Here is a 113,417-nt window from a genome sequence, read left to right on the forward strand (position 1 = left end):
GCAGGGTTTAAATAAGGGCCCTTTCAAACCCATCCAAGAACCTCACATCCTCCTATGTATGGCTTCTCTTTCAACTATAAAGTCTCTGGGTTTGGGTCTATTCTTTCAGAGATTTTAGCTTTGCTCTCCTTTAGCTGTTCCTACAGACACAAACTTTGCTCTAGTTAACAGTCATTTATTTTCACTATTTCTTTGAACAACCCTAACCAGGTTCACCACGTCTTTTTCTCCTGTTAAAAATTTTGTTTTTTAGATACCTGCTCCCTGTCTTTGCAGCAGTGCAGTACCATCAGTGTGTGCAGTGGTGCTCAACCAGACTATATGAACATGCACATTTGATAGCCCTTACACTGACCCTAGCAGGGCCTAGTAATATGTATTTTCACAATTAGTGGAGATATTCTATGGTTTCACACACAATAGGGTTCACATGCTGACACCAAGATACCTCTTGGCCAAACCAAATACCACTGCAGCAGGCTACAAGCCAAGAGTGTTGTCAAGATTACACACACATTAAGTTCACATCCTAGGTAAGCTTATGCACTCGGAGTATTTTGCAAATTTAAAAAAAAAATCTTTGATTTCTGACCAATGCAATTCTGAATATTTCATTTGTCAGCAGTCACACTCCTCTGTGCTCCTGTTCCTCCTTCTCTTCCTAGTTAAAGTCTACCAAGTCTACTTCAAAGAAATCCAACATGCAGCTGATCATTGCTGAGACTATTTCAAGATATCAGTATATGTCTCTCTCTATATATACATGTAGATATCAGTACCAAAATCACGTGTTGGGATGTCCCCAAACCAGACAGTTTGATATACAGCTGGAAGAAAGCAGCTAGCTCACAATATGGACATTTCTAACCTTCCACCTCGATTTCTCCCATTAATTTCAACTGGATATTTGGAGCCGTCAGCAGGGAGACTCTCTCCTGGTGCTCGATCCTGGCCCAGGTCTTTGCACATATACAAAATAAACAGGGTTAACAAAAAAAAAAAAAAAAAAAAAAAAAAAAAAAAAAAAAAAAAGTATGGAATTCCACCCCCCCTTTCCGACCCCGCCCCGGGGGGAGGGAGCCCCGGCCCGGTCCCGCCTCACCGACCCCGGCCCCGCCTCTACAGCTCCCGGCCTCGCCCCAACCCCCGCTGGGGCGCCTGCGCACTGCTTCGCGCACGCGCGCGGGGGGCGCTCGCCGACCGTCGGTTGCTGTTCCCGGCTCCTGTTCCTGGTTCTCGTCCCGCTGCGCTGCCCGCGGGGGATGAAGTGCCCCCGGCGCGGGACAGGCGGGCCGCGCCCGAACGTCTAAGCGCCCGCAGCCGCTCCGTGCAGGAGCTCCCTCCTTGCTACCATGGAGCAGCCGTACGGCGGGCAGGCCCTGGCCGGCGGCGGCGCGCTGGGGCCCGTGGATGTGCCCAGCGCCCGGTAACGCCGAGGGGGGCAGCGGCCGCTCCGCTGGGTGCTCCCTCCCTCAGGGGAGCGGCGGGGTCGCCCGAGGGCCGGTGGGGGTCGCGCCCTCCACTGAGGCCCCGGGCCCGCGCGGTCGCGGCGTGTGCGCGGCGGCGGGTGCGAACCGGCCTCTTTCCTTCCGCAGGCTGACGCGGTACATCGTGCTGCTGTGCTTCACCAAGGTTTTGAAAGCCGTGGGCCTCTTTGAATCCTATGATATCCTGAAAGCGGTCCACCTCGTACAGTTCATCTTCGTAGTGCAGCTGGGGTGAGTGTGCACAGGGTGCAGCCTTGTGCCCTACCCTTGCAACGTGCTCTGTCTGGGGTGTTTTGTGAGAGCGTCAAGCTTGTATCCTGCATTATTTTGCTCTAGATACTCAAGGAGTAGAAGGCATAGCAGTGAATCCAAGAAATACTCTGTTCGCAGGAGTGTTTTTGCTTCACATCTCTGCTCACTATAATTTCAGTATCTTGGAATGTCTCAAGCTGGAAGGGATCCATAAGGATCATTGAGTCCAACTCCCTGCTCCTCACAAGACTACCTAAAACTAAACCATATGACCAAGAATCTTGTCCTTGGGTTCTGACAGGCTTGGTGCTGGGACATTTTCCTGGGAGCCTGTTCCAATGGCTGGCCACCTTCTCAGTGAAGAAACTTTTTGTAACACGCAATGCGAAGTTTCCCTGGTGCAGTTTCATTCCATCTCATGTCCTGTCACTGTTCACCAGAGAGAGGTCAGCACCTGCCCCTTTGCTGCTCCACAGTTATAGGCCACAATAAGGTCACCCCTCAGGCTCCTCCAAACTGAGCAAACCAAGCAACCTCAGCTGCTCCTTCTCTTGCCCTCAAGACCTTTCACCATCACAGCTGCCCTCCTCCAGACACACTCCTACAGTCTGATATCCTTCTTATAAGAAGTGCCAAAAACTGCACGCAGGACTCGAGGTGAGGCCACACCTGTGCAGTGCAGAGTGGGACAGTCAGCTCCCTCAATGAGCTGGCGATGCTGTGCTTGATTGTAAATGCACCTCAAGGCGCAGCTGGCCCTTTTTGCTGCCAGGGCACACTGCTGATTCATATTCAACTTGCCATCAGCCCAGACATTCAATAGGGCTGCTCTCCAGCCTGTTGTCCCCTAGTTTGTGCATACATGCAGGGTTACCCACCCTAGATGGAGAACCCAGCACCTGCTCTTTTTAATTTCATACCATTGGTTATTGCCCTGCTCTCTAGCCTTTCCACATGTCTCTGTAAGGCCAGTCTGCCCTTGGGAAACTTAAGTGTTTTTCCTACTTCAAAATTGGTCGTGCTGTGACAGTTGCTCTGACTGGCAGCCAAGTACTGCACAACTGTACACGCACTTCCCCCCACCCCAGGGGGCTGGAGAAGAGAATCGGGAGGAAAAGAAAAAGCAAAACTTGTGGGTTGAGATAAGAACAGTTTAATAATTGAAAGTTTTAAACTAATAAATTATTAATAATATAAAAAGTGAAAAAATATATATTAATAAAAGGAAGATAAAAAAATGCAAGAAAAAGTAAGTGATGCACAATACAACTGCTCACCGTGCACTGACCAATATCCAGCCCATCCCCAAACCATGATCAGCCCCCAACTCTAGGTACGTCCCCCAGTATGTTATCAACATTATTCTCATACTGAATTCAAAACACAGCCCTGTAGCAGCTACTAAGAAAATATTAACTCAATCCTAGCTAAAACCAGGACACTCAGGCATGTCTTTTTAATTTTCTTAACAAGAGTGTAGAAGATAAGATTTCTTCTTTATAGTTTGTATTCCTGTAGTTCTTGTGAGTTTCAACTGCTGTTTTTCCCACATTGAGGGCTAAGGTATAGAAACTGATAGCATATATGAAGAACAACCTTTGCAGACAGAATCCTGCTTCATGTTTACATGATGCCATGTGGAAGAGCATTTATGTAATAAACTTAGCAGAATTGGAATATTTGGAACTTTATTTTTTCTTTTGTTTCAAATTCGTCTATATATCTGCACTTCTTTCTTGCATGTTCCCGAGCACCATAGTCTTTTTTTTCCCCATCACTTTTATCCCAGTTGAAGAATTTGTGTTCTGTGTCTTACCATTTCTAACAGGACTGTATATACAGCATTCTATGTGTGAGTAAACCTTTGGGTGTATCTATCTTGATAATAAAAATCAGAGTATTATTTCTCCTCAGAACTTCTGAGATCAGTTTTTTTTATTTTTGTAAATCAAAAATAGCAATTCTCACTAGCAATTCTCTCAAGAACTTGCATTTAAAGTTGACCAGAACTGAACTTCACTTGTCATCGCTGTAGTACTGGTATGTGACACAAGTAATGCGTCAGGGAAATCAAAATCAATGAATGTGATCAGCGTGGCCTTTTAATGAAAAAATTGTAGGGAAAGCCATTTTGTAAACTGAGCCTGATATGAGAGACCTAGTTATTTAGAGCTGGTTTGGATAAAAAGCTGACAGCTAATACACTAATAGCGAAAACTTTCCTCTTTTATCAGGTCTGCATTTTTTATGGTTTTGTTTCAAAAACCATTTTCATCTGGAAAAGCGGTGACCAAGCGTCAGGTGAGTTGACATATGGAATAGCAATTGACATCTTTGTAAATATTCTTGGCTATGTGGCTCTTGCCAAAAGTGGAAGTAGAACAAAGATTACTCCACTTGGAAGATGTGCTAACAATTTCTAAAAGTGTGTAACTAATTCAGTGTCTAGTGCACAAAAATCATCAGCATTTTTAGCTTTTGTCAGCTCCTTTTGAGAGTATAGTGAAAACATTGGTCCTTATCTTCATACAAGCATCTACTTTGAGGAATGGAATTTTCAAAAAGAGCTTAGTCTATTTAGCTGACTTAGACAGTCAGAAGGGCAATTTCTGGACTGCCAGAATGTTGAAATGCTCCAGTCTTGTCCCCCATGACAAAAGAGTCCTTTCTGCACGTGATGAGGGGCTGATCAGACCTTTGTTGAGTTCTCAGTATCCTGAGGAGTTAGGGTAGGCCCAGGTTGGAACCTGCTGATTTGTAAGAAATAAATTTTCTTCACCTGCTTCTTATTCATCTTGGTTTTATGTAATTGTGTGTGCAAAACTCAACCCAGTGTGTGTGCTAAGTAGACAGAATCTGAAGGATAGCGTGGTCCAAGTGTCAACTGCTTTCATCATTAGACACGTATGGCTGAATTTTAAAAATGTGAACAGGAATAAACTGCATCTTTCATTTGAGTTCCAAAAAATCTGCCCCTATATGGTTTTACTATTGCTAAAAAATTTAAAATTCTGGATTTTGAAGATGTGATGTTTGTCGTAAGTACTTTACCTTGTTGCAAAGCACGATTTCCCCTCAATTTCTATAGCTACTGTGCTAAAAGAATGCTAGTAATGGGGTGCTTATTTTTAAACTGGAGAAAATGATAAGGAAATACCTTTCCTTTGCAGTGGGTCAGAATTTTTAAGCATGCTGTTGTCGGATGTATCATTTCACTCTTGTGGTTTTTTGGCCTCACTCTTTGTGGACCACTGAGGTAAATATATCTACTGTAAATATTGTTTTTCTATTGTCATCCTTCCCTGTCTTGCCCCTTTGCTTTTTGTTTTCTGTTTGTCAGTCCATGATGCTAGCCACTTGATGTATTTTTTGAAAATTTAAATGAATCCTTATGCTTTTTCCTGTGAATTCTTTTGTGGTTGGGAAAAACTATATATAATTTCCATAGAACTGGTAATTTTCTTCACTAATTCTTTGGTGAGATGCCAGTGAAATTCTTGATAGTGCTTAAACGCGTGATGATACATGAAGGTCACCATCTGTTTTACTGACTGTAGTTTTCATAATTTCCCTAGTCCCGTTAGTGTAATGCCAGTTGCTTACTTTCCTCTTTGGAGTCCATGGCTTGACAGCTAGTGATAGCAGCTGGTATTCCTGTGGCAGGTGACTAGAATCAATTTATGCACTTGTTGCAGAGTACTGCTTTATCTGGTCGACCGTGTGGACTGTGTTGGAATTGGGTAACATTAGTGCACACACTCAGAGTAAAATCACTCGTGCTGTTTACTAGTAGTACTGACTGAGTAACTATAAAAGAATAACATTAGACTTCCAAAAATTAAGGTTAATATATTGGAAAGCATCTTTCATTAGAGAGAGGAAGGTAAAGACTTAAAGGATACATTTTATGAAGGTGAAGTTTTATGAAGGTGAAGAATGCATACCTGAGAGTCATAATACTGTGATTATTTATGTTAATGTAGTTAATACTCTAGTGCCTCTCTGGATGCTGGCATTCATCCCAAACAGAACCAGTAACATGGGTCCTAGCAGGTTGTATTGCTATGCAGAGGATTGCAAAAGCGTTTGGTAAACTTGACAGCAATGATTACTTTCATGTTCTGCTCGTGAAAGCTGTCAATACAAGCTTGTTATAGTCAGCCTTTGCTGTCTGAAGGAGATATAAGTTAGAATTTGGTATTTTCAGCAATTAAGAGGTTCTGAGGTGGGATAAACTACTAGACCATCAGCACCTCAATAAGAAGGATGTAATACTACAGAACAGGACCTCTTTTTTTCTAGGAGCCAGCAACTGGTTTAGAGGAGGTATTGTAATGGGAATAATACTTCTATCTTGAGCAAGTTAGTGTCTTGTTGTGTTGCTAGAAGAAAGTACAGTTTAAAGTTATCTATAAATGAATAATTTTAATCTGTTCCTTGAGCTAGGAAGTCCTCATTTTTTGATATGTCTGGCTGTCTGCAGCTAGATCTGTCTGCTGGTGAAGGCAAATAGATTTGCATTTATCCTTTTGAATTGTTTAAACTTGCTGTTGAAATCACAGGATAAATCTTTGGTGTGTCATTAATCTTAGTTGAAATAGTATATATCAAGGTTGTGAGATAAACTCATTGTAAATTGACTTAGGTGTTTTATTTCACTTTTTTATAGGACATTGTTGCTGTTTGAGCACAGTGATTTGGTTGTGCTGTCACTCTTTAGTGTCTTGTTCACAAGCTCAGGTGGAGGACCAGCAAAGGTATTTAAAAATCTATTTTACCAATTGTTGAAGATACTGAATGCTATAAATTCAAATGCTTCTTCAACTGTGTTTTGGACCTATGTTCGTAGAACATGTGCTTTTTTTAGTTTAATTAGTGGTGAAATTGAGAGAAACAGTGGGTAAAGCTGTGTGTGCTCTGTAGCAGATACCTGAGAAGTTTTTCTGTTTGTAGGCAGAAAAGAACCTTGAAAATTATTTTTTCACTTCAGCATTCCTTGTAATGGGATTTTGGGTTCAAAATGACAAAAGGACATGTTCATGTAGTGGTCCTCCCCCTTACATACTGAAGTCCAGCAACACAGTCTCCAGTGGCTGGCCTATACTCTTCAATGTGTTTAGCTTTTCACATACTCTGGTTTTTTTCTGCCAAAAAGTTCTGTAAGTACTTTCATGTCTGCCTGATCCTGTATGTGCTGAATATTTGGGCCCAGTCTTTCCCTGAATCAGAGACCTCTACTTGAGATATCCTTTAAGTCCCATTACACTCACTTTTGCAAGGTGTGCTCTAAATGTGCCTAATTACCCCTAAATGGAATGAGCTTATCTCAACACCTAGTATTCTTGTCCACTTCCACTCAAAACCAATAAGAGTTGGAGGAGGATACCTACTGTCATATATCTGAGGCTAGAGGACTTGCTGTGTAAGAGAAGTTTCACTTTGATGCCACCTCAGGCTGGGAGTTCTGAAATCTCTGTCTCAAAGCTGCACTGGAGTCCCCTAAGCGCTTTTAAGCTGGCCTTAGAGTGAATAGCACAGTCATCTGCTCCAACAGGCTCTGCATACCCCCCTCAAACTGAGACTCTTAGGGCATGCCGCATGAAGATCTTCATCTAGAAGACATATTATTTTTTCTAGTCAGCCACCCAAAGAGTAGAGGTAAGAGCTTCAGAGAGGTTCTTTGTCAATCTGTATCTTAGTGGGCCATGTTTGGCAATTCAGCTGCATGGCTTACGGCAGCAGAAACAAGAGAACCGTGACCCTGTCCTCTGAATCATTTCAGCTTAATGAAGTGAACTGGTCAGCTGACTTTCTGAAACAAGAATATGATAGTTCTATTTGTCTTCAAAAATTAAATTGTGGTAGTATTTTTCAGATGTAGAGCTCATTATCTTTCCAAAATGATGAATACCAAAATTCCAGTGGCTTAAGTCTGGGTGGTGAGAGCTCTGCTAGCTGGGATTTCATGGCTTCTTCTGCCCTTTCCCCACAAAAGTACTGCAGAGCTGTTCTTTCTCATAGCCTTTGCATAGTTCTCTAGCCTTTTCCTCCCCTAGGAGAAAATTTGACATTTTGTCCACCAGATGTTGTTTATAGCTCATTGATGTTACAAAGTATTAAATCATCAGGCTGAAGTAGCAGTGCATTCTGGTAGGCAGAAACACACCATGAAGAAGAAAGTAATCACACTTGAAGTTTGTAAGATACAGGCTTCTAGCCTGCTACGGTGGTGATGTGTCCTGAGTTATCTCATAAATCTGAAAACCAGAAAAAAATGTGAAATTATATCGTCAAGATCACTTTCTTAAAAAAATGGGTGTTTCATTCATGTTTTTCTTACTGAAGTGTGCTTACGATGATCATGAAGCAGGGAGGGAGGGGACTGATTTTTCAGGATTTTTTTAATAGTAATCTGTTATAAAAATAGTAATCTATTATAAAAATATTTGGGGTTTTTTGTTGATTAGCTGTTTGTTGTTTGGGTTTTTTTACAGACAAGAGGTGCTGCATTTTTCATCATAGCTGTCATCTGCTTACTGCTTTTTGATAATGATGACCTCATGGCTAAAATAGCAGAACATCGTATCCTTTATTGCTATGTGTAAGAGCAAGTGACTGTTATTACTGGAGCAGAGAGAATGTGAAATTGAGTATACTGAATTAAATTATAATTTGAAGCGGTCCTGAAGAAAGTTTTCAATTGATCATCTCATCATAGTGTACTGACAAAAAATAGTACATCTAACGATGGGCAGTAAAAATAATAAATTTTACAAAAGAAGGATAAAAACATGAAATTACAGTTGCAAACGCTATATTCTGGAACCTTATTGGTTAATTCACTTAGTTTTTCAGTGAGTTCATTCATAGAAAGGCCTGAGTAAGGAGGGACCTTAAGAAAGACCCTTAAGATCATCAAGTCCAACCATTAACCCAGCACTGCCAAGCCCACCACTAAACCATGTCCCTAAGTGCCACATCTACATGTCTCTTAAATACCTTACCCCCAGGGATGGTGACTCAGCCTGGTCCAATGCTTGACAATCCTTTCCATGAAGAAATTCTTCCTAATATTCAATCTTAGACTTCCCTGGTGCTACTTGAGTCCATTTCTTCTTGTCCTTTCTCCTTTTACTTGAGAGAAAAAACTGATGTTGTTACAAACTCCTTTCAGGTAGTTGTAGAGAGTGATAAGCCTTCTTTTCTCCAGACTAAACACCCTCAGCTGCTCCTCACACATGGTCACCAGCTCCACTGCCCTTCTCTGGACATGCTCCAGCACCTCAATGTCCTTCTTGTAGTGAGGTACCCAAACCTGAATGCAGGATTTGAGGTGTGGCCTCACCAGCGCTGATAATCACTGGTCCTGCTGGCCACACTGTTGCTGGTAAAAGCCAAGATGCCACCTGGGCACACTGCTGGCTCATGTTTAGCCACTGTCCCAACAGCACCCCCAGTTTTCCATCCACTCTTTTGCAAGCCTGTAGCACTGCCTGGGGTTGTGGTGACACAAGGGCAGAACCCGCCGCTGGGCCTTGCTGAACCTCGTACTGTTGGCCTCGACCCAGAGATCCAGCCTGTCCAGATCCCTCTGCAGAGCCTTCCCACCCTCCAGCAAATCAGCATTCCCACCCAGCTTGCTGTCACCTGCAAACTGGCTGAGGGTGCATTCCATCCTCTCATCCAGACCACTGATAAAGATATTAAACAGGACTGGCCCCAGTGCTGAGCCCTGAGAAACCCCACTGGTGATGGAATACCAGCTGAATGTGACTCCATTCACCACCACTCTCTGGGTCCAACTATCCAGACAGCTTTTCTACCCAGGGAACAGTGCACTCATCCAAGTTATGAGCAGCTGGTTTCTCTGGGAAAAAGAAACAGTGTCAAAGGCTTTACTAAAGTCCATGCAGACAACTTCCACAGCATTTCCCTCATTCACTAGGCAGGTAATCCTGTCACAGAAGATCAGGTTGGTCAATCGGGACATGCCTTTCACAAACGCGTGCTGAGGGCTGAGCCTGATCCACTGTCTGTCCTCCACTTGCCAACACACCTTAAAGCTCAGTTTGCTTACTTCTGCGTTCTGTGGTCTTTTGCTACTTTTGCCTGTTCTTTGGTTTAAAACAAAATCATCAAATGAAACTCTTCCTTAATTTTTTTTAATTTAGCTGAGGGGCATCATGACAGTGCTCTTACCCATGTTCTCTATACAATCATTGCTTTCCTGGGTGTTGCAGATCACAAGGTAAATAACTTGTATTGTAGAAGGTTAATATTTATCTAAGTTTTGTAGGTAAGAATTTCACCAGCTCAGAGCTAATCCAAGCCTAAATCAAACCCAAAATTTGAGCATCCCTCCCCCCCATATTGGAACTGAACTAGCATTGGAATTTTTACATCTTGATAGGAGTTTGAGCAGCTTCAATACAGCAAACCAAACTGTACAATGTTCAACCTCTGTAGCTGATAAGGACTTTGCTGTAATGCATAACCTAAAAAGTCTCATTAAAATTATCATGAAGTATTCTGTCATCAGTGTTCTGGATGTTCATAATGCTTTGCATACAAGCCATTTCTTACTCACTTTTGCAGTCTGTGTTTTGTTGCTGCTTCTTTATCTTTCCCCAGTCTTTCCTTTACATTAGATTTGTACTTGAAGACACAGATGTTGATACTTCTCAGCAGCATAGTCCCATTGTAGTTGGTGATATGACTAGCTGAGTATCGTAATCATACTGTACAGGGTTGATCCACCTGATTGAGTTGTTGTGTTAGCTTAGTCTTGCTGCTAAAGTGGCTGCAGTGAGGACTAAAACAAGAAAAAAATACAGAGCAGCTGAGAAAGTATTAATATAAAAATAAATGTTAGACTGGTTAATGGTGCACAAAAGCAAGTGTGATCTGAGGGAGATAAGATGCTCTGTGTGTATCTTGTGACTAATTTGTAGAACAATTTTGAAAGAAAATAATGTGGAGAAATATGATACGGTGTGATTAAAGGTAAGTAGATGAAAGGTTATGAAAGGCTTAGGGGTCAAGGTGATGTGAACCTTTGGGGGTTTATGTATGCTTCCAACATGTGTTTAATAATGGAAGATGGGAAAACAAGCTTTGTGAGATTTTTCGTTTTCCTCATATGCTGTTTGTTACCATTTCACTGCTGTTGTATGACAACTAACACTACTGAGAGTTTTAAAATTCAAGTCATATTAGGCTGTTGTGAATAATGCTAAGGTATAACCATGTTACTGTTTTTAACTAAGCAACAATTACGGGAAATATCCTGTCTTTAGTTTTTATTGCCAAGTTAAGGAAAGCACATTAATCTTTTCTCCATGTAAGTGCCACTGTGTTTGGAATGGGGGTTTTGGGTCTTCAGAAATGCTAACAGTTTCCCCTTATGTTTCCAGGGCGGAGTACTGCTTCTGGTACTGGCATTGTGCTGTAAGGTTGGTTTTCACATGGCTTCCCGAAAACTGTCTGTAGACGTAGGTGGAGCCAAGCGTCTTCAAGCTTTGTCTCATCTAGTTTCTGTCCTTCTGTTATGCCCATGGGTCATTATCCTGTCTTTGACGACAGAGGTAAGATAACAAGTACAGAGATAAATCATTTTTTGTAATGCTTGACAAGTGAAATTTAAATATTTCCTTTAAAATATCTTTAAAATTACCAAAGTTCATGTCTTTATTTTTGTAGTAAGCTCCATTTGAAATTTTTTCTTTATGTTTCCTTCTATATTTTGATTTTTATCTGTGTGATACCTTAATTTCCTCTTTCGTGTGATAACTTTATTTCATCCTTCTAGCTCAGATATTATATCTTGGGTTTGTCTACAAATATTGCACAAGTATTAACAACTATATAAATACAGGACTCTTTTATCCCTAGGGAGTAGATTATTTATTGTGTTTTAAAAACATGTTCTTTATACCCACATGCATAGGCAGAGTAGACCATTACAAACATGGTGTTGCATGTGGCGTTGCTTTTAAGAACATGAAAGTATTTAAAATAAGGTACTGTCGTGCATTTTAGATATATGTGTCTTTCTGTATCTGAGATGTTGGTTTTATATGATAAATTGAAAGTATAGAAGTATTTATGTTTTGATAGATTACTGAAAACATTTGTAATTCAAGTGAACTACATGTAATGCTGTATATACAATCACATCAAAAGGTGAGCAGTCCTGTTTGAAATTTATTTTTTGTTGCAGAGTAAAGTAGAGTCTTGGTCTTCTCTCATCATGCCTTTCATAACAGTCATCTTTTTTGTTGTGATCCTGGATTTCTACGTGGAGTCCATATGTTCTGTGAAGATGGAAGGTTCCACATGTGCTCGATACGGATCCTTTCTTACTTTCATTAGTGCATTGCTTTTTGGAAACTTTTGGACACATCCAATAACAGACCAGCTTCGAGCTATGAACAAGCCACCACACCATGAAAGCACAGAGCATGTTCTTTCTGGAGGGGTGGTAGTGAGTGCTGTCTTCTTCATTTTATGTAGGTATTCCTATCTAAACTGCAATAAATGTTGTCCTTATGACTGGGAAGCTAGTCAGAAAATTAAGGTGTGCAGAAGTCTTTTGGATGAGCTTTTATGGATTCTTTAATAAGAGGGCCTGTAAAATTTTGCTCTTTTATTGTCTGTCTATGAAAAAAAAAGAAGGTAATAGATCTGTTGTGGAAGTGCTGATCTAATCTTACATAGCAATGAAATCTAATGATAAACCTCAAGATGAAGTTGACAGTCACTTTGCTGCCTGCAAATTTTATACAGACTTTGATTACTGATTCAACAAATTATAAAAAAGCTGTAAATCTTGGAAACGGCAACAAACACTTCAATGCTTTCCTTGCAGCTGCCAATATCCTGTCCTCCCCCTCCAGGAAGGGGCAGAAGGGTACCCTTATTGGCTATTCCCCTGAAGGCACTCCTCTCTATAACTTCATGGGCGATGCATTACAGCAGAGCTCTCAGTCATTGCCCCGGTTTATTAAGGAGTCACTGAAACAAATTCTCGAGGAGTATGATTCTAGGCAGATCTTCTATTTCTTGTGCCTAAATCTGGTAAGTTCACGGTCTTTTCTTCAAACCCAATCATAGTAGTGCATACATAATATAGAAAGAAGTGTTATTATTTGAAAGGTTTCCATAATTGATTGTCTTTAAAGAGACTTTGACAGAGTAGTTTAATTAGATGGTATGTTAAAATAAAAGATTCTTATACTAATCTTACGGTAAGGGGCAGGTCACTTTGATTTGTTATCACAGGCAGCACTGGTTCTATGTGTAACTGTTACACAACTAACTAAATACTTGTCTGACCGTGTGTTTAACACACCTCAGTGTTGCCAGCGGGTAAGCTGAAACTGATAAGGCCTTTAAGGATGGACACAACAAAACAGAATGTGTGGGATTGATTAGTGTAATTTTGGAGCAGTCTGGTTTTATTTCTAGCTTCTCTCTTTATCGAATAGGTAAAGATAATGCAGTAAGCAATATTGGTGGAACCTCATTTGCAGAGATCTCTCTTCATTCTTAGCCAGTTATCCAAGAAAATAAGGGGAGAAACCTGAAGCATCCATTATAATTTTATGGCATTCCATTATGGAATATGAAAGATAGGAAAAAAGTTTTTAGGCAGACATATTAATCATAGTAAATTGTTCAGGGAAAGTATGTATTAAAATTGTTTCCATGTGTACCCTTCTCAAAACTAATTCCTAAGATTTAACAGTCAACTTAACCGGTGAAGAAAATGTTTACGTAACAGATTTATAGACGGCATGGCTTTTACACTAATAATATATCAGATCAGACCTCTTACACTGTTTAATGGCAAAATGCTTAAAATTTTATCTGCGGAACATCAGTTTAAAATTCTAAATGAAAACTTAAATTTCAGAGGGTTGTTTTCTAAAGTGTAAGGCTTTAAGGAGGGTAGATTCAAAAATGTGTCTTCATAGACTTGGAATGTATCACTTTTATTTCACTGGAGGAGAGAAAAAATGATCTAGAAATACTTTGAACAATACTTCTGAAAAATATTGAGTGTTCTATGAAAAGAATTTCCTGCTAGCTACCAAAACATTAATATACAAGTTAATATTTGAGGAAAAATTCAAACTCTATTTTGTTTTAGGCTTTCACTTTTGTGGAGCTTTTTTATGGAGTATGGACCAATAGCCTTGGCCTTATTTCTGATGGATTTCATATGCTTTTTGATTGTTCTGCATTAGTGATGGGGCTTTTTGCAGCTCTGATGACAAGATGGAAAGCAACTCGCATATTTTCCTATGGGTATGTGCATTGGGTTCTTTAAGGACTATTTGCAACTTACTTTCCTTGCTCATTTTCAAAATGCCCCGCCATGTTTGGGATGTTTTACTAGTGTGTGCTTCTGTGGTTTTTTTGCTGTATCTCTTCTCTTCCACTTGGGCTCATGCTGTTCTCTTCTTACCCCTGTAAAACAATGTGCCTGAAATGTAATTTTCATTTATCTCTACAAGTTGTGAATATTATTTAGGAATTACCTCATTCTTTATATGCATGTATGTCAAACAAAAATATATGTTAAAAGTCAGTGTTCAGCTAAGAATTTAGATTCTGCTGAAATAATGAAGCTTTATATGGTTGCGTAGCAGTTTAGCAATTTGAAGCCACGAATGGGCATCATATATGAAAAAATACTTACATTAATAGTGCTTTATTCCACTGGAGTTTGGACAGTTGCAAACTGGTAACCTGTTGGTTAGAAATAAAAAACTCAGAAATTGAGGAATGATTTTGTGGCATTGAGAAAAATATCATAGCTATCATAATGCTGTATTAAATATATCATAATTTTATTTATTATAACTGAGATTTGTTCAGAATACCCATTCTTTACTCTAAAAAGTACCTATGCTTACTTTCAGGTATGGACGTGTAGAAATTCTCTCTGGATTTATTAATGGCCTCTTTCTGATGGTGATTGCTTTCTTTGTCTTCATGGAATCGGTGACCAGACTGGTGGATCCTCCAGACATAGATACAAACATGCTAACTGTAAGTTTTCTCACTCTGTTTAAATGTAGTTTTGCAGTTAATGGTTCATTTATGTTTGTCTCCAGAGTGACCTTACTGAGTCCTTCTGGGGACTTAAAGGAGCCAACAAGAGAACTGTAGAGGGACTTTTCACCTAAGCATGGAATGACAGGAAAAGGGGGAATGGCTTTAAACTGAATCAGAATAGGAAGAAATTCTTTACTTTGAGGGTGGTGAGGCACTGGCACAGGTTGCCCAGAGAAGTTTTGGATGCCCCATCCCTGGAAGAGTTCAAGGCCAGGCCAGATGGGGCATTGAGCAACGTGATCTAGTGAAAGGTGTCCCTGACCATGGAAGGGGGTTGGAAATAGATGGTCTTTAAGGTCCCTTCCAACCCAAACCATTCTATGATTCTATAAAAATTGCATACTCAAGGGATCTAAACTGTGCCTTGACTTTTTAACAGATTATAATTTTAAAGTGCGAACTACATCTAATTTTAAAATATGAAAATATATAGGGTTGAATGTAATTTTATTATAACAGTTGAGTGATGTTGGAGCTCTAATCTTTTTAGAAGATGGTCTTTCTACAATAAAATATAGTAAGGAAATAGTCTGTACCAGACTAAATTTGGTTCTGCAGTTATGTATACCAATGTCAGTTATTACAGAAAAGATTTTAAAATACTAGACTAAGAGCTTAGTATCTGAGAAACCTCAAAAATGGGCCAGAACCCATAATATTATGCAGATTGTGCTACTATGGCAATTATGATGATCTGCATAGATAATCTTAACTATACCTGTGTCTCTCTACCTTCCACAGCTTCTTCAGGGGCTCCCCTCTTAATTTTTCAAGATAGCATTCCTTTCTTTCTAATACAATAGTTAATTTTCTTCAAATTATTTTTATTATGGAATTCTGCATATCTAAGCCTTTATTGATTGCGTATCCAGCTTCACTTGTTTGCTCTCCCACATACACAAGAAGTTTTGCTCTCCTGCGTTCTTCTGTAACAAAGAGAAAGATTTTTTTTGTAGGCACAAAAATAAATGTGCGTTGCTGAAATCAAGGCTTGATTTTTATTTCTGCTTTCATTTTGATCTTCAACATTTGGTCCATTTTCACTACTGATCCTGTTTCTTGGGAGTGGAAGGTGTTACCCTCTCAACATGAGCGCAGTCTGCATAGCCAAGGAAACGTCTACTAACCTCTAAGCAGGACTTGTTTAATTACTTCATTAGCTGGAATTACTCTTCCTGCTTTGCTAGATTTTCAAGAGAAGAATAGAAAAATAAGCAAGCAGATAAAAAGCACAATTCAACCATAATTCAACCAATAAAGCACTAGTTGCTGTCTTAAGTACAAATTATGTATGTCCTAGATAAAATATGAAAGTTTCTTTTTTTTTTGGGGGGGGAGGCAGTGAAAGCAAGGGAAAGCTTATATTCAAACCACCGTATCTCTTTTTGAAAGGAAATAAAATTGATCAGCCTTTCTTAAACAAAATTTGTTATCTGGTCTTGATCTGTGAATACTAGGTTTTGCATTTAAGTGGTGGGGTTTGGGTGGAGTTTTTTTGGAGGGTTGGTGGAAAGTGGATTTTTTTGCAAGAGGAATAAAACCTCTTTGAGACCAGGTTGTATAGTGAAAGGAATATGATGAGGGATTCATATTAGAATAACTCTTGTGTTGCTGTCAATGCTTCCACTAGAAAACAAATTTCGATTGCCTGGGAGGATGCAGTGAAGTTAAAGACTTTTTTCCCTCTCACAGCCAGTCTCTGTCGGAGGGCTGATCGTAAACCTTGTTGGTATCTGTGCCTTTAGCCACGCGCACTCCCATGGAGCCTCTCGGGGAGGCTGTCACTCCCATGATCACAGCCATTCTCACCACGGGCACAGTCACAGCCATGGGCACAGCCATTCCCATAGTGATCATGGGCACAGCCATGGACATTCCCATGGGTCTTCTGGAGGAGGCATGAATACCAACATGAGAGGCAAGTACAGATTGTTGAACCATAACGATGTATGTGATTTCCAGCAGACTTTGAAGATTTTCAGAATTATACCCAGTACTGTGCATCAGGAACTCTCCAGGAGCGATCTGACAGCCTTTAGATGTGGTAGACAGGAATTGCTCAAACCGTTTGTGAATTTAACTTAAAGAAACTTAACTTGAAATGTTTCTTTTCGTAGCTTTCTTAGATGTGGTCAGTACCAAAGGACCAATAAAAAGCAGTAATCTACAATCTTCACCAACATTAGTAGATGGCCATTGTAAACTTTATTCTATAAGCTTTAAGTCCTTGTTTCTAAGTTCAACCTGGAAATGGAAGTACCAAATCTCTGTCTATAAAGGTACTACCATGTTTGCAGATATCATGTGGCAGCTGGTTGTAAAAACACTGGAGAGGGAGTAAGAAGCAGGAGAACAAATGCAGACCAGGAGTCTAGACTATTGTGATTTTTTATTTGTGACTCAGAAGATAAGGTGGTAAATACAGAACTTTCAAATCTGAAATCATAAGCTAACAGAGATGGCAATATATATAAAACTTCAACACAGAATTTTTTCCCTAGTAGTTAGAAAGTAGTTATTTGCCAACTGTCTGACTTATAAGAAAAAAAAAATATATAAAGGAATTATGGGTTTTGTGTTAGCTTGTCAGGATGTGTCATAGTCTCATATTTTATTGGTTATTTTATGTCCTAATTCAGTTGATTATCCTGGTTATTCATACTCATTATGTCTGCCATTTTTGTGAAGTCTGCCCATACTCAAGTTTTAGTATTCTTTACAATTCTGACACTTAACTAGCACTAATCTTACAAATGCTTAGAGGGTATTTTTCTATGCCCATTGAGTGTACCTTGAGAATGAACCCACAATGAAAGCAGTATAAAATATAAAATTCCTACCAGTAGAAAAAAGACAATGTTCTTGTAAAACTGGAGCAAAATTGGCTTACAAAAACTGAACAATACGCTAATATATGTCCACATTAACGAGTCAGTACGTGTACACTGATCTTTTTATTCCTGGTTAAGGATCAGTAGATACCTCTATAGAGAGTTAAATGATTATGATTACAGTACAAATCCCACTAACAATTTAAAGACATTTAGTTAAATCTGTGGATGCCTACCTAGATCATTGGCCTATAGAGTAAAAATTGGTTTTATGATAATTTATAATTAAACATTAGAAAAGCTAAATGTTTTGTGTATTTTGCCCCAGGTTAGGCAGAGGATATTTGGTTTAGCTTGAGGATATTTAATAAGCTTTACTGTGTTTTTCCTATTGAACATATACATACACTTTAGACAGAACTGTTAATCACTCCATTTATTTTGTTTTCAGGTGTATTTCTGCATGTGTTAGCAGACACTCTTGGCAGTGTTGGTGTTATTGTATCCACGATATTTATTCAGCAATTTGGATGGCTCATAGCTGATCCACTCTGCTCTCTCTTTATTGCTACATTGATTTTTCTTAGTGTTATCCCACTATTGAAAGATGCCTGTCAAGTGCTTTTGTTGAGGATACCTCCGGAACAGGAGAAAGATCTGCATGCTGCTTTAGAAAAGGTACAATTCTAAATGTTTTCGTATACAAACATACAAAACTGTAACTGTTTTTAATAATTATTCAACTCAAGTAGTTCAGTCTGACAGTTTCCATTGTCTTAGCTTCATGTCTCAAGTTGTTTAAAATCTATTTTGCAGAGATGCGACAGGATTAGTAGTTCTACTGATAAAAGTTGTTTTGCAGCTAAAAAGACTTGCACTGCTTTTTGCTTTTATGGGTAGCTTTTTATGGGTATGATGTAAGACAAGTATGGTAACAGTGTGGGAAACGTATTTAGTAGTAACATGGCAGTTCCCTGAACCTTGCAGCGAACAGTTCAGACTACAGGATTATATCATGAGCCTGTAATTTCAGATTTTCTAATTTGTCCATATCACAAAGGGCATACTGGTTCACATTAGGTGAGATGGCAAAAGTTAAACTGTTTTTTCTAATTACTTTCTCATTCTAGTTAGGTTTTTTTCTGTCTGCTTTGAAGCTGTACTTGGTCTTTGCTGTTGGCTTATTTTAAGTTCCTGCCCAGAATATAGTGTGGACCTCAGTGCAGAGAACTCCTCTCTGTAAAACAAAGAGTTAAAAGTGCTTTGACAATACCATCAACTAGAGGCTTCAAGGAAGACTATCCTGAATGTGTCCTGTCAGTTATTAGAGGGGGAAATGTGTTCTTTTCTACATGAGAAAGAAAAGGACAGATGGAACTTGTCTGGGAGAGATTTCTGTAGTGACAGGAAAGTGAGGTGCAGAGAGTGGTTTCACTTTTTGATGAGGGAAGTAATTCTGGGAGGCTGGGGAAAAAGAAGGCACTTTTTGAAAACAATCAAAGAGCAATTCATTAAAAGGTGATAGGAAAAGCATTTTAAAAGATACATCGTGATAAAACAATAGTTGACCCCAGCTAGCAGCCAGGCATCCCTACAAGCCGCTTGCTCACTCTCCTCCTTTACCAGCACCACTACTGCCAGTGCGACAGGGGAGCATAAGCAAGAAAACTCTGGAAACAATATAATTTAACAGGTAGAGGAAGGGAAAAGTGCAATGCACCACCTCCCACAAGGAGGCCAATATCCAGGCAGTCTCAAGTAACAGCCACCTTGAAAGCCAGAATCCCCTCTTCTTCCTCTACCCCAGTTTTTACTGCTGAGCATGGCATTATATGGCATGCAATATCCCTCTAAACAACTTGGATCAGTTGCCCTGGCTGTGTCCCCTCCCTATTTCTTGCTCACCCACAGCCTACCCATCAGGCAAAGGCAGAGAGAAAAGTAGAAGGCCTTGATGGTGCCCAGTACAAAAGAAAAAGACTCGACAGTTCAGCAATATCCACAATATTTGTGTGTTATCAAAAGGGTTGTAGGCAGAAATCCAAAACACAATGCCTTACCAGCTGCTGTGAAAAAGCATCCCAATCAGACTCAGAACAAAGATCAATTTGAAAAATTATAAATTGCAGAAAGAATTTATGTCTGAATTAAGTTCAACTGTGGTAACTAAATAGCTGCTAAATAGTGAGGTAACAGGTGCCCTAGAAATGGTAGATGCCCAGCTCGCATTCTGGTTAGTCTGTCCATGTATGTTCCTGTGATGTGTACACTAAATATGGGGGGGGGGGTTTCTCATCTTGTTTAGCGTTGTGCTCTTCTGGGGTTTTCATTTAGTTTGACTTTTACCTTCCAGTGTTGGACAGTAGTAGCAAGGTGACCTTTCAATACTAGATATTTAAGAATATGGCTTAGTTGGAAAGCTGCTATGCTACACAGCTTTGTTTCCCTGTGAAATATTATCCACCAATATCACATACACAATTCTAAAATGAGTTCTTAATTGTTGCTAATGTAATTTCTTTTCAGATTCAAAAAATAGAGGGAGTCATATCCTACAGAGATCCTCATTTTTGGTGTCACTCTGCGAGTGTTGTGGCAGGCACAATACATGTCCAAGTGGTATCGGATGTGATGGAACAGAGAATTGTACAGCAGGTAAGGTGCAAAATTTTTGGACTCTAATCTCTTAATCTCCTACTCAGTAGTCCTTTTTCAGTCATAGACTGAAGTTAAAGCTGCCGTGTGTGATTTTTTTTTTTTGTAGCTATCCATTAATGTCTCAGAGCTGGTCTCTAACACTGTACTGCCCCTTGCCTGCTAGCTTGGAATCAGCTACATAAGGAGTTGTTTGCTAGAACATCTGCCTGAACACTCACTGTTGAAAGTGGCACTACATCTGCTCGGAGAAAAGAAGGGGTCGTGGAAAAACAGGCCTGCAAAACAGGCAGTAAACAGTAGGGATATCTGGATGCTAATCATGAGTTTATAATTGCATTAGCACTACCTATCTGCCTTGGGTTTTTCTTTTCCTTCAAAAGATACGTATTTCCTTATGCAAGACACTAAGAATTATCTGCTGTGCAGAAGTTGCAAAGCCATACCCTCTGAAGCTAGTCTTTGCTTTCCAGAAAATTGAATTCTTCATTATCACACAGAATCACAGAATCAGCTAGGTTGGAAAATACCTCTCAGTCCAACCTCTGACCTAACACCATCTTGTCCACTAGACCATGGCACTAACTGCCACATCCAGTCTCTTCCTAAATACTTCCAGGGACAGTGACTCCACCACCTCCCTGGGCAGCCCGCTCTAATGCCCAGTCTCTCTCTAAAGAACTTCTTCCTAATGTCTAAACTAAATCTCCCCTGGCACAGCTTAGGACTGTGCCCTCTTGTCCTACTGCTGGTTGCCTCGGAGAAGAGACTGATACTCACCTGGCTACAACCTCCTTTCAGGGAGTTGTAGAGAGTGATGAGTTCTCCCCTGAGCCTCCTCTTCCCCAGGCTAAACAACCCCAGCTCCCTCCACCACTCCTCAAAGGACTTGTGTTCCAGTCCCTCCACCAGCCTCATTGCCCTTCATTGGACCACAGTCCAGCACCTCAATGTCCTTCCTAAACTGAAGGGCCCAGAACTGAACACAAGATTTGAGGTGCGGCCTAACCAGTGCTGAGAACAGGGGAACAATCACTTCACTGGTCCTGCTGGCCACAGTATTCCTGATAGAGGCCAGGATGCCATTGGCCTTTGTGGCCATCTGGGCACACTGCTGGCTCATGTTCAGCTTCCCACCATCAGAACCCAAAGGTCTCTTTCTGCCTGGCTGCTCTCCAGCCACTCTGTGCCCAGCCTGTAGCTCTGCAGGGGGTTGTTGTGGCCAAAGTGCAGGACCCTCCACTTGGCCTTGTTAACCCCCACACCCCATTGGATTCAACCCATTTATCCAGACTGTCCAGGTCCCTCTGCAGAGCCCTCCTGCCTTCCAGCAGATCAACACTCCCCCCCAACTTGCTGTCATCTCTAAGTTTGCTAATGGTACACTCAATCCCCTCATCCAGATCATCAGTAAAGATATTAAACAGAACTGGGCCCAACATGATCCCTGGGGGACACCACTAGTGACCGGCTGCCACCTGGATGCAGCCCCGTTCACCACCACTCTCTGGGCCCGGCCCTCCAGCCAGTTCTTAGCCCAGCCGACAGTGCAACTGTCCAAGCCGTGGGCTGCCTGCTAGCTTTTCCAGGAGCTTGATATGGAAGATGCTGTCAAAGGCTTTTCTGAAGTAATGATTATGATAGGGTTTTTTTTTTCTGTACAGCATTTCAGAGCCAGAACACTGCAAGTTACTGTGAGATATGTATGAAGTGTAATACTAATGTTAACCATACTGTTCTGTTCAGGTCACAGCAATTCTGAAAGATGCTGGTGTAAACAACTTAACTGTCCAAGTGGAGAAGGAGGCTTATTTTCAACACATGTCCGGACTCAGTACAGGATTTCAGGATGTTCTTGCAATGACTCAACAACTAGAATCCATGAAATACTACAAAGATGGTACTTACATCATGTGATATAAAGTTGTGTTCACCACAGGAGGTGTAAATGGTGAAGCTGTTAGGTTCCATATTTGTATTTTTGCCAGGAGATCTTGAACATATATGTACAGGAACAAATGTACTATATATTTGAATTTTTTTAAGGATACTGTCTTTCTTAATTGGATCAAAATGCTTTTATAAAGGAAATAAGGACTTGAATATTTGCTGTATGTATGAAAATAATTGAAATCTTAAATACTGTACTTGGAATTTATTAAACAGAAGTCTTACAACTTCTAGATGAGCACGGATATATTCCATACTTTCTCTTTAATGTGGAACATTGGTATTGTATTTTGTTAGCAATGGGAAATGGAAATAGTTTATATCAGAAGGCAAACATGATCAACTGGAGAATATTTTTCTTTTCTTCAAAGATAGCTTGAAGACTTTGAATGAAAAAAAATACATGTTTATTGTGGGGAGTGAAAATCAGGAAGCCATTTGTTTTGCACACTGTGTTATATAATAGAAGACTACAGGTTTTTTATTATGTCTCAGCATACAAATTTGATTTCTAAACTTAATGCACCAGAGCAAATACATGTTACCATGTTACATTTGTATCAAATTATTTTTTAAGAAGAGAAATCCACAGGTTAACAGTGAGAAATTGGGAGGGGCAAAAAATGAAGACACTTTTCTCTTTCCCGAGAAGACTCAGAATCATAACTCAAACCACTCTGTGAAATAAATCTTTTGTACTTTTTTGTATGAATAACTGGAAATGCAACAGTTTGAAGTGTAAAAGCATCCTAGCACTCAGCTAAACTTTGCCTCTTCAAGATACATTATTTTTACTTAATTGTTTTAGTAATACCACAACACAGCTGCAGATGTACTGTAGCCAGCTGTACTTTTGTGTATTACCCAAGGATGCAGTCCAGGTTTAGAATACCAAATTGTGACAGTAGTCTGGGACCTGGCAAGTTGCTGAAATGGACAGTAAATTGTGATTTCTTAACTCGTAGGTGAAAGAGTGTGTTTCAGAAAATTTTGTGCATGCTGTTGTCTTAATACTGTGAAGAAAACAAATCCGTGTCTTTAGTGAATGCCTGCCACCAGGTTAATAACATACATCTTGAGAGGTAGTTATCCTTACATTTGTTCACAGGCTTCCTGTGCCCCCTTTTTTGCTTGTCTGCAGCCTTTAAATATTTTCCTTGGAATTCAACAAATCAAGAATGTTAGCAAGAGTGAGTACGTCTTTCATCATCCCATGTATCACAGCGGTATTATTTTGTCATATTGTTTTCTCATTTATGGTATTCAGTGATTCCTAAGTACCATTATAGTAAGAACAGACTTGATGTTAGTGGGAGGATAGAGTGTTATAGGAATTATATAAGAAGATCAGATTTACCAGGAATGCAGTTTGAAATGTCCTTCAGCCTTTCGGCTTTTCTTGTGACTGGACTGTTTGAATTGTCCTTGAGCAATTCTGCTTCTCTTGCGACTGGAACTTTTCATACAAACTGAGTGGTTTGTTTTGTCACTCTTAAGTGAGTTTATTCCTCCTGTGATGTGTTAAAATGCCATCTGCAGTACAAGACTGACTTGAAAAATTGTGGTCAGAAAGTTTCTAGAAGTTGCAATTGCATTTGTGTTGAATAATGAAGAATGTGTGCATAAATCACAACTTCTCATATCTCAGGACAGTGCTGCAGAGCCAGCAGCCTTCTCAGAGCTGGATCCTGGTTTTTGTCCATGTACGCATTTGGCGGTGTTTTTTTCACCTTGTCTCCTTCAGAAGGCTTGTCACTTGAATAGCAGTGCTACAATTATGCTCAGCCTGTAAGTAGAGTGGATCTTTTGGTTTTGAAAACCATTCTCAAACAAAAAGCTTCAGTTAATATTTACATGTGCCGCTCCTATTTTGAGATGATTGTACTAGATTTTACAGTATCTCACCAAACCTTATTGTCACAGGTAGGTGAAAAGTGGAAGGGGGGGGTGACTGTGTCTTTTCAAATCATTAGGTTGACATAACTGAAAAGCGTTCGTGCTTGCCGCAGCTTCCTCTGAGCAAATGCCAATTTCCTACTTCAGCTGCTAGCAGCAGAACCCAAAACAAATCAGGTGTCTGGGACCACGATCATGGCAGTGAAGATGAGCTCATACCTGGATAATTCACAGGCAAGTCACTTGTACGCAGAGAGTTGCAACAAAACGCTTTGAACAATTAAGTTTAAAGGAAATTCCTGCAGCAAACAGTATGTGTGTACGTAACGGGGAAGAAGTTAATGTTTTTCAGTAATATTTTATTTACTGCATCTTGACTTTTCTGGTTGCAAAAGCACTCGAGACGGAAGGAGGGCAGGGAAGTGGGGCGGTGCCCGCACTGATGGCCCGACCCGCCCACCGTCAGGGCAGCGCCGTGGGCCGGGCCGCGGCGGCCAATGAATGGCGGCCGTGGGAGTTTTTAATTGCGAGGCCGTCACGCCAAGCTTCATCCATCGGATCCCATTGGAGCTCCGTCTCTTCTGCGGTTCGTCTTCCCGATCCTGCCGGGGCTCTGCCTGTCTCTCTGGTCCCGCTGAGCCCCGTCCGTCCGGTCCCTCTGCTCCGCCATGGCCACAAGGGCCACCCGGGTACGTGCGCGAAGGGCCCGGCACAGAGTGGGGGGGACGGGGGTGCGAAGCGGGGTGTCGTCCTGGCTGGGGGGGAGGCAGCTGCGCGGCCCTTCTGTGTCCTGCTCCCTCCTTCCCTTTACCTCCTTTCAGCTCGGAGGGCAGAGAGGGGTGCAGCAGGGCAGCCCTCTGGGTTCCACCGCTCTCCCAAGTCTCTGCTTGGTGGAGAGGGCTGCGGGTGTGCTCGGCTCCCCTTCAGAGCTCAGGTGTGAGGGGAGGCAGCCTTTACCTCAACCTTCAACTTTGAAGTAAAGGACAATTAAAGGCATAAAATTACTTCTATAGCTTCTTCTTCTATACTTCAAAAAAGACCATTCCTGAACAAAAAGCTACAGAGAAACTACGTGTTTGCCTAACCTCTACATCTGTTTCTTCCACACTAGCCACCTGAGACTGTTTAAATTGTTATTAACGTGTTCGTTAAGTTTGTTACTAAAAGTAAAAAGCAGCTAACAGAAATGGATGGACAAAAGCTGAAAATTAACTGCATTCTAAAAACCACAGACAACTTAAACTGTTTACTTGCAAAGGATGCTAAGTTTCAAACTGTATTAGCATTTTATAATGATAATTTGTTTTATATACTGTGTTTATATACTGTGTTATTGTGATGATAACTTGATCTAATTGTTTGCAGGAGATGCTGAGTTTTAAGTTATGTTATCATATTGTGATCGTAACTTGTGAATGTATCTTTGAATTTATTAACTTTTAGTTTTCTATAACAAAAAAAATGGGGGGAAGACAGCAGGTAAGACATAATGTAGGTTTGTTAGGCCTTACATTCTTCATATTAATTCCTTTTCAAATTTTCAAGACAGGTACAGTTGCCAGACATAATTACCAGAAGTGACAGATTGAAAAACATGCAACCAATAACCACTTATAAATCTTAAATGTATAGTTAAAAAATAGAGACATAATAAAAATTCTAGGTATAAATGGGTGAGTGTGAGTGAAGTGGCCACTTCTGTATGAATGAGAGAAGCTGTGTGAACATGTGTGTGTGTGAACAGAGATGCTTCATGTGTCTTGAACAAATTACACTTACATCACAACAATTGTTTTCTAAGGGCCCTTTTCTAGAAATGGGGTTGAATTTCTCCTGGTTGCCAATTACATGCAGGCCCTTGGAGAAGTGAGAGTTGATATTTTACCCAGTTATGCAAAAACCCTCAGGTTAATAAAGTTGTTGTTTATCCCAAATACACATAAACCCTTAAGAAATGAAAGTACAAATTTATGTCAAGCAAATCTCAAGGATTGCAGGTAAAAATTCAAATAAGTATGTTTGTTGAAAGACCAAGGTGATGCAGTGGTCATTGGTAAGGGGGGGGTTTACAAAGTTTAAAATGTACTGTTATATGTAATATTCTGTACTTCCTAGTAATAATAAAGAAGAGGGGAGATGTAGGAGTCGGGTTACAGGAAGGATGCTGGATGAGGCATCCTAGGAAAGAAAGTCCCAAAGTGCTCCCACACATGGGCAGTGAAATGCCCTTGGTGGTTGGTCAAGAGAGTCACGTGTTACTTTGAAACCATGATAAAAGAGTGGCGTTTGTTTCGAATAAAGGGATTTGGCTCTGCACCCCCAAGAAGCTAGTCGGGTCCATGTAAGTTATTTACTTATTATATTAATAAGCCACAGCTGGACATGTTACCCTTAGCAAAATACAGTTAAACAACAAAGGACGTTTGGTCCTCATGTGTGCACCACCTTATGCGTGCACCACATAAACCTCGGCTATGAGCAGTGACCTGATGTCTCAAAACTGCTTACTCCTCTCCCTGATTTGGTCTCAAAGCCTTCTAATCCCCCTGCAGATCCCAACAGAGGTAACAGAGAATGTATAGTTATTCTGTATGGGCCAGTATGAATCCGCCATAGAACACACCTTACACTGACTACCTTGAAAACCTGTGTTCTGAGGCAAATCTATCAAATCTCTACTGCTTCTTGCTACAGAACAATCCTGTTCCCAAGATAAAGTTGCAACTGCTTAGTCCTGTGTTCTGAGGCAAATCTATCAAATCTCTACTGCTTCTTGCTACAGAACAATCCTGTTCCCAAGATAAAGTTGCAACTGCTTAGTATCACAGCTTTGTTCATTGCCAGCACATATGAAGAGATGCGGTCCCCACATATTGCATATTTTAGCTATGTAACCAACTACTCTTACTTGAAGTTCCAAATCTGCCAGATGGAGATGACACTGAAAAATGAATCCTGAAAGCCTTGGACTTTTTTCTGGGTTTCCCTCTCCCTCTGTGCTTCCGGAGGAGAGCTTCAAATATTGCAGAGGTAGTGTTGAGAATAGGTGTTACTGTAACCTATATCTGGAAAAAGCAACTTTTGTGTCAACTTCTTAAAATGTTTCAAATCTTTTGAGTACTGCAAGAGTTTAGCAACTGAGCCCTGTGGAAATAAGTCTTGTCTCTTCTGTGACAGGAGCCTCACACACCCAAACTCGATGTTAAAATGCTTGTCTAATACTGTACGTAACTGTTAGACTGCCATTGAAAGGGGTGGTCCTAGACTATTAGCAGCCTAATATAACTCAGAACTGCTCTGTGATTAAACCACTTGAACTTCAGGCCTGTAGCTCTGAAAGTGTCTCTAAGGATGTATTTCTTCTTTCTTGACTAAACCAAGGCTAGACAGGGTACTCTTGCCTTGGATATAGCCAGTACTTAACTCTGACTTACTGCAGGTGGACTCCAAACAATACATTCGTGCCAAGTACCTGATGGAGTTGTGCATTGTCGACTATGATATGGATCACTTCATCCAGGATTGCAGCAGCTGCTTTCTCTTTGCTTCTGAAACTCCTCAATGGATGCGAGTTGGTAAATTGTACTTGTCAGACCACCTCCTAGTTTGAGACTCAGTGTGCCTGTGCACCAGCTTGAAAGGCCACTCTAGGCCAGGTGCATGCCTCCTCCTTTCCTCATGGTATTTCACCATGTTCCCGTCTCCCTGTCATCCACTACAAGGGGATAGCAGCAGGGCAGTACTTGTTAACCTCCCACTGTGAGACAAGAGAACACAATTGCCCAAGCCAGACTGAAGACCAAGAACATAGTATGCTTGGATTATTCTAATAGGTTTGTCTAATAGCTTCCCTGCCTTTCAGTTACCGTTTCTGCAGCGCTACGTGTTTTACACTGAGGGTGACCTTCTACCAATTATGCAGCATATGGCAAAGAATGTAGTCCTTGTAAATAAGGATGTTGCCACCAGAAGGTAAGAATCTTACAGTGCGGGGTGGGGGGTATGTGTGGTTGAGTGTCAATACATGGTGTGCTGGGGCTGCCTTAGCTGAGCCACTGGTCAGACTTGGATAAGACCTGCTCACTTCAGTTGAAAATCTATCTCACTCAAATGGTGTGAGCCAGCTGTAACCCGAGCTTATGTGCTAGAATGGGCTTGGCTCGACCACCAAGTCTTAAGTGAGCTGGAATAGCATTATTTCATGAACGGGGAAAACATAATCTTATTTCCCTATAGGCAATCATGAAGAAATATGCCACCAGTATCAATATCAAGATAAACACCTTCAAACAGTTGTGCTCTTCTATTATACAGAATCTCGCTGAGCCTCTAGTCAAAAAGTTGGAAATCCATGTGAACTCAAGCAGAATGCTCCTGACTGAATATATAAAGCATCTTATCTGTGTTAAACTTATTAAAGACGTGCTACTATTTGTGAGGTTTTATCGGGGAGGGGAGTGGGGAGGGGGGTGGAGGAGAGAGGGAGGAGGGCAGTACAGTTGAGGCAACCTTCTACAGTTGGGGCACCTCCCTGGAGGCTGTGACCAGTGCTGTGAGAGCTTGAGTGAGCTCTTGGGCCAGCCCAGGTGGTGTGGCTGGTCCTCCCTGGAGGTGTATAGATGGGAGCATTGGTACAGGCTCTGCTAATGTGTGGCAGAGCATCTGCCAGATTAGACTCAGAGAGCAGCATAGAGTTGTGTAAGGTGGATGGTCTGTTCAGCCCGGTGGCAGAGCTGAGAGAGGAAGGAGAAAGGCTAGGAAGTATTGGGGATTCTGAGGAGGAGGTCAACTAGTGAAGCTGTACTCTACCTTCCCTAAGACAAACACACCTGCTTTCCAAGGTTGTCGGATCTTGGAACAGGCTGCCCAGAGATGTGGTAGAGTCACCATCTCTTGTACTGTTCAAAAGAAAGTGTGAATATGGTCATGGTTTAATGGTGAACATGATGGCTGTGCCAGGTTGACGGCTGCACTTGATCTTAAAGGTCTCTTTTAACCCTGAAGTCTATGGTTTTAAAGAGTACAGGTCTATTCACTCGGTATGTATTTACGGTAGTATACTTGTGAGTTGTGTTAGTGGCTTACACCTGCTGGCTCTACCTCTAGGAGAACAGTAGGTCAGACAAAAGGATTACTGCGCTTTGCCTGCTGCTCTCGGCTTTACTTTATTTGCCTTCGCTGCCCGTACCACCCACACATTCCCGCGCTGCCCTCAGAGCGGGCCCCGCCCCACTGCTCTGCGCAGGCGCGGGGCGCGCGGGCCGCCGGGAGCCGCGGGGTTTGAGTGAGGGCGATGGCGGACATGTCCTGGAATTTGGAGCAGGAGCTGGAGCAGGGCAGGGCTCCGGCGTGGCCCCAGGGCGGCCACGACGTGGGTGTCCTGAAGCTGCTCCGGTCAGTGCTGGCGGACGGGACGGGGAGCAGCCTGGGGGGGGAAGGGGGTGGGATGGCGGGATGCGCAACGTCTGACCGTTGTCACTTTTCCCCCGCCGCAGCCTGCGGGACCAGATGAAGCAGCTGCTCATGGAATACAGCGCGGCCGTTCGTGGCGGTAAGCACACCCCTCCTTCCAGCGGGATCTTACACTGTCTAATAATGCGACGTGGCTAATATATATGTTTTTAATTATCCTTCAAAAGTGCTCGTTACAATAATGAAATATTTTTCTTGGCTACGCGTTTTACTGAGTTTTCTAGGCGGCTCTTGAGACGTGTTTGAATGCTTACAAAGATGCCGTATGGTTGTCGCCCTTTCCCCTCTTTTCTGGGTTTGCACTTTAGACTCCTCTGACATGTCATGAGGGTTTTCAGGAATCTGGTCACTGGGGCTGAAGTCTTGCCAAAAGCCTACCAAAGTGTGTGGCAACAATAGTGATTTAAGGAGTTTCAATCATCTGAGGACTTCCAGGGTGGTCTGTCGATTATCTGACTCGGCAAGGAGGGTACCAAGATGGGGTATCATAGAATTACTTGAGTTGAAAGGGACCTTAAAGACCATCTGGTTCCACAGCCTCTGTCATGGACAGAGACACATTCCACCAGACCAGATTGCTCAGAGCCCCATCCAGCCTGGCCTTGAACACTTCCAGGGATGAGGTAGCCACAGCTTCTCTGGGAAAGCTGTGCCAGTATCTCACCACATTCAAAGTAAGGAAATTCTTCCTGATATCTAATATAAACTTGCCCTCTTTCGATTTAAAACCATTCCCTCTTGTACTACATGCCCTAGTAAAAAGTTTCTCTCTAGCTCTCTTGTAGGCTCCCTTCTGGTACTGGAAGGACTTGGTAAGGTCATCCCAGAGTCTCTCTTCTGCAGGCTGAACAACTCCCATTCTCTCATCCTTCCCTCATAGGAGAGGTGCCCCAGCCCTCTAATCAATTTCATTGCCCTTCTCTGGGCTTGCTCCAACAGATCCATGATCTTATTGTGTTGGGAACCCCGGAGCTGGATGCAGTACTCCATGTGGAGTCTCACAAGGGCAGTTAAAGGGCCGAATCACTTCCCTTGATCTCCTGGCCGCACTTCTGATGCAGCTCGGGATGTGGCTGGGTACATTGCTTCCTCTCAACCATCCAGCTGCATATATAGAGCAATGCCACAAGCCAGCTCTAGCACATCTAAAAAGTGCTAAATGAAAATATTTTAAAATCTAATTATTTATCTGATACAGCTGATTGATAATATAGTCTCAGTAACAGTAAAAGAGATTATAAAGCTTGGAGATAGAAATAAGAAATAGCTTGCTTGCACAAAAAATGCTCATCCTTTATGCTCTATAGATTGTATGTAAAAGTCTACACTGGGCTTTCTTTAGTGATGTTCTCTTTTGCAGGTGAAACAACTTTCCTCGATCAGGTTGTTGAGGAAAAGCATATTCAAGGGTATGTCACTGGATAACTTTGAACTTTTAATGTATTTTAAAATAAAAAGGAGTAGGGTTAGAAACTGAGCTTGGAGGTTCTCTTCTAGTTACTCCTTCTTAGTGAATCTCTGGATTAACAATCAGTACATTGCAGCAGTTTGGTGAAAATAATGAAAATGAAGAGAAAATGTGGGGAAGAAATGCTTTACTCAGTCTCCTAATGTAGTTCTTTATGTGATGTGGCTTCTAAATTTGCAGTCCTTCATGTGATTGCTAGAATTCACTAATATAGTCCTACATGCTAAATTACTCCTGGCCTTAATAATTTGTGGTTCACATGAAAAATTCTTACATTATATATGTAAAAAAAGTTAAAATGTGACATTACTTTTAAACTTTTTGTTATCTTCACACTGGGTTTGTCTGTCTAGTTGTTTTTTGGGGTTTTTTTCCTTCAGTGTCACAGAAGATTTGCAAACAGATAAAGAGGAAATAGAAGTCTCTTTCTGGAACAAGACATTGGCCTTGCAAAGGTAGAATTTTCTTCCCCCTTTATTTGGAGTTTTCCTTCCTGTGTGGGCACACATAAATGCATATATACATAAGTCTCGTTAAAATGGAATTTCAAAGGGGTATGAGGAGGTGGGGAGATTTTAGTACCATCGAACCATAGGAATACAGGTGAACATGCTGTAGAGAACCAAAAAAAAAACCCTACCAGATGAAATGCGTAAACAGAAAAGTTCCCTCACAGTTGCGGGAGTGTGACTGTGTAAATCAGTAAGCGTATTCCCTGGACTTATTTTATAAATGCGTATGAAAAGGTAGAATTTGATAGTGTTAGACATCTCCTGTGTTACATTGCTGTTCATTTGAATTTCCACCTTTGCCCAGCTTCCTTTCTGCACACTCTGGGATTAATCATGTCTGGGTATGTTTGGCAAGAGAGAAAGGAGTTGTCAGTCTCACAAATAATCATCAATACTCCTTCCATGTCCTGAGAGTTAAGCTCTGTTATTTAAGTGTGATATTTAAAATGTTACTAGTATTTTGTATATATAATTCCCATATGACAATGGACATAAATGGAATCTTGGAAATTACCTTTTTCTGTTATTTAAATCTGCTTCCTTCAGTTTCCTGCTTCTCTCAATCTCTTATCAGTTCTCATCAGTCATATGTTATTCCTTACACTATGCAGGATCCAGCTTATGGCTGCCCTAAGAAACAAAATGAAACAAGATGATAAAGACTCATGGTAAGGTGTTTTTTGGAGTCAGATGGCTAGAAAGGAATGGACTTTGCACATCATATTGTGACACATTTCTAGATTACTTCATTGTACCTCTTTTGAAAGCAAGCTTCCTTCTTCTAGATTTGACTGAATGATATACTGTCTACCATCTGGTTAGAATCAACATGATCAGACCTCATATACCCACAATGGATTTACATTTGGGCTCTGAATTAACCAACCTTTGATTATAGAGATCTAACTTTTGATTCACCAGTGAAAACTGCTTGTGGCTAAGTTTTTTTTGCCTTTGGGGCCTGAGTTACCTGCATTTACAATAGCTGAGAACATATTATGTGCTTGTAACTGGGCCTTGCCTCTGCTTTGCTGTACTTACTAATTATTCACGTGGGAACAAAGAGACTTTGCAAAAGAACTGAAAGAATAAACATGTTTAAAATTAACTTTTAATTTCCTACCCAATATTAATGGGTACAAACATATGAAGTGTAATGCGAGAAATTTAATTTCTATCAGAAATGCAGCTGAAGAGATTGCATCTCTGTAATGTCTCTGCCACATGCCAGAATTCAGGACCTTTAATTCATAGCCATTCCCAGGTGGCTAGGGTTCTTTGGTGTCTTCCATGCTCTGTGATTTCAAAATGTTAAGCAGATTTAACCAAAACCTTAGAGAAACTGAGAGGGAAATTGAGAGGGAAATAAGGGGACTATTTGGCCCCTACAATGATACTTAGTATACTAACTGTAAAAAAGAAAGGGTGCAGACACCTAATATTATTTTGGTGTCAGGACAAACGGGAAATTCTGTATTTAAACCAAATAACCTTGATAAAAACATTTATGATGTTGACTTATATTAGTGGTCTTAAGGTATGCAACTGTGTTTCCTTTTTTAGTCTGATCCTGGAAACAGTGAATCGCATAGTGTTGCTCAGCCAGGCAATAATCAAATATCAGCAGGTAAGTGGCAACTGTAGCTTCTGTTACAGTTGTGCAGGTCAACCAACCTCAGCATGGGCAGGAGTGCACTTTGAAAGCAACAGGACTGCACAAGTCATTTAAAGCTAAGTATGTGGTGCAAAGGTTCTTACTGCTATCAAAATTACTGAAATGATTACTTGAAGAGAGGATGTACTAAAGTCTGCTTCTACAGCTGCTCTTAACTGCTTTTGTGGATTGAATTAGTGTCTTTCGATATTTTTTGGAGACAAGAGTCTAGGAATACTTTTTTTTTTCCTTTCAGCTAGCACATGAGAAGAAACAGAAGTTGATTGACATTAAAAGGAAAAGACTCTGTAAGTTTGTTAGCTGTATGGACTTTGTTTTGTATTTGAACATACAGTTCATATTTTGAAGTTGTTCTTATAGCAATATTAATTGATACGTGAAGTAACAAAACTCTCAACACCATTATAAAACTTCTTAAAAGCATGGGAAGTACTATAGAAATGAACTGATGTGCTGCCTACTTGAACATGAGACTGACATGTTGTAATGAGAGATGCAAGAAAATACCAACCAACGTGGCAGCATTTTATTATTTGGTGTAAGCCCCCCAGGAAATTACACATCATTTAGTAACTTAAATCAGCCCTACAGCACTTAACAGATTTTTTTTTTGTCAGACTGCACCTTTTTGAGGTGTTTGCGGAATATGGAGGGGATTTACTTATAAAGAACTCTCATAATAGTACATATATATAGTCTTGTAAGAATGGGTCAAATTTAGATGTGAAATCAGTATTCAGAACTTTGTAAGGTAAATGTGTTTTTTGAATGCTGCTACTGTCATGACCAGATTTGCCACCAGTTTTTAACAGCTATTGTTTGGTTCACACATAAAGAGTTGTGTATATGTTGATAGTAAGGAACAAGCACAATGAAATAACTATTTTCATATGAAAAATTAACATCCTTGATATCCTTGCAAATAAGGGATGGAATGCTTTGCAGCATTCTTTCAGTGTATGAACCGTCCCTTAACAGTTTTAATCAGTCTAGTTTTTAGCCAGGTTTCCTATAAAAATAGTAATATTCAATGGTCATGTCCATATGTTCCTTGTACAACTTTGGAATTTGATTTCAACCAAATCTAAAAAAGGGGAAATGGTTTTAAAAGTCTATAAAAAGACCTATAAAAGTTGTGGCAGTCGAAAACAGGATATAAGACACATGTTGAAATTGCAGTCCCTATTTGAGAGAAATGCAGGCAGCATACAAGGTACTTTTTCTGTTCTGCTGACAACTAGGGAACAAATTGATGTAGTTTGATACCAGATAGCCACAGCATGTGTTGCCTCTTATGTGAAAGAAATATCTTGAGGCATATTGGAGGGAAAGGGTGGAGTGGGAAGCTAGGGTTGTTGCAGTGGAAGTTCTTTAGGTGGCTATGAGGAAAAAAAGAGTATCTTTAGTTCTACTGCTCACCTAACTACTTCTTAACACTTCATCTTCCTAATGATGGAACAGCACTAAAAAAAGACCAAAGAAGAAAACTACAGCAAATTCAGACTATGAAGAAAAAACAAAAGAAGGAAAAAGGAAATAAGAACCTGGATGAAGCAAAGATGCTTCAGAACTTAGAAAAAGAAAGATTGATGACTACAGTAATTCAAAATGTGTTTCAGGTAATGTGTTATGTCTTTTAGAACCAAGTTTGCAATTTTTCATTACAATCAAGATAATATAGTGTATGGCAAATGTAACTTCAACAACACAAAATTGGGTTTTCTAAAAACTTTATGTAACAGCAGTAAAAGAAAAACTGCAGTATGAAAGGAAGACTTTTGCTTCTTTAGAGGCTAAAAACATGAAATGGTCACACACTTCTTTGGAGTAATTATTCACAGAGTTTGGAGACAGTCTATTAATCTATATTTGTTCAAAAGTACAAAATCTACAAAAATAATGCATATTCTTTTAGAACATCTGTCGCAGCAGTTGCTGTATTTCCTTATACTATGAATCATCTCTGCACCTCACCAAATCAGCTTCCCCCATCTCACAGTTAGGAAAAATAAATAGGTGTTAATCCCACGTTACCATTGAACCTCCATCTGCTCCTTCTGACCACATGCCCTCTGTGTTTGTGTCACCCACTGAAACCCTCTGAAAGCCTTGGCCTGCAGCCACAGCCTGTCTCCAGATTTTTTCAGCAGCATAGCCTTTGCCCTTTCAGTTCCACATCTGTCAGGTTCTTCTGACTAGTCTGTATCTGTGCAGCTGGCTGGCAGGTTGTCTGGAGTGTGGAGTCATGCAAAGTGAGGAAGAAAACCTCATGATTTGGGGTAGGGTGGAAGGGCCTCGAGCAGAGAAAGAATTTCAAGGACAGAGTGTCACATCTTTTTGGACTGCATGGTATGGCTACTACTATTGTGCATTGATCACACTCACACCGTTACATCTCAAATTGAGAATGACAAATTAAACATTTTAGTGGGCTTAAGAGTAGAGTCCTAGAATTATCTCCTGGTTTTGTATTCCTAAAGTTTTCTAAGCCGTACGTAGAGCAAATCTTTGGTTAAATTTGAATTCCCATTTTCAGTCCAAAATGGCAGGGTGAGAATGGTAGTTGTATTATTTTGTGTTTGAGGCAAACTTTTTTTCATATTATTAAAAAAAAAATCCTCTAATTTTCTGTGTTTAAAATAGGGGTAATGTGCAAGCACCTCTAGGAAATTAAAAGCTTTGCTTTTTATTGGCAGTGTATTGACAATAGGATCTAAACCAATACTTCCCTTTTTCCTCTTTCCCCCCATTCTTCCTACTTCAAACCCTGTTGAGGATTTCACGACTTTAAAATTAAAAATTAAAAAACAGGCTTTCTTTGAGTTATTTTATTGAGCTTGTTTTAATCAATAAATCTTCCTTTTTTACAGAATATCATAATTGGAAGCGGAGTTAACTGGGCAGAAGATCCGTCTTTAAAGGCGATTGTTCTACAGCTTGAAAAAAATGTCCATCTTCCATGAATCAGAAGAAATGGTGTTTAATTTTATTTGCATTTTAATAATTAATATATTTTCATTTTTAACACACATCAATAATTTTTCAATTTAACCTTTCAGAAAGTTGTTTTTCTCTCTAGAGACTCAGAATGTGTCCATGCAACTCTGTGAAGTGAAATTAAATTTCTGACACACAACAAATGTTTGAATGGGTAATGCAACCGATGAAATGAAACTACCTGAAGACCCACTTCATAGTTGTCCTGTCCGAAAACCTCATCTCTCTCTGAAAGACAGCAATAATGCAAGAAAGATGAATAATCTGTGTATTTCAAGCTTTTACATAAAAGTGGACTTAAACCAAGGCTCTGCTGTCCTCTTTTCCTGGGGATGAGCAGGCTGCAGAGCTCGGACATGGTACTTGACTCTGCTCTGTCCCAGTGGAAAGCCCAAGATGGAAATACTTTTTAGCAAGTTTTTACAATTGAGATTTTTTTGCTATTAAAGCACTTCGTATAATTTGAAACAGCAGAATTTTTATACTCTTAGTTCTTCTAACAGCCACTTGTGTCTGAAATGGTGACTTCATGCTACCGACCGTGCAGCTAAGCTGAAGCTTAGGGTGTGTAGCATGTTTCGAGACATGTACTGTCTCTTTCTATCTTAGGCTATATTGTCATTTTTAACTTGGTTTTTAACTAGCAATTTTTTTAGGTGGGCTTTGATCGGATAATAAGAATAAACCGCTGATTTTACTCAAAAGGCTGATTTGGTTTGGGTATTTTTTACTGCCAAGTCTGAGGCGGTGTGTTTGGTTGCGCAGCCCCGCCTGCCGCGGGCGTTCCCCCGGCGTGGGCGGGGCCGGGCGCTGCCCACGGGCTCGTCACCATGGGCAGCAAGATGGCGGCCGCCAGCAGAGCGGTGCAGGTAAGGGCGGCCTCGGGACAGCGGAGGGGTGAGGCAGCCGAAGCCTTGGCTCGTGTGGCGGGGCTCTCTTCGCCTGGTTCCGCCGCCGAGGAGGAGACTTGAGGCGGTCATGGCTTGAGGACACGCCGCCGGAGCGGCCGGTGTCCTTGGGGAGAGGCGTGCGGTGTCGCCCACGGGTGTCGCAGGTGCTGTGATAGCAGAGGGTGCGGCGCTGGCCGGCAGCTCCTTCCTAGGCTCCAAGGTGAAAGCATTTTGTACAGACAGAACGTACAGGTCGCGATTCCGTCTGCTAGAGCTTTATGGAACCACAGGATGGTGTGGGTTGGAAGGGGCCTTAAAGGTCACCTCGTTCCAGCCCCCCTGCTGTAGGCAGGGACACCTTCCACTATCCCAGGTTTCTCAAAGGTCTATGCAGTCTGGCCTTGGACACTTCCAGGGATGGGCCAGCCAGAGCTTCTTGGGCAACCTGTGGCCGTGCCTCACCACCCTCACAGTAAAGAATTTCTCCATTATATCTAGTATAAATCTGCCTTCTTTGGGTTGTAAGGTCCCCCCGGAGCTTTCTTTTTTTCCAGGCTGAACAACCCCGGGTCTCTCAGAGAGACCTCTCCTCGTACAAGAGGTGCTCCAGTCCTCTGTTCTTTATGGCCCTGCTCTGGACCTACTCCAGCAAGTCTTGTTTTGGGGACCCCAGAGCTGGGCGCAGCACTCCAGGTGCGATCTCACCAGAGCAGATTGCATTATGATTGCATTTATGCAACAGCAGTGGCTGTTTCTGCACACACTGATGTTGCCGTGAGAAAAGGAAAATAACACCTGTAAGTGGTCTGGACATCAGAGTGCAGAAATACCTTTAAAAGTGAAATGTACTGGGGTAAACTTAGACCTTTAAGAAGCAGTAAGTGTATCAGAGTAGTAGTGCAGGGAGCAGCAGTATAGTGTGGTTGTTTAATACATTGTACATTCCATTTTATTATTTTGAAGGTAACTGGCTTCTAGAAATGTATTTTGTGCTTCTTGTTTCTCCCACTACCTTGCTTCATTCTAGGTAGTCAAGCCACATACTCCATTAATTAAGTTCCCTGACAGAAAAAGTGGTCCCAGACCTAAAAGTAAGTATTTCATGCCTAGATACAGCTTGTGCCACATTTCTTTACATGGACTGTTTTATATAGGAACGAGCACACAGTTTTTCTCTTTCAACTATCTAACTCAACTGATTTGGAGCAGGATTTTTGAAACATGCTTGGTTTAGTTTGAAGGCAACTCTTTGTCTCTTTACAGACTCTATACAAATCTATGTACACACGTAATGCATGCATGTCTTTATTGCTTGATCAAGACAGATTCACAAAGGTTTCCAGTGCTGCTTTTCTACTTTTATATATATAAAAGTCACATTTTTCCAAATACTAATATTTACCTGAAATAACTGTGCCCAAGTCAGTTTGAAGCAACTTTAGATATTCAGTGATATTTGCAGAAATGATGTTGCATTTTCCTCATCTTTTCTTAGTTGAAGTGTGCAATGTCTGCTGTATTTTCAAAATGTGATTATAGCTGGGAGAGCCATCCCTCTCTACATTTTAGAAATATTTCCTCATGTTACTAATTAATGCTGAGGAAAAAAAATAATTTCATTGCAGTCTTTGCCATTAACTTTTATACCTGTATCTATGTTGATATTTATGGTATTCCCAATACTGTTATATTTAAACCTCAGATTTATATTAGCAATATGTTGTTTTAGTAGTCCTTTGGGATCAACAAAGCATCTGAAATGAAAGTAGGAGATGTCTTAATATTGACTGGTGACGCCTGATACTTGGTAGTCATTCTGCACGTGACTAACAAAATTTGATATGGTGCCATTTTTTAATATTAAAGATGGGTACAACACTACATTGCATGTTAGAGTCTGCTGTTGTGGTTGTAAGCTTATCTTTTTGTAAGCTTCTGCCTCTTTTTCACTTGTCTGTCTTTACAGTTGTCATAAATGAAAAGTGATCTTAGTTGGCTTAGTTATCTCTCTACATAATTGCTCACAAACATACATTATAGTACTTTATGCTTTTTCTCCAAGTATAGCTTCCCAGTGAGAAAGCCATTGTTAGGGTATATGCTGATGTATCTTCTGTTTCTACATCAGTGTTTCTGCCACTCAAACACGCTTTATTTTACAGTCAGAATTTTTAGATTCTGCACTCGATGCATTTAACAACAATAAAACCAGGTTGTGAGAAAGAGTAACTTAATTCTAAGATTTTCAAGCACTGGTATCTCTTATTGGTTGCTTATTAATTTTACAGACTGGTAGTATTTCTGTAAATTTTGCGATCTGGGTTTCAGTACAGGAATCTCTACAACCACATGTGCCATCTCTCCATGCTTCAAAAGCACAAGAGTCTATAGGAGGCAGATCACCAGCATTTCAAAATATTTCACCTGTTAGTAGAGTACAAGGTACACCAGACACTTCTGAATTAGCAAGAACCTTACCACAGAAATACAGAAGGAAACAAATGTCAGATGAAGAGATTGAATACATTCAAGTAAGTTTTCTTCTTTAGCTTATTTCTACACCTCCTTCTATGGTATTACATTCTAATTATTGGGGAGTGTACTGCTCTGATCTTTCATGGCTTTGATGCACAATATCCAAGCTACTAATTCTTAAAACAGAAGATACCCAACTCTCGCTGATTAGTAGCTTGTGGTATTGCTAGCAGAGAGATGTGGACTTAGAACAGACATGCAGGTAAGCTAGCGACAGTCATAGCCTATGTTAATCACCGTCACTACCTGCTTTGTAACAGCTGTTTAATATGTAATTTGACTGTGCTGGACACGAGCACAGGAGTCTGTTCTTAGAGCAGCAAAGGTAATCAAAGTCCAAAATATTTCTCAAACTAGTTTTCTAAGTTCCATGTTAGTAAATGAGCTTGTATTTCTGGTAGCAAAAAATTTTATTAAATGTGATATAAGTATTTTCTACAATATTTGCAAATATGGCATTGTACATGAAAGGCAAGAAAAGCCTGCTTCTTCTGTAAGAATTCTTAGTTGTATATACTGAATGCACAAAATATACAGAATTTGTGAAGTGATTGTGAGTTTGAAATGAAAAGATGCTTGCAAAGCTTTGTTAAATGATAAGGACACGTACAGCATAATGATGTTAGTAGAGGAAATCAGTTTTCCTGAAAGTACATGGGTAGGCTGCATCAATGTAGTAGAAATAAAATCAGTATTTCTAATAATAATACACTTCTTGACCTCTAGCATAAAGTTTCTTAACAGTGAGTTAAGTTGTAAAATAATTTGTTTGGGAAGATAATGACCTGAATAATTTTCTAGTTTCTCATAAAGGTTGTAATGGCTCACCTTGGCTTTTTTTTTTTACTTTGCACTTTGGAATGTGGGCAGTGAGAGTAATTTTAAAACTTGTGTTCACTACCATTGTGTTTGTTGGACCTTTCTAGGGTAAGACTCAGGTCTTTTCAGAGAGGGAGAAGTGGAAGCAGCTGTAACTGTGGGTTGCATGTGTTAAGTTTTTTTTTATTCTCCTTTGAAAAAAATTGAACTGTTATTGGCAGATGCTGATATTTGACGCTCTGTTCGTGTTCTTATACAGATAAAAAAAATCAATGTTTTAATCAGAAATTAAAACTAGAGCTCTGTTAGTCTACAGTAGTGCAAAAGAGGATTTGATCTCAGTTTTACATTCAATAGAATTGAAATTTAACTGTCTGATTTTCTTTTACAGCGTGGAGGTCCAGAATAAGTGTAGAAGATAGTTTGCTGGCCACTGCTGAAGAATGAAGTACTATATTCACAATAAAGGCATTTCCTTAATATTAAAAATTATTGTATACTAATAGCTTTAATAAAAACCCATATGATGGGTGACAAGGTTGATACAACACATAAGATACCAATTTGTGACTGAGAAGGATTTTCTGTTGGTGGGTAACTAGCAATTGAATATATATGATGTCTGCACAATTAAAATATTTTTTTAATTAGCCATTTGCAAAGTCAACAATTTAGCAGTCATTTTATTTTTCTACCAATTGAGATCACAAAATGACAGAATGGATAAGATTGGAAGGGACCACAGCGGGTCATCTGGTCCAACCTCCCTGCCCAAGCAAGGTCATCCCAGAGCACATGGCACAGGATTGTGTGCAGGTGGTTTTTGAATATTTGCAGTGAGGGAGACTCCACAACTTCTCTGGGCAATCTGTTCCGTGTGCAGTCACTCACACAATAAAGAAGTTCTTCCTTGTATTCAGGTGGAACTTCTGCACATCAGTTTCTTGCCTGTCACCGCTTATCTTATTGCTCCACCAAGAAGAGCCTGGATCCATCCTCTTAACACCTTCCCTTCAAATACTTGCATACTTTGATGAGGTCCCTTCTCAGTCCTCTCTTCTCAAGGCTGAACAAGCCCAGTTCCCTCAGCCTTTCCTCACAAGAGAGATGCTCCAGTTTCCCTCATCACCTTTGTAGCCCTCCTCTGGACCTGCTCCAGGAGCTCCATGTCTCTCTTGTGCTGAGGAGCCCAGAACTGGACATAGCACTACAGGTTAAGCCTCACCAGGGCTGAGTAGAGGGGTAGGATCAGCTCCCTTGACCTGCTAGCAATGCTCTTCCTAATGCACTCCAGGATACCATTGGCCTTCCTGGCCATGAGGCCTCACTGCTGGCTCATGGACAGCTCGCTGTCCACCAGGACCCCCAGGTCCTCCTCCACAGAGCTGCTTCCCACCAGGTTGGCCCTCAGCCTGTGCTGGTGCAGGGGGTTATTCCTCCCCAGGTGCAGGACTTGCACTTGCCCTTGTTGACTTTCAGACAGTTCTCTGCCCATCTCTCCAACCTGTTGAGGCCCTTCTGAAGGGCAGCACAGCCCTCTGGGGTATTGGCCACTTCTCCCAGCTTTGTGTCATCAGCGAACTTGCTGAGGAGGCATCTGTCCCCTCATCCAAGTCATGGGTAAACAATACTGGGTCCAGTGTTGAACCTTGGGGGACACCACTAGTGACAGGCCTCACTGATTGTGATCCCCTGGGATCTGCTGTCCACCTCACTGTCCACTCATCTGGCCCAAATTTCCTGAGTTTGCCTATGAGGATGTTGTGAGAGACAGTGTCCAAGTGCTGAAGTTGAGGTAGACAATACCCACTGCTCTCCCCTCATCCATCTAGGTAGAGAGTGCTTCATCACAGAAAGCAATCAGATTGGTCAAGCATGACTTTAGTGTGGCCATGCTGACTACTCCTGATCACCTTCTTGTCCTCCATGTAGATACAGATGGCCTCCAGAATGAGCCTCACCTTTCCAGGGGTTGAGGTGAGGCTGACTTACCAGGATCATTCACTGGGAATGATTTTACAGGCAGGAAAGGGACACTGATGTACTCTCGGAGGTGATGGCTGTTCTTCACAGAGTAACTTAGTAAAGAACAGCAAAGCTTAGGCAGGTAGGGAAATTAATTTTCAAATGAGAAATTTCTCAGTAAGTATTTACCTCTGATAGCTACTTAATGGTAGTTTTAAGAACTATATTGTAAATAATTGCTCATAAGGAAGATGTTTTAAGAGTATAATTAAGATTTTCCAGTAAAATCTAATAAAGTGGCTGAGAGCACTCCTTCTAAACAATAATAATGGGTTTATTGCGTAACGAAAGTTCTCTCTCTATGCAGAGAGTATGCGGAGTTTTCTCCGAAAGCAGACCTGAGACTGGGATCAAAACAGAAGCAGCTTCTGGGACAACCTCTTGACTGTTTCAGCAGGCACGTACAGTGACAAGCCCAAACTATTCCCGAGAAGACTTCCGCACCCGTTCCTAAATGGTGGCGCGTCCGCCCCACCCGCGGCCGGGGCGGGGCGGGGGCGGGGCGGGGGCCGGAAGCGGCGCGGCCGGGGGTTCAAAGCACCGCCCCGGATCCCCCAATCCCGGGGCTTCTTCCAGCCTGTGGGTAGTTCAGCGCTCGCGCTGCGGATTCCACCGGCAATGGATGCGCGGACGCGCGCCAAGCGCTACGAGAAGCTCGACTTCCTGGGGGAGGGTCAGGTGAGCAGCCCGTGTGGCCGCCCGGCCGCGGCGGGAGCGGGGCACGGGCGGGCCTGCGGACTGCGCGGGGGCCTCCCCTCACACGGCCCGTCAGCCCTGCTCACGGCAGCATCTCTCTCCCCCTCTCTCTCTCTCTCCTCCGCTCTCTCTCTCCCTCTCGCTAGTTCGCCACCGTCTATAAGGCCAGGGACAAGACCAATAACCGAATCGTGGCTATTAAGAAGGTGAGTGTCAGAGTGTCTTCTCAGCGTGTCACTAAGGGTCTGGTTCCTCTTGACCTGCGTAGCGACTTTTTTTTTTTTAACTACCTTAATGGATAGTGGGATAATGTGCATTTTTGTTTCCAGAGTGTTTGGTTTAAATGATCTAGTTCACATGTCTGTAATGCGCAGCCCACCCTGGAAGAGAGAGTGGCTTTGCTATGTTTTTGAAAGGTTGTATGACCTGTAACTTGAATTTCTGGCTATTTGTTAGATATATTCCCAAAAAACCCCCAAACACCAAGCAACACACACACATTTCCAAACTGTAGACTTTACTAGACCTCGATAGTGGCTTTTTTTAATTTAATTTTATTTTAAATCTTTCATCATGCTGTGCCTAATTTCCTTCGCTCCATAGTCATACCATGTGCCTGAGAGCATTGTCCAAACGCTTCTTGTACTCTGTCAGGCTTGGTGTTGTGACCACTTCCCTGAGGAGCCTGTTCCAGTGCCCAACCACCCTCTGGATGAAGAACCTTTTCCTGATATCTAACCTTAACCTCCTATGACTCCATTTCATGCTGTTTCCTTGAGTTCTGTCACTCCTCAAGAGAGTGAAGAGATCAGTACTTGCCCCTCCACTGCCCCTCATGAGGATGTTGAAGACCCCAAAGAGGTTTTCCTTCAGTCTCCTCTTCTCTAGGCTGAACATACCAAGTGACTTCAGCCAATCCTCATACGGCTTCCCCTCAAGGCCTTTCACCATATTCGTTGCCCTCCCTTGCATGCTCTCTAAGAGCTCAATATCTTTCTTACATTGTGGCACCCAAAACTGCACACAATATTCAAAGTGAGGCCACCCCCGTGCAGAGCAGAGCGGGACAGTCCTCTCCCTCGACCAGCTGATGATGCTTTGCCTGATGCCCCCCAGGACACAGTTGGCCCTCCTGGCTGCCAGGGCACTGCTGACTCATATTCAACTTGCCATCGACCAAGACCCCCAGGTTCATTTCCAGGGCACTGCTTTCCAGCATCTCATTCTCCAGTCTGCACATACATCTGGAGTTGCCCTATCCCAGGTGCAGAATCCAACACTTGACCTTGCTCAGCTTCATACAGTTAGTGATTGCCCATCTCTCTAATTTGTTGAGATCTCTCTGCAGGGCCTGCCTGCCCTTGAGGGAGTCAACAGCTCCTCTCAATTTAGTGTCACTGGCAAACTTACTTAGTATTCCTTATGTTCTGCGTCCAAGTTGTTATGAAGATGTTGAAGAGAAATGGACCGAGGATGGAGCCCTCTGGAACCCCACTGGTGAATGGATGTAACGCCATTCACTATTACCCTCTGAGCCCAACCCGTGAGCCAGATGTTCAACCATCTTGTAACATGGTTATCCAGCTGTATACTGGACACTTTGTCCAAAATGCTGGCCCCTTGATTCTTACCCAGAGGCTCTCAACTGTGCCACTGCCCACTGTGAGCTCCATACATTCTAACACTTCTGTTACATACAGTGCCACCTCTCCGCCTCTTCTGCCCTGCCTATCCCTCCTGAAGAGCCTGTCACCATCCAGCAGGGCACTCCAGTCTCAGAATTCATCCCACCGGGTTTCACTTATGCGAGTGATGTCAAATATTTGAGACTGGGACAAATCTTCAAAGTCCTCTTGCTTGTTCCTCATGCTGGGTACATTAGTGTAGAAACATTTCAGGTGTGGTACTTTGTGGCCAACACCTTGTGAAGCATATTGAGGGATGCCCTTAGTGCTCGTTTCTTAGGTTTTGGCACACCATCCCATGGTTCATCACTGGCCTGTGAGGCTGGTCTTGTCCATTTCTCCTTCCAAGCTAGTTTAAAGTTCTATTAGTGAGTCCCACTAGCTCCTGTGTTAGAACTCTTTGTCCCCCCTGAGATAGGTGCATCTCCTCAGGTATCAGTAGACAAAGTGTTGAATGGATCATCTCATACTCAAAGAACCAAAAATTTTTGTGGTTACACCAGCCTCATTGACTTGATGGATCTGCCTATTCCTATCAATATTATTCCTTGTTACCAGAAGGATCAAGAAAATCACTACCTCTGCTCTTGATCTTGCAACCAATCATTCCAGGGCCCTGAAATCTCTTTTGATTGCCCTCGGACTTCTCTTTTTTTATTTCATTGCTACCAGTTTGAGCAGCCAATAATGGTTAGTAATCAGAAGGCCTAACTAGACTTGAGAGTTTTCCAGTAATGTCTCTTACCCATATGGTAGTTTTCTGATAAAATATGAAAGTGATCTTGGATCTGCAACATACTTGTTTGGATACAAATGATGAAAATGTTTATGTTGTCATAAAGTGTTTCACTTGTTACTATCTGAAGGGATTGCAGGAAGTTTTTGTATTAAAAATGAATCTTCAGCTATGCTTTGTGAAGGACAAAAATGCACATTTCAGCACTTTTTTTTTAGTTAAAGACCCTACTTTACTCAGCAAGTTGAACTGTATCAATAGTAAGTAATTTTGTTTAATGCACTAATCCCTTTTAGCATTGTGATACTTCTATTGTATGGTTGCTACTGGTAGCAGCTGCTGTGAAAAGCATTCTTGGTTTTATCAGAACATTTTCTTAACTTTTGTCATCTGGAAATATCCATGGTGGGATTCTGGACTTGAAATTTCAGGCAGTAGATGATTAAGGCAGAAGGACTGCCCAGTTTACAGCCCAAGCTTACAGCCTGTGCTAAATTTACTAGAATCATTCTAAGGTGATTGTCAATTACTTAGCTCTCATTTCTCCCTGAGAAGAAACTCATTAGTGATATAATAAAGCTTTGTGGCTACGAAGCATTTTATGCTGTCAGTTTGCGTTATGTCTGCTTTCAGTGCCATCATGGCTATTTTTAAGCTTTTGTAAAAACTAATGCTGTAAGAACAGTTATTTTTTTAAGGAAAAAAAAAACAACTAAAAGCAACCTAGCTGGTAAAGTGCTTCATTATGCTGAAACTCATTCTGTCTTACAAGAGTAATGGTAAAGAATGTGCTCCCCACTGTTGGGGAAGATGTCTTATTCTTATATAATATGAAACATTTATTTTCAGATTAAACTGGGGCATAGATCGGAAGCTAAAGATGGTGAGTTTTAAAACAAATTCTTGCTGTAGAAACTGTGCTTTGTTTGCTTTGTTTTTGTAAATTGGTACATTAATTTCACATACCATACCTTGTTTGGGAAAAATGAGCTCAGTGACCAGTGTAAGGCTTAGTAGAGGATTGCTTTGCAAACTGCAGGGAGAGACAAAAGATACCTACATGCATGGTATGTATCTAAATATGAGTATATAACTGCTTAGCTTCTCAATTTTAGTGGAATATAGACATGAATCTAGCATAAAATAATAACAACGGCACCAGCACTGAGTTTAGAAAACCCTCTTTGTATTAATGCATCTCTTAAATTTTTAAGATGGGTGAGAGTATTTGCATCTGTTTTCAGGTATTTTCTTTGTTCTATTAAAGCCAAAATCTTAAAACTTTTGTTTCTGTGTGGGTTTGTTTGATGTTCAGCACTGTAGAGTGTATGCTCTGATCAGCCACTTGCCTCTAGGCATGGATATTACAAAATAAAACTCACTAATCTTGGTCTTCTTTTACAGCTTGTGCGATGTAGTAGAATTTTGTTTGTGTGCAGGCTGCTGTCCTTCCGGGATCCTGCATCAGGTCACCAGCTTTTCAGTGAACAGTCTTTGCTATCAACTCTCCAGTTCCATTCTATGAAAAAAAAACTTCTAAACTCATCACAGAGTCTCACAGTTGAGCTGGCTGCCCAAGAGTCATGATCCACCTGGCCTTCAGTGGGCTAATGGCCCTTAGGGACAGTTATTGCTTTGGCCTGTATAGTGTCTAGCTGTAATTGAAAGATGTTATCGAAAATAATGATTATATCTGCTTTCCCTGTGTTGTAATATGACGTTTCTTTTTTTTTTTTAATCATCTGAGTCTTTGCCCACCCAAAAGCAGCCATTGTCAACTTGATTCCAAAATAGTTAATTAAAACAGGGAAAGCAGGAGTGTAAAGGAATCCATGTAGCTTTGCCCAAAACTTTCAGTGCCAGAAATTAGCATTGAATTTTATCCTAGGCTTTAGGAGAACACTGGTTTTGAGCTCATGTGCAGCTAAATCTTCCTATATGACATACCACAGTTTGCCTGTCAGATTTCATACAAGCCACATATATAAGCACTTTTCAAGGAGGAGTTTGTACCCTGCAGGAATCGTGGTTTGATGCAGTGCAATCAGTGTGACTGCCAAAGCGCACCTTTCGCCCCCATCATCCTCTGGTTTTTCCCTCTGTAAAATCTGGCTATGAAAAGATTCAAGCAAGGGCAAGCAGGTTTTGGTCAATTACCTTTTATGCCTTATTTATGCCACAGCATGAATGTAGAAAAACAGATGTCTTGTGTTATTAAACAGTGCTGTGTCAAAAAGAAAAGAAGTTTATTCATGAGCTTTGTCAGTATGCATTCCTCTGAAAGTGAGATATGTTGAAGAACTGATATTTGCAAGATAAAACTTTTTTTTTAAATAAAAGCAAGCCTTCCAGTACCATGTAAAAGGTGATCTTTTTTTTTCCCCCCTAGGCTTTTGCTATGAGTTTCCCTTTTTGCCAAAAGGGAGACTTGTTGCTTCATAATCTAAACTGGATTACTGTGGTGTAAAACGTATGTGCTGTGGAAGAAAATGTATGCCCACTTTTATTCTGCAGCAATTTACTTACTTATGGCAATGTACTTGTTATTTAGCGAATTGTTGAGTGGTGAGAATGTAATTTGTAGTAGTAAATAGTCAGTGAGTAACAGAACGAGATGTTTATTTGGAGCTTAATCCAGTTTTTCATTTTGTTCTTTCATCTTTTTTCTTCCCATCAATGTAGGAATCAACAGGACAGCCCTCAGGGAAATAAAACTATTACAGGAGCTAAGCCATCCAAATATTATTGGTGTAAGTAAAATGAATGCTGCTTTTAGAATCAGTCCTCAAATATTTTGGTACAGGTTCAGACTGAAATTCAAAAATAGTTGGGTCATGGAGCTGTTACTTAATGTTATTTAAGGTTTTTTTCCCAACCCTAGCTAGGCAGTACAACAATTATAATGGCAAAATGCCAATTTCAATAGCAAAGGCAAATTAGGTTTTTTTAATCCTTTCACTTTTCAGCTGGGGGCTGTGTGGATATTAATGGTGAGAAGAATTGTGGAAATTTAGATTACCTGATTTTGCATCTCTCTGATAGAATTGCAAATGAATGCAGTGCTGAATTTACCTGATCGTTTGCTTCATATGGAACTGGAGACAGTCAAAAAGCAGGCTTTCATAAGAAATGGTAAAGGGAAGATCGTGTGGCTTATTAGGCTTTAGCACACAGATATGATGTTTAAAATCTCTGTTGGAAGGAGTAAAATCAGTATTGTTTCAGTTGCATTTTGATAAATTGACAGCTACAGGTATTCAGCTGGAGCTAAAGATATTTTAAAGGTAACTCATAGCGATAATTACAAGGTCTTACATAAATATTAGACCAAATACGAATTTTCCAGATACTTTAACTCTTTCAGAGTGGAAGTATAATTTTCTTCTGGATTGTGAACTTATTTTCAAAGTGGTTGCTTTAGCTATCAGTTAGAGAATATGCAGGGAAGGACAACTAGAATGGCAAAGAGATGGAGCATCTTCTTTATGAAAAAGTCAGGGATTCCTCATTCTGGAAAGGAAAAGGCTGGGAATGGGAGGGTCTACAAAACTGAGGTGGTAGGTGGAGTCCATGCAGAGCTGGTATTTCCAAACCCTGTAGCACTAAAAATAAGAGATGTGTTTAAAATATATTTGCAGTGGGAGTGGAAATTGTACGGTTTGATTCAGTGTGTAATGAATTTCTAGAATCTGTTGACTGGGGCATTGTAGAAGAAAATAGCATCAGCAGTTCAAAAAGGAGTTAGGCAAATTTATGATCAGCAGTTCCGTAAGCAGGTACTAAAAGCAATAGACAATGTTGTGCCCCCTTAGTAGTCCTCACAAAACTTCTGTGGATGTTGGGAGCACAAGGGGCACAGTCGCTGTTGTTATGGACTGTTTAAACGACTGTATTGCAATTGGGCAGTTCACATGGCCATCACACTAAGGAATAAGCTGCACCATGGAGCTCATACCTTCTACAGCTTGAAGGTTGAATACCAAGCTAGCTAATCTTTTGTTTTCACTCAGCATCACGCTTGTGTTATCTCGAACTAAAAACTGATTCTGTCGTTACACAACTTCATCCTAAGAAAGGACTGTTTGGATATTCTCCAAAGAGTTTTACTTTTGCTGGAAAGATTGCTTGCTACAAAGATGAATACACACCTAAGAATATCTGAAGGGAAGTGAATAAGCCTAACACTTAGAATACTTACATGAAGCAGATACCCAGAGTTGAATCCATGGGCAAACTTAGTCATGTACTCAATAAAGGGTACAAGTTTTGTAGAACAGCGAAGTTTGGGGAGAGGACAAGGTGTGCAATACACTAGTTGTAGTGTAAGATAAAGTTAATTCTTTCTCTTTTTTTCTGTCTCCAGGGAGGAGGGGCAATTGTGGTGTAAAATGTTATTACCATACTTAATGGGGAGTTTTTTCTGAGTTTTTGAAGACTGAGTTAAGAAGCTGAACTGAGCAAGAATTTTTGTGTTGCAAATCAAAAAACTTAAACCAATTCTCAAAAAGCTGAAAATCCACGTATAGTCTACAGTGATGTTGAATTTCAGAAAACTGGAAGCATGAGAGCATGCTTAATCATAGTGTATTTTGTTTTGCAGCTCATAGATGCATTTGGACACAAGTCCAATATTAGCTTGGTGTTTGATTTTATGGAAACAGATCTAGAGGTAAGATTTTTTTAAAGACTTTTTTTTTTTCAGTATCTTAAGATGGTTTCTGAAAATGCTATTTTATCAGGCTTATATTTGCCCATATTAGAAAGGTGACTTTGATTATGTTAGTTAATGAAGATTATGTCTTAATAGTAGTTTGAGTAATTTCAGTTTTTGTGAGTTCTTGTTTGATTAGTTCCTTTACTTTTAAATACTTGTCATCATGATCTTCAAGAAACACACTGTGTTTACTGTGTTAGTTTTCTGTGACTTCAGTCAGAGCATAGAATCTCAGTCATAGATCAGCTTCTTGGAGTGCAATTGCTAAACATAATATCAAACATGTTCAGGTAAGTGTGCTACTGAAATATACCAGGTGATGAGCTGGTATTAAAATTGCATGTACCTGAAACATTTTTTTCAAATGCAGTAATGCTAGGTAATTGCAAATCAATATCTTACAGATGTTTCATTCTCCAAGACCAAAAATCCATTTGTCTTTGCCTAAGTCTTTGTATGAGACATTTTGATGTGAGAATCTTCATTTTTGGAAGACTGTCCTAGGCAGCAATGCATGAGAGATCTGCATATGCACACAAGATATCTACTCTGAACTGAAATTAATGTAGTTGTTAAGCTAGCTCATTATATATATGCTGCTAAGAACTGGAGGTAGCATTTGAATTGTTAAAAGGAAATACTGACAGGCTTGCTGAAACCTAGATGAATGCAGGACTTGAAAAGCTTAGATCAGGTTTATGCTAATAGACGTTAGTAAAGAGTAGACTTTTAGAGGATTTATGCTGTTTACATAGTAACTATGCAACATTTAGAACTGAAGAAGATCAGTGTACAAAGAAGAATGAAATACTCTTGTACTACGTGATGCTCTGGTACACGAAGCATTTAAACTGTATTGTTATATCACTCAGGCTGCCATTGGGACTGCAGCCTGTTGTGATTAAGCATTGTAGCATACATGAAATTTGTGCAGCCTTAGGTCTCTTATAAGTCTCAAACAGCTTAAAGCTTATGAAAGGCTATTACTGAACAGGACAGTAGTATGAACAAGCAGGCTTTGAGGAATAGTGGAGAAAATTCTTTCAAACAGGGTGTTTGCATAGATTTTTAACGTTAAAAATCAAAGAATGTAGAAAACTTGTGTATTTTTTAAAATTCAGCGAAGTGGCCATACCTCCTGGTCTTTGTGGAGATAGAAGAGGAAACTGTTGTAAATACAAAGATGAGTTGCTTAGGTTGCATGAAGAAAGAAGGAATAACTGGGAACATAATTTCAAGTTCAGTGACACATTTATCATTTTTGTGTGTCTTGGTTTGAGACAATTTGGAAGAGTGGAGACCTCAGAAAGAAATCTTATCCCTCGGATTCAATACCCCTGGTTTCTCCAGTACAGAGAGACCAAATACACCTGGATGTAAGTGAAAAAGTACCTCTTTAGCAAGAAGAAATGCTAATAACAATACTGATATAACTGGTTTAAACCAACTGATGAGGAGAAACTCCCCAAGCTCTGCCCACCAGGCCAAATGAAGATGGCAGCCAGCCTCCTCAACCTGGAAAAAACACACGTGGCCACAGGACAGAGACCAGATGGCCACCCCTCCATGTGTTTTGCCATCCCCACACCCAGAAAACCTGGCAGGAATGGTTGAAGAGTCAGTGCCGGCAGGAAATGGCGGATAGCTGGGATTTGATACCAGGAGATGCTTGCATGGTGCTGCAGTGAGGCTGCAGTGCCAGTAGAGGCAGTTGGAGCAGGGCTGTGAATCCCCCAGGAAACTGGAAGGACCCGCAAGACACCTGTTGGATCCACCAATGAGACTTGGTTGTTGCAATTCCGATGTTTGTTGGTCAAAGTGGTGGTTGTAGTCCTGATCTGTTAAGGTGGTGGTGAAAGCCCTGGGTGCTGAGGGAAGCCCTGAAACACAGAAACTAGTGGGGCTTGTTACAGCTTTAAACGAGATTGGAAGGAGTAAAGGGACAAGACCAGGCTTGCAGGCCAGTGATAAACCATGGGATGGTGTGCCCAAACTTGAGGAAACAAGCACTAATAATATCTCTCAATCTAGTTCATGAGGTGTTGGCTATAATGCCAGAGATTTGATATCATTGGGGTAAGTGAAACCCGGTGGGATGAATTCTGAGACTGGAGTCCCCTGCTGGATGGTGACAGGCTCTTCAGGAGGGATAGGCAGGGCAGAAGAGGCGGAGAGGTGGCACTGTATGTAACAGAAGTGTTAGAATGTATGGAGCTCACAGTGGGCAGTGGCACAGTTGAGAGCCTCTGGGTAAGAATCAAGGGGCCAGCATATAATGTGGGTGTCATTGTGGGAATCTGCTACAGACCTCCCAACCAGGATGATGACGCCAATGAGTTATTCTTGGAGGAACTAAGCACAATTCCAAGTCAACTGCCCTGGTCCTTATGGAGGACTTCAACTTGCCAGAAATTAACTGAGAGCATCACACACCTGGTACAACCTGGGCCAGAAAATTCCTAAAAAACCTGGAACAAGTCCTAAGGGAGCTGACTCAGAAAGATGCCCTCCTTGATCTGCTGTTTATTCACAGAGCGGATCTTGTGAGCAAACTGGAGATTGGTGACCATCTTGGCCACAACAACCGCAAAGGGATTGAGTTTAAAATCTCTGTTGACAGGAACAAAAGTGCCAGCAAAACCTCAACTTTGGACATGAAGGAGAGTGGACTTCAGGCTGCTCATGGAATTGGGAAAGTCTCCTGAGAAAATGTTTTTGCTGGTGCTGAGATCCATCAGTGCTGGTCACTTTTTAAAGTTCACCTCCGTAGGGCACAGGAGCAGCAATTCCCATATGTTGGAAATCAAGCAGGTGAGGCAGAAGGCTGGCTTGGCTGAGCTGGAATCTTCTCTTGTAAAAAAAAAAAGGCAAAAAGGAAAGGTGTATATGCCCAGTGGAAGCAAAGTCAAGTGACACGGGAAGAATTCAGAGATGCTGCTTGGTGCTGTAGGGAGAAAATTTGTGCTGCCAAAGCTCAACTACAGTTGAAGCTGGCCAGAAATGTGGGGGACAATAAAAAGAGTTCTTTCAAATACATTAATGGTAACTGGCAGTATAGAAATATCACCAGCCCATTACAGGATGAGGATGGTCACCTCACAAATAAGGACAGGGACAAGGCAGAGGTGTTTAACACTTTCTGTGCCTCTGTCTTCAACACGAATGATGGACCAAGGGGGTCTCAGTGCCCTGAGCTGGAGACCCATGACTGTGAGAATGATCAACTCCAAGTTGTCCCTGAACTTGTGTGGGATCTTGCTGCTCCAGCTGGATGTCTGCAAATGTATGGGGCCTGATGGGATTCATCCCAGAATCCTCAGAGGATGATGTCATTGCCCAACCTCCCTCAATTATTTTTGAACTGTCTTGGGAATTCCAGAGAGGTCCCTGCTGACCTGGGAAGAGTTCATGTAGACTATCTGGGCTCTGGATTTCAATTTCTGATCTCCAGAATAGACCTGTATTTCTGGAAAAAGAGTGAGAATGGTAGAGAATTTTTTGACTGCTGTTTGAAATCTTTCTTTGAGCCTGAAGTAACTTTTGAGCTGAAAGAATGGTAATAAGTTTATCTTGTGTGTTGAGCTTTACTGTCATGTTAAAACTTTACAGGTTATTATAAAGGATACAAGTATTGTGTTGACACAGTCTCACATCAAGGCATATATGCTGATGACACTTCAAGGATTAGAATATCTGCATCAACACTGGATTTTACACAGGGTAAGCATGTACTAAACTGACAGCCTTTATGCTGTAACAAAACTCACATGGGATAAAGTTTGAGTCTAAAGTCTGATGAAAGTAGTTTTGGAGTTCAGGCACTCTCACTCCATACACTTTCATATTACGTGTTTTGGAGAGACAATAGAAGTACCAGAAATGTTAAGAATTACTGATGCAATTTTCATTTAAATAGTTATATAAAAGGTTCTCCAGTTAGATGTGACTTTAATTATCACTGTGAACTGGGTCTGGCTGGGATGGATTGAACTTTTTTCACAGCAGGTGAACTGTTGAGGCTTTCTCTTTTTTCCACCCTGCCCTTGCCCTGATGCGTAGGCTGGGGGTGGGCAAGAAGTGGGGAGGGGACACAGCTGGGGCAGCTGACCCAAGTTGTCCCTAGGGATATTGCATGCCATATAATGCCATGATCATTAGTAAAAACCTGGGTTAGAGAAGAAGGGGATTTTGCCTTCCGGGTTGCCTCTTTCTTGGAGACTGTTTCATGTATCTGTCTGCTTGTGGGAGATGGTGAATGATTTCCATTGCATTGCTTGCTTTTGTTTTTTCCTCTTTCCTTCACCTGTTAAACTGCCTTTATAGTGTGCCTAGAGTGTTCTTGCTTTTGGTCTTCTTTTGCCTGGACTTCTGGCATGAGAATGGAATGAACAAATGGCTATGTGGATGCTTCACTACTGGCCAGGGGTCAACCCAACAACACACTGCTACTGTATTAAACTGTATGACTTCCATAATTTCTGCAGTTATTTGAAACATTTGCAATGTCTTTTTATTATTCAGTTGGCATCTATGTGGTTAACAAAACTGTTGGTCCTGCAGCAAAGCTAAAACCTATGAAGTGGCTTTTTTATAGTCTGCAGCTTAGATGTGTTAATATTCAAATTGGTGTGTCTCACTATGATTTTCCTCTATGGCTAAATACTCAATTTCCGGTGTTTTATTATTTTTTTTCTAACAACGTAGACTTCACATAGAATCAAAAGCTTTCATTTTAAATACTCTTATGACACATCTGCTAGGAGATCCATTATATGTCTGCTTTTAACAATACTGTCAAAATTCATTATTTGCTTTCTCTACTGACAGGATCTTAAACCAAATAACTTGCTGTTAGATGAAAATGGGGTTTTAAAATTAGCTGACTTTGGCTTGGCAAAATCTTTTGGAAGCCCAAATAGAGTTTATACACACCAGGTAGTAACAAGGTAAGACATTCTATTTTGTTTCTTAGACAGAGATTATTTAGTTGTTTTGTAGGTGTCTCTTGGCACTTCTCTCATGTCATATCAACATATTCAAAGAGTAGCATCTAGTTCATGTTATGTGGCAAGAGCCTCATAAAGAACATGCAGGGAAGCATTGTTTAACAAAATCTCCATAAGAACTGCTACAATATGCATCCCTGGGAGTTGTTCTTTGGTATGATACTCTTGAAATATATGGAAATAATATGTATCTTCCTGTAAGCCTGGTTTTGGGAGCAAGACAGCTGCTACTTTCTGTTAATCACAAGACCTAGAACCATTTTTGTAGCTAGTCACATTACCTATTATGAGACAAACACTTGAACCAATTAAAATATTTATTAATGGGTTTTATAGCATGCTTATTTAAAGTATGCTTTAAAAAGCAGGGCTGCAAAACATGCAACATGTTTCCTTCTGACTGCTGTAATGATAAAAGTATTCGTGCAAAGCTGGTTTGTTTTAACATCTTTGTTCGAAAGGCAGAAATTCCACAGTAGTTTCAAGAGCAGTGTGTGTATCAGGTCATTGCATTAAACCTAATTGTTCCTAGGCAGTGTTAAGTAGCTGTTTTAAACAACAAAGCTCATTTTGCATAAAGCTACCCTCAATACTTAGGTTTGTTGATTTGGAGATTTTTGGAAGCTGGAAGGAGTTCTGTCTTGCTGTCATTCCTTCAACATAAAATTTTAAGAAAATTTTGTTTTATAACCTGCAAACCTGCAAGTTAAAAACTTTCTTCCTTGGCATGTCTGCAGTTCCATTGCTTGTAATCAGCTCAATTGAAACTGCAGTTAATTTGTGGTTGCATGTGACCCTATGGTGAGGAATGCACAAATTTTTTCAGTCTTTCTTAAACAAAACACTTTGTGGGGTAGACTACAGCTCTTCAGTGTCTGAAAAGTATATAGGCAGAAGCAGCATCCTCTTTTTAGTATTTGCATTGCTACAATATACAGCATTTGACATGAGCAAAGCCAGGTGATTTTCCCAAAATGTGTTTTCTTTTCAGATGGTACCGAGCCCCAGAACTATTGTTTGGGGCTAGAATGTATGGTGTTGGTGTTGATATGTGGGCTGTTGGTTGTATTTTAGCTGAATTGCTCCTCAGGGTAAGTCTTCAAATGTAAGCATTTTGTATTTGCTCTTTAGTGCACTACAGCTTTTTATGTGGGCTGCTTCTCTCTTGCTAACATTAGCAGGTAAAGACAGGGTAGAAGAAAGTTTCCAAAACCTTGTTAACTGTAATGAAAGTGAAGTTTTGCAATAGACTGAGGTTTTATTAGCATCCACAAGCATTGGAAGTTTTTCAAAACGGTTGGGTAAAAAAGTTGCAACAAACTGTCACAGTCTTGCCTTGGGAGATGCCAAGTAGGTAACTCTTCCAGTCCTCTTAGTGTTACAGTTTCACACAGCCTTCTATGAGTTTCATTCGCTAGCCTTCTAGAAATGTGACATCCTAGATACATGCATACACTGTCCCTTATACATTGTTTCTCACTAACTGCAAATTATAATCGCCACACCTTAATTGTAGGTTTATGTATAACGAACAGAAGATCAATGTTTTTTCTAAACTGTGGTTAGTTGACAATACTAGAATGAAGCTGAAGGTTAACGCTATAATAATCCTATGGCACTCCTCTGTATGGTACACAGATGTCATGGTCCTTAAGTATGTTTTATTGAACTGGAACGTTTACTATACAGCTCTTTGGAGAAGACATGAAAGTGTCAGGGGGGGAGTGAAGGGCAGGGGCACAGACACAGCTGAAGGCACGAAGTAGCATGCAGTATCATTTATCTTCCACGACTAAGTCGCTTCTGCTTGGTTTCTGCACTATACTTGGAATGCTTTTTTGGCTGTCTCATAACCAGACTGGAGAACTGGTCTGTGTGAAAACGCCTCAAAAGAAATTGTTTGCCACACCAAACAGGTATGCTGGTGCGATTTGGTTGGCAGTTCAGACAGGGAAATATATATTGGCTGCTTAATGAACACTAGTGATGTTTACATAAATATGCATTAGACCTGGTAAAGTGATTAAATTTAAGCAAAGTGAGAAGACAAGTAAGTTGTTGAATTTATTGAATTGTTGAATTCAAATAAATTGTTGAACTGATTCTTTGGTTTCTCACAAAGTAGAAAATGTATTATGGTTCAGTTTTATCACTGTGGTGTTTTTAAATGTATCTGTCCTTTTTCAGGACAATGCAGCTTCTGGGAGCTTTATGAAAGCAGTTTATGTTTGAGGGGCTTTCATGATGCCAAAGTTTAGTGTGGGTATTTCTGTGTTGCTTAGTTAAACGCTGTCTCTAATTCTTTATAAATTTGCTTTGGTCACAGAGTTTCTTTTTACTTCCATTGTGTGTGAGGTGTGCAAGGTACAAGTTGAGCTGGGCAGATACCCTGTTTTCAGTCTTCTGCTTAGTTTAAATAATGTGATACTGATAAGACAGTTTTCTATTCTAGTGAGTCTCTAGTCTCCCTCATGCTTAAATCTCATTTCCTCAGTCTAACTTCTGTAATCCAGTTACAATTCACTTTAAATGTACTGAATATATATATAAAAGCTAACTTCAGGGAACATATGATGGAAGGATCACCATGACTTTGACAACTAAGATGCAAAATCTTTCCTGTGTTATTTTACATTAATGTGGTTGTGTAATTTTATGTTTAGTTCCCTGCTGTCAAGTCAACATTATGAAGCCCAGGTTCAAGAAACTTTCAGAATCCATTTGGACATCAGTAGAATGCCTCAATATTCAATGTAGCTCTTTGTGGAGAGATGGTATACAGAAGTGTTTTGCCCTGCACTTAGGAGTGATCACTCAAAGCTCCACTCTAAAACTGAAGTTCAGAAGTTAATTAAATCACATGCTGTTGCCTTGTAGGTTCCTTTTTTGCCTGGAGACTCTGATCTTGACCAGCTGACAAGGATATTTGAAACACTGGGCACTCCAACAGAAGAGCAGTGGCCTGTGAGTCCTTTTGTTTAACAGACTGACATTAGTTTTACTTGATACTCTCTATTTTAACTTCTGAAATTAAATGAAAGGTTATACCAGAATACTTGAGTAGATTTTCAGAAGGCAGTAGCCTCATCTCACAGAGCATCTCACAAATTTGTTGTTTCTCTTGACAAACCTCTGGTCAATAGCAAGATTAACAACACTTTATGGTTTCCTTTCTGTGTCCATTCACGACTTTCATAAGTAGGAACCACTTATAGGGATCTAAGTTGGCCAAGGTAAGTTATAGTTTGGAATACAGTAAGAAACACCAGACCAACAGCTTTAGGGATGAACAATTTGTCTCAGCAACAGTACGGTAACAAATACAAATTAGTAGTACAATTATCTCTGAAGTGACAATAAAATCAGTAATACTAGGCAAAACTTACTGTCAGGACACACAGTGACCTACCTAACTATGGATATTAAACAGACTGACAGGAAGTGGGGCATAACTTCTGATGAGCAACTTGCATCAGGAGTTCTGAATTCCCTGATCAGGAATTGTTGTTGAGCTATGGAAGCACTCACTGTACTTGTTAACCTCTGCTCCCTCTCCATGCTGCTTTTCCTTTGTGTGAATTGTACTGGAATGCTATGGTACATGATCATGAAATGGAGCTGTAGCCATATGGAGAAATACTGTATGAGGCAGTGCTAGCCCCACACAATTCTGCTGTTGCTCTGGGATTCTGAATGAAACACATAAAGGTTTTTGCAGTGACATTCGTGCTTTCTTTGGAGAGGAAGAGTTAAGATGTGGGTGGGGAAAGATGTGGTGAGTAGGAGATTGGCTAGCAAAACAGAGATGATGCATCCCAAAGTTAATTTGCAAGCCCACGGATTTCAATAATTGAAAACTCTACTATCAAGATTGTAACTGATTGAGCACATTTTTCACTTTATTGTTCATATTCTATTTTGTTCATATTTGCTTGGACAAACTTGCTGAAGTGTGATGACTAAATACTTAAAATACTACTAAAGTATTACATTTGGATAGTTGTTACAAGATCATTTTTATGCTAGAATTTGAATACAATGGTATTGATGTCATACCTACAGAAGAAACAGTACACAGTCCATCTTCTGTTTAACTGCTTGGTGTATATTTTCCTTCCCTCCTCCAACAGCCCATATAAATTTTCAGTTGTGCATTTCAAAAGTATCTCAAAATGCAGTTAATTTTATTAATGGGGAGAAAGACTTGCTCTTTTGTGAATATTTTCCCTCCAACCATGTCAGATCACAAAAGGAACCTTTATTTCATTTGTCTGCATCCACTCTAAAGTTCTTTTTTACTTCCTTTCTTTGTTAACAGTTTTTCCTTTTGGCCTGGTCACTGCTAAAGCAAAGGAAGGACAGATCATTTGGAAAGGGAGAGCATAAAACAACTGGAACAGTTACTGAGAAAAAAAAATCTTGATTACCCACTACTCCTACATTTGTCATTTCAGTGACCAAGTATTAGCAAGGTGTTTTGAAAGATGATTTGCTTCTGCTGAAAGACAGCCATATGAAGTTTGCTTTCTGTGAAAAACTGAACTCTTAAGTAAAAAACATTCCATTTTTGGTCTTTGTAGGGGATGACAAGTCTTCCAGACTATGTCACATTTAAATCTTTCCCTGGAATGCCACTTCAGCATATCTTCAGTGCGGCTGGCGATGATCTGCTCAATCTTCTTCAAGGCTTATTCACATTTAATCCTTGCACTAGGGTTACAGCTACTCAGGTACAGTACACTTGAGTTATGTCCTAATGTGCATTAATCTACTGTTAATATCAAATAAATGTGTTTTGAAGCCAGTAAGCCAGGTTTGAAATGAAATGTTACATGAATTTCCAAAAACCTAATCTCAGTGTTTTAGAAAGAGAACTCTGAAAGGCATGGATAATGCTAACTGATCATCTCTGTTCCCAGTGTAGACAATTAAAAGGTGTATGAGTCATCGCCTTTAGACAGTTGTATTTGACATTTGGAATTCAATCACTTAAAGCTTGAAGGTTAAGTCTTAACATAGCATAGCCTATTCCCTGGGTTTGAAAGATTTTCAGACTTACTTCATCCAGTGTCTTCTTCAATTTCATTTAAACTTCCATGAGGCTTTTTTAATGTGAAATTCTGTGGTGATTTTAAACCATGATGCTCGTCTAAATATCCTTTTCCATTATACTTTCATTTTCACTACTCCCTGGTGGTGAGAAATGAAGGACTTAAAAGGCAAATCTTGCAGAATGTTCCAGTTCATGATATTGATTTCTGTAATGAGGAAGATATACCAGTTGGCAGTTTGAAAAGTGTATTTCTGTCACTTTACACTGTTAGGGAGGCATGTAAGAAACAGAACTGTCCCCTTAAGGCCAGGGCTCCCTCATTGCTGGTTAGACAAGGCAGATCTGAATCCAGGGGATTAGTGTAGATGTTATGTATTTTTTTATAGACGACTTTTTCAGAGCACCTTCAGACTTTTTTGGCCACTATCTTTAAGAACATTCAGTATAAGTTTCCAAATTATTAGTTCTGCTATGCTTGGGACACCAGTTCATATGTATGAAGTGATTTTTCAGATCATATTGTAGGACAGTGTATTTTTCCAGTCTAGATATTTATTGGCAATGCCACAGTTTAAGGCAGGAAACAACTTGTGCTTACACTATTGGTTTCATTTATAACTAGCATTGAATATCATGTAACTGGCATTAGCAAGAGTAATGATTGCCTAGGAAACACCTTAACCACTTTTTGTTAACCACACTTTATGGAAGCTGTGAAGTTCCTAAAATTTAAAATAGGGTATGTAATTCCACTACATGAAATCAACCTTGCTCTCTTGTGTTTGTCTTCTGCTCCGATAGAAATTGTGCCTTTCTCATAGTTTACAGGGTAGAAACAGCACAGTAAAGAAATCTTAAAAGCTAACAAAACAGCTGGTGTCCAAATCCTGGATCTGATCAAGACTTCAGATATATTCCTTTAATTTTTCTTTAATTTTTCTTTATTCCTACTTTACTCTTTGCTCAGATGAGACTCTTGTCTCATCTAAGACTATTCAGTCTATTCAGAATGTGAGCTCTTCAGACCTAGAAAGTGCTTATACAAGACCTTTTGCAAAATAGTCTAGAGTTTTGTTAGGATGTCTGAGTGCTAGCTGAAAATAACAGTACTCTATCCCTTGCTTTACCAAATCTAAGTGGGGTGGATAGTAATTAAGAACATACACTTGATTTGCCCCAAGGGCACCTTGTAGTATAAAAATGTCCAAGTAGTTTTTAAGTCCCAATAGCAAGTGCTTTATTTCATTATAACTTCTTTATAAATAGTATTCTGACACTTAATGCTAATTACTTGGTTATTTTTCTTCTATTATCATTAAGGCATTGAAACAGAAGTATTTCAGTAATCGACCAGGACCCACTCCAGGGAATCAGCTGCCAAGACCCAACTGTCCTGCAGAAGCTGTGAAGGAGCAACAAAATGCACTTTTAAATTTAAAAAGGAAAAAAACAGAAGGAATAGATCAAGGTAACCTCTTAATATTTCACTGATTTTAAAATAGGAGCTACATGCTCAGAGAGAATGGGATGTTTTCAGTGTTTCAGAACACAAACTCTCTGAATGGACTAATTCCTTGGGCACCAACACCAGCTGAAACCCTTCAGTGATTTGTGGTTTAGGATAAATGCTTAGTTCTGTGTTCTGACAGAATTAGTGCAAAAAAGACTCTTTTCTATGATGCTTAGAAATATCTATTTGTTAGAAATATCCAATTCCATTAATTGCTCTAATGGTGTGTGATACTGCCCAGTAAATTATAGGCTATTATGATGAGTCTTTTTTTCCTGAGGCATCTTACTTAGGTGGAAGTAATTTAACTTCACACCACTTAAAACAAAACAAAATGAGGAGAGGAGTATAAGAGTCCAAAACACATAGCATGTGATTCTGTGAAATGACAGACTGGAAAATGTAGATGAGATTCAGAGAGATTTCTTTCTTTCTCATCAGGTAAGCAAGTTAATTGTTTAGACCATTCTGGGTAAAGAACATGAATCACATTTCTGTGACCCTCCTTCAGTATTCCCCAAACAGTAGCATTATTTCATATCTTCGTGGCAAGAAAAGTGCTCAGGACTCAACATCTGTATCTGATGCTGAATTACTCAGACCTTCTACTAGAGAGGCAAATATTGGTTCTTAAACTTGGACTTGGTCTTCTTAACAGTTGGAATATGCTAGATAGCAGCTGTCAAATTATCATGAGCCATTTTGTTATTGCCAGTATAAGACTCAATAATACTCAAAAGTGGTATCTTTTTGTAATAGAGATGCTTCCATAGAAGTGTGTTTTTCCTCTTGAGTTCAGAGAGACAACTACATTATTAGAGTTTAACTTAACTTTTAGGCACTTTGAATGGTTGTTTCAGAGTCTGTGTCAAATTAGAAGTAAAATGCACTACCTTAAGATTTCAACCTCAAAATAAAATTTAATCAGCTGACTACTTGCACACTGTTTACTGACCCCAGTACCATCGGTCAACTGATGTGTGGGAACTTGTCAAGTTATGGTAGCTTAGGCAATTAATTTAAGCTTTTTAGCTCCTTTTGCAAAGATCATTTGAGGGTTTGTGACTAGTGTTTTGGAGTACATGCCCTAAAATAGGCCTGTTAACTAAAGGACAGGAAAAAGAGAAATGCTTCTTTGATTTCTGTGACTTAATTGTTGTATTTGACAATGGGCAGAGTTTCCAGAGCTGTATAAAGCTAGAACAATAATTGCTTTAACATCTTTCAGAAAGTCTCATTTTCAACAAGATGAAATAAAGCTTATGTGTTAAATGCTAGGAGTTTTGAGATTAGCTATAAATGAGGTATTTAAGAAGTCAGCATTAATTTTTGAGACATTTGAGTATCAGCATAAAAAGCAGTATCATTTCGATTAAGTGGAAAACAGAAAGGTAATGGATTTTCTGATATGGATTTTCCATTATGTTTTGGTTTTGCCTTAGCTGGGCTGACAGAATCAGAAGGTCTCAAAGGTAGTGCCAACAAACATTTAAGGAGAGAGCCAATGTTAAGAGCTAGCAAATCTGCTGCCCTGGATTTCATTTGCCATCCTTATATGACATTACCACTTAAAATCTGAATAGTTGTTTGGAAGAATAATCCTACAGTCTTTATTTAAATAAAAATTGAAGGACAGCATGTTTTTACTGCTATTGAGGGTGGAAATATGAAAAAGTAATCTCAAAGAAAAATAAGCTGTATTCCCTGAAATTTTTAGACTGGCCTGCCCTTGCATCCTGCACAACACATTTCCTTAGCCTTGTCCAGGTAGCACTCTGGAGCTTGGCAAAATAGACTGAATGATTACGGATGGATACCCTCTTGTAAAATATTGGCATCAGGACCTGTCAGGACAAAGATTCCTGCCATCACCCTAAGTGTTGCTTTTCCACAACAACAAAACCCTGTAGCCTGTGGGGCGCGTTCACCAAACTTGTGTACTTCTCACAAAACAGTCTCTACTGTCAGGGAAAAACTGTCACTGGATGGATGACTGCCTGTGAAAAGTATTAAACGTGCATACTTTCTGTCTGCTGCTGCCACTTACTTCTGTTCAGTGTGGTATGTGGAGACACTGATATTATGATGACATCACTGTCAATCTTCACTCTGGCACTTAACCAAAAGCAGCACTGCTTCCCCAGGAAGCAGTCTTATTGATCTGCATTCCTACAGAGCTGTAGGTACACTAAACTTTTTCCTGAGTTAATGCAGCATAAAGAATCTACCTAATATCAGAACTATTCTACATTGGTTTGGAAATAAACAAAAACCGTTCTATTCATATCTAAGGTTAAGAATTTGTCCTCGATCTGACAGCATGTAAGAAAAACTATGAAGAGTGTTGGTGTGGTGGGACAGGGTTAAGGCTTAGCTTTTCATGCCAACAGTTGACTGGTTAGGTTTTTATATCAACAAAGAAAAATACTTACATGTATCTCAAATGTAATTAATACTTAATTGCAGAATTTGTGACTCATTTGGGGTACACACTGATTTAAGTGTGCTTTGATTCTATCACTCTCTGAGATTCATTAGAAGAAGTCATGTACTGCCACTGTAGTATTAAGCATTAAGCAGTTCAGAGTAGATATATCTTGAGAATGGTATCAGATCTTGAGAAGAGGGCTGGACCCCTTTACTTTACTAACAATGTGATTTACACTTTTCAGGATTACCAAAAAAACTGATTTTTTGATTGCTGTGGATGGGGTGTGAAAATGACCGAAGTTCCAACCATTTTTAAAATGCTGCAATAGTCACAGGATTGACGTTTTATAATATTTCAACATGTAAAATTAGAATTTAATATTTCTTTACTGAAACAAGGGTTTTATTAACCCTTCTTATTACAATAAAATTGTCTTGAAGGGAAAAAAAAAGATTTCTTTATCTGGTTTGCTGTCTTTTTACTTTGACTTGTGCTTTGGGGTAATAACTGTCAAAACTGCTTGCAGGCTATAAATTTACACAGACTAATTTTGCAGAACCTCTGTGGTAAATTACATGCTATCCTGTACAGATGTACACCCTTAGGAGGAAAACTACAAATAACACACTTCTCACCTGGAGCTTAGATGTACACCTAACTGTCTTCCAACCCCATAATAAAAATGTATCACTGTAAGGAAAGGGCATGATAATTTTTTGTTCCAGATAATAGGCTCAGGTGTTTACAAATGAGTTTGCATATGCTCTCTCAGCAGTCATGCATTAAGACTCTCCAAGGACATATCCACTACCTTGAAAACAATATGATGCACATATTGAATGTGAATTGTTTGGGGTTTTGTTTTGTTTTTTTACAGATTCCAATCTGCCAGGAGAAATTATCTGTGTCACAGTTTAACAAGAGACAAATGTTTGCTAAGGAGGGCAGGTTAGGAAAAAAAAAAACAAACAAACTTTTCCCTCTAAGTTATTATAACCTCAGAATTAAGAGGCTTCAGGTGGAAGGTGTGGAAAAGGAAAATAACAGCTCTTTATTAGCATGTGTGTGTATATATATATATATATATATAAAACAAACCTGAATAAGTAACAGTAGTGCAACCAAAACTTTCAAAACAAAGTCCTACTTCCCCAGGTGGCAGCTGCCGTGGCTCCCCGTGAGAGTCCGCGGGCTGTTCCCGGTAGCTCAACAACTGCTCACAGCCACGTGAGCGATGGTGGCTCCACTGCCAACAATGAAGGGGCGTTTCCCTTTTGTCCCAGGGCTATGGGCGCTGCCCTCGGCAACAGCTCCGGGCTCCCCAGCTCAGGAAATAACTGCCCGCAGCGGCGGGCGGGCTGCTCCAGGCAGCAGCCGCAGGGAGATGCTCTGATACGCAGCACTGGCGCAGGGCGGGCCTGGGACAGATACCTCGCTCCAAAACGGTCGGCAGGAGCTCTCCTGGGGTTTATCCCGGCGGTTGCTGTGATGGCCGGCGAAGGACTGGGGCCGATCCCCATCGGCGGTTCCAGGCAGGGGAAGGCTTCTTCTCGGAGGTTGAATTGGAAAAAAAAGGTGGCTGCCGACTCCATCGGGTGACAGGCAGGAAGACCAACAAACAAAGGGCCCAGTACCTCCTACCAGCCAGTTTAAACACAACCCTCGCCCACTCCCGTGCCCCTCTGCGCGCGACGTCGCTCCTCCCCGCCTCCCCCCCACCCCGGGAAAAGGTGGGGGGGATGTCCTTTCATTGTAGGTGCACGCTACCCAGTAATTGATATTAGGGAGAAAATCCAACATTTTCAAACCTATAACAATCTAAAAGCATATAAATACTGTTTCCTTCACAGCCCCGAAGATTGCATAAGAGATGGAGGGAGATCTAACTGGGAAAACTATACTAGCCCTCCTGTCAGCCTGTGGCTGTTGAGCAATTCGTGGTGCAGATACTGGACTCAGCTTTGCCTGAATTCTAGCGTGGTGGGGTTGCAAAGTGTCTGCTGGGTAACCACACTTCTTCAATGGAGAAAAACAAGCCCATAGGCACTGTCGATGCAGATTAACTGTGTGTCCAGCGTTGTGCAGTGGATCTTAGGGATACCTAGTGAGCTATTGTCATTTTCCCACCGGCAAACCATGTTCAGTGTTCTGTTTTCTAATTTTTGTGGCAAGTGTATTAGTACAAGATTTTGAGGCTTGTGGAGGAAGAGCAATCATCATCTTCCTTTTGTGTTCCTTCATTTAACTCCTGTTTTAAGCCAATGTGAGTATGCTGGCTTTGTAAAGGAGAATCACTACTCTCCCAGTACCCTATTGTGTTCTGTATTGGCTGTTGGCAGTTGAAAAGTAAACAAATTTTTTAAGATCTAATTAACAGTGTAGAGAAAATGTTTATCCATTAAGAGTAGTTTTTATTGTCTATGTAATCAAACATCATCATCTTCCTCATTGCAGGCTGGGGGATTAAGAAAACTGCAGTCCTACTTCTCATAAACATATGTTCAAAAACATGTTAATCTGAATAGGGAAGAGGAGTTAGGAGTACTGTAAACTTTTTTGTATTGAACTTTTCTATGGCAGCATTCTGACTGGTCTTCAAAGCCTGGAAACCTTGAGCACCTGAAACAGATACTGCATTTTTTGGTATCCCAACTATTGGGTATAACAAGTAAAGTTTGTATGGTAGTGACAATTTTAAATATTCTGTCAGTTCTGCATTGGGAGTAACACCATTCTTTGTAAAATGCTCCATCTGTCTAGACAATACCCTTCCCTGAAGGAAACCTTTTCCAGCAGAACCAGTAGCAATCCTCTAAGCTCCTACTGGCAAAAGTTGTAGAGTAGGTACAGCATTAGATGGGCAGTCGGTGTTTTAATGTATAGAGCACAGTTGCAGTGCTCTGTAATAGCAGTGTTGGAGTGAGAGGGTATTTTGTGACCAAAGCTATTGTCTTGTGTGCTTCAAGTCACATGTTTGCCACAGTAGATGCTCAAAAATAGCAGCGCTTATATGATACAAGTTCAGGAGCTGTTTCCTTCTAGCTCCCGCACAGCAATTCATTTGGCATACTGCATGTATGGTTGGGGCCTGTTCTATACCATGAGGGTGTGCAGTAAATCTTGTTTTCGGTTGAGTTCCTGAATAAATCTGCTTGTGTCAGGGACTAAAATTGCCTTGCTCTTAATGATGGTGTTGTGCATAGATAAAACGTATGTACATCGTAGAGTATGATAAGATTAAAGCACAGTTCAGCACAATATTTTTTCTTGATCTCAGGCTTTTGGATAGTTTGATTTAATTTTTGAGATTTATGTCAGAACATTGGAGGAAATATTTGGGATTTGTAAATATAATATGCAATCATGTGCAATCAGTCATCTAAATATTGTTTACCTTAACTCATGACTTGGTTAGTTTGTAAGCTTTATATTGTGCTAATCATGCTTCAGCACTGACAGTGTTTCTTATCACACCAAATTGTTGAATATACAGCTGCTACAATCTATTTGGCTTCTGTTCAGAACCACAACAATCAAGAGTGGTTTGACCCTGCAATGTGCATGCTTGTGCAAAAGTCTAAGTGGTACACTTGAGCAAACAGGAGCATAATCTAAATGCCTTCTCTATGGAGTTGAGACAGTTCTTCTGCCCTTACCATCTTTTTATTATGTCTTACTGCTGCTTCTTCCTGAAAGGTTAGTACTCCTCTTTGCAAACATGATGGCATTTACCTCAAGATTTGATGGAATTTGAGTGACTTCTATGCATTCTACTGGTATTGTTTATATAATTGAATGAGAACTTTGTTTTCTTCTTCCACCTTACTGCCACAATAAATGTAGCAAAATTCATTGTACGAGCACACAATACAGAAAGTTTTGTTTTAAACAAAACTGACTTCATTTTTTCACAGATACCAGGATTAGTTGTGGTGGTGTGGCATGAAGAACAAGGACTTATCTGTCTCCTTGGTTCTTGATTGATTCTAATGCTATGTGATCCTTTCAGCCTTTTTGTATTGACAAAGAAGGCTCAGAGCCAAATTAAGTTGTAATATAAAGTTGCTGCTTTGCATTTTTGGTGTGCTTTTATACATGGTGTGGCCTTGTCAAAGAAAATTAACAGATAATTATCAAAGTTGTTGCAATCTAGCAATTCTGAAGAAGTCTACAACTGGGTTGACAAATTTAAAACTGTCTTTTTCTTACTCCTCTAAATTTACCTGTATGTTCAGGAGCTTCCTCTAGTTATGTCACATAAGCATCCTGAGGAAATCAACAGTGCAGAAGGACAGTGCCACCATGTTTTTTTATCTTTATATATGATGGTAGAAACCAATTTTAATCTACAGATTTAGTTGTAGGAGTTGAAATACTGATTTACAACCAGATGGGTTTTCCCTGATGCTAGGGGCTGCGTGTGACAGAGAAATAAGGCAGATGGTCAGATCTGGTAAAAATGGTCTGATGTTAACCTAGTGCTTGCTTGTCTCTCTGAGAATCATCATTCTACAAGCTTGAAGCTCCTTGTAGGAGTGGAAAACTGGGTTGTTGCTCAGCTTTTTAACTTAATATTCTTGTAGAGCTTCTTTAATAAGATCCTTAATATCGACTTTATCTGGTAAATCAGGGACATGCAAGCTTCCCTTCTTCCATATGTCCCTCATTAACTCCAGTAAAACTCAGTGCTTCCCAGCCATCACCAGAATCCCTGCTGCTGGCTGGTTACCTGAGTGTCAGGAATGTGTAAATATGCTCCGAAGTACTGCTGTCTCCTTTTCTCCCAGCACAATGTTTCCTTAGCGTCACCCAAGTTAAATGTCTATGTCACTTGTTTCTAAGGTAAAGATTTTAGCTGTGACTGAGAAACCCGAGACATCATGTAATAAAACCCTGATTAGGCAGGAAAAGCTATACTGCATCCAGTGGCTGGGAGGTCAGGAAAAAATGACATTCATAAGTGGCACTGCATGACATTGTGCTAAAAAGGGTCAACAAAGAGCGTGCAAATGCAGCACTTACAGGGTTCGGTGCAAAGCTGTGCAATACCACCCTTCCGTGCTTTCGTCACAAAAATTAACCTCCTCAGAAAGGCTTAATTGGCGCATTTCCTTAATAAACAGTGCCGATCTTAATCCACTCTAAAGTAACACTGGAGTGAAAAAACTACCAAGCAGTTTATTAAACTCTGTTCTCAAACAAAAGGTTTTTTTAAACAAATTTGCCTGAAAATACCAGCCTTGTGGAATTTTTAATACTAAACTTTTCAAGTGCTATGAAATGCTTTTTTTCAAAGTCCAATAAGTTTCATTTGACCAGGATCTAACCAAACTTGAATACTTAAATGCATGGATAATTTTTTTGAAAATTAATAACTACTACCAGCTAGAAAATATTTGTATTAATTACAGAATGCTAATAAAGATACAGTAGAAGATACCACCCTTTAGCATTGTGGTCAACCTGATGTTCTGGAAGGGCCAGTTACGTGTGTGTCAGGCCCCACAGAGATGTCAGTCTGTCATCTGTGTCATCACTGCGCCTTGGAGATTTACAGCTGCAGGTTGTTCATGCCTTGCACTGGCAGATCCTTTGGTGCTCATGTTGCTGTTACAGTTGCTCTGTTTCCCTCCCCCCACCTCTTTGCGTAGGGGTGAGGGTGATCATCCTCTCACAACAGTAACAAGTACCCGGGTATTCCCACCTGCTTTTTGTCAGGTCTAGGGCTGGGATATACTGTGCTGTGCCAGCTGCTCGTGGCATAATTCCTAGATACACTGGCTTTTGGAAGATGCCCAAAAGTCAAGGCTTCTGGAAACCCTTGGCTGTGCAAGAGGATGTGAGGAGAAAAGTGGTACATAATCTAGGTGCTGGTGCATACTTGGGAAAAAATTGAGAAGGTCATGAGTTTATTATGGTCTGCAGCTACCTAGACTGCATGACAAATATGGTCTTGTAGCTACACACAAGTAAAACTAGAGGTGATAAATAAGTAATTTTTACTGTCTGATGACACCTTTGCATGATGCTTCCCTGTACTGGAATACCTTTTCCACACATAACAGCAAACATCACAGAAGTTAGGTAATTAGCTGTGTAAGAGGTCTAGTTGGGAATCTGAGTGGTGGTTTCCAGAGCATATGCATGCACATGCACAGATATTTCCTCTCCTTCCCATAACCTTGTGTCTAATTGCTAGGCTCAAGCAAAATATACATTTCCTTGAAAAGCAATTTCATGCTTTTTTTATTTTAACAGGCATACAACGTCTAAATTTACACTATAAAAAAAGAACTGATTTTAAGTAAGTGGCCACCACAGTATGTGACAATCTGGTTTTGTTTTCTTTCTGCTTGCATTTACATTTGGAAAAAATTGCCATATTTCATTTCATCTGAAAAACAGCCAAGTGGTACATTTCTCCTTCTCATTGGATGCAGACTTTTTGTGCTCTTCACTTTGCCAGTTGACACAAACCAAAACCCTTTAATTATTGAAAAATCTTGAAATTATGTAATATTGAAAGCATCATTTTGAGTTGTAGCTTTGTTTCAGAAGGTGTGAACAAAACAGCACAATTCTTAATATTATCCTAAAATACACTGATCTGGTTCATGCTGTGTGAGTATTGAGGAAGCAGAGTCCTTGAGCATTCCTGTTAAGACTTCTCTGTGCTATGTCCAAAAGCTTTCCGCATCACCACTTTTGAGTTCTCACTTCAGGTAGTAATACTGCATTCTCAGAGAAGGAGTTTGTGAGAATCTCTGCTTCTGTAACAACAGTCCATGTAGAAATGAGTTGGGGATTAGTAAAGGTGCAACATATGCAAGCAAAACTGCAGGTGGGATCTGAGGGTAATAATGCCTGTCCTGGTGACCTGAGCAAAGCTGATGTGCCACAGAAGGTCACTGGTGTTTACGAAAATGGGCTGGATGTCTTGGAGGCTGCCTGAAGGTAAGTGGCTCAAACTGACAGGCTCCTGGGTGTTCAAGTTTTTCTACTCTACCCTGCCTGTGCACACACGAGTGAGGAAAGTGGCTTGTTCCCTGGGCACAACTAGCTTCTGACCAGGGGTTTTCTGGAGAACTGTCACACAGTTACAACTTCTAACAGCACTTTCCTTCGTTCCTCACTCCCTGGCATTTGAACTGAGACCAGAGTTTTAACTCCATCCCTGGGTGCTCCTTGGCTGTTTTACTTCCTGTGGCAACATTCCATGTCCCTATTCTACCTGACTTATTAAACCTCTGTAAGTCTAACTTACAGAGTGAGACTTATGCAAAGCAAGGCCAAATCATCTTGCTTTTTCCTACTGATGATGTGAATTCCCTGTCACTTGAAAGCACTAAATCAGAATTAGCATCTCTTTGAAGAGGCCTCCTGCCAAAAAGAACACTTGAAGGCAGGAATTACTGGTTGAAGATTTCAGGTCAGTAAATCAGATTAGCCTTCTCTGATTTCAGAATGTGTGTTTGATGGATAAACCTTACTCTAAATGCATGGATAGTTTTGGAGTGACAGTTCTTTTCATGCAGTAACATCTGCACATTGCTTTGCTATTAGCCTGTGTAATGTTTGCCAGCAACACAGCAGGGAAGTTCAAGCCTTTCTGGTGACGAATTTTTCATCCAAAGAGCCAAGGCACACATCCCAAGGCTCTGAGGTGCTCTCACTGATTGGAAAGTCCATTACAGAGCTCTGCTGTTTTCTTTAGTGCAGAAGCTAGATTTATTTGTGATAGCAGTGCTGGCTGGCATTAACAGACCTGCACAGAGCAGTGAATTAATGACATTCCCCACCCAGTGAGTGCTTGTTGCTATCACAGACATGCTGACGTATGGTACAGCCACTCATGTTCTTGCACCATGCCCGTATGTCACCTGCACTAGTCTCTCTTTGCAAAACAGTTTCATTTTTAAATTAAACCTCAGATGCTCCTTCACGTTTTCAGTTGCTTTTGCTTATGTGGAAATTAAGCAAAGCCTGACTAGTCAGCTTCTTGCAATTGTATAAGAAGTCTGGAACAGAAATACAAGATGATTGCAGTTCTGCTGAATTCGCACTGTGCTGTGATCCATGTGTTCCCACGTCTTAACCACATGCTTCAGGAAGCTGACTGTGATTCAAAGTTAAAAACACGAGTGGTTTCCCCTTGCCTGTTGGCTGGCCACACTACTTTCCTGTCTGTTGTTCAGTTCTTAAGCCTATCTCTAAGCCTGCCTCTGGGGAAAGGAAAAGGTGTGCTGAGCGTCCAGCCCCACTCCTGATTTGAGGAGTCCTTACCTGAGGCTGGGGTTTTTGCTCCTCCTACGAAGCAGGAGCATCAGCCACATCAGTGCTTGAACTGTGCTGGGGTCCTCTTGGATACCTGCAAACTGGTGTCCTTTGCAGCTTAGTAACCATCTGGTTGACAGAATTAATCTGATGAGAGTGGTAAATACCCTGTCTCTAACGGAGTATATGCAGCTGTTAGAGCACCATTAAAAACAAAGCACATTGTCTGTTTCTTATTAACTGTACCCCTGTGGTAACTGGTCTCTTCGGTCCCCAGTATCATACCAAATTGTGAAATGCTGACTCATCATATGATCCACTTGGTAGGGCATCACCTTTCCACACATGAGGAAAGAGGAAGGGGATTTATATCCTGCAATCCCTCCGTTTCCTTGGTAGGTGTTGCTAATTATCTATATATATGTACTCATATGCAGGTTAATAGCTTTTACTTGCACTGAATTCCTTAAGTAGGGGCAGTTAAGACTAGAAACAAAGTTTAAAATAGTTATCTTTTAGAATGCATTAGACACACAGAGGACACAAAGTGGACAAGGTGAGGGAGTCTTTCCACGGAGACCTTCCTTGCTTCATCGGTGGCTTTGCAATAGTAATTCCCATCGGAATTTAGCTTTGTAAATTCCTGTTGTCACATTGGACGTTGGGAAATCCTAAGCTCTTGCTTAGTACTGCACATGGTTAGAGGCGACTGATGCTGGAAAAGGTGTTTCTGAAGCATTGGGAAAGGTCTCGGCTCCTGTTAAGAAAGCACGGCCTTCCAGCTGTCCACTGAGGAAACATGGCTTTTCCACGCAGGCGCGGGCAGTGGGATGCAGCACAGCAGTTCGAATCCGGGGTTAGTGCACCACGGCGTTAAACTTCAATTTGATGCTTGGTCTTTTAAGATCCTCATATTCAAATGCCTCGTTCACTGAATTTATTAAATTCCAGCTACCCAGAACCAGGTGTTATATGAGCAGGCAGGTGATCCCGGCAGTGTCGTTGGGAGCCGGGCAGCCTGCCGAGGGTGGCCGTGCAGGTACCCACCTCACATGTCGCCGCTGCCACCACCCCTGCCGGCCCGGGGAGCGGGGCAGCGGAGCTCACACACGGGCTGACGACAGCGGAAGCCGCGCGGCGGAGCCGGGCCGGGCAGAGGCGGTGCCGGGCCGGGCAGAGGCGGTGCCGCCCCGCCTGCGGCTCCCCGCGCTCGGCTGCCCAGCCCAGGACAGGACATCCCAGCCGTGCCCCTTCCGCATGCGGGAGCAGCGAGGGAGCTGGGTCACCCCGCACCGCCAGCATGTCCGCCCGCTGCTGCGCCGGCCAGGTAGGGGCTGGGGGCGCGGGGAGCCCGGCAGGTGTGCGGGGCGGGGGGCTCAGCGAGGGCAGGCATCCCGCGGGGAACAGCGCTGCGGGCCCGCCCGCGGGTTCCGCGACCCTGGCGCGGCCCGAGGACCCGGGTCAGTGCCCGGCGGGGCCCGAGGGCTGGCCGCTCACCCAGAGAGTCGGGGCGGGGAAGGGCTGGGGGTCCGTCCCTGCGCTGCCCCCGGGCCGCGGCTCTCGGCGGTCCCCGCAGCCACCCTGCGAGCAGGGCTGCCGGGGGCCATTGGCGCGGGAGGGGAACAGCAGCCCTGGCTGCGAGCGCGGGTGCCCGTCCAGGCTCGCCAAGTGCTCCAAGTGGCGTTTCATCTGTTTCCCTGGGTGAATTCGCCTCGTATTTCGGAAGAGAAGCTGGACGCAGCACGTCCCCCCGAGGTGTGGGCGGGCAGCCGGGAGCCACTGGGCTCGCCGGCGTCCGCACCAGGGCAGCGGCATGCGGGTGGAGGCGCCGACATGGAAAGGGACATTCCCAAAGCCCTGCGCGGCAAGGAGGAATTTCTAAAGGGGCGACAGATCGCTTAGACCTACGAGAGTCGGTTGGGTAATTGTCACTGGTTCCACGTGGTGGGGAGATGAAACCCCATAAGGATTGGAATGGTCTTAAGTTCTCTCCTAGCCCCAGGCTTCCTGGCAGTCCTCAAACCCTTTCACAAACTCCTTTAAATTTGGCTTGTGAAAAGATTCAGCATGTTCAGGTGCTGGCAGAGGAAGTGAGAGATGACAGCAAGTGGTGATGGAGGGCAGGGCAGGACCTACACTGGTCAGCATCCGTGGGGTGGGGGTTCAGTGCTCCATATGTTACCACAGTGCACCTGTTTTCCTACTTAAATTAGTTCCATGGACAAAGGACCATGGCTTGGAGGAGATGGGTGATTGTGAGGCCCTTTCCACATCTCATCCTTGGTTGCACCCAAGGGAAGGACTCCTGTTTCTAACAGTGTCTCTCTGGTGTGATGTTAAACATCTTCTCCAGGTACTTTATTTGTGCTTCATTTTCCCAAATTTCCTTTTCTTCAATAGAAACTCATTATCACTTTTCCTGTCTGCAACAGACTAACCAGTGAACTTATTCCTGTTGTTTTACGTATTTAAACACCTAATTCTATTGATATTGCTATTGCTTTGCTCACCCTGCCCACCCTCAGCATCTGATCATTCTCTTGGTTCTGTATGAACCACCTGGAAAAAAAAATCTTAAATCTTTCCTGAAGGTTGAAATCCCAAGCTAGATTTGGTTGTCTGTCTATGGTTCTTTCAATCTTCAGTGGGATGGTAGGAGTACTTAGCTTGTTTTCAATTGCATGTTCTCTGGGACCTGCCCCATGCCTCTCCAAACAGCACTGGGTGGTTGTGGGGCAGAGTAGTAACTTTACTTGCTAATATTCCTCTTGAAGCAGGGGCCTCCCTGCCTGCTGTTTCACATCCATTTTGGCAGCATGTGAAACAAGTTGTGGAGCAGCTCAGTGAAGTGCTATTAGTAGGTAATGTTACTGCAGTGGTTCACGGCTGTTGCGTTTTCATTGCTTTTTTTGATGTAGCTCCTGGAGAAGTAATTTAATACCAAGAGGATGAAACTGTTGTCATGCTCAGTGGGGAATGGCATAGCTTTACTGTGACCGAACTCTGTGACATTCTTAAAGCCTCTGTCCCTACCCCACACAGTAATCTCTGGTAGTAATGTGTTTTATTGGCACTGATGTGTCACTTTGGAGCCAGTAAATAAACTGAACTCCTTAATGTTGTTGCAGACAAGGCAAAAGCCCTGAAGTGGATGCAGTCAGTGCCAAAAATCCCTGGGAAGATGTATTCTAAAAAAAAAAAAACATTTACTATTGATGTAGACTTACCTATGGTAAATATGGCATATTACTGGAGTTTCACCAGCAAACATAGTGTAGAGAACCTTTTTATAGGCTAAGGTGATAAACGGCATAAACTATGTTTCAATAGCATGCAGTATTACATTTTAAAAATGAAAAATGGTCTTTGCTTTTGTTACTTGATTTATTCCAACCTTGATAAGGGGATGTTTGTTTTACATGATTAATACACAAGAAAACCAAAAGGAATAGAAGTTCTTCTTTCTGTCTCAACCAAGCTCTCTCAAGTGTTTTGTGGGTACTGTTAATGAAGCTGGAAAATCAAGAAGGAATTTGGCCTCTCCTTCAGTGTTCCCCTAAAGATGACGTTAACTCTGTCTCTAGAAACAGAGGAGAATTGCTTGAGAAAAGATAGAACTTTATACAAGTTCTGAAAAACAACACTGATGTTGGGTCCCTGCTTTTTTTCTAAAATATACTAGTTTAATGGGTTTGATATCCTGTAGTGTGAGGATCTTTTGTGAGAAGTATTTTTGCCCTTTATACACCTTGTGTATGCCTCTCTCTTTCTGTGAATCTGCTTTCCTAGAACTGCCTGAGAACTTTGGCATTGTCTTTCTGAGCTGTTTAAGTATAGTTATCGTAGGTGGATGTCTGTAGCTGATATCAGAGTTTTGTTGTGAGTTAACATGACTTGGCTATGTGTTTTTGCTCCATTCGTATACCAGCAAATTTTCCTGATGAAGAGAAGACAGTGAGTGGTTAGTACTTTTAGTTTTGGGTCAAACTGTGGTAACTATCTAGTTGAAGGTGCCTGTCAGAATAAATGCATTCAGGTTTTGCAGCCCAGATTCCTGTTGATATCCTGTTAAAGGATATAGCAGCAAGCTGCCAGACTTCGGTGTACTTTGGTTATGCTGATTTTGCAGTCAAAAATTATTTAAAATAATCTTGCCAAATTTAAAATATCATTGCCAAATAGACCCTGGGAACTTTCTTTGAAGGAACTTGGCCATTTATAAACTTTAATTTCTGCCGTTGTTTTTTATTGGGCGATGTACAATCTTGTTTTGAAGACAGTTGTGATTTTTAGGTTTCTGAGCTCTAATAAGCTTACTTAATGTTTCTTTTGCTACTGTTTCATTGGTAGACCTATTTTGAGAATGCAGTGAGAATACAGTTTGGCTTGGGCCTCCACAATGCTTTGATTACATAAAAACATCTGCTTCAATTGACAGGAAACAGGATTTTACATTTGGCTTTTCTTCAGTAGTTATTCTCAGGAGAATGAAGTTGAGATCATGGTTAAAGAAAGCAGCTGTTGCAGAAAATCTTTATTACAATGAATATGTTTTTTCCAGAGTTAAATAAATGTAATTGAGATCGTTAACATTCATTTTGGGGGGACAGTGTGTTGTAGCTGGGTTGTTCAAGAAGATGGATTTTTCAATTAGAACTGGTAGCTATTAAAGCTCATGAAGCTATTTTTGTAGATCTGTTAAATCTTGACTGATGTCCTTAATACTCTTCTGCACTTAGAAATCATATCATGTAGTAAATACAGTGAGATGTGCCACAAGTTAGAGTATCAGATTTTAATTTTGTACCCAGACCTCTAATTATGATTTTTTTTTTTAAAGAGGGAGGGAAAAAAAGGCACATCTATATTTATAAGACTGACCTCATGACTTCTGGGGCCCATAGCTTTTGGGACAAGGGAGGGAGGCCCCTGTGCCCTCTGGGCTGCCTGCCTCTCTGGCACTGCCTGTTTGCATCTTCATGTTGAGAAGGGAGCTTGCAGTACTGTCCCCATGGTCTCCTTTTTTTATTATATGGTGAAAAGGATGGTTCTGTCACCCTCATCCAGGTCTGTGTGTCCTCTGAGGTTGCTGGAGCATTGTGGGGAGTATGCGTAGTGTGATGTGCTGCAGTGCTGTGGGATGATGATGGTGGTGTTCCTGGCTTTCCTTCACATGGTGCTCCCCAAAACACATCTCTTCTGCAAATGGTCTTCCTGGGTGAGAGGGGTTTGTTTAATGTGTTTAACCTGAATATTTATCTGTGGGTATTTCCACACCCTGCCACTGCTATTATTAATCATGACAGAAGATGAAACTAGCTGTCTGAGGTCAGATGTAGAATACTGTAGTGTACTCCACTTAAATGCAGTTAGGAAAAGCAGACTGGGGAAGATCTATTTTCCCTGTTCGCAGAAACATGGAGTTTCTGCTTTAAACGAATGGTTTCCTGAATAACTGAATTAGCAAAACCTGTTTTTCTGCAACTTTGTCCACTGAGGTTGGTACCTCGTGTTGATTCCCTTTCTGATAAATACTGAACTCATGTTTAAGCCTTTTTCTTCCTAAGGGTTGAGAGATCATTTTTCTCTGCTAAAACTTTTGCTTCTTTTCAAGGAAACTATAAGAACATATCTTTGAGGCCCAATTGGCCTGCCATAGCTGGATAAAATTTGCTGCTGGATTCAAAAGTGATCAGAAAGGGAGGGAAAAGTGACCAAAAGACAGTGAGGTTCTGTAACTGTTGTATCATTTGCCACTGCATCACTAGGTTGGTGAAGTGCTAAGGCCTGAAAACAGGCCCTGAGCCAGAGTCGACCTCTAGATGAACCTTCCAACCTCCTCATCATCATGGCTGGGCTTCACAAATGAAGATTTGGGAAGGGCTCTACCCACCTTTGTTGCAAGCGAGTTGGTGGCTAAAAAGGCCAATACGAGATAGACATGTCCGGTTGCAAAAGGCACAGCAGAAAGACCCCTTAGGTTGTATATTCTGCAGGACACGATTCTTTCTGCGTTGTCTTTTCTCCTCAGGAGTGACCCTGCGTGCTTTCTCAAAGGCATCAGCAGCGTTATAGATGGTGTGTCTCCAGGCCTCTCGATTGGAGACCAGAGTAGACCAGTTATGGTGATCAATATGGCCAAGGCTGAGATGTTGTTTCAGAGAGTCCTTGTATCTCCACTTCGGGGCTCCTCTCTTGTGGCAGCCAGTGGCAAGTTCACCATAAAGCAAGACCTTCCAACCTAATGTTATTATTTAGCCACGTATCTGCTTATTAGCCAAAATTCTGTATAATCATTAGTAAAATACATACTATGATAAGACTACACCTGTGTAAACATGTATGCTTGTTAGTAAGATATATTGGTATCCGCTTATTAGTGAAGATTTGTATCTGTTCATTAATGAGATATGAATGTATCTGTCTTTCTGTATTTAGAGACTGGTCAAGGCCATGGAAGTAGACAGCTGGCTTTGTTTGACAGTAGGTGGTCCAAATTTAAGATATAAATGTATCCATCGTTCTGTATTTAGAAACTAGTCAAGGCTGTGGATGTAGACGGTTGGCCTCATTCAACAGTAGTTGGTCCAAATTGACTCCCTTGATTTTCCTCTGAGCCCTGGCCAGGCTTTAGGTGAAACTGAAGGAGAAAAGAGAGCCAGATATTTACCTCACTAAATAAGTGATGTAAGCTTGTTTGTTTAACAATTTAAAAGCGGGACCCTTTCACAGCAAAGATGGAGCCCTCACCTACGAGTGGACACACTACATATGATTTCCCAGTTACCGGGAGTGGTTCTCCAGCCCTTCGCTGTGATTGGGTGTTCCCAGCTGATGTTCGGGTCTGGATGATGATGGTGATGTATTAGGGTAACTGGTGATGTATTTTTCTTAATCACTGTAGACACTCCTTGTAGTAATGATTAGGTGCATTGCTAAGCTTATCCTTTTGTAATTCTTTGCTATTTTCCACTATAGTAAATTTATGCACTTGTTTTTTAACGTTGGGTCTCTGTTTCTTGTGCCGACATTCGTCCACTGGCAAAACAGTTGGAAACCTTTCCCTGTCACTGTATAAGAGGTAGAAGATAGTCTTTCTCATTCCAGCTTATTTTCTGCAGAAGGACCTAAATACAACTGCTGCTTTTATTTTAATTTTTGCAAGTGTAGGTATTCCAGGATATGTTTTTCCCATAATTGAGACTTTCATTACAATGGATGCACTCACAGTTGTGGGTGCAAGACATACTTATTTCAGGGAAGTAACTGAATGAAAGCCTGAGCTATGACTACAGTGTAAGCTGAAGGTCTCATCTGGAGTTAGTGACTGCTGTGATCCCAAACATGTGCTGATGCTGGATGGTGTTCTCAGCTTAGCCATGTGAATATGCTTGGACCTTAGGTCACTTCCAGTGTTCTTCTCAAGGACCGAAGTCAATGGTGCTTCCACTTCTTTCTCAATGGTGCTTCCATTTCTTTCTTAAGTGTGCAGGCCCTGATATGTTTTGTAATGTTAAATGCTTAGCTGCCTAGATTTTTAGGCAGTGATCAACCATTCTACTGACTGAATTTAACCTGCTGCTTTGTTCAGGTCACCCAAGAGATAGGCTTCAGCATCAGCATATGCTACAGCATGAGGCAGTGAGGGACTGAGCCAGCCAGAGCTGTGGGGTACACTGTAATGTGTGTCTGTGATGGCATGTTGTGGGGAAGGCAGGTCTATGCCTGTTTTGAAGGGAGTCTTACATACCAGCAATGTCATCATCATTTAGCGATTGAATCTTCCAGCAGTTAGAGACGGTGTGTGCTGAAGTGTTTAAACATATTGATGTTAACAGTCTGAAAATGTAGAGTTTTTCTCTTCCTTCTGCCCAGTAGGACTAATCCAAAATGCAAGGACATGTAAGCTCTGGTACTGAGTTTTGACAGGAACTGTTCTTAATGCAGTGAGAAATAGTGAATGTTTTGTACCAATGTATTGGCTTTTGTCACTTTTTACGAAGTGTTAATGTCTTTTTTTTTTTTAACTCCCTGCCCTAAAGTCTTCTTGGACTCAGCACTGAAACTATCTTTTAAAGACACAACATGTTTTTGGAACAGCTCAGAGCTGTCCGTTCAGAAGTGAAGCAGCTGTTCCAGCTATACGCTTTTGAGTCAATGCACATGAAAATTTCATTTAGCTGCTTTTTCACTGCAGTGGTACATGGACTTAGGCAGTTACTGCCCTGCGTTTTGTTCTCTGTACCTGGTGATGCACCACATTGTATCTATGTGTGCTATTCTTCCTCTAGAGTCCTGGTCTTGAACGTCAGAGCTAACCTGGAGAAAATCTGCCCTTGGTATGAAGTGATTGCCCCAAATGTCAGACTTTGCCATTGCTGCTATGTCTTTCATGTTCCGGTTCCTCTGTTAGTAGCTCCTCTGCTGTGAAAGTGAGAGAAGTGACTGCAACATTAGTTTAAACTACCTGCCGATGAGAAAACTGAAATATGAAATTATAGGATAAGACAGCTGAACCTGTCACTCAGTGGAGTGTGCTCTCAGTGAAGAATGTCAAGGGATCAACGCAAAGAATCTTCATGTTCAGGTCTGTTTGTATCAGTGGCCTGAGAGTGCATTTAAAATTGCTCCCAAAAGCACACAGGCGTGATGGAAGGGCTGGTGGAGCAGAGGCTGCTGTTGAAGGTGATGTAACCCAGACGGCATGACCCCAGTGTAAATAAAATATACCTCTGTAAGTACAGCCATCTAGCTGGTTGTCTGCACAAGGTGTGGGTGGAGGGCAGGCAGCTCCCACAGCGTGGAGCGTACCTGCATGCTGGGGGGGTGGAGTGAGGTTCCTTGCTGGACTTTGCAGTCGAGCTGACACGATTTTTTAGGAGGGACTGGGCAAATTTGAAGGGATGCAGAAAGAAAACCTTCAGCAACTTAGGTGCTGGGAGAAGTCCTAAAGCCTTCAAATGAGAGAGAGGGTAAATGTTTTGGATTTTTGTGTTGATTAGCAGAGAGAAAAGACGAGGTAATTGAAGCCAATGAAAAAAGCCTCATCAAGAACCAGTGCTTGGAGAACTTGTAGCAGACAAATAAGAAGGTGGGGTTTTTTTCTGTTTTCAGTGGCAGATGTGAGTAACCAGAGGGACAGACAGTCTGCCTCATACTGCTGTCAAATCCAGATGGTCTATGCTAATGGAAAATAGCTATACTACTAAGGAGCTGGGTGATGTGATACACTGTGTGGCTCAGGTCAGACCAAACAATTGTCTTGATTTTTCCAAAATTATCAGGAGAAGAGCAGTTAGGCAGACTTGAGTGTAGACATTTTGCAGTGATATTATTTTCCAATGCTGAGCTGAGTCACCACTTAGTAATGTTTGAGCACAGAGACAGAAGCTAATCGTTCTCAGTTACAGCTTAACTTCAGCTCTGCCGGTGCCTGGCAGTGGCTCAGCCACATTTTAGCTCTTTAGCCCTCCTCTACCTGTCCTAGATGCTGCTTTATTGCCTAGGTTTTGAGCTGCTTGGTGCTTATGATAGTTCTACCCTGTAGTGCAAGGCACAAGCCCTTTGCTTTGGAAACTCACCTCAAGACAGGAAACCCTCACTCAAAAACATTGTTCTGGCAACATTTGGGCCAGCATGACTTTCCTCTGAAGTCTGTTTTAATTTTGCACAATTTGCAGTGTGAGACATGCTTTTTAAAATAGGTCATCAGTTGATTCACTGGTATGTTGGTCACAAAATCTCTTGGCTTAGGTCACATGGTTTGTCTGAATATTAAATAAGAAGCAGTGAAAAGCCAGTTAAGTCAGACAAAATAAGGCCTCTTTGGTGAATTTAGTTACTTCTGAGGGACAAACCACTGTGTAATCATGTGACTGGTTGAAGAAGCCTATGGAAAATGCATATGCATAACAGCAGTGGGTTTTCAATAATAGTCTTAGACCATCTCCTACCACTTGGGACACCTGGCATCAGACATCTCTTGTTTTCATGAACCAGTGCACTAACAAAATTCTAGACAGTCTTTCCTGAAAGCAGAAGCCCAAGCAATGACAAGTGTGTAGCCTGTTCAGGATATCATTCATGCAGGGCCGGCTGCTTTGCCTGTCCAGCCTGCTTGGATGCTTCGGGTAGCTGTGAGAGTAGATGTTTGGGTGTTTTTGATAAACACTGTTAACAGCTCGGTGACTGCATTATCTGCAAATCTTATGGCCCAGATAATGCTGGTAGTCAAGTAGTCAAGCACTGCATGAAAAACTAAACTGCCCCCATGAAAAGAAGCTTCAGCTAGGCACATTCCTATGCTCTGTGGACAGGCTGGAAGGCATGCAGTCTTCTTCATGCTCTGGCCAGGCTGTCAGTTAGGAGGGAAGAAATAAAAAGCTGCTTCATTTTATTAAAGTGTGAAGGTTTTTTCGTCCTTGTGCTCTTATCCCTTTGATTTTTACCATTTCTACTGAAATCTCCTGAAAGGAAGTGCTTTATTGTGATAAGTAATGGTTTGTATAATTTAAAAATACCATAGGCTATTTTGGGCTATGATCCTGAAACTCTTCACTTTGTTTTAATGATTAAGCAAAGTATTTTTTAAGACCTTTGAGATCTTTTTGGAAACATATGTGGAAAATACCTTCTTAAAATGTCACTATCTCTACAAAAGCAACAGGCAGGGCATGTTCACTTACTTCTCACTCTTGTATCTGAACAGTTACATGTGCTTAACACTACTTTCATACCTTGTTCCGCTGATTTATCAGATTGGATTACAGCTTGCAGAAAAGACTTGAGTGTGTGGCAGATGTTAAGGGTATATTGGTGCAGTATTCATTGTAGGGAACCAACAGTTTGTGTGCAAGTTGGTAAGCCTGCTTTGACCCTGTTTTGTTAAACTGTCTAACTCTTGTTAACCACAGGTTCTTCCCAGGCTGTTGGACGATGGGAGTGTGCAATATGTCCAGGCCTGCCTGTACTTGGAAGAGTGGTTTGCACGAACTAGGGCTGTTACATGTCTGCTTACTTCTGCTCCTCTCTGTGTGGATGTAAAAGTTATAGTTCCTCTGCATTGGCATGAACCCACTGCACTCCAATCGAATGAGGCAATAGGAAAATGCCACTGAAACTTCTGTTCAGAGAGGGGTGAAAGCGTTCAAGACAGCTGCAAAACATTCACCCGTACTTTTCCCCTGCCCGTGCACTGTGCCCTCACAGGAAATAGTAGAACCATTGCTGCTGTTGTATCAGCAGCTGAAAAGGATTGATATGTATTTTTTTCATTTTCCTTACCCTTTTTTTTTTTTTTTAGCCAGTAGATTGCTTTATTTAGTCACCCCCACCACAAGATAGGACTGTCAGGTCTAGTGAGGTGTTGGTGTGCGGTAGGAATGAGTGAGTGGCTGGCAGATGAGACGGGAGGTAGGGGCTGTTAAGCCAGCCTGGCTACCAGAAGAAATGTCTGTGAAACTGTGCTTTGAATATTTTTTAACAGAAAAATTCCCCACACAGCTTTCCACAGCTGCTGTTGTGAAACCAGTCAAGTCAGCCATCATCCAGGCAGTTCAAATCCTGGAGCAGTCTGTTTTCAAGTATACTAGGATTTCAAGTTTTGGGTTCTCAGGCAAGCTGGCACCATACCTTCCTTGAGCTCCAAAAGTGTAGCACTGAACAAAGCAGGTGGCTGGTCTATGGTGTGGAGACCTGGAGTCGTGGGAGGTTAGTGTGAGGGGGCTGGCTGGTGGTAAGAATTTGTGGAAAGCATAAATATTTGTGTAGTGTTTGTAATTATTGTCAGACTGTGATGTTCACCTGGTGAGGAGATGTAAAGATAGAGGGGCAACTGGGGTGGCTTGTGCTTGTTGCCTGACTTGTGGGAGCCTTTGGACTAGACGGACTTGAAGCCAGAACCTGCTGCAGCATGACAAACTCCTGCCAGAGAAGCCTGGCTTTCAGATGCCATTGCACTGGGCTTTTGAAGACCCTGGTCTTGGGAGGATCAGAGGACTTCAAAGGAGCTGTATGGATGTGGATTTTCAAGGCCTGCCAGCTGGCAGTGGTTACAGACCTTTGATTGTTTTTTGGGTTGTCTCTGTCCTAAAAACTGCACAGCATCTTGCTTCTGCAGAACACATTCATTGGAGGAGTTTTTATTTAATGATAAGCTAAATCTGTAAAAAATTTGACATTACTTGCTTTTTTTTCACAGACTGTTTTTTTTAACATGAGAATTTGTTACTGTCTTAAAGTGCTTCAAGTGCTGAAGTGGATTTTGAGCCCCTGGGCAAGACCATTGCTGTAGTCAAAAGGCAGAGGTGATGGGCCATACCTGCAGTAAAGCATCAGAGGATCTGTGTAGCTTAGCTGTACATTGACTGCAACTTTTTAATAGAGAACTCTTTGTATATGGGGGCTTTGAAGTCTGTCACCCAAAGATAACATCTTTGAAACCTCTTTGGTCAGTAGGATGTGGCCAGCATTTTACTCTTTGGGACAGAGACTGTTCTCATTTATTTTTGGATAACACCTAATTCATCTTGGCCTAGTCTAGAATGTATTTAGTTACAACCAGAGTTTAAAAAAGAAAAAGAAAAAAAAAGCCTCACCAAAAACCCAAACCACCAAATTTGGGACTGTGGCTGAATAATGTAACCAACTTACTATGGTTTCCATGGCTACTTAGACTGTTTAAAGAGGTGCATCTGGAAAAAGATGAACACACTGGTATTTTTGACCAAAATTTGCAACTTATAGGGTATGTGCTCAGTATTAGAAACTATCATTAAAGTCTAAGTGATGTGGAACAGTACATAAATGAGCTATATATTCTATTTAAGCATTTGTTGTTCTAAGTAGCAGCTCCAGGGACCCAGAAGTAGAATAGCAGACATGTTGCTGGATGTAGATGAGATATTACTGACACAGCTCTCTAGCACCTGGAGTAGGAAAATGTTGTTCCCTTTACAAATGCCAAAGCAGCATTTACTTCTATTCTGTAGTTTTTGATGTTATGGTAAGACCAGCAGTTGAAGTTCATTGTGGAGACTTTGGATATGACCGATATCAAATCCTTTCAAGTTGAAAGGACCTTTAGTCTTAACCTTCCCCCCCCCCTTAAATCTGAAGTGGGTGGATTATACTTTTCTAGTATGCATTTGTTTTTAATTGTTATTATTTCATTTGCTTGTTGAATTGGTAATTTGACGTAGCTTCCTTATTTCCCAGGCTTGTGTTGATGCTGTAAAAGGTAACAATTTCAATACCTGTAAAAAATAAAATTGATGTTTAGCCCACCACTGCCTTCTATTTTGAAAGCATACTTGCACTGTGTACTTTTGCACATAGTATTTTTAATTTCTGGCTTTGGTGCCAACATGAGCCCATGCTGTTTATTCCCCACAGCTGGAGCTTTGTGTTTTGGGGAGGATTTCTGTTTCGCAGCAGCAGCAGTTTTAGCAGCTGTGTGCTTTGAGGCCCCTTCTCTGGCATGTTATCCGGCAGTGAAGTGAGAGAAGAGCAGTGTGGGAGCAGGGTTGGACTCCCACCATTTTATGTCTTCTGCCAGCTGAAGACATTGCTGAACAAGGGAAGGACCTGTCTGCCACCCCCTTTTTGTGGGGCTGAAGGCAGGAAGCCCGAGATGGAGTGTTGCAGAGGTAGTCATGGCAAGGAAATGAAAAACTGGGAATCAGTCTTTTAAAGACACTTCATCAAAACAATTTGGGGCTCTTGGATCAGTCAGTCTGTTTGTGGAGTTATATCAGATATGTGTGTCTGCAAACACACACATGAAACCCCCTCCTCCTTATCAGATGAGTCGTTGCTGGAAGAGAAAGTGTCCTGGGGGGAAAATAGCATGTGGTGGTTTGGAACCTGATGGCACATACAAGCCAGTGAAGTTTGCCTGGATGACGCAAAGGTGGCACTTGTGCATTTTGAGTCCCTTGGCAAGAATCCACCTTGTACAACTGCTTCCTGAAAGCAGAAGGTCCTCTGAATGTTCCCATGCCCCCTCCAGAGGCTCAGGAAACGCTGGGAAAAAGCAGCCTTGGTGTGCTCGAGCCCCAGGCACCATACCTAGCCACAGGGAGTCCCTTGAAATTGGGAGTACAGCAGGGTGAGGTTACTCTGGGTTGGCAGCAGTGAGGTTCCCTGCTCATGGCTGCCTGTTGGTGTCTAAAAACCCTCCTGTGGTCATGGCTGGTGGGTTAAGCACAGAAACCATATGAAGCTGCTGCCTATTGCAAGGAAGGGCCTGGCCAAGGACAGTGCTGCCTAATGTATAAAAATAAGGCTTACATTTATATTTTTATATATCACTTTTTTAAAAGTAGAAGGCAGGGAAGGTGAGTCCAGCTTCTTTGAAAGTTAATGATACTGTTGACAGCAAGAAAGTAATGAGCATCAAGCTAAATTCCTTTCAGGATTTGTTCATACCTTTTTCCTCGTTGAATACATGCTTTTTGGTATGCTTTGTAGTTTTTGTCTTGGTGGACTCTCAGTTGTGAGTAGAAAAGAACTGAAGTGTATACAAGGAATTCTGTCTCTCATCCTTAGCAAATGTGAGAAAGCTAGACACTGATGTGCTTAAAAGTAGTGACTTTTCATAAACAAGACTGTCTGCTTCCAGTTAAATGCTGCTCAGCTGGAAGGAGAGAACTTGAGAAATTCTGGCATTTTACAAGAAGTCTCCCAGCCTCCTTTTCTAACTTTTGCAACAGAAACCTGAAGCTGGAGTTCTTTGGTGGTTTTTTGACTTGTGTTTTTTTTGTCTTACTTTCCAGTTGGCCTGCTGCTGTGGTACTGCTGCTTGTTCCTTGTGCTGCAAATGCTGCCCAAAGATAAAACAGTCAACCAGCACCCGCTTCATGTACGCACTTTACTTCATCCTGGTGACTATCATCTGCTGTGTCATGATGTCAACAACCGTAGCTAACGAAATGAAAATGCACGTAAGTAAGAGATCAACTCACTGCTGCCTCTGGAAGGAAAAGGGGCTCCTTCCACAATTCTTTGTGTGTAGGGGCACTTCCTCAGAAGAGGCAGTTGATTTTCTCCACCCATCCACTTCCAAACTCAGACATGATGATTTACCATGCTCACCCTCTTCCTGTCACCCGCTGAGTATGTTTCACAACAGGAAGTGTCAAGGCCTTCCTCTCCTATTGTGCAAAAATCCGCTGGAGCGCACCCATTGCAGGTTTGCTGCACAGGTAGTGTCACAAGAGGCTTACTAGGGAGCTTTTTATAGAACAAATCAGTTCAGTCTAACGTTGAGTTCGTCTCTGGCAGCTTGTTTGCTAGCAGAAGCAGAAAATTAGAAAATAACTCTTCAAGTGTTATAATTTTAATTCTGTATTCTCAGTGCTGTATGACAGACTACTGCAAAGCACAGTGCTGCAGAGCCTTTACAAGGGCTTTTCTTCAGTGTGTGTTGAGTCATTGGCCTCTAACAACAGCAAATATTGTTAATCTCTAGTTGTCTTTTTAATTAAAGATCTTCAAAAGCGTGAAAGGAGCTGCAGCTAAAACCAGATTTTAAAACTCAAGTTTCTTTCGGAGTCTTAATATAACTTTCTTAAGTGAAATGCTCACCTAGCCTGGTATCGCTCACACACAGTGGACCTGTTGTACCAGATATTTGGTACAAGCCACCACTAAGCCACCTGAGTAGTGTAAGTCCTCTCTCTCACCCTCTACCAACTACAAGAATGTAAGTCTGTTTCTAAGCAGACGGAACAATGGCTGCATGTCTTAGTTCTTAAAAATTAAGGTTCTGCACCAAACACATCATTGGGCCTGCTTCAGGGTTGTGAATGTGCTTGTCCTGGAGGTTCAGAAGGCTTCCCTCGCTGCAGGCATGTAGTTGTTTTGTGTTCCCCTCCCAAGAGAGTGCTGTGGGTGCATGATTAGGGCTGTTTCCTCACTGAATCGGTTGCTGGACAAGCTGATGCCCTGCTTAAATCCTGCACTTTGTTTTTGGTTGTCTCTGAAACACTTTCTTCCATAGCATCCCAGATCCAGAAGCTGGTTGCAGCACTCTCTCCCTGCAACACAAATGAGCCAGTGGGCTTATGGTGGGCTAATTTGAGGGCTTCTGTGCTCTGCTGCCAGTGACCTTTCTTTCTTCCCGTTGTACCCTCTTCGTATATTCTGTCCTAATTTTCTTTCATTTAATAGCACTTTGCGTGAATTATCCTAGTGCCACCTTCTTATCCCATGCCACCAGAAGTTGTTGACAGCCCTGTAGGAGAACCCAGTGCAGACATGATGCTTGCCTGTGAGCTGTGACTTGAAAATTGTTCAACATGTGTGTTCTGAAATTGCTTGCCAGGAGTTTCTTTGACTTACTAGATACTTAGCTTGGCAATAAAGTGAATAAGCCAAGGAACTGGAGTATGTGGGAGACAAATTATGTGCTCATATCCAAATTTCATAAAGTTGTTTTCCATCAGTCGTGTGGTTTTAATGCAGCTTGTATCCCTAACAAAAAAATACTCCTTACCCAACAGAAAAGTGATTCAAGAAGCCTTCAACAACATGCTTTTCAGTATTGCCAAATTTCTTTTACAGTTTATGGTCTTGAAAGCTCAGTGTGGGAGGAAATGGCACAAAGAATAGCTGTTAGTGTGAAGTGGAAAGAGAATCACCCTCTTAGTTTAGAGCATTTGAAGTCTTTGAATGGGAAATGGACCATCTGAAAGTAGGCTTTCTTTATCTGCTCTCTAATTTAATAATGATGTTTATAGCTGTTAAAAGTTCAAAGACCCCTGAAGTTAGTTCAGCCCGGTTGTAATAGAGCTCACCTTGAAAATATTTGTTCCAACTAACCAGTCTCAGCTTGCCAGCGATGAACTGGGTTTTGAAAGTGTGGGATCAAGGAACACTCCTAGCTCCTGAAGCCAGACTGTAAGCAAATGCTTTGCATGATGTTTCTGGGACTTCACCTTCTTGGCTTTTTTTGAGAGAAATCAGAATTTTAATTAATTAGATTTAAAAAAAAAAAGTTTGTATTAAAAAAAAAATAAAATTTCAAACTGTAGTGCAGTCCTTTATGGAGACATAATCTTAACAATGTCTGCTTTATCAGTTTAGAGTTCAAATACTCATGCTGATCTTAGATGACAGAACTCTGTCTTTTGGTCAGTGAGAGGGTCTGGGTTTTGGGTTTTTTTGGTTGATTTGCTGTAAATTCCCAAGTCTAAAGTAGTTCTAAAGGTATTGTAGCACTTGGTCCTTTGGCGTTATTTTGCAAGGAAGCAACAGCAAATGTACATCTTTTATGGACACCTTAATCAGAGACCTTTTAAAAATGTTTGTATTTGTTTTGCAGTATTTATCTACCCCCATGGTCATGCATTCTGTCTATTAAAAGACATTTAGGACTTTTTTTAGTTCCCAAGGTGCCAGACTTTACAGGGCCAACTCAGAGCTGAGGATGTACTCTGTGCCCTATGACATGGCTGGAAAAAAAAGGAGTCCCAGGGAGCTCAGCTTCCACAGCCTTACCAAAGGTGACAGGTAGACGAAACAATGTGTCACTGGGAAGACAGGGTATCTGTGAAGTATTTGGGTACTATTTCAAAACCTTGGTTCCTAATCTAACCAACACCTTTTTATGGACATCCTTTTTCTCTGGTAAGTCTTAGGAATTGAACAGTGTCCTTTGAGGAGATGTTCCTTCTCTGTTAAGGTTTTCACTCTTCCCCATCTCCCGAGCTGTTCCAGTGCCCACAGGACAGCAAGGGAGAGGGACCTAAAGGGTTAAATTCTGAAATATTTGCAATGAAACCAAGGTATTTGTGTTTGATCTCTGGGGAAGAAGCAAGAGGCAATGGAGGGGCCGGGAAAGAGCCTATGGTTTTGACCAGGAAAATATTTTGAATAGTAGGATGCAAAATTGAATTTAGCAGAGCAATATTGAGTATCAAGGCAAAAGATGGGGTGGTTCATCAATCAAGACATGAGAGCCCTAGCAATGGGGACAAAAATACAGAAAAGACCAATATGCAATTACACAAAATGGTTTAGAGACTTGACTCTGTTGCAGAATTAGGCAAAGCAGAACCCGACTTGAAGTGTTTCTATGCCTTGATCCCTATGTTATTTTTTTTTCCAGTTATGTAAGTTTGGATTTTTTTAACAGATACAGCTTTACGCACAAGTGGTCTGTTGAAGCAAAACCTTGAATTTCACAGGCTTCAAAAGGGTAATTGAGAGAAGAAAAGAGGCAGAATTGTTTTGGTCTATCAAAAGAGTGTTTTCAAGTTTTTTGGTTGTTTTAATTGAACTTTTAATGTTAAAGCTATTTCAAAACTAGTGGTTTCAGTCTGAAAATATCAATATCCTACTTAACTAATGAAAGGAAAAATAAGAAAGATGTTTTCAGGAAGGCAAACACCAGGGAAACTCATTTCATTTGCGTGAAAGCATTTCAGTACTGGATGCTTACACATTCTGGCAGAACGTGCTTTCAAGCTTGTTTCCTCGGCTAGGTTTATGTCTTGATCCTTAACTGCACTACTGTATGTTATACCCCAAATTTGCTACCAAAAATAAGCTAAGTTTTTAAGTGCAGGTGCCCATTGTTTATTTCTGATAAGAATTTAGCCATAGATTCAAGATAACATGTGTTTTGGTCCAAGCGTTTTTTAGTTTTTTATTTAGTTTCTCAGCCACTCATGATATGTTTACCTGGCTTTTTGCTCTTGTTTTTCCACCTACACAGATTTTTTTTCACGCTTCTTCCTTTTCCATAATAAAGTTTGTCTGCCGTATTCTCCGTCTTTGGGTGAGGACATCCAGATGAAAGCATTCTCTTTCAGGCCCATTTCTACACACCTCTTTCTTCCTATTCTCCCCCTAGCGCTCTTTCCCACGCTCCTGCACTCAAATGTTTGGGTGCAGACAGACCCAAACTCTGAAGTGGCCAAGCCCCCTCAGGCTGGTGCCTGGATGCACTGTGGCCATGCTGGCTTGCTTTTTGCACTGCTGTTATTTCAGGTGCTTGCAGTGAGGGCAAAGCAAGTTCAGGGCAGTCTCTCCCTGCTTCTGTAGATGTTGCTTGAAGTTGCTGAACATCTCGAAGGGCTTCAGTGCACGTTGGAAAATTACAGACTTATCTGTGGTAACGTCACTTGCTTGTACAGCAGCTGAGGCGCTTATGTTATTTGATAGGATACTGAGTTTCTGCAACAAGAATGCTTTGTCCTCTACTCAGTGGCCAAAGAATTTAGCTTATGTTGCTTTTAAAGGTATAAAAGTAGATATTTCATGGCAAATGTAATCTGTGACCTAACAGCTGTGAAAACTACCCGGCAAATGGAAAGCATGGTAAACCACCATGGAAAGCATGGTATATAGGGTGGACAGGTTTCTGAGCAGCTGAACATGTTTCAGAGATACAGATTTAAAAAAAAATTAGTCTTTTTTATCTTTCGGTGAAGTCACATAAGCCTTGAAAAATTGTTTCCAGCAGTAGACCAACCTCTCACAAAAATATCAGTCCTATTGTCCTCAGCATTGTACTTCTGTTTATTATCTGCTGGCATCCCCAAGCATTTGGTATTATTCTTGTTTTGTCCTTTAGGGTGACAGATCTCCTAAAGGGGCATTCAGTCCCATAGGACTATTCCTGTGGCCATCACTTATTACTGCATAGTGTTATGGATACTACATGATGGCTGAGCTCTTTATTTGTGTAGGCACAAACTGAGCTATTGTTCTTGTGTATCTATCTATTTTCTCTCAGCCAGATCTGTAAGGAAATTACTTCTAATGGAGAAAAGAACATATAGGGTCAAAAATCCCATCAATATGACATATAGGGTCAAAACCCATGCAATTAAAGAAGATGGCCATTTATGGTTACCAGAAATTTGTTTTTAGTTAGCTAGACAATCAAGTCCTATGGTTTTGGGTTTTTTGTTTCATTCTGTAAGTCTTGTAAGCAAAATCATGCTTGGTACTAAGAACGGATCTTGCAGAAATCTGTCCCCTTGGTGAATACTATCATCTATATAAAACAGATAAGTAATTCTCCCAGAAATATTGTTAGTTAGATATTATGTGTCTTTCTAACCTTTGCTGAATGATAGTTTTTATAAGCAAAGAATAGGAAAAGATTAATTGACAGCCCAGTTGCTTTCCCTGGCATTGCTGTGGCCTTTTGGCTTGCCCTGGCATCACTGTGGCTGTCATGGTTTGAAATTGGCCCCCCTCTGAGAGGCTGGGGGGCTCAGAGGTGATTGGGTGCCGGGGCAGTGTTCCCTGGAGAGCCAGTCACCATCCATGTTGTTCGCTTCTGCTCAAAATCATATATACACAGCACTGGAAGTGGTTGGCAGTTCTGCTGTTGGTGTCTGCTGCGTGTAGGTGGAGAAGACCAGGGGGTGGTTGGGCTCCCTCTCTCCCCCTCCAGGGGGAAGAGGGGAGCCCTGCAGCCCCCCTAACTCTGCCTGGGCCGGAGTTGGAGGTACCATTTGGAGTGTGTGCTGTGAAGGAAGAAATTCACAGCACCTGAGGTCAGAGGAGAGAGGCAGGCTTTGCAGCCAAGCCCTCTCCCCCCTCCTTTTCTGCAGTGAAGCTGTAGAGGGGGGCTTTTTCTTTCCCTCCACTGTAAATGGAGGAGAGGCTCAGAATTGAAGCTGAGACGGGCCGGAGGAGGTAGGCGCGGTGCTCGGGAGAAGAATCCCAGGCGAAATTGGAGACGGGCCAAGAGCTTGGGAGTTGCCTGCCGAAGCTGACTGGGGGCAGCCGAAAACTGACTTGGAGGAATGAAGATTCCAGGATGCGTACCTTGATAAGCTACACTGCAGCAGCCTACGAACCAAGGTATGAGACCAAGAGGGAGAGATTACACAGCAGACCAAGGAACAAAGACTCAAAGTTATCTTCTTGGACTTCGTGAGGAGAAAAACTGCCACAAACAGCTGGAGCTTGGTGAGGGGGGAGTGTTCGAGCCCGGAACACTCCCACGAGAGAGAGAGAGAGACTGGTTACATATCAGCCTTGAAAGGCTCTTCCTGGACTAAAGTTAAAGGGAGGGGCTAAAAGGACTGACAGAAATGTAAATATATATATATAGTTGCTTTTAGTTTGTACAGTATAATTTATTTGTGTAAATAAATGTATATACTTCCCCTTCCCCTTCCCCTGTAGAAGCCTCTGGCCTGAAAATTTCTCTCTGGTGTTAGGATAAATTGTGGGAAGGGGTGGGGGAGCCTGGAATTTGAATTTTGGATTTCTAATGTGGCTCAAACTGCCACAGTGGCATTGATAGTTCTCATAATTATTCCAGTCAATCCATTTGCTCATTTTGAATGCTGGTACATTTGCCTGGCCTGACATTTCACTGCCTTTCAAGACTTGGGAAAAGTGTTGCTGATGCTGCAGACAGTTTCTCAGGAGCTTTCAGAAAACTCTTGGATGCAAGTTAGCTACAGCTGCTCATTTAATGTCCAGCTTCTAACGCATTGGCTACTCATCTCTGAGTTTTTGCTGAAAGAGCAACTCACAGTAGCCCAGCTTGAATCCATTCTCGTAGTACCGTGCAGCTGCATTCAGACTTGCTTTTTATCTCCTCAGCTGTTCTATCTCACCTGGGATCAGCTCTGTGTTGTAGTTAGGTTTCCTATCCTTAGCTCAGCAACTCAGTGTTGCTGTGAGCTGCTAAAATAATTTCTCTTTGAGAAACTGCACAGAGGGTTGTAGAGCTCCTGACTGGTTTGTTTCCTGGAACCAGGGTGGAAAATGCATACCCTGCTGAAAGAGGCAGGGTTTCAGAGCCCAGTTGGCTGGAAGCTGGCAGTTTACTTGTTTGTCCCTTGTTTCCTGCATCTCAGAGGGGTTTCGACCCAGCTGGGAATGCTGCTTAATGGCTTGCTCCCAAACCCTGTTTGTTCTTTCACTGTCCTTGATTTGTGTACTGACCCACCTGCTGAAGGAAGAGGTTTCCTTTGCCAGAGTTATTTATTTATTTGTGCATGTTGTGTCCTGCCACATGTTGTCTTCTCTCTCCTGCAATTACTTGTACAGGTAGCACCAATCAGCTCCAGAGGGCTTTGTGTGTTGCTCAACTGGTCTCACCAGCTTCAGCTGAGGGCTGTAAGCATACAGAGGCCCTTTTTTCTTTGAAATGGACAGTGGTTTTCTAATTAAATGCCTGTATTTTTGTGAAGCTGAATGGTTCCCTGGCTGTGGGGGGACGTTCTGCACAGAGGTGCCTCAGCAGTGAGTCCTGGCCACATAGACCTAGTTTTTTGAGCACCCAGCCTCATGTCCGTGTGCTGAAACTGAAGCCAAAATGTGCAGCTGTTTGCTTTCCCCGTGTGGTGAGACTGAGGCCTCAAAGGCAAATATTTAATGAGTCAAGAGAAGGGTGGAATTTTCCTGCCTTTCTGCTAATTTTAAACAAAATCAGGGCAACTGGCACAACTCCCTTTCAGAGAGTGTAATGGAGAGGAGGTTTGGTGGCGCTTGGATGTGCTTCAGTCTGCATTGCCACCCGGGGCATCCCAAGCCACTGGTATGTCTCATGTAAGCTGAATTGTTGAAGCAATCAGAGTCTTTTGCTGTAAAGCATGGGAAGAAGGGAGAAGGTCCCCAGGGGGAAGGGATAAACAGTAAGGAACAGGGATGTCTTGAGCCAACAGAGCTGAAAGGAGGTGGACTTGTACCCCAAAGCATCTGGAAGGAGTGGAGGTTCTGAAAATTTAAGTACCTTGTGTTTTACGTTTTGTTATAACCCCTGAACCCTTGAATCCAGGCTGAAGAGGTGTCAAGAGTGAAAGGTGTTAGAAGCCAGTGAAAAGTCCATGATGCCTAGACATAGACATGCTTGTTTATGAGGGCCTTGTGTCCTAACAGCTTATAACATGTTCTGCTTTTCAGATTCCATTCTACAAGGAGATGTGCAAGGGTATTCAGGCGGGCGAGATGTGCGAGAAGTTGGTGGGATACTCTGCAGTGTACAAAGTCTGTTTTGGAATGGCCTGTTTCTTCTTTTTATTCTTCTTGTTCACCATCAAAATTAACAGCAGCAAAAGCTGCCGAGCATACATTCATAACGGGTGAGTTTTTTGTTTGATTGCTTAATTTTCACATCTCTTTAGAGGTTTGTGCCACCAACTTTCCACTTGGGTGTCATAGTAGTAAAAAACTCCCTTCAGTTAAAAAATTGATTTTACTGCTATTGTCAGAAATAGTACAGTCAAGTGAAAACTAACTAAAGTGGTAATGAGGGGTTTTTTTACCTCTTGTTGGGCTTTAAATAGAGATCTCTTGTGGTACTTTATTTGAAGACCTCTAATTCCTATTACGAACAGGTGATTTTTTTTTTTTGTTTGTTTTTTCCTCTGATCCAGATTTTGGCTTATTAAACTTATAGTTCTGGCAGCAATGTGCTCAGGAGCCTTCTTCATTCCTGATCAGGACACTTTCCTCAATGGTATGTCCTCCTTACTTTGTTACGCTGCTTTGTTCTGTACTATCTTGTGGGTGGTTAAAAAATCCTAGAGGTCTGATCAACATGAGTATCGCCATGATTCTTCAAGTAAAGCCTGTATGGGCCAGGTGCAAAAAGAGTATTCAGAGCTGTTTTGGGGGGAATACTGTGTCTTCCCACACTGACACGTCTTCATGGGAGTGTGCAGAAAAGAGCATGTTTTTTCTGATCAAGAGCAGGCCAAATGGGTAGGTAACAATACCACTGCAGTGCTATCTTGCAAATTCTTTAAGAAATAGGGAACTGTAATGGTGCAAAATAAATTATTCACTCAAGGACAGAGAGTGGCATGTTAGTTTGGCTTGTGCAGGTAGCTCTGGTGTAGTACAGTAGCTGGGCTTCGTGCTGTACTCTGGGGAGGTGCCAGTGCTCAAGGGGGCACAGTGACCTGCCAGGTGCTGGTGTTTGCTGCCTGAAAACTCGCAATGACCCAAAAGAATTTGGGATGTTGTTAGTTTTCAGGCTGGTGGCATAAATCCAATAAAGTAAAATTAGACTTCTTGGACCATGGTATAAGTGCTCTGCTGAGGATGACATGTCAGAAGCATTTCCATTTTTGGAAAGCACCCTGGCCCCACACAAGCACACTGGTACTATCCCAATACTTAAATGCCAGCTGGGAGGGGAGCTTCTCACTGGAGTCTTGCGGGCTAGGAGCAAAAATCCTGGTGGTACAGAGATGAATTTGTTCTTTTATGAGAGAGATACTTGAAAGCCCATAAGCTGTTGAGTCCAGACAGGTGGAAAGGAATAGGATCAGTAATGCAAAGGATTGTTTGCACATGATGTCTGCTTCCACTAGGACTTGATTACGTTGTTCACAACACCAGTCTCCTTTAAGCCAGGATGTTTAAAAGGGAAAGAGGAAGGAGTAATACAGAGGAAGAGAATAGAGTGAGCAGACATACTATGAGCACAGTACTCTGGGAAACTAAAGGTAAAAAGCACTGCAAGTGAATCACTGACAGGTATAATTCAGCTTCTTCCTCTTACTATTTGTTTGGTCGTGGCTCGGTTTGATGCCCCAGAAGTGATGCCTCTATTCCTCTCCTCCGTGAATTTGTGGGATGGCTATATATGCTTGTTGTTAGTACCTAAGGACACTGTTTGGATTAGAAAGATGTAGCAGTACAATGCTTTGTACTCATGAGCAAGCAAGGCTGCCTGTCATCCTTACAAGTGACCCATTTCATGGTGAGAAGTCTTCAAGAACTGATGTGTTTACAGAAAAGGAGAAACAGAACTTTTTGTGCTGATTCTCAACAGCAGTCTAACCTAGTGTGAAGATACAGCATAACAAGATTTATTCCCCGTACTATGTCTTGACATTTCACTCTAAAGCCATATTCTGCGCTTCCTGCTAAACTGTTCTCTAGTTAGTCTCTGAATTTGAGATTTACGGATGAGTTGGGAATTGTATGTTATTGTCTTCTCTTTTTTTTTTTCCTCCTATCAAGAAGCTTTCACTATTGTTTGGTTTGGTTTGGGGTTTTGTTTGTTTGGTGTTGTTTGTTCCTTATTGCTTATTTTTTCTTAAAAAACATGCAAGCACTAGGTTTGTATGGGCTGTAGTGTTAATTACACACTGGCCATGCTAACCTTATCTGTCATGGATCCATTAAACATCCTGCATTATCCTGTGGCAGTGGGATATTCTGAGAGTCTGGCTACTTAATTATTTATTCTACTGGTGGTCTGCTTTTTGCTACTCCACGTCTTCCAGACACACATGCCACTTTGTTCTCCGTCTGTTTTTTATGTACTTTTTTACAGGCTATCTTCTTCCATTTTTTTATATTGTATGTTCCAAGAACAGTGTGCTTGCTTGCTTTCAAATAATAAGTTTATGGTACAGGAAGAAAAAATAATCTCTGTGTGAATTGCTAATGGAAACATGCCCTGACCATTCTCATCTTCACTTCACTGATACAAGCTTTTTTCAAAAAGAAAACACAATAGAAGGATGTGGCTGAATTTTGCTGATGCATTTCCTTCTTCACTGAAATCAACTGCACACCTGGAGTAATTTATAGGCTATGCACTGCACAGCAGTACAAGCTCTATATACAGCTAAACATTGAAATAGGTATCTGTATTTCCTCAGAGGCTTCTGATGTTACACATAAGAGATCTGTTGTTCAAAGTACCCAAACAGCTACACAAATACAGTCTATGCAGATCAACAGTTAAGCAGTCAAACAACCTGTCTTAAAATTAGTCAGTGCATACAAAATGTTCTTTGGGAGTGGCTTGGAAAAGCATTTGTAAATACATAAACCCCACCTTTGTTTTTCCATGGTGCTGTAATCTGGATTGGAAGAAATTTCCCTTTTTACTGCTGGGTTTCAGTACCTTGCAATTTCAGGGTTTAAATTCCTGTGCAATGCCTTCACACCACCTCCCTCTGCCAGTCACAAATAAAGGTTTCAGTATTTTCTGTCTGAATATAGTAACTCATAGTCTCCACAAAAATTCTCTAGGTTAGGGAAACTCAATAGATGTCCTAATGTGATTGTGTTGAAAGTGTAGCAGGTTACAAGCTGAATTCATCAGGGAGCTAATCTTGAGTCAACTGAGCTGGCCTTTCATCAGAAATCTCTCATCTCTTGCTATGTCTGTGGGCTTCAGATATTCAAACCGCATTAACAGCTTCCCTACATTGAAAATAATTCCATTTTATCTCAAGGGAAAGGCAGCTGCAGTTTGACCTATTTTCTGCCTCTCTGCCTTGCAGCCTGGCGCTACGTAGGAGCAACAGGAGGGTGCCTTTTCATTGTCATTCAGCTCATCCTGCTGGTTGAGTTCGCACACAAATGGAATAAAAATTGGTATGTGTTGGGCAAGTAGTTATTTGCTTAAAATTCTGGTGCACTCCTGACCAATACTTTTCTCATAACAAAGACTATCATGGATGTAACTTTTGGAAGACACTTTCATGTCAATATTCATCTACTTTCTCCTCTCCCAGTAGAAATGTTTCCTTGTTGTTCACTTCTACTCTGCTGATTTATTCTTTACCTCAATTGCTTGGCTTCCAGTAAGTGTGTTGGGATGCAAAACTTCTCAGTTGAAGAAAGAAAGTTGGTTTATATTTTCTATGAAAATACACCTGCTAAGAAGTGGAGTGGTGCAAGAGAGTAAAACTGGATTTGCAGAATGTAATAGTGAAACTGCGTGCAATGATGTAAGCTGATAAATCCTGCTTTTTTTGCGTCAGCATAATGCACATCAATTTTTTTTTCTCAGCATAAGAACTACTTTCTCTTCAACTTCTTTCCTATCATCTAAATACACAAAATTCCATTACCAACTCACATATACCCCATTTGGGCACTGACTTAAGTATAGTTACTATAACCTTCCAAGCCCTTAGCCTCTCATCAATTTAATATATTTAAATTGTCCTCCCACATATCTGCAGGAACTCCTGCCTCCGCCTTTCTGTCTCGCATTTCTTCCTCTACAAACTTTTGCAGCCCTCTCTTGTTCTAGTTAGGATACCAACTGCAAAGAAAGAGTTTTAACAAATATTTAGGCTTTGTTAGATTCTTGGTTTTGGGGAGGTAGAGGTGAGAGCTCCTTATGCCACAAATATTTTTAGTGCTAATAACTGTAACTGGTTTTTTGTGGATGAAAGATTTCCAGCAGCAGCATTTAACTTTAGCTCTCCCTACATTAGATATTCTTTTAAAATAAGTCATGTTTCAAAAAAACACTAGGAAAAAAACCAACAAAACAACAAACCTAAAAAGATTTTCCACACACCAAAAATCCCATCGTGTCAAAACAACTCTTCTAGTTGCTACTCTTAAACCCTGGTGATCTTTGCAAGAAGTGTTTGGAAGGTAAAGAGAGGAAAACAAGATGGACCACGCTTTAGCTAAGGGAGACTGTTGAGATAAACCCAAATGGAGATAAGGGGTTTTGAGTGAAAGGGTGCTAAAACTACCAAGGTAACTCAAGTACAGAAGAGAGGCCATGGTAAGCAGTATGGCTCTGCTTTCTTTGTGTGGAGACCACCACTGGCTAACTGAGCCTGGGACATTCTAAGCTGCCACTGAGGAAATCCCTGAAGTACTGAGCTGAGATGTGCTTATGGGCTGATCGCAGAGACTGGGAGTTACGGGTGTCAGTGCTGGGCTATAATTACAGAAAGGGCTGAGCATGATTCTACAGAATATAAACACTGATGCTAAGGAACATTTCCCTTTGTTTCATGGGAGGAACCTGGCGAGGATCTGTGTTGGTGTAGTGAGCACACATGCTTCAGGAAAATAAACATTGTCTTTTGTGTTTGAGGATATGAACTATTCAGCTATTAAATTTTATGTTTTGGGGAAGGGAAGACAAAGATAAGGTGCTTGTTTCTCTCTCCCCAGGACTGCAGGTGCAAACCACAAGCAAGTGTGGAGCGGTTTGCTTGCCTTGGTCACTCTCATCTTGTACTCCATTGCTGTGGCAGCCCTGGTCCTCATGGCTCTCTTCTACACTCGCTCAGAGGGCTGCATGTACAACAAGGTCCTGATTGGAGTTAACGGGGGCCTGTGCCTCTTTGTGTCACTGGTGGCCATATCGCCCTGTGTCCAGAATCGTGAGTCCACTGACCTCTTCTCCTCCTGGATGTCTGGTATTGTTTCAGCTGTGTGCCTGGAGGCATGAGCCATGTCTGGGGAGGAAGTCTAATGATAGTTCAGAACTGGTGCTGCTCTTGACATTTTATCTACATTATTATGAAGTGCTGTTGCTGGTCGTCAGCTGTACTGCTAAAACTATAGAGATGTGAGACATTTTGGGTATGCCATCAGGTAGTCATACTGTAAAGAAGGCTCATGCTCTGATGGCTGGTACTGTGTTGTGAAACTTACCTTGGTCTTGCAGTGCTAGCAGTTGAAGCTGTCAAACTCCTTCAGCACTATTTTACTGTTTACTTTTGACTACCTGTGTAGTTTGTAAAGTTTGGGCCTGGAGGAGCTGACAGCAATATTTCATACTTTAGTGTATGTGTGTTAGTTAGTATCTTGCATACATTGGACCTGAAAATGGTAGAGTGACTCTAACACAGATTTTACAGGCAAATAAAATTATTGTGGCAGCTGGTCAATAGCTTTTGAAAAGCTGGTGCTTCTGGCAAAAACAGAGGGGTGATTCTTTACTTACATGGGAATCTCTAATGCCTTTCTAGAAAAGCCAGCCGAGCTGGCTTTTTTCTCTTGGCAGGCCAGTGGAACTGTATCCAAACTGCTTCAAACCCTTGTTTTCTGCTCTAAGTAAAAATAAAAGATACTGGCATGCTGTTCTTTGAAGGATACTAATTTCTTTTTCACTTTGTTAAACTGTCTACAAAAATAACTTATTTTCATCTTTCTTGTGAAGGTCAGCCCCACTCTGGTTTGCTGCAGTCAGGAGTTATCAGCTGCTACGTCATGTACCTCACTTTCTCAGCACTATCCAGCAAGCCACCAGAAACTAGTAAGTTATCTGATACTTTACTTAAATTCTTTTAGACATGCCATGTACTAAAAGCAAGAATTTAGCAACCCTGAAATAAAAAATTTGGGGATATAGGAGTGCTGGGATATAGAAGTGTTGGTCTGTTCTGGCCTTCACAGAAGAAATTGCAAATACTACAAATCTGTGCAGCAGAGATACTGTGAAATTGGCACTCTCCATGTACCTTAAATGGTTTGGTATAGGGGAGCTTAACTTACCTTGCATGAGTTGCATCTGTTGCATCAGAGCAATTTCAGTCTGTTTCCCATGAAAAAATTTCCCAAAGTCATTTAGTCTATTCCTCCTATGTCAAGTGCATGTTCTCATACAATAGGATATGACTCAACATGTAATGCGTTTGATCACATGATGGGAAAAGAGTTGGAACAAATGGCTCTTGGATGCCTCTGGAAGAAGCTGGGTGATCAGCTCCATCCAAAAGTTTACTAGGTCCAGTTAGTAGGTGCAGGCCATCAGAGTGGATATACTAAAATTACTTTTCTTCTTCTAGAAAAAGTGTGCTAAAGTGTGGTAGATCACCTTAGCACTGGATTCCTAATGGAGAAAAAACTTGAGTACCACTCATATTTTGTTTTGAGAGGAAACATTCAAATAAAAGACTTGGAGTTACATTGCAGTAGAGATGGCGCTGTTCTTCAGCAGATTTCCTGAACTCTACTTGCCTTCTAGCTTTCGGCATTCCAAGTCAGGAGTATGGAACTCCCTAGAGTTTGAAGGTCTTTACACTGTGAAACCACAGCAAGACTTCACAAGCACAACTTAGACTTTCCTTTACCCAGATAACTATCAGATTCACATATTTGGACTAGAAGCATTCTTTTCACTTAAAGAAGGCTTTTCTGGCTTGAATTAGTACTAAAACACCCTTCTTTATTATTGCTCAACTGTAAGTGTTGAATAGTTGAAACAACAATAACTAGAGGAAAATAAGTCAACTGGCAGGAAGCAAAAGTTTACACAGACACTTCCCAAGAAGAAAGGGGAGAGATGGGAAAAAAATATCTCTGTCACACTTGTATAGGTACACACACACACAAAAGTATTCTAGAGTTAAAAAGGAAAACCAGACAATATTTAGGTGTAAGATTTACTTACAGAGCTAAAGCAGTACTTTGAATGAATATAAAGTTGAATTTAGAAGGTGTTTGAATTACTCCTAAGTCTTGACACAGTGTAAAAAGAAAAAGAAGGGGAAGAAAGTATGTATGGAAAGAAATCATTGGCCTCAGGTTGTTTCATGCTTCTGACAAAGACTTAAGCAGTTAAATGAATCCTCTGATTCTTCTTGTATGTATTGCAAGTGTGGTTATTGCATTTGTATGCAATATTTGTATGCAAAGACTATGCATCATGCACACTCTCGTAGACCTCCTTGAATCAGATGCTCCTCCTTGTCTTCCCATGACTGAGAATTTTCATGGTTGTCATCTGCTCTCAGAGGTGCTCCATCCTCCCTTGATTGTGTGATAAGGACTCTCATACTGGCCTGTCAGCTTTTACAGTGGCATGTGCTAGAGAAAGTATGGAATGCTGGCACTTTCTGTGGTGTCCCATGCCCTGTCACTGGTTTGCCATGAACTTACCTAATGTTAAAGCATTACCCTCATTTGTGAAGAAAGGAATTTCCAAACTGTCCGTCTTTCAAATTGGACACCTCGCATACAAGGCCTGAAGAAAATACAGACTGCAAGTATTTGCAACACCCAAAAAGAGTTGCAAATATCTTTAGAAAGAATGGGCAAACAAAATGTTATGTCTCTTGAATCTGTGCTTATTATAATGTGCCTTAGCTTTTTAGTGCCAGACATCACTAAAATGCCTGCTAAACAGTGGGCCTGCCTTGCTGCAGATGTGTCCCTGATGGATATAGGTGGGGGAATCTGCACATCTCTGGCCAAGGTATTTCATACAGACTGGTTATCCTCTTCTTTTGCTCTCAACTCCACACTGTCCCCTCTGTGTCCTGATAAAGCTGTTTGTCCAGCACTGCAGGACCATGCAAAATCCTCCCCCGCTGGGTCAGGGAACTGACTGAGTTTATTTTTAACCTGGATGTAGCCCTTACTGCATTTTTCCCTCTGCCCCTACCAACAGTTGTGCTGTCTCAATGGGAATGCAGTGTGGCTGCTGGAAAGTAAAAGGAGATGCCATAAGCAGCATTGACTCAAAAAACTCTTGATTTGAGATAAGGTGCAGCTGTAATCTCTTGCTTTGGGATAATGCTGCAGGCTACTCTCTGCCTTTCCTTATTCCAGGAAGATATCAAAATGCCAGATGCAACTTGGAACATCAAGGACTGAAGTGGTTTCATTTCAGGGATCTAGAAGTAGGATTTGATTAGATGCCGAGAAAAGATATTGCCTGAACTGGTACACCTTTTTTCCCTTGGTCTTCTGTATATCCCTCTGAGAACAGGGCTACTACTGACCACCCTTTTTTCACTCTGTGTGAATTTCATAGTTGTCCTCAAGGCACCCTTTCTGTCAAAAAAATTTCTGGTCTCAGGTCTGTACTATCTTGGTCTTATATGGCTGTGGAGTGTTGGCAGACTTCCAGTTTCTAATTTCTTACTTCATAAAATGTGTTTTCTCCTTTTTAGTCTGCTATGGTCAAATAGGAAATTTTAGTACCCTAGTAAATTGCATTTTTGTTTTGCCTGAAACACAGAGTCTGCCAGATCAGCTTTACAGATTTTTTTTCTGTATGATCTTTTTTAAAAGATAGATAGAAACAACTGAAATGTACCTACCCTGTGTCTGAAATAATAAAAATATTTCATTAAAAACTACCAGTCTGAAGATTACTTTGAAATGCAGTGAAATGATCTTTGCAAACTATTCTTTCTGTTTGATCTGTTTTGTGAAGTCCTGGATGAAAACCATCGGAATATCACAATCTGTGTACCTGAATTCAGTCAAGGCCTGCATAGAGATGAAAACCTGGTTACTGGCTTGGGTACTACGATTTTGTTTGGCTGCATTTTATATTCTTGGTAAGTCTGAGGGTTTGCAGTTACCTCACTGTAAATACAATGTTGTGGTCCAAACAGCAAAGGCTTATAGCAGAGCTCATGCAAAATCACAGAGAGATACAGCATAGAGCTGAGCTGAAAAGTTAATATTCTCTTCAGTTTCAGAATTGCAGATGTTTTAGCCAAAAATGTTCTACAAGATAATACAACTTTTGAAACAAATATATCTCATTAAAAATCAAATAGAGCAATTTACATCTAGAAATGGAGGGAAAAAATTTTCACCTGTCCTTCATCCCAGGGTTCTTTGATCCTCTCTTTACGCTTCCGTAAGAAAAGCTCTATGCAGTTATATCCACCTAAAAAATCTACCTGAAATTTTTGTAGCCTCCTTGCAGAGGCTATGGCGGTTCTTGGGGGTTTTTAAAACAAACAAACTGTTTGGGAGGGTTTAGGGCTTCCTTGGATAAGTGATGAGCACAGTATTGCCATCGAGATTTGCCAGAGATCTGCTCTAAGAAAACCCCTCTTTGTGCCCATGTATCTTTGATGCTAACCTTGTATTACTGCAGCTCACATCAGTAAATTAAGTCATGCTCTGGGACGGGAAGTTGCTGATGACTGAAAGGTGATATATCTTGTGTTTTGGCTGTGCAACTTGCCAGGAGACAGGGGCTGTCTGCTGCAGGTTTTTGAGCAAATTCTGCTTCTGAATCAGTCCACTTCAGAGTTCACATACTGAAACTCCTTCATAATTTTGAAGTGAAAACAAGAGACTTACTCTTCTGTTATCAAATGTGCATATGTCTTCTGTTTAACTCTGATATAAAATAAATGGATATCATGTACCATGGATCTAGTTCATGGTAGAAGAGCATTTCCAGTGCCTCAGGAAGGTGTTTCAAGAATGCAGACAATATTCATGTAGCCTGCCTCTGAAGTGTACCATGCAGCTGGGGAAATAAGAAGGCCTTCAAGGGGAGTGTTTTTGAAGCATTACTTACCAAGGCTCAGCCTGTACAGTAAAGCATTACACATCCTAAAAGGGTAAGACTGCAAGAAATGTTTCCTATCAAAAGAAACTAGAAAGGATTCCCCCCAGACAACTACAGCCATGCAAGAAAGTGATTTCTAGGAACTGGTACACTGACAACAGTTACTAATAATTTACTTTTGAAAACTGACTGCTGCCAGAGACCTGCGAGTTCGCTGGCAAAGCCTCTACAGAAATGCTGAGCCAAAGTGATGGCTGTGAACTGAGTATAAAAGCATTGGTTGTGCACAGCAGAGGAGATCTCTTCTGACTTGCAAATTGGAGTGCTAAGATGTTTGGTGCTGTCTGGTGGTGAATTCACCACCTTTCAGGAGTGATCTAATTTTAAACTCATGATACAGAATAAATTGACCAGCGGCCATCTGCCAGGCTGGTTTGTACTAGTGCAAAACAAACTTGTTATGTACTTAGTGCTTTGTGATAGCATCCAGGCAAATGCTTAGCTTAGATATTGGAATAGGCTATTTATGTTTGCTGTGATGTTGAAAAGTAACCCTGTTGGGGTTAGAGTTATGCCCAGGAGATTGACACTGACTTCTTTTCCTCCTAGTTTGACCTCAACAACACGATCAAGTTCAGAGGCACTGAGAGGAATATATGCAACAGCTGAAACTGAAGTGAGTTCTTACTACTTCCCACAGGATTTCTGTGCCGACTTTCTCCTCTGCTTTTCTTGTTTTCATGGCCAGTAATCTGTAATTAGGTGTAAACAGAAGCTTGTTTGTGCTACATGCCTCTGCACATTGGCCCTTCTGTAGCTCTTGCTGGTTTGGTGGAGGTGCCTTTATGTAATGAAATAATTTGCTGCTCTTGAAGTTTATTCAACATCCTGCAGACTTCCTGTGAATCTTGTGCTTCCCATGAGCTCATGCCCTCTGATTTAAAGGACGAGTGTGCTGGAAAGCTATCAGTAAAAGAAGTGGAGGCATTCTTGAGCGTTTTCAGTCCTGATTGCCTTTGTTCTCATACCAACTGATTATGATCCCAACTACTTATCTCATTTTTATTTCTACACATAAGTACTTCCTTTCTTTTTGCCTATAACTTCCTCTCTGGTGACATTTCTCGTTCCTGTTTCAACTGTACAGGTCTTTTCATTCCACCTGCCTGTTTGTCCTCCTTATCCTGAGAACACCCAGAAAACACTAGAAAATGAGTGGGGTTTTGCTGAGTAACAGTCACCCCTTACTTAGGCTTGGAAGTGTCGCTCTTCAAATGTATGTGTTTGGAAGATGAATCTCCCCCCCTAGCTCTCTCTGCACTGGTGTTACTTTCATTCTGCAGTTTTAACTTCTATTTTTCAAATCTTTAATGAAAGTGTTTGTGAGAATTCAAAAATGCAGAAGTATCTGCTGAGGCACCTGGTGTTTGCAGTAGCTGGGCATAGGGAAGCAAAATACATTTCACTGTGGGAGTGTCACACGGTGCCAGGGGAGCTCACTTTGGCAGGATGCTGCAGCTGGACAGGGTGCTGGTACCAAACCCAGCCCTTGCAGGAGGGCAGCCTACCAACTGGCTGGGCACTGACCACCGAGACCTGGCTCAGTCTGTCTCAAACAAGTCCAGACAGGACTTGTGCCACGCTACCCTGTGCTGAGGGATGGGACAGGGAGCACCGGAGAGAAAACAGACGCCCTTCACACCCATGCACCTTCTTTGCCCACCTTACACCGTAAGAGATCTTGTCCAGATGGTGTGGGTCTGTGCCCTGTGGAAGGAGCAGTGGGAAGGCTGGGGGCCTCATTGTGGGATGTGGCCCCTCATTGGGAAGGTCCATCTGTCTGCCATAGTACTTGCCCACAGGATTAGTTCCAGACTGTTGCATATTAAAGAGCCGGACAAGAGCCACTGAATGTAAATATAAAGAAATGACAGATGAAGAGTAATTAATTGCACTCTGATTGCCTTCCCTGTGGCAAAAGGCCTTTGTCTCTCAGCCCAGAGTGAACGCGCAGCTCTGCAATTGTTGCTGCTGTACAGAGAGTCTGTCAGTGTCTGTGCTGGAGGCAGCTGAGCGTGTACAAGGGGCTGGGGGGTGTGTGCCAGTGTTGCTAATTTCATCACTCTGTCTGTGCCAGGACTTAATTGCAATTGATTAAAATGTTTGAGGGAACCCAACCCTTGCTGCAGAATGTGAGTGCAATCCCAGGGTAGCTCAGGCTGGCAGTGTAGGTGAGGCTTGGCACAGAGTAGAAAAAGATACAGAATGAGGGGTTTGCTTGAACTCTCAGACAGTCTCTTGAGAAAGAATGAGCTTTTTGGCTTCTCGTGAGTTATGAACCCAGTAAGTGCAGGTAATCAGGAATATGCAAGGTAAAAACTGCCACTTGATGTTTCTGCTGGACAATTTACCTTAAAGACCTGCCATCTGTTTTCTGGGAAAGCATGCAACTGGCCATTTGACAAATGAGAGAAATTAGAACACAAACTTTAGAATAGCAAGGGTAAATATTCATTCATGCACATGAGATGTCCCAGCCAACTTGGAACACCCCAAATGTGGTTTTACACAGGGTTCTTATACCCTTCAAGCATTCAGGTACAGCGTGATTTGACTAATCACTAGCACACACACTATCTAATATAATTATCTAATTATAGTAAAACTCTGCAAAGCAACTGTATTTCTGCAGCATTCTTGCCTCTTATCTGTTGATCCAGACACCCTTGAAGTCAGCCTTGAGGTAGTTACTTATCTATGATACTGGTATGGTTTCAAAGATGTTTTAGAGAGACTAGAATTGTGGCCGTATCTTTGCTGTTCAGGGGTATCTTTTATCCTTCAGAGACAGCTGTGAGCTTCCAAGAAGCAAAGTTCTTATTTCTGAGGCTGGACTGTTCTTTGGTTTGTTTTACTTAAGCATGAACAATACCAAAGTGTCCAGTAAAATTCCAGTACCTCACTACATTGCACTGTATAATGTGAACTAATGTAAGTAAACAAAGTTAATAGACTTTCTTACTATAAAGACTGACTGGTATAATAGTTAGGGAAGTGAATTTTCCTAATAGGGTTAATTGTCTTAATCAGACCACAAGCAAAATAAATCCCGTAGAAGGATTTTATCAGAATAAATAACACTGGTGATGCACTACAGATAATGCTGGCTTGTACTGTGGTCTGGTGCAGAAAATACTTATATATTTATTAAATGGTCAACATCTTTTCTCCATTTATATTACCAGAAAGTGTTGATTTCAGTTTTCCTTTTTCCATCAGTTTAACAAAAAAAAAAAAAAAGGAAATATTAATTTAAATAAAGCAGAAAAATCAGCTTCCTTCTTTGATTCATTCGGCTTGTGCTCATTCTGGCTCCATTTCAGCAGAATCTTGCAAAGATAATTACATTTCTGACTTATGCTTCTGCAGTTGTGATTTCTAACCCATGCATCTGTTGCGACCCGCCTCAGAAAGGGGGGGAGTGGAGTTACCTAGGTTCTTATATTAATAAGTCCCTCGGGGTGGATTAGAGTGAAATGGCACTGAATAATCAGTGTTTGAAAACATATATATGTAGGGTTTATTTTAGAACAATTTTGTTTCAAAGGTAAACAGGTATGTTGCTATTTTGGGTGTTATCATCTATATCATCTATAGCAATATGGTATAAAGATAACCTTTAGGGGAAATGCATAAGGGAGAAAAAGGGAAAGACAGGATAAGGGTAAGGGAGAGGAAGGGAAAGAAAAGATGAGAGTGCAAAAATGTGTATAGTCACTGCCCAAGAGGTCCAGCGATGACACTTGGTAGTTGCAGCTTCCATGTCTGTCAGTTGAAGTGGTGGCCTTGATCCACTGGGGGTGAGGGAGGGAAGCCCACACACTCCAAGAACTTATGAGTTATTATATCCATGGACAGTGTCACGGGCCATGCCAGGAGCCTCCAACGTCTCCTGGGCCTGCGCAGAGTTCCTGTGAGGGGCACACGAAAGGGTTTTTCCCACCTTTCAGGATTGGCAGGGGAATGGGCTTTGATGGGCCAACAGCCACCTCTTCCCAGCCTGCAGAAGTCCCCTGGTGATCCTAGAATGCATAAATCGTTAATCGTTTCAGTCTCTGACAGCATCAGTTTTAAAAGTTCCTTATACTTTCATCTTAGTAAAGAAATTTCCTAAAAGGAACTTGTATGCAGATCTGAAGAGGTAAGTCCCTAAATACAAATGTACTTTACCATAGCTTTTCTACCATTTTGTCATAATTATTTGCTCCTTTATTGGACCCAAAGTTATGAAGAAAAGATAGAGTAATTCTTAAAGAATGTCTCATTTCTTCAAATTTACTGAGTAGGTTTTTCTGAAGCTTAGAAACTGTTGTTGTGAACTACTGGGCAAATCCTAATTTGAGTTTTGTGCTGGTTGGAAATACAAACCAGACTTCTCTAAATTAATGTCTGCAGCGTAGACACAACAGACCTTCCTTCCCCAACTGTTCTGCTTTGCTGTAGCACAGATTCTTACCTTCTTCCTGTTGTCTGTTCCACAGGTAGCTCGATGCTGCTTTTGCTGTGTACCTGATGGAGATGGTAATTATGTTTTCACTGCAAAATTTACCTTATTTGTGGCTTTTAGGCCAAAGCTAAGAAAGTAAGGTCGCAGCTGTCGATGGAGAGCTGCTCATATTCTGTAGCACATCAAACTGAAGCAGATGAATTGCTCAGAGTTAGGCTACAGAGGGAAGCTAGAGATGTCATACCATTTTAAAAACACTAGGCTAGTTATTAATTCTTTAAACTGCAACATACAAAGAGTAATCTCTGTTCTTTGCATGCCTGTGGGTGTGACTGGTTGCTAGATTTTTGGCTCAGCAGCTTTGGGGGGACTGCAGTTCGGTAGTGAGATAAGAAGGGAGTGTCCTTTTTGCAGACCTGGTACAATCAAGGTTATCAGCATGGACTTGCCAGAAAAATATCATACAGGTAGAGCAATTTAAATGGTCCCAATGCTCAAAAAGTACTCAGTAGGCCAGGAAGCTGCTACAAGGCAGGATTTCAGTGTTGGTCCGGTTTTTCACTGAGGGTTTAGGCCCATAACTTGAGGGCAAGGAAATGTTCAAGTGTAGGCTCTGTATCAGTTACACTTTGCTAAATCACACTGTAGATGATTTGTGGTGTTCTTTGTGAACAGCTGCTGTTTTCAGTACTCATTACATTTGCAAAAACTTTCTTGTTTCCTGTCTCTTACAGCTGATGCTGAAGATCACATTGAAAAAAGAGGAGGCCAGACTGTGGTTTATGATGAGAAGAAAGGCACAGTGTACAGTTATGCCTACTTCCACTTTGTTTTCTTCCTGGCTTCGCTCTACGTGATGATGACAGTAACTCATTGGTTCCAGTAAGTGTTTTTCTTTAAAGTTGAGTAATTAATGTCTCTGCATTGAGAGAAGATATGTGAACAGGAGGTTCTGCTATTAAGGTGTCTTCTCTGCTTATGTTAGAAGCTTGAAGAGACATCACAAGTCTTTCCCGGGCATTCTTGAGCCAGATCTTGTTCTATAAAGGGCGCTCTCCCTTGCTTCCTGTATGAGTTAACCTAGTTAATGTCTCTGACCCACTTCAAAAAGTAGTGGATTCTGCAGTCTGAGATATGAATAGTGTGTTTATTGCTTTTTTATTTCTCTTTAACAGTTATGAAAGTGCTCAGATTGAAAAATTCTTCAGTGGAACCTGGTCCATCTTCTGGATTAAGATGGTCTCCTGTTGGGTTTGTGTCTGTCTGTACTTATGGACTCTTATTGCTCCACTCTGTTGCCCAACTAGAGAGTTCTCAGTGTGAACAGTCAAAAGGTCATTCTAAGTTTTCCTCTGGTTTGGGGTTTGGTTTTTTTTTTTTTTTTTTTCGTGTTTGTTTGTGTTTTTTGGTGGGTTTGTTTTTATTTTGTTTTTTTTTTTTGGAATGAGGAAACACGTATCCCATTTATCATAGCATACCAGCTAGTATCTTTTCAGTCAGACTAAATGAATGATTGAAAACGTTTTTTACCTTTTTTATTATCATGAACAAGCATTACCCAAGGGAACAAATCTGTTCCAGAACTGTATAATGCTCGTGTGGTATGTAGGAAACACAATTCTTGCATGAACTGGAATAAGTGAAGTGCTTTTCAAATAACTGACAATCTTTCTCTGGCTTCATTGACAAGAAAAGCGAAAATCGTGGTGCAGATGTATCTTCTTTCTTCCTGTAAATGTTGGGTATCTTCTAGCAAATATGCATTCCTTTTTATACTTTTTCATTAACTACATCTTTTACAGTTTGCAGTGATGATTTGGAATGCTGTTTTGTACAGCAAATAATTCTTGTAAGTAGTATGCAGATTTTTTTTTCCAAAAACGTATCTAAATACTTCAGTAGAAGTAAGAGAATATATAAGAATTTGATTGCCAAAGCATCTACTAAAAATTGTTTATCAACATATTAAATATATTAAGTTATTGTACACCTAGATTGAGAAAGGAATCTACCAATGATAGTATTTATTCTATTATAACTTTAAAAGGCACCTGGGTATTATATGCAATTTATATCTAGTCCAGTTATTAACTGGAGGGGAGTTATACACACAAATTCTCATTTTGCCCAAATTTGCTTTGCCAGATCATTTAAAAGTTGAGTGTACTGCATGGGGATTTAAAATACGGTACATTCTTTATTCACAATGTTTGCTGTTGAGAAAATGCTAATTACAGGAGCACTGTCAGTTGCTGTTAAATTTAAAAGTAGGGTGCTTGCTTACGTTTCTACCCTGCTGTTTCAGCTTGTGTGTAAAGATCTCCCAGGATCTTCAGTTCTGTTTCCATGACTAATTTTATAATATTGGTTGGAAAAGGACTATAGTGTGTCATCTTCCTTTTCTCCCTGTGTGTTGGTTGGAAAGTATTTTTTCTAACTGCTATATTTTTATACTCCTCTGTTGATATTAATTTTGCTGTTGGGATGGGAGTTAGCCAACCAGTGTTTTAACAGAGACAAAACTTCCTTTGGAGAACTCCTATTCCAAGCAGTGGAATCGGAGTAAGCAGTCATTAAAACAAGGAGACACAAATATAACAAGGAACTGCCTTAGTACAAATGACAATATTAAACACTACCTTGTCACCCTTTTTTTGCTCTAAGCAGATGATTTGGTGGTAGAACAACAGCTCAAATGCCCTAAATGCTGAATAAGGTTGAACTCCCATAGTTATCTACATTCCAGTTGGATGAATTTATGACTTATGCTAGTCCCAGAGATTTTGTCTTCTCTCCCTCTACATATATATATATATATATATATACACATACACCCCCATACAGTGTGAAGTATGCAGGATAAAACCAAAATTAACCAATTTAGCAGTTTCTCTTTTTTGTTTTTTAAATATGATTGAGCCTTAAATCTTCACCCAATGCTTTCTGCAAAACAAAGAAAAGCACAGCATAGGGGCCTATGAGGTGGCAAAAAGATTTGCATGCCTTAGTTGTTCTGTTGCAATAACTGATGGCTAATGTACACCTGGTGAGTAATCTTAATATAGTGCATCTCAGTTCTGCCCTTGTTTTCATTACCATTTTTAGCTGCCTTGTTGCTATGGTGTACCAGGTCTTCTGTCCTGCTTGGAGCTTTCTAGGGGTGCGATCTTCCCCACCCTGTGCACTGTTACCTGAAACAAAATCTACAGATCTGCAGTCCTGTATACTTATACCACCTAGCCCTGTGA

General features: G+C 41.2%; 5 protein-coding genes across 8 annotated transcripts; all 5 read left to right on the top strand.

Annotated features, from left to right (window-relative positions):
- The first annotated feature begins 1,207 nt into the window (after nucleotides 1-1,207).
- Nucleotides 1,208-22,849, top strand: SLC30A5 (solute carrier family 30 member 5). The gene is made up of 16 exons (XM_027717190.2): nucleotides 1,208-1,426; nucleotides 1,596-1,718; nucleotides 3,974-4,040; nucleotides 4,910-4,995; nucleotides 6,409-6,496; nucleotides 8,234-8,321; nucleotides 9,911-9,987; nucleotides 11,153-11,323; nucleotides 11,959-12,247; nucleotides 12,607-12,815; nucleotides 13,891-14,048; nucleotides 14,666-14,795; nucleotides 16,554-16,779; nucleotides 18,144-18,370; nucleotides 20,219-20,347; nucleotides 22,094-22,849. Exons 1-16 carry the CDS (start codon nucleotides 1,353-1,355, stop codon nucleotides 22,262-22,264), a joined length of 2,313 nt encoding a protein of 770 aa, XP_027572991.1. The 5' UTR covers nucleotides 1,208-1,352; the 3' UTR covers nucleotides 22,265-22,849.
- Nucleotides 22,850-28,749: 5,900 nt separating this feature from the next.
- Nucleotides 28,750-37,021, top strand: CENPH (centromere protein H). The gene is made up of 9 exons (XM_039384402.1): nucleotides 28,750-29,587; nucleotides 29,689-29,744; nucleotides 31,026-31,074; nucleotides 31,514-31,588; nucleotides 32,257-32,313; nucleotides 33,209-33,272; nucleotides 33,556-33,607; nucleotides 34,782-34,939; nucleotides 36,191-37,021. Exons 1-9 carry the CDS (start codon nucleotides 29,487-29,489, stop codon nucleotides 36,281-36,283), a joined length of 705 nt encoding a protein of 234 aa, XP_039240336.1. The 5' UTR covers nucleotides 28,750-29,486; the 3' UTR covers nucleotides 36,284-37,021.
- A 107-nt stretch (nucleotides 37,022-37,128) lies between these two features.
- On the top strand, nucleotides 37,129-41,228 carry MRPS36 (mitochondrial ribosomal protein S36). Its single transcript, XM_027717215.2, has 4 exons — nucleotides 37,129-37,186; nucleotides 38,235-38,298; nucleotides 39,536-39,738; nucleotides 40,953-41,228. The coding sequence occupies exons 1-4, from the start codon at nucleotides 37,148-37,150 to the stop codon at nucleotides 40,968-40,970; spliced, it is 324 nt and encodes a 107-aa protein (XP_027573016.1). The 5' UTR covers nucleotides 37,129-37,147; the 3' UTR covers nucleotides 40,971-41,228.
- A 1,798-nt stretch (nucleotides 41,229-43,026) lies between these two features.
- CDK7 (cyclin dependent kinase 7) lies at nucleotides 43,027-67,581 on the top strand. Of its 4 annotated transcripts, XM_027717208.2 has the most exons (13): nucleotides 43,027-43,264; nucleotides 43,429-43,488; nucleotides 46,553-46,586; nucleotides 47,108-47,171; nucleotides 48,386-48,453; nucleotides 50,304-50,372; nucleotides 54,027-54,137; nucleotides 55,245-55,363; nucleotides 56,415-56,514; nucleotides 58,301-58,387; nucleotides 60,004-60,153; nucleotides 61,797-61,944; nucleotides 64,659-64,715. In XM_027717208.2, exons 1-13 carry the CDS (start codon nucleotides 43,041-43,043, stop codon nucleotides 64,682-64,684), a joined length of 1,260 nt encoding a protein of 419 aa, XP_027573009.2. In that variant the 5' UTR covers nucleotides 43,027-43,040; the 3' UTR covers nucleotides 64,685-64,715. The 4 variants fall into 4 exon arrangements, with proteins under 4 accessions (XP_027573009.2, XP_027573012.2, XP_039240326.1 ...); XM_027717211.2 differs by lacking the exon at nucleotides 47,108-47,171 and having other exon boundaries at nucleotides 43,128-43,264; XM_039384392.1 differs by lacking the exons at nucleotides 47,108-47,171; nucleotides 64,659-64,715 and adding an exon at nucleotides 62,428-64,017 and having other exon boundaries at nucleotides 43,128-43,264.
- A 6,128-nt stretch (nucleotides 67,582-73,709) lies between these two features.
- Nucleotides 73,710-112,820, top strand: SERINC5 (serine incorporator 5). The gene is made up of 12 exons (XM_027717213.2): nucleotides 73,710-74,018; nucleotides 87,466-87,633; nucleotides 95,573-95,751; nucleotides 96,046-96,128; nucleotides 98,920-99,013; nucleotides 100,565-100,776; nucleotides 101,559-101,654; nucleotides 104,562-104,688; nucleotides 106,272-106,338; nucleotides 110,204-110,243; nucleotides 110,904-111,051; nucleotides 111,345-112,820. Exons 1-12 carry the CDS (start codon nucleotides 73,992-73,994, stop codon nucleotides 111,490-111,492), a joined length of 1,389 nt encoding a protein of 462 aa, XP_027573014.1. The 5' UTR covers nucleotides 73,710-73,991; the 3' UTR covers nucleotides 111,493-112,820.
- Nucleotides 112,821-113,417: the final 597 nt, after the last annotated feature.

This window comes from Pipra filicauda, unplaced genomic scaffold, assembly GCF_003945595.2.
Source record: "Pipra filicauda isolate LSUMZ 115617 unplaced genomic scaffold, ASM394559v2 scaffold34_size3990699_pilon, whole genome shotgun sequence".
NCBI classification, from domain to species: domain Eukaryota; kingdom Metazoa; phylum Chordata; class Aves; order Passeriformes; family Pipridae; genus Pipra; species Pipra filicauda.

Coding starts and splice junctions, on each gene's coding strand:
- SLC30A5 (XM_027717190.2), top strand. CDS start 1,353: ATGGAGCAGCCGTACGGCGGGCAGGCCCTGGCCGGCGGCGGCGCGCTG. Junction 1,427..1,595: donor GTGGATGTGCCCAGCGCCCG/GTAACGCCGAGG, acceptor TTCCTTCCGCAG/GCTGACGCGGTACATCGTGC. Junction 9,988..11,152: donor TGGGTGTTGCAGATCACAAG/GTAAATAACTTG, acceptor TTATGTTTCCAG/GGCGGAGTACTGCTTCTGGT.
- CENPH (XM_039384402.1), top strand. CDS start 29,487: ATGGCGGACATGTCCTGGAATTTGGAGCAGGAGCTGGAGCAGGGCAGG. Junction 32,314..33,208: donor CAAGATGATAAAGACTCATG/GTAAGGTGTTTT, acceptor TTCCTTTTTTAG/TCTGATCCTGGAAACAGTGA. Junction 33,273..33,555: donor CAATAATCAAATATCAGCAG/GTAAGTGGCAAC, acceptor TTTTCCTTTCAG/CTAGCACATGAGAAGAAACA.
- MRPS36 (XM_027717215.2), top strand. CDS start 37,148: ATGGGCAGCAAGATGGCGGCCGCCAGCAGAGCGGTGCAG. Junction 37,187..38,234: donor CCGCCAGCAGAGCGGTGCAG/GTAAGGGCGGCC, acceptor GCTTCATTCTAG/GTAGTCAAGCCACATACTCC. Junction 38,299..39,535: donor AAGTGGTCCCAGACCTAAAA/GTAAGTATTTCA, acceptor TCTGGGTTTCAG/TACAGGAATCTCTACAACCA.
- CDK7 (XM_027717208.2), top strand. CDS start 43,041: ATGGTGGCGCGTCCGCCCCACCCGCGGCCGGGGCGGGGCGGGGGCGGG. Junction 47,172..48,385: donor CTTCCGGGATCCTGCATCAG/GTCACCAGCTTT, acceptor CCATCAATGTAG/GAATCAACAGGACAGCCCTC. Junction 56,515..58,300: donor TAGCTGAATTGCTCCTCAGG/GTAAGTCTTCAA, acceptor GTTGCCTTGTAG/GTTCCTTTTTTGCCTGGAGA.
- SERINC5 (XM_027717213.2), top strand. CDS start 73,992: ATGTCCGCCCGCTGCTGCGCCGGCCAG. Junction 99,014..100,564: donor CACAAATGGAATAAAAATTG/GTATGTGTTGGG, acceptor CTCTCTCCCCAG/GACTGCAGGTGCAAACCACA. Junction 104,689..106,271: donor GGCTGCATTTTATATTCTTG/GTAAGTCTGAGG, acceptor TTTTCCTCCTAG/TTTGACCTCAACAACACGAT.